This window comes from Molothrus ater, chromosome 6 (genome assembly GCF_012460135.2).
Source record: "Molothrus ater isolate BHLD 08-10-18 breed brown headed cowbird chromosome 6, BPBGC_Mater_1.1, whole genome shotgun sequence".
NCBI classification, from domain to species: domain Eukaryota; kingdom Metazoa; phylum Chordata; class Aves; order Passeriformes; family Icteridae; genus Molothrus; species Molothrus ater.
Window position 1 is genome coordinate 58,217,450 of NC_050483.2, and position 132,227 is coordinate 58,349,676.

General features: G+C 45.9%; 3 protein-coding genes and 1 non-coding gene across 7 annotated transcripts; 2 read left to right on the top strand and 2 right to left on the bottom strand.

Moving 5' to 3' along the window:
• Nucleotides 1–6,938: 6,938 nt before the first annotated feature.
• PSMA3 (proteasome 20S subunit alpha 3) lies at nt 6,939–19,306 on the bottom strand. Its single transcript, XM_036383445.1, has 11 exons — nt 19,227–19,306; nt 18,274–18,356; nt 17,576–17,699; nt 15,207–15,308; nt 15,042–15,115; nt 14,363–14,435; nt 13,407–13,472; nt 10,746–10,792; nt 9,142–9,209; nt 8,931–8,995; nt 6,939–7,127 (listed from the first exon to the last, which is right to left on the bottom strand). The coding sequence occupies exons 1-11, from the start codon at nt 19,245–19,247 to the stop codon at nt 7,083–7,085; spliced, it is 768 nt and encodes a 255-aa protein (XP_036239338.1). The 5' UTR covers nt 19,248–19,306; the 3' UTR covers nt 6,939–7,082.
• Nucleotides 19,307–19,382: 76 nt separating this feature from the next.
• TRNAK-CUU (transfer RNA lysine (anticodon CUU)) lies at nt 19,383–19,455 on the top strand. Its single transcript has one exon. It is a non-coding gene; the product is annotated as a tRNA-Lys (tRNA).
• Nucleotides 19,456–21,912: 2,457 nt separating this feature from the next.
• ACTR10 (actin related protein 10) lies at nt 21,913–33,191 on the bottom strand. The gene is made up of 13 exons (XM_036384742.2): nt 33,062–33,191; nt 31,541–31,613; nt 30,626–30,708; nt 29,610–29,718; nt 27,778–27,885; nt 27,529–27,596; nt 27,155–27,234; nt 26,184–26,219; nt 24,806–24,885; nt 24,639–24,712; nt 23,743–23,824; nt 22,920–23,121; nt 21,913–22,389 (listed from the first exon to the last, which is right to left on the bottom strand). The coding sequence occupies exons 1-13, from the start codon at nt 33,136–33,138 to the stop codon at nt 22,208–22,210; spliced, it is 1,254 nt and encodes a 417-aa protein (XP_036240635.1). The 5' UTR covers nt 33,139–33,191; the 3' UTR covers nt 21,913–22,207.
• An 11,605-nt stretch (nt 33,192–44,796) lies between these two features.
• ARMH4 (armadillo like helical domain containing 4) lies at nt 44,797–109,900 on the top strand. Of its 4 annotated transcripts, none has more exons than XM_036384165.2 (8): nt 44,797–44,878; nt 50,641–52,006; nt 52,840–53,043; nt 54,690–54,884; nt 67,290–67,544; nt 97,923–97,954; nt 104,326–104,460; nt 105,236–109,900. In XM_036384165.2, exons 2-8 carry the CDS (start codon nt 50,692–50,694, stop codon nt 105,302–105,304), a joined length of 2,205 nt encoding a protein of 734 aa, XP_036240058.1. In that variant the 5' UTR covers nt 44,797–44,878; nt 50,641–50,691; the 3' UTR covers nt 105,305–109,900. The 4 variants fall into 4 exon arrangements, with proteins under 4 accessions (XP_036240058.1, XP_054371150.1, XP_036240056.1 ...); XM_054515175.1 differs by lacking the exon at nt 44,797–44,878 and adding an exon at nt 45,491–45,509; XM_036384163.2 differs by lacking the exon at nt 44,797–44,878 and adding an exon at nt 45,867–45,902.
• Nucleotides 109,901–132,227: the final 22,327 nt, after the last annotated feature.

Sequence of the window (132,227 nt, forward strand, 5' to 3'; positions counted from 1 at the left end):
CTGACACTGGAGAGCTGAAATGGCTGTTTCACTTGGGTGTGGAGAACTGACTCTGGCTGGATTCATTTCTTTACCTCTGTTAGATTCAGGGTCTTCTTTATCAGTAGTTGTTAAATGATCTGTCATGGGCAATCTGAAGTAAGAATCTTCCCTGTTTATCCTTTTATCCTACCTGTTGCTAGTTTATATCTTAGACTGATATTTTTTTTCCTCACTGCTTCCTGTGAAGACTTTCCCTGCAGCAGTAGCCATATAATAAAAGTACAAGAAGGAAATAAAGGTCTTATGAGCCATGTTCTCATATAGCAGTGTCTGAAAAAGCTTGTGCAAGTGGCTTGCAGAGTTCAGACTTTAACTAAAATGCATCTTTCCATACTTGTGGAGATAAAAACCAGGGTCCTAACACTGCTGGTGATCCTTGGACATGGTGCACCTGCCAGAACAGGGGTGTCTCAGGCTTGCCAGCACTGATAAGCTGCTGATTAAAACACTTTATTGTTACAGATGCAAAGTGTAGAGCAACGTGATCCAGCAGGATCAGGACTGTGGATTCCCAGTCCTTCCTTTGACCCTCCAGAGCACTGTGTGTGTCCCTGAAGTGTGTGTGTGAGTGTGTGTGTGACACTGCAGTCTGTGTGTCCCTGCCAGCCTGCAGCCTGGCACAAAGAGGGAAGCAGCAGCCCTGCTGTTCAGCATGGCTGCTCAGCAAAAGCAAGCTGGTGAGGGCAGTGGTTACATGGCCTTTCTTCCAGGGCTTTTGCTTGTCCAAATTATTTCAGTCACTGCAGGTTAATTTACTTTTCAGCCTCAGCTAATAAGACTGCAGTTGGTCAGTGTTGATTCTTATTTAAAGTATTAATGCCTTCAGTCTTTTGAATTAAATGTTTTGAGCTGTAAGTAGCTGCTGTTGCTGAGAATCTACAGTTCAGCTAGTGATTAAATTCTGATTTTTTTTTTCCTGCTCAGCCATCTTTTCCAAAGCTATTTTTCATTTGTCTGTGTTTTTGGAGGGTATTATTCCAGGTAGCTCATTTCCAGGTGGCCAGGGAGTTGGCTGCCCCATCACCACTTAAGCTGTTAATTAATTGCCAGACTGTGCTGTTTGCTGGAGTTGGTACCTTCAGGGATGTGCCTTTCCCTGCAGTGCTCCTGTGCAGTGTCACCTCATTAGCTACAGCTATAAACAGAGCTGTGTTGTGTGACATTCTGAACTCTGACAGAGCAACATACATGGCTTTTTAGAGGGTTTTGTTATTCTGGATCAATGGAAGATGTATTTGTGGGAGTGACCTGTCTTGTCCTTGCAAGCAGCACAAGAGGATACACTGGTGGGAGGGTAGACAGAAGCTGGGGGAAGCAGCTCCTGTTAAACCAACTGATGCAAAACACATTTAGCTACATTTTGGTTCAGCCTCAAACAGCATTTCAGATTTGTTTCTGTTCCTGATGTACCTAGAAGTGTTTGGGGGAAATAGGCTCTCACTTGGTGGGCTTTGTTGGCTGTGGGAGCACCTGGGGTTAGAATTGAAAGTGAGCTTTGAACATTGTGCTAAAGTAGCTGGTGCTCCTGTGCTGCTCCTGTCACCTGTTCATGCAGTCTGGTGGAAGAGCTCTCTGTTCTTCCTGAATGTAATGAAAGGAGCAGATTTCCTGCTCCTCTAAAATCCCAACAAACAAGATAAAATTTAACTTACAAATATTTAGGCATCACTTGGGTGGGTTTTGGGGGTGTGTGGGTGTGTTTGGAATGCATCAGTTTTTGGATGAATTCGCTCTAATTGAACCTACTCTTAATCTGGTGAAATTTGAATCCTAATGACTGATTTTGGATATGCAGACAGTATGTGTACCAAATTCTATCTAATTTTATGCAGCAATAAAGCACACCCTGTTCTTTCTGAACCCTTGATTGGCTTGTTTTATCACATTGCCTAAAATGGTATTTGCAGTGGGCAGTTCCTACACTGTTTTTAGGGGAGACTTGAGGGGATTTCAGTTTTTTCCTGTATCTGAAGATATGCATGTGTTTGGACTACAAACTGTGTGATGCTGCTGCCTGCTTCATTCTAGTTGTCCATTTTTGGTTGGCACAGCAACTCCTAAGAACCATTTTTAAACAAGTGTTTCAGAGTCCTTTAATAGCAGTGTACTGAAGATGAAAGAGCACCGTGTGGGGGTGGCTGCATCCATCTGGAAAAAGGAAACTTGGTTTGAGCTTGGTTGTAGATCCTGTGTTCTAAAATACTAGAATGTATTTACAGTAAGGCAGGGCTTAACTCTGCAACTCTGGGTAATTGGACATAATAGGCAGCAAGATGCTCTAGAAAGGAAAGTTACAAGCAGTTGGTATCTCAAAATAGCTCTCAGTTCTTAAGTAGAAGTAACTTCCTTGCTGCATGCAACTTGAAAAACTGGTGGGCAGAGGAAAAGCTGGTCCTTGTCTTACAGACATGCAACTGAAAGAAGAAAATGAGGGGGAGAGAACAGACTCTGTGCTGTATTTTTGGTGCAATTACAGCATCAAAATTGTCATGACAATCCAAACTATTTCTCTCTTTGTAATCTTTCAACTGTGTACTTCATTTTAAGGTCATGCTAAGATGCATTACTGAATTTGCTGGTTTGTGTTCCCTTCTATGGCTGTGGTTTTATCTTCAGGAAGAGACTTGCAAAACAGCCCTGGAGTTGTTCCAAATCTCCTTCCTTAAGGGTGCCTGGGACTGCACAGGCAGGAGCATCCCAGCAGGGCTGCATCCACATGGACATCACACTCTCAGCATGTGGGGCTTTACCCTCAGGCCATCGAGCTATTTTTGGTGATGAGAAGTTACAAATGAATGACCCAATGCTTGGCATACTTCAGATCTGCATGAGGCACGTTCTGCTTGGAATGTTTCCTTTCTCAGAGTCAGCACCAAATACAGATGAGTAGGATTTCTTTTGGAGATGGCCTCGTGGGTGTCTGCCACACAGGAAATTTCATATATGGGTTACTTCTGACAATCTTGCCATCATTTCATCAGCAGTACGAGCAGTTGTAAAGAGGCTATTATCCAAGCCAATAACTTTTATGGCCTTATTAGAGTAGCATAAAATTAATTATCTTGATGCAATAGCCTAAGGTTGTTTTTTGAACTCTGCAAGTGCACTTTCATATTCTAAAATCTGCCCTGGTGCAGAGATGGATGTAAGTAATCCAGATACTGGAGCCTATAGTTTTGTAATTTGTCAGCTGCAGTTCACCTAGTCCCCTTCTTAATTTCCTTGAGCAAAGCTGCTGTATGTGGACTTGCTGAGTAAATAATTGTAACAAGGAATGTGACATATCCAGCCTCAATAAACAGCAGAATAGTGATTCATCAGGTGCTGAGTAACAGCCACTGCATGTGTGAGACTTGAGGAGGAAGCATCTCACTGAACAGGCTCCTCTTGTGTCATCCTTGGATCTGAACTTCTTGAACACTCCTTGGGTGGAGGGATGACTTGGAGCTGAGAGATGACTTGGTCTGTAGACTCTTCCTTCCTGCTGTTCTGTGTCAGGCCTGAGCTTTGGGTCTTGAGCAAGAACACACCATTGAAACCCTCAAGTGTTTCAGCATGGCAAGGACTGCAGTTCTGCATTCCAAGTGGGTATTTAACTTTCTGCTGGATGATGTGTTCCCATAAATGGCCAGAGTAGGACAAAGTAGGTTACTTGTGGAGCCTGAAGGAAGCAGTGCTCCTTTTCTGCTATCTTTAGATCTGAAACTTGCCACTGCTTTGGGCAGAAATAACCCAAGCAAGACTCTTAGACTCACCTCTTGCTCACATCTCTAATTCAGAAGATTTCACCCTGCCATTTGTTTGCCTTGCAAAGCATTTCCACATTTTAGTTACACTGAAGTTATAATTGACCATTTTCAAGCCACCTGGATAAGCTAATTTTAATTTTAGGGAAGGGGATCCAAGCCTTACTTCTGTAGGAATGCATGCTGCCTTTCAAACCTTGATCAGGTGCTGTTCTCTGGGCTTAAATCAAACTCCTGTCCTTAGATGTTGTTTAAGCCTGCAGGATATGGGAGTATCTATAACAGAGCCAGATTCCCCCCCACCCCCCATCTCCAATCCTGTAATTAAAAGAGAGTCTCTGCTAAATATAAGTTTTTTGGTTGTTTGCAATTTAATGTTATTCTGTCTTGTTCTGGAACAGATCTAGTTGTCACCTAAATAATTTCAGATCCAGCTTGAGCCCTTCTGGAACTTGTTCACCAAGTGATTTCCCTCAGACAGCTTTATATATTTAGAATAAAAGGGTATTCAACATTAATTAAAGTTTAATCATGTTTTGCTGTCCCACTGCATTTTTAGTTCATTTGGTCAGTGTGGCCATAGCAGCCACTTCCTTCTTTTTTAAAGATTTCTTCCCCTTCTCAGCTCCACTGTTTGACATAGCAACAAGTAAATACTTCTCAGTAGCAAAACTCAGTTTCTGTTTAGCCTATCAACTGCGGACTAAATTAGTGAAACATTATGATGACTAATGCACTGCTGTATAATTAGTTAATTTTTAAGTAACTAAAATTAGTAAGTTACTTGTTAAATACAGTGTGGTTGCCTCATGGAACTGCAGGGTTACAAAAATAGCTGTCACAGGGGAGTTGCAGTAGTTTTTCTGCTGGAATGAGTTGGGCTAGAAATCTATTCTAATGTTCCTGGGCCTTGCTGACAAGATGTACCAATGCTGAACCTATGATCAAAAAGAATTCTGGTTTTCTGTTTCTAAAGTAAAGGGCAGTGTCAGTATTAAAAGTAGCTTGTTTAGAATTCTCTTGCCTTTTTCCTCTTTGACCCTCCCTCCCCTCCCAAAAAAAAGCAAATTTCTTTTCTCACCTTCTAATATGCAATTTCTTTTTCTTTCCCCATCAGTGAAAATGAAAGTAGGTTTTTTTCCTTACCATAAAATTTTCATTAACAGGCTGAGTCTATACTCTGATAAATGAATGATTAAATTTGGAAAATAATCTGACAGTAATAATCATCTTGGTATTGTTTAACTAAATTTTGCCATGACAGGCAAGACACTGGGCAGGGCTTTGCATGTACTGCTATCTACAGCCTCTTGAAATTGCTTTTCATGGAACTTCTTGCTTGTTGTGAAAAGATACAGAAAAATTAAGTGTTGATTCTCAAAGGAGCTTTTTAGATTGCCATGTTCTCCAAGAAGTAGTTATTTGGAAATTTTGGATAAGCAAGTAGGTGGCTGTGCACCTTTTGCCTCTTCATATTCCTTCAATTTTATCTTTAAATATGCACAGCTGGTCGTGCTCTTCTCACTGTACCCTGAAATGTGGCTGTGAGTGTTGTTCCAGCTCCTGTCCCCAGCTGTGAGTGGCTGTCACTGAAAGGATCACAGGGGTGGATGGGTGGTGTAACCACACGAGGACAATCTTCATATTCCTTCAGCAGCTCACAGTGTGTGCTACAAATACCAAACTCAGGGTCTGATCCTGGACCTGATGATCCTTGTGGCTCCCTTCCAACTCAGAATATTCTGTGATTCTAGGAACAGAATCAGGTACTTCCCTGCTGCCATTGCCAGGAGTGGCAGATCAGCCTCAGCTGATGCTTTAAGGTGCTGCTGAGGAGTTTCCTGCCTGGCCCTGGCCTGTGACTCCAAGAGCTGAGTCAGCAGGAAGCTGCAGTAGTAAATTCAGGCTGGAGCCCTGGAATTCCAGGCTGACTCAGTGCAGCAGCTGTTCCTGCTGCCTCAGGAGGAGGCTCTAAAGGAGGGTGCCTGTCCTGGCCCATCTGTCCCAGCAGGAGCTCAGGGATCCTGAAGTGACACAGTCAGAGCCACCTCCCTCTGCTGCCCTTCCCATGTCACCAAAAGGAAGTAGAAGCTGTGCTTTGTAATCCTGGTACAAAGGAGACTGGAGAAGGCCAGGTATTTTCCAAACTACCTCTTGAAAAATCATCCTGGAAGGGAAAGCTGCTGGTTTAAGGGCTGCTGAACATGAGTGTGCAGTCCTAAAGCTGAGGAGTTTGATTCACCACACAAGTGTGCATTTTAGATTAGCAGGGCCATTAGAATTTTAACTGCATGTACAAACAAGACTTCAAATTTTAACTGAGTTTTAAGGTGAAGAACAGTTTATTACCTTATAGAATCATATGGGTCAGAATGGACCTGAGAGATCATCTCATTGCTCTCCCTTGCCTTGGCCAGGGTCACCTTCCACCAGACCAGGCTGTTTCCAGCCCCAGCTGCTGTTTCTAAAGTTTGAAATGACTAGAATAGGCAGTCTGTTTTCCTAGGAAGTGGGGAATGACAGCAGCAAAGCTTGTTTTTCTCTTCTGGAAAGGTCAACAATTGATGAAGCTGATTCAGAAGTGTGTTAAGATTAACTACAGCTGAATAAAAGAGTTTAAAAATAGTTTGGCTCTTCAAGCATTAATTCCAATTACATTGCTTAGTAGATCTCACAGCTTTAGAACTTAACACAAGCACTGTTTTAAATTGAATTAGTTTTTAATTCCTCCTACTCCTCCACTAAGCCTAGGCTGAGTACTTCAGATTAACATTCCTTTAGCTGCACTCCTGGTTCTTGCATAGGCTGTTAGGAGTTGTCAGCTGTGCCATCACCTTAAACTGTAACCTGCTGCTGGAGCTGGCCATGTTCTCATCTCTTCTGCCAGGAGCAGTCACAGACTGGCTGTGAACAAACTGCAAATTGTGCTACTGGTTAATCAAGGAAGAGCAGCAGAGTGCTAGTTTTTAATATTAAACTATGCAGCATTAACAAGAGACTTGTCTAGTGTATAAACAGATTGTTTTTCTGTGCATAGCCTGGATCAAATGGAGTGCTTTAGGAAGCAACAGCAGCCTGATAATGTCTTTCCTTTTTAATGTCTCCTTAGATACAGTTGCTGGCCTATACATTTTGAAATAAAAGCTAACAGACAGTAAAATGGAAAATTTATTAGTGCAAGTTGGTCAGTTGGTTTCTTCCAACAAGAACACAACAGCATCCCATGCATAATGCATTATAAACAAACCTGGTCTAAGATAGGAAAAGTTGGACTTGTTTTGGAGTAACAATGTGTTACATATTGTCATCATCTGACTCATCTTCCTCTTTCAAAGATTCCTGTTTAAAAAAAGAAAGTATAATTATAGTCTAACAGTTGTTTTATCATTCAGCCTGCAATAAACAAAATGAGTTTGCTGCAGCTTCACACCCCTCTCACAGTGCCCAAACCCTTGTAGGCAGCAGGACAGTCCCCATCAGTACAGTGACTTTTGAAGGAGAAAGACCCCACTCGTGGCAGGCTGTGAAGTAACAGTTTGTGAGAGCAGAACCACCCCTGCTTACACTGACAGCAGAACCATCCCTGGGTTACACTGAGAGAGAGCAGAACCATCCCTGGTTACACTGAGAGCAGAACCATCCCTGGTTACACTGAGAGCAGAACCATCCCTGGTTACACTGAGAGAGAGCAGAACCATCCCTGGGTTACACTGAGAGCAGAACCATCCCTGGGTTACACTGAGAGCAGAACCATCCCTGGTTACACTGAGAGAGAGCAGAACCATTCCTGGGTTACACTGAGAGCAGAACACCCCTGGGTTACACTGAGAGCAGAACACCCCTGGGTTACACTGAGAGCAGAACCATCCCTGGTTACACTGAGAGCAGAACCATCCCTGGGTTACACTGAGAGAGAGCAGAACCATCCCTGGGTTACACTGAGAGCAGAACCATCCCTGGTTACACTGAGAGCAGAACCATCCCTGGGTTACACTGAGAGCAGAACATCCCTGGTTACACTGAGAGCAGAACCATCCCTGGTTACACTGAGAGCAGAGCCATCCCTGGGTTACACTGAGAGCAGAACCATCCCTGGGTTACACTGAGAGCAGAACCATCCCGGGTTACACTGAGAGCAGAGCCATCCCTGGGTTACACTGAGAGCAGAACACCCCTGGGTTACACTGAGAGCAGAACATCCCTGGGTTACACTGAGAGAGAGCAGAACCATCCCTGGTTACACTGAGACAGAGCAGAACATCCCTGGTTACACTGAGAGCAGAACATCCCTGGTTACACTGAGAGCAGAACACCCCTGGGTTACACTGAGAGCAGAACATCCCTGGTTACACTGAGAGAGAGCAGAACCATCCCTGGTTACACTGAGAGAGAGCAGAACCATCCCTGGTTACACTGAGACAGAGCAGAACATCCCTGGTTACACTGAGAGCAGAACATCCCTGGTTACACTGAGAGCAGAACACCCCTGGGTTACACTGAGAGCAGAACATCCCTGGTTACACTGAGAGAGAGCAGAACCATCCCTGGTTACACTGAGAGAGAGCAGAACCATCCCTGGTTACACTGAGAGAGAGCAGAACCATCCCTGGGTTACACTGAGAGAGAGCAGAACCATCCCTGGGTTACACTGAGAGCAGAACATCCCTGGGTTACACTGAGAGCAGAACCATCCCTGGGTTACACTGAGAGAGAGCAGAACCATCCCTGGTTACACTGAGAGAGAGCAGAACCATCCCTGGTTACACTGAGAGAGAGCAGAACCATCCCTGGGTTACACTGAGAGAGAGCAGAACCATCCCTGGGTTACACTGAGAGCAGAACATCCCTGGGTTACACTGAGAGCAGAACCATCCCTGGGTTACACTGAGAGAGAGCAGAACCATCCCTGGTGTTGGGTTACACTGAGAGCAGAGCCACCCCTGGTTACACTGAGAGCAGAACATCCCTGGTTACACTGAGAGCAGAACATCCCTGGTGTTGGGTTACACTGAGAGCAGAACATCCCTGGGTTACACTGTAGCCCTCCCTCCTGTCCCTCCCAGTAACCCCAGCTCCCACTGAGGGCATGTGTGCTGGGATGATACATTTTCAAGCATCTCAGCCACCGAAGTCATAACTTACCTTGGCGTATTTTTCTGCTTCTTCTCTGATGTCTTTGGGAACAATTTCATGTTTTCCATTGGTTACTGCCAAGAAAAAGAATATGTCTTAATTATAATTCACACAAGGACCCTGACTTACAGAGTGAATTTAAAAAGCAATGTTTTTTGCTTTAGTTACAAAAAGTTATAAATTTTCTGGAGTGTTTATAGAAATTACAGAAATGCATTACTTTCTCCAACCCAGCTGAGTTCCAGCTCAAAAGCTTTATCCTTTACTTCATCGTGAACTATGTAGATTCTGAAAGGAACAGACAAAGAACACATTAGAACAGACTGACCAAAAGGCTAAATATACTTTGTTCCTGTCACAGATTTCTTCTGTTCAAGTAATCTCATGATTAATAGAAGCTCTCCCCAACCAAAAACCATCAGAGAATTTTCCAGGCTTAACTGCTAATGTAACAACACCTTAAATCATTACAGCAAGATGAGATGTTCAAGTTGCCCTAACTGGAACAAATATTAAGATTTTGATACTGGAACAAATATTAAGATTTTGATACTGCAGGACCAAGGCTGCTCATCACTGCCTGCTTCTGCTAGACCAGTTATAAAGCAGCTTGGAGTGTCCTGCATTTCCCCTGTAAACCTTACTGCACTCTACACTTAACTCTAAATCCCAAATTAGAGCCAGTATTTTGTGTCTAATCAGAAGTCCGTACTGAAGATTTCCAATGTTTGGAAATGTTTGTTGCTTATGACAAACATGGAAATGGGAATTTAAACTCCAAGTGGTATCAGAGCATTCACAGTGCCACCCAGACCAGTGAAATCACTGCTGTGGGATAGAAATGTTAACACTGCAATAACAAAACTGATTTGATTCATCCTGTGGCAGAACATGCAAACAAACTGGAACAATCCTGGGCTGAGACACTCGAAACAGCAGGACTCACAGTAACAGGCTCCACTGTTTAGGAAGCCTCTATTTTGTATTTCTTAGTTTGCTTCAGTAAGTCAGAAGTTGAAAAATACCAGCAATTCCTGTCCAATGTGGAAACCTTGGAGATAGTGGAGGAAGGCAGGACACCTTCAGCAGCACAGTTCCAGTGAAAATAATATAAAGACTGAAGTGAATGCTGGTGTCCAGGAAAATGCCCCTCTGTGCTTACAGACCCTCCTGTCTGCTAGCTGAGGTGATCTCCAGGCCTTTCTCATGTTTCAGCTGGTTACAAGCCTTTTGCAACAAAGTGTACACCTTCACAAGCTCCTGAAGAAATCACTGCTCTGGACTGTGCCTACTATTTTAGGTTTAAAAGTTATTAAAATCTTTGCTATCTTGCTCAATGCTAATAAGGAGCTGAATTTGAGCTGAAAAACCAAGCCCTGTGCAGAGCTGCTGCTGAGTTTGAGCTGAAGCAGAACTAGAACAGAAGTATTTTCATTATTATAAATTATTTTTAATTGTCTAATAATAATACAGCCATACTGAATATATTCCTTTAAAGAAGTTCTACTTTGCTTCTTTCCCAAACATTTGAGTCTTTTTTTTTTTTTCCTAGGCTGGGTCCAAGATCTCAGCATCATTTGGGGGCAGCTTCTCTCTGAAAGCACCAGGTCATTGTTCAAACAACTCGTACTTCAGAAGCAGCACACCAAGAAGGTTCCCTTCATCTGTCACTTGGTTTAAATATTTTAAAACCAGGGATTAGAGTCAGACAGTTTAACACACAACACCCAATTTAAAAGGAACAGGAACAGCCTCAGTTTGAAACCAAAGCAAGCTCAGCAGGCTGGATTTTTGTCAAATTGGAAAAACAGGTTGCAGACTTACATTTTTGCAACTTCTTTAACAACGTCACGGCAGGTCATTTCCTTCATCTGTAGGCAAAAGACAGATAGAAGATTTCTACTAAGAGAATATAAATCTTCCACAGGGCCAGAACAGGAGAGGCTGTGCATGTGCCTGATGAGCTTTTTTTCATGTTCAGTAGTCAAAGGAACAGTAAAAGAAAAGGCCAGAACCACATTTCTTCTCTACAATGTATCTTCAGCCTGCTCTATGCAAGTCATTCTTCCAGGGAAGAATCTTACAACTGAAAGATTCTAGGAAAAAATACTACCTGGAAATTCCCCAGTTTAAAACACTCAGCAGCTGAAATCTTAGAAGCTACACTGGTGATGCTGGCATGCTAAAAGCTTGACTTGTTCCTAGATGCTTTATGCTCAACTGATCCAAAATTACCACATGGGAGAGGCACCATATATCCACATGGAATAGTGGTATTCCTTCTAGGCAGTATAGGAATACTTTTGGTCTTACCAACATTTTATGCAGGTAATTCTGGGTTTTAAGTAATGCCCCAAGAGGGGACTATTGTTTAACAACCAACTGCCTGCCTGAGCAAGGCATCAGCATCTCATTTCACATTTTCTCAGTTATATCACAGTCTTTTGGCAGCTTCACAGTTCATCAAAACAAAGGCTGCTGCAAATTTCCAGGACATAATAAACTTGTGTTTTATAGATCAACTTTTCCGGCCTATGAAGCAGTGATATATTTTCCTATATTTCATTAATCCAATTTACCATCTCTTCCAATTCCCAAAACATTTTCAAACCCTTCATATGGCAGGTTGTTGTAAGGCACTGGTGAAGGAATTAAGATGACAAGAGTTCATGTGGAGTGTTACAGCCCTTTCTGGGGTGAAGCAACAGGCACAGAAGAAATGCCCAGGCCTGGTTAGACAAATGTGCCATCACAATCCCATCTGGAGAAGTTCCCTAAACAGAGACCCACTGCCTTTGTGACACTCAACCCAGAACAGAAATGTAACTTGGGTCACACAAACATTTAAATGATGATGTGTATTCATGCATATAAAGTGAGCAGTCAAACAGGAAACCCAAAGCTCTACTCCTGTCATGCATATTTACAAAAAAGAAAACTGAAGTCAATTCATTTCTGCCATTATCCTTTTCCCACCCCAGTTATGTTAATTCTTCAATGAGAGCAAACAATGTGAACAGTTTTATCCCAGGAGTTAATCATGATCTTGTCCATATATCAAAAAGCTGTATTAGTATCAGAGCTGCAGGAGATGAAGAGATGAAAGCAGTCTCCACATAAGTACAAGTTTTCCCACAGCTGAGTTTACAGACATAAAATGCAAAGGATGTGATCAATGAAGGGTTTTCTTCTTGACCCTCAGTTTCACAGACTGTATCCTCCCCAGCCAGAGCTGCTCTGCAGTCCCCAAGGCAGGGGGGATAAAGTCCTGACTCCCTGCTTGCCTCTCCCTTTCCACCTGCACTCATCTCTTCCAACAAACAAATCTTAGCTGACCATCAGCTGGATCATCCCACAAAACCTTCTGTACTTCTGGTTTTTCCATCTTAGCTTTGACAGATTCACCTTGTCAGAATCAGCTGTGACCTGAAAACCTGCCCAGTCCACAGTGAACAGAAGTTATGGGCAGGTGGGGCTGGACTGAGCCCACAGAGCTGGGACAGGATCCCACACTTCATTATTGGGGACCCCCCTAAATGAACAGCTCAGCTGGGCCCTGTGCCACACCTCTGCTCAGGTGTGCATTTACAGCTCTGCTGTCAAGTTCCAGGAATTCACATCAGTAACTGCAGAAGTTTTGGAAAATTTCAGCATTGCAGAGATTTTTGCAACTTAGAAAATGATAGAAAATGAACTGTTTGGAGTAAATTGTGTGTTACCCAACACAGCACTGTCTTTTGCCAAGGTGCACACACAGGAACTGAAATGATGATTTCCCAGGTGCCACAATTCCAGTATAAAGATCAAATGATCATGCAGGCTTCTTACTTTAATTTGGTATTCAAAACTGAGTGAATCAAGTCTAGAACATTCTCATTTTTCCTGTAATTTTTCAGTCATGGTGCTAAAGCAGCATAAATAGGCTATTCTTAAAATTATAACAATCATATAAACTCTGAACCTTTCCATGAACAGCTGTGACATCCCTCTGCAGACCAAAATAAGATATATTTATATCAGAGTATCACACAAGTGCATGAGACAGACCAGGAGAAAGATTTGGTTCCATGCTGTCCCCAAGGGTGTCAGATATTAAAACACATGAGGAAGGTGGAAATCTTTCAGGATTCTACCATCATTTCAATCAGCTAAAGGGATACTTCAGTACTTTTTGGTTGTCTTATCTCCACAGACCAGTTTGTCCACAGCAAGAGCAGCCCTTGTGAACTTGTTAAACAGAAGAATCATCTAAAACCTTTGGGGAAAATAGATACAGCACCCTGCACAATGCTGCCCTAGGTTTTCACTCAGAATTAAAAACACATTGATACTTTTATATTCACTCACTTACTTGGTTCACTGGCAAATGTACAAGGATATATTTCACCTGCTTCTCCTGCATTTTATGTATTTCAGGCACCCAAAAGGCAACATGATAAGCCAGGAATATTTGTCTTGAGACAGCACAACACTGTTACACCATACCTGAAGTTTTTCTATCTCTGTTTTTGCAGCCTGCCTGGCTTTACCAATGGCACAACCCCAATAACCCTAAAACAAAACAAAACAAAAAAAGAAACAAACAATATTAAAGTGTAATTAAATACCAGACCCTCTATAGCTCTTGCTGTCACTTACATGACAACCCCACCTTACTCATAATGAGAGGCCAAAAAACCTTGGTATTGTTCTCTCTTGGGGCACATCCCAAGTTGTTGAATAGAGCCCAATTACTACATCAGTACCACCACTACTGACAGAAATTGTCTAGTAATTCCTGGACAGAAATTTATCAGCTCAAAATGTTGTAATAGATTTTTTAATTGCTATTACAAAAAATGGAAGAATAAACTCTAATTAGTTTGAAGACAGAAGTTCTACAGGATCCAAGCAAACCCCAAGCTAAACCCACCTACTGTGCAAATGTATCTGAAGTCTAAACACAAAAATTAAGCATTTCTATTTCTTTCAACAGCTATGGAACTGGATATACTGCAAGAAAATTTTAAGAAATGCAGCAGTATGAGTGTGCATTGACCTGTGTGTGACACACAGCTGAAATTGCAGCACTAACAAACAATTCTATTTTGCTTTGGTTTGCTGCTGAAGTATTTAGAGAAGGGGGTATCACTACAATTCTTGCCTTTCTGGAGCAGTGCATGGGGTTTTCAATGGACATAGCCATGTGAATGAACTCCCAATTTCTGACAGACAAGCTTTAAACTCATTTCTCAGAGTGCACTTGTAAGAAATACACAATGTTTGTTTAACAAGGATGTGCAAAGGGGCAGCAGTGATTCAGCAGTGATTCAGCAGAGATCTTCCCAGGCAAAAGGAGAAAACAACAGCAGCTCTTTTGGACCAACACTCACTGTTTTCCCAACTAGAAACTTTTAAAAGATGAACTTAAGCTAAGATAGAAATATTTTTGACACACTCACGTATGAAACTCCTGATGGATCAATCATGTACAGTTGTGCACCATCATCACTATCATAGGACCCCAACATGAAACTGGAGGAGAAAAGAGAAATTAAAAACCTTTCCTTGTACCAACACACACAGAACTAGAGAGATTAGTTTGGGTTTCCTACACCCTTCCTGGAGCAGAACAGGCACCCTTAGTTTGGGTTTCCTACACCCTTCCTGGAGCAGAATCTCCTATCCTGCTACAGTCTGTTGAGCAATTTGTCTCACAAGAGCACCTGCACGTTGCCAGAAGCCTTTTACTGATCAGGAACCTGGCAGCAGATCTTTTATCAGCCCCTTTGCACCAGAATCACACAGGAGCTGTAACCTGCTCTTTGGGTGTCAGGGCAAGCAGGCTGACTGCACAGGGAATTCTGCTTTCACCAGCATAGACTGAATGGCACAAACCCTCACACTTTAAAAACCTGGGGCAAATAACCAGCTCTGTAGAAGGCTGGCAGAGCCTTATGGGAATACAAATTCCTCACCTGAGGTGTCAGACGTACACAAAAAGAAAGGGGAAGGGATTCTTTAGGAGATGAACTGTAGGTTACTAATTCCAGGTTCCAAAAAAAACTCAGACAACTGAAGCAGTTCCAGCAACTGTGAACCAAAATATATCTACAAACAGAGTGTGTCTGCAAGACTCACCTGCAGCCAAAAGGCCTGACAGCACTGTACAGGGTGTAGGCATGCACATACATGGCCACTCTGTCTGCAAGATGCTGTGTGCAAAAAGGAAGAATAAAACAAGGAATAAAATTTCATTCTTATGTCAAGAATAAAAGGCAAAAGCCCTGAGAGCTGCTCTCTTACCTTCAGGGGGATGTCATAGCCATAGTTAGACCTGAAGTTGGAAGCCTCTTCACGGGCGATGTCTGCCAAGGAGCGCGCGTCAGCCAGGAGCCCGGCCACGGCCTGCAGGGAGAGAGCACAGCTCAGCACACACACAGACACACAGACAGACAGACACACAGACACACAGCCCGGCCACGGCCTGCAGGGAGAGAGCACAGCTCAGCACACACGCAGACAGACACACAGACAGACACACAGACAGACACACAGACAGAGCCCGGCCACGGCCTGCAGGGAGAGAGCACAGCTCAGCACACAGACAGACACACAGACAGACACACAGACAGAGCCCGGCCACGGCCTGCAGGGAGAGAGCACAGCTCAGCGCACAGACAGACACACAGACACACAGACAGACACACAGACACACAGACAGACACACAGACAGAGCCCGGCCACGGCCTGCAGGGAGAGAGCACAGCTCAGCACACACAGACAGACACACAGACACACAGCCCAGCCACGGCCTGCAGGGAGAGAGCACAGCTCAGCACACAGACAGACACACAGACAGACACACAGACAGACACACAGACAGACAGCCCAGCCATGGCCTGCAGGGAGAGAGCACAGCTCAGCACACAGACAGACACACACACAGACACACAGACAGACACACAGACAGAGCCCGGCCACGGCCTGCAGGGAGAGAGCACAGCTCAGCGCACAGACAGACACACAGACACACAGACAGACACACAGACACACAGACAGACACACAGACAGAGCCCGGCCACGGCCTGCAGGGAGAGAGCACAGCTCAGCACACACAGACAGACACACAGACACACAGCCCAGCCACGGCCTGCAGGGAGAGAGCACAGCTCAGCACACAGACAGACACACAGACAGACACACAGACAGACACACAGACAGACAGCCCAGCCATGGCCTGCAGGGAGAGAGCACAGCTCAGCACACAGACAGACACACACACAGACAGACACACAGACAGAGCCCGGCCATGGCCTGCAGGGAGAGAGCACAGCTCAGCACACACACAGAGCACACAAAACACAGCACACACACAGAGCTGCTCACACACACCCAGCACACACACACACACACCCAGCACACACACACACACACACACACAGAGCTGCTAACACACCCAAAGTACACAGCACACACACAGCTGCTCATAAACACACAGACACACACCCAGCACACACACACCCAGCACACAGCACACACACACACACAGAGCTGCTCACACACACCCAGCACACACACACACACACCCAGCACACACACACACAGAGCTGCTCACACACACCCAGCACACACACACACCCAGCACACACACACACACACACACACAGAGCTGCTAACACACCCAAAGTACACAGCACACACACAGCTGCTCATAAACACACAGACACACACCCAGCACACACACACCCAGCACACAGCACACACACACACACAGAGCTGCTCACACACACCCAGCACACACACACACACACCCAGCACACACACACACAGAGCTGCTCACACACACCCAGCACACACACACACCCAGCACACACACACACACACACACACAGAGCTGCTAACACACACACAGCACACACACATACAGAGCTGCTCACACACACACCCAGCACACAGCACACACACACACACAGAGCTGCTCACACACACCCAGCACACACACACACACAGCTGGCAGGGGCTCAGCCATCCCCTGCCATGGAGCAATCCACACTGCCCATCTGCCACCAGCCTCTGATGGTGCCAATGTCATCGTGTGTTTATAGAGTTTTCCTCTAGGAACATCAATAATCAAAGTTATCTTTGTTAATTATCATCTCATGATTTACCAGGACTGCACCAACCCAAACAACGCTGCATATCCCCTGTATCCACAGGCTCCTCCCACACTGCAACCACTCCCTGACACCACTCTCACATCTACTATGGACAGGCCTGTCCTCCACACACCAATCTTGAAAGAATTCAGGTGATTTCCACACAGTTAAGAAGAAAACCTCATATGCAGCATGTTTTCCCTAAACACACCTTATTTGGTAACTGTGTAAAAAAGTACCATTTGTAACACTTGTATTTATATTTACATACCAGTTGGATCAACTGGAAAAGCATTCCTAAAAAGTTAAAACAGCCTCAATCTCCTACTTTAAGTTTGGATTTTACTTATGTATTTTTAAAAGAATAAATTATAAAAAACAGTAAAAACCACTGACATTTCTGACTTTGTACACGGACACATTAACATTACTTTCTTAATCTACTTATTTTTGATTCTCTGATTGATAAATTTATCCTTTTGAGGGGGTCACCTTACAATTTCTGCAGTGCCTTACCATCCCAACGTGTCTGTCGACATTGAAGAGGCGTTTATTGGAGCCCTCCTCATAAAGCTTGGACAGGACTAATTTTTCTACTCCAAACACAACTCCATCTTTGCATCTTATCCCAATGGCTGTACTGGAAGACAAGAAAAATGTCAGTTCCTCACAAAGTAAAATATTTCACAGACAATTACCAAGACAGAAGAAACAGAAGATTTCTCCCAAGGTAGGTTGGTTACAACTCCAGCACTGAAGACAACAAGAGGGTGCAAAATGGTCTTTAAGGTCCCTTTCAACCCAAAAATCATCCTGGGATGATTCTAATCATCCAGGATCATCCTGTGATTCTAATCCTGCTCTGGAGCAGACAGACCCCTAGGTGACCCTGACAATCCATCGTGCTGCCCCTCAAGCACAGCTGGGATTTCCACTTCCCAACATTCCCTCACACACACTCCAGGGAGCAGAGACACTCCCAGAGCAGCTTCAGCAGCACCTGGATGTCTCCATGTCTGGAGGAATCCCCAGGAAGCTGGGACACATTTACAAGGAAGGTTCTGAGCATGCCTCAATCCACATCCCTAAAATGGGCTTTTAGATCAGAACTCATCTCACCACCACAATTTTACCCTCATGTTTCTCTAGTCCAACAGCACTGCTGTAAAAGAGGCCAAAAGAGCAAATATTTGATGCAGACATTTGTATCTTACCTGCTATTCTCCACAGCTTTCATAGCATATTCCACTTGGAACACTCTGCCATCTGGAGAAAACGTGGAAGCTGACAGATCATACTGAAGAAAAAGAAACAATTCTCAGTAAGAAAAACCCACATAATATCACAGCATTTTCAGATCAAGCCTATTCATTAAAAAAAAATTTCAGACTGTCGCTAGAAATGATGTGAAATCCCCAAAGCAGGCTGACCTCTCACATAAGATACAGAAAGGAGAAAACAGAGACTAAAAGCCAGGAGAGGCCATTTCACAGTGCTGGGTGTGAAATCACTGAGTGTTACACAACACTCCAAACCCACGGGAGCTTTTGTCTGCCTTTACATTTCACAGAATCCCAGAGTGGTCTGGGTTGGAAGGAACCCTCAGGATCATCCAGTTCCAATCCCTGCCATGGGCAGGGACACCTTCCACCATCCCAGGATGCTCAGAGCCCCATCCAGCCTGGCCTTGGGCACCGCCAGGGCTCCAGGGGCAGCCCCAGCTGCTCTGGGCACCTGTGCCAGGGCCCCACACCCTCACGGGGTGAATTCCTCCCCAGTATCCAACCTCACCCTCCCCTGTGTCACTGTGTACCCGCATTGCTCTTTGCCACATCACTGCAGCTCCCGATCCGCAGTCCCTCCCCTGCTTCCCTGCAAGCCCCCACTTAATTTAAACGTATGGACCACAGGAATATATTTGAAATGTATAATGTATATTATATAGAGAGGTATAAGCAATGCATTATCCCCGCCCCGCCCCGCCGCCGGTTCCCCGGGCCTGCCGGGCCGCAGTGACTCAGCCGCCCGCAGCGCCCCGGAGCCGCCACGCCGCGCTCGCCGCGGGCCCGGCGCGGCCGCGGGTGGGGCGGGGGCCGGCAGGGGCGGCCGGGCGGGCGCGCTGTGCCCGTGGCGGCCCCGGCACCGCCGCCCCTCACGCCGCACTCACCCCGGTGCCGATGGAGCTCATGGCGGCGCCGCTGCCAGCCCGTCCCGCGCCCACCGCCCAGCAACGCGCGCTCCCATTGGCCACCGCGTCGCGCTCACGGGGTGACGTCACTATAAGCTACGTTAAGTTGTGCGTAGCGGGAGCGCCTTTCACAGCGCCCGGCTAGCTCAGTCGGTAGAGCATGGGACTCTTAATCCCAGGGTCGTGGGTTCGAGCCCCACGTTGGGCGCATTAATTTTGAGCTTCTCGGAAGGTTGCGGGCGGGAAACGCCGGCTCCTGAGGGGGAAAGCTTCGGTAAATCACAGAGAAAATCACCTTTTGTAAGTGACCTGCATGCAGCAATAACATGTGCATAACAAAACTGGAGCCGTGAGGAGCCGGGCAGTTACCGCTAAACACCGGATCCCATGCCATTAAATTTTTTTAATCAACAATGCAGGAAACAGATGTTAATCAAGTAGAAGCTCTAGGCTCCCTCGCAGACAGAAAGGAATTACAGAGATACCTGGATAAAGCAGAGAGCTGGGTAAGCACCTGCCATAGAAAATGTAACAAGAGCCAGGGTGGGATTCTCCATCTGGGATGGGGCAAAACGCAGGAACTGCCGGAGAGCAGCCCCATGGGAAGGGAGCTGGGGGGGTTTAGGACAGCAGGAAATTCACCCCTGTGAGGGTGTGAGACCCTGGCACAGGGTGCCCACAGAAGCTGTAGCTGCCCCTGCATCCCTGGAAGTGTCCAAGGCCAGGTTGGATGGGGCTTGGAGCAGCCTGGGATAGTGGAAGGTGTCCCTGCCCATGGCAAGGGTGGAACTGGGTAAGGTTTAAGGTCCCTACCAACCCAAACCATTCTGGGATTCTGTGGTTTGTGTTGGATCTCCAGAGAAGTGCTGACAGCCAGCCAGAGCTCAAGGAAGATCTGGACAATGCTCTCAGCCATAGGATTTATGTCATGTAGTCCTGCAAGGAGCAGGGAGTTGCACTCCAGGAGCCTTAGAGGTCCCTTCTGACTTGAGACAATCTGATTCCATGAAAAGGAAGATGAGGGAATGAGACAAAGCCACTTCCCCCAGGGAGCAGCTCCTGCTGATGCAGACCACAATGGGCTCATGAATATTCCAAAACCCTCCTGCAGCCAGCAGGACTCACCTGGAGCTGTCTGCAATTGGCCAACACCAAGCTGCTGGAATGGCATCCAGTCCAGAATGAGGAACCTCAGAGGTTAATCCTCCCATTACTGCAGGGGTTTGTGTCTGTCACTGTCCTTCCTGCTAAACCAGGCAGACACTGTCAGTTTGTCTGCTGGGAGGATGCACAGATCCCACAGCTGTGCCAGGGACAGAACTACAACAGTCAGGGTGAAAACCCAGCCATTTCTACACCATTACACATTTAGGGTGGGATCACTGAGGGCTTTCCAGGCATGCCATTATGAGTGTTTCTCACTCCTTCAATGAAATAAAAATCTGCTTTAGCAGGTCCTGGGACTCTGCACTTAACCCAGCAGGAAATGGGAGTTAGGAATTCTGTCCCTGCCATATGAAACAGAAGCAGCTGAGGCTGTTCAGTGATGCAGAAACCCCAGAGGAGGAGATGTGAGTGGGCAGAAGGAGGATGAGGTGGCAGAACACGCCAGGAGAGGTCCCAGGGTACGTGCGCAGAGCAGCACAGAAATACCCCTGAAAAGGAAGGGATAAGAATATCCTGAATTTCCTCAGCTGCAGTCTGCTGCAGTTCAGGAAAATGACATCATTGCACCACCACCACCACAGGCTCTGTAGGAGTTTCAGCTCCTGACTCTTTCCCACTGAGCAGGGAAGAGCTCCCGGTTCCACGGGACCCGTGCTGAAGGCAAATTCCGCTCTCAGGAAGCTCTGGCTCAGCTCTTACTGAGGTAAAACAAAACCTGCACCCGAAATTACCCAGATTGTGACTGAAAATGAGCAGCACAGCTCAGGCTGCATGCCCTGTACACCTCTCTGTGCCTGGCAACAAGACTCTGCCTGTTTATCCAGCCTGGAGATGATCCCTGAAACACCAACCTCACCCCACAGCTATAAAAACTAACAGCACCTGTTAAGGTAAAACACACTGACAAAGGCATGCAGGAGTTACTGGAGTGCTGTAGCACATTCCCTGTGCCAGGGTTCACCAGAAGAGCATTTCTTTAAATATCTGTTTGACTTGCAGAGTCGTGCTTCAGGCACACAGCAGGTGGGCAGCAGGGGGAGATCTGTCACAAAAAGCACGTTTGTGCCAATAAAAGACTTCATCACCCCAAAAACGTTATATTTATCATCCCAAATTTGAGACAAAAATTGCTCCTCAGGGTAGGATTTACACCTCAGTCACCATGTAGCCACTGAGTCAAGTTTGACCTCAAACTTGTTTATAATTAATTTACAATAATTCATAATCTTACACTGCTGAAATTGGAGGAGACATAGGGAGAGGTTTTAGCTCAGCATGATGAGAGGGTTACAAGCAGAAGAGTTCTCTGCTAAAACCCTTACAACAAGGGAAATAATGTTCCACTACCTTTGCTGAACAGCCCCAAACCATTTCTTCACATGTGATTCAAGGGTAGAATATTTTAATACAGAAGTTGGCACTAAAAATTCCCATAGATGTTTCCCTAGTGCTGTTCGTTCTTCTCAACATGCTTAAAATGAAGATATCTTAAACCAAATTCTCTCAGCAATGCCATTTACTATACAGATAAATAATAAACAACTCAATAGGGAACAGCTCATGAGGGGACAGAATTTCTCCAAAACAAGACAAAAGAGCAGAGGAGCTGCCAGAGTCAGGTTTGTAAACTATAACTGGACAGGGCTTTAAATAGTGTTAGTGCCTACACCCTGACAACACCCACACTGTTCATATTTAATAGTGTTACACACAAATTAATGAACAAAAACCAAAACCTAATGCGCATGGATGCAGTTGAAATGAGGCAGAATCCTTGTGTGGAATTTAAGTGCTTATTTTTCTGTGGAAAAAGCTCTTTTCATCAGTGGTGGGGGTGCTTTCCCAACATCAAACATCATTTCCAGAGGGGGGTTGTTGAGGCAGCACCAGTCAGGAATGCGGCCGGTCTGGCTGTAATATTCCTTGGACACAGAGCGGCTCCCAAGGATGTCCTGGAGTGCTCCAAAAATTGCTCCTGCCAAAGAAAAAAAAATCTGCATTAATTCCACAGAGAATTTCTCTTTCTGCTTCTTCCAAGCAAGAATCTCAACTGGGATATTTCAGCTCTGCCCCTAAATTTAAAGGGATGAATGGATATTGCTGCTTTCCTTCTCAGCAGCCCAGCTAGTCCCAAACTGCTTCCATTCATATCCCTGGAAAGTAACATCAATTCCTTGAAAACAAGGAATCATCAGCTCTCTGCTGGCAGCAAACCCGGCCTGGTTCACCCACTTCTTGCAACAAAGTTTTTATTTGAAGCACTTCAACCAAACCCCACTGTGTTCAGGGCAATTTTTACCCCCAGAAAGTTGCACCACAAATTCACACCAGCTGTGAGAAGATTCAGCCCACAGCAGCCAGCCAGGGAACAAAAGCATCACAGAATTTGGTGGACAGAAATTGTTCTCGTTTGCTAACCCTAAAAATATAAGGTTTTATTCACTACAAATCCCACTTGGAAGGGTTTTTTTTTCACCCCTGCTTCCCAGTTGTTCCCATTCTTACCTCCCAGCCATGCTACACAGTTGGATTTGGCAGGGGGAGTGTGAATCCTGAAGGTTTTAGTGGCAAGAGCTTCCTTGTACTTGGGTTTCTCCACCAGGTGTCTGATCTCAGCCATGAGCCTGTGCAGGAAGCCCGGCAGCATTGCAGTGCCCCCGATCACCACCAGGTTCTCTGCCAGCTGCTTCCTGGTGTCTATGGGGCACTAATGCACACAGGGACACAGAAAAACCCCAAATAAATCAAGCTGCCTGAGCTTGAAGCCATCCAGAGGTCTCTTAGAAAGTCAGTCCATTTTTATGCCCTCCAATTGCTGTTTTCTCCTATTTAGCTGGAAAATAACCAACATAACGAGAGAAATGCAAGGGAAATGCCTGGAGGTGCAGAGGTGAAGGCTCCAGGCACAGAACTTCTTAAACAATTTGTTTTCATAAAGAATTGTAATTGAAATGTTTGTCATATCAGCCAAGTCCATGGCTCTCCAATAAATTGCATCTCAGCAAACTTATTTAAATGGCATCAATAGCTACAGGGAGCCAACTTTAATTAACATATATACACCACCACATAATGAAAATTTCCATTTATAGTGGTTTTCTAATGCATTTTTTTTCCTAAATATAATAAGAAGTGAAGCATTTGTATACACCAAGAAAAAATTCTGCACTAAATTTAATATACTGCCTGCAATAAAGATGTCCAAATTAATTTTTCTTCTAGCACAGGTAAACCAGCAGCCTGCAGCACTCAAAGTCTTGAGTCATTTTTAACTGCAGCTTGTCTAAGCCTGGAGGCATTCCCTAAACTGTTTCTAACATAAAAATACCTGAACCAGTGAATCCAAGATCAAAGTGGCAACAGATGTCTCTTCATTATCCTGTTCAAAGAGGATTTCCACCACGGAGTCTCTGTGGCACAGACAGGAAGGGAGTGAGTGTCAGTGAGCAGCAGAACCACACTGGGCTGCACCCAGGCACAGCAGAGCTGCAGATACCTCCAGCCCTCTGCTGCCAACACTTTGTCACTCCTGTCACACAGACCATGCACCCAGCAGTGCCAGCAGGGAGGGGACAATCGTGGACTCCTTGGGACAGTCATGGAATCCTTGGAAAAGAGCTCTGAGATCATCACATTCAGCCCTCAACCCAGCATCAGCACCTTGTTCATCACTAAACCACATCCCCAAGTGCCACATCCACACTTTGTGTGTTTTGAACACTTCCAGGGATGGTGACTCCACCACTGCCCTGGGCAGCCTGTTCCAGTGCTTTACAACCTTTCATTCTCCCTAATGTCCAATTAAACCTCCCCAAGTCAGCCTGAGACCCTTGACTCTTGTCCTGTCCCTTGTTCCCTGGGAGCAGAGCCCAAGCCCCACCTGTTTGTACCCTCCTGGCAGGAGTTGCAGAGTGAGAAAGATTCCTCTGAGCCTTCTTTTGTCCAGGTTCAAATGCCCTGTTCACATCACTAAACCTGTCCTATTATCAGGCTTTGATACTCATTTCTCTTCCCCCATCCCTCCAACCTCTCTTCTTGGGGTTCTGGAGAAGCCACCCCCTCCCCTGATGGGTTTGCACTGTGCCCAGCACACAGCTTTCATTTCAGAGGCATTAAAAGCATATGCAAGTGTCTCATTAAAATCCAATTTTATGAAAATGTATGTGCTCTTAGAGTTGAAATATATCCTTGTAATGACAAACACTCTGCCATGGCATTTCTCACCTGATGGGGCCAACTACATGGAGAATCTTTTCTCCATCCAAAGGATAGTCCACGTCTGGAGGTGGTGAGGGACGCTGCAAACAAAAGCAAACTTGTATTATCATTTTAGAGCCCCAAAAGGCTGCAGCCACCTCGAGAGAGCAGGAAGAGCTTCATCCTCCACTCACCTGAGCACTGCCATCAATGTTGAACTTGGCTGCCTGGATTTTCAGCCCCCGCTGGAGATCGCTGACAAAGCAAGTGCGGACTGTGCAGGGGGGAAGCAAGAGAGGGGCGGAGTGAGGCCCTGGTGGATCCTTTCATCAGCAGCAAAAACAGTAATTCTCTTAATTTAGAGAAGAACACACACTGCAGGCCCTTGCTGGTCCAAGATATTATCAAATAAATGCAAAGAGAAGCAGTCTCTACACTCCAGCAGAGTTCAGGTGCTCTCTAGATCACGAGTTAAACAAAGCTGACACTAAAATTCTGTTGGAAATCCTGCCTGTCCTTTCTCACACAAACCACACAAGATTTAAAACCACTCAGAGGGATGCTCCCAATGGTGCCTCAAGGTGCCAGGGGTTGTATCCTGCCTTCACTGCAGGCTTTGCACCACAGCTCCAAATGAGGCACTGCTCATTTCCTAAACAACTTCCTGCCATGCAACATTTTCCTTACTGCCCCTCTTCAACACCCTGAGAATTCCAGAGGGGTTTTCTGCTTCCACACAACACTGACAGAGCCCAGCCTCATTTGTATCCCAGCTGCCACTGTTATTATACACCTAATTATTGTATTTGGCACAGGTGAGCATCTTCTCCATAAACTGCTGTCACAAAGAAACAACCCCTCAAAACACAGACAGCAACAATTTCCAACAATTTTGGAAGCAGGGGTCTCTGGTTCCAAAAGACTGCATAGAAAACACAACTCATCAGAAAAAGTGTGCAAGTCCAGGAATCAGAAAAGCAACTTCCATTTCATAAAGCACCAGCTGCATTTATTTTGCATTTGACTGATGGATTTGTTCCTAATTTGACCCAGAGGATACATACTAGTTACTGTTTTCTAGGAAAACACATCTTTTTCTCTCTGTTGCACTTGTAACAATCACATAGGAATTCATCCAAGCTCTACCCAAAAAGACTCTACTTTTTCTGGTGTAGTCAATGTAGTTCTTGTCTCCTCTTGCCTACCTGAACATACCAAAATATCTTTTATAAATACTTTTTTTTTTTTGAAAAATTGACTTTAACTAGAAAGGTTCAGTTTGCTTTAATCTATAAACAAGACTACACAACAGTGCAATCCTCTTTCTGTGCCCTATCAAATATATCTAAAAGTTGCAATTCAACAACACAGAGGTTAAAGTGAAACAGGAATTCAAAACCTGGTTTTGGTTTTGCTTTCAAAGAGGAAGAACAACACAAGTTCATCCAAGAGGTAATAAATACAGCAGAGAAGAGAAATAAATTCCTAAATGTAAAATATTGCACACTTGTTATTATCACACCCCACTGCACAATTTCATATACTAGAGTTACACAAAGCAAACAAATTTACCTTTTATATCCTCTACTATGTCTTCTGGGACTGAACCTGAAATAAGAAAAAAAAACTTAATTTCATTCTTAAATTCTCTTCCTGCTTAAAAAAAAACACCTTTTGTTCTAAGACTGAATTACATTTAATATATTAAACTTTGACAGCAGCTTTCAAAGATTTCCAAAGCAGAAAAGATATTAAGAACAGAAATAAGTTTGTCTTTGCTCAAAACAGACTGAAAAATTACTACAGAACTTTTATCTCTGCCTTTATTCAAAACTGCTGTGAGAAGAGGCTTATCATAAAAATAATACACTTGTGAAATTACAGAATCACTGGGTTGGAAGAGTCCTTCAAGATCATGGAGTCCAACCCAGCCCCAACAGCTCAACTGAACCCTGGCACCCAGTGCCACATCCAGGCTTTGTTAAACACACCCAGGGATGGGGACTCCACCACCTCCCTGGGCAGCCATTCCAGAACTTTCTCACTCTTGCTGGAAAACACTTTTCCTGCTATCCAACCTGTATTTCCCTTGGTGCAGCTCGAGGCTGTGTGCTCTGGTTGTGTCAGTGCTGCTGGAGACAGAGCCCAGCCCCAGCTGAGCACAGGCACCTTTCAGGAGCTGCAGAGAGTGATGGGGGCAGCCCTGAGTCTCCTTTTCTCCAGGCTGAGCACCCCCAGCTCCCTCAGGGCTTCCTCACAGGGTTTGTGTTCCCAGCCCCTCTCCAGCCTTGCTGCCTCCTCTGGACATGTTCCATTGTCCCCAGGTCCTTCCCAAACTGAGGGCCCAGAGCTGGGCACAGCACTCCAGGTGTGGCCTCAGCAGTGCTGAGCACAGGGGAACAACAACCTCCTGCTCCTGCTGGCCACCCTGCTCCTGAGCCAGGATGCCAAGACACAACTCATGCAGCAGCCACAGCAGACACAGTGAATCCTAAACCCATTTTACTCTCTGTCCAGCACAGATGCCCCATCCCAGTCCTTACCCATCACAGAGGGAAGGCTCTGTCCTTTGGCCAGTCCTGTGTCCACCGTGCACTGCTCCAGCAGCTGATACTCCAGCTCCCTAAAACAGAGCACAGGAGCGTGGGGAGAGACATCCATGAACCCAGCCTGGCTCCCTGGGCTACACCCCAGGGACAGGATTCATTCCTGCAGTTACATCCTTCTAAATATCAACTTAAGGACACCCCATTCCTACAGTTTTTACCACATCAGCTACAGCTGCACAGTTTTAATTCTAAAAATTGGATGATGTTACAGCAAGTTAAGATTTAGAAGAGGAGTTTTTGCTGATGGTCAAAGAGGAACTGTCACAAATAAATAATTTGTAACCTGGACCAGACAACTAAGAACTTACTTGTGGATGGCCTTTCCTCCCAGGGGAAGGGAACCCCAGCAACTCAGGATTGGAATTCCCTCATAGATCTACAGGAAGTTCAGGAAATTCTCCTCCTTTTCATTAGTTTTCAGTCTGCTGGAATTAAATGCCTTTTCCCTTCTACAACCCCTTGCATCAGCCACCTTCTAACCGCTTTTGTCCAAAATGAATTTCTAGTTAAAAAAATCTCATGTTTCATGACAGCCCCCCCTGAAAAGGAAAGGATACAGGCAGCACCAAGCTTTCTGCATATCCACAGTCCAGCACCATGGCAGAGTTGATCCCCAGTGTCAGGAGAGACATCAGGTGGCTTGGAGCAAACAAAACAGAAGGTACCTACACAGAAACCAAAAGCAAAGTTGACAGAAGGGAGAAAAAAGAAACAAAAAAGAAACAAAGCACTAATGCCTTCCCTGAATGGCATTTAAAAAGCAAAACCCAAACAACTGTATTTTGAATTATTCCAGTTGTAATCTAATGAACAAATACAACAGGAGTCCAAATTCTGTGTCTATCTTCTTTGTGGTGCACACCAGGTACTTCAGTAATGATGGACTGCAAGAAAAGCAAGTGTTGGCTATAAAACTCAGGTCCAATTTCTAATTGTTATTAAAAAAATGAAAAAAGCTGAAATACAGCTACTTCAAAAGCTGTAAAAACTTGAAGATGTGAATAAAAGAGCTAGAAAATCCATAAAAGTGTGCCTTGTGACAAACACTGCTGCACCCAAACAGAAGAGGCTGTTTGAAACACTCTCACAAAAACAATGTGGAAATTCAAGTTGAAATTACATGAGAATTACCTCCTTCTCCCAGAGTTCCATAAATCAAGTTTCCTAGAAATCAACAGTTCCATTAAAAGAACACTTTGAAGTGTGAATTAAATGAGAAATTTCAATAAATCCTGCACTTACAGGAACCATACTGACCCTTAACCCAGAGCCAGAGAAGGTAAAATATTGACCCTGTATTAATAAACCACTCTTTGCACCAAGTAGAAAAATAGAAACCAGAGAGAATTAAATTTCCATCAGTATTAACTGGCTTCTTAACATATTACAAAGTCTCTCCATCAAAATATGACTGAATACATGAGCCATTTTCAACAAACCATTTTGCATGGGATGTGCTTTAGCTGAGACATTTTAGTGCTGCAAAAGGGATTAGGGAAAAAACCAACTCAAATCTTTCAGCAAGGTGAAGTCATCAGAAAATTTTACCAATAGTAAGAAAGAATTATGCAGGAGTTTGAGCTTAGTTGGTAAACTGTGCTGTGGAAGGACAGTGAAGAAGTACTGCAGTGAAACTGGTTTCTTTACTTATTAGAGAAAGCAACCTTAAACTTTCTTCTGTCTGAACTGAAGTATTGAGTCACCTTCTAAAACATTCATGCTACAACTAAACAAGAATTAGGTTCAGACCCTTCACAGAATCCTTGCCTGGTTGGGTGGGATGGAACCTTAAGGATCATCCAGTGCCACCCCTGCCATGGGCAGGGACACCTTCCACTATCCCAGGCTGCTCCAAGCCCCATCCAGCCTGGCCTTGGACACCTCCAGGGTAGCCACAGTTTTTTTTGCCCCACAATTTTTCTTCAAAAAGACTGATTAGGCAGAGCAGATATTTGATTTCGGGTAAGTTCCTCTCTAAATGAGCTCAGCCATGTGCTAGGCAGATATTGACTGTGGCAGAAATCAGGAGACTTGCTGACAGGGCACTAAGAAGTGTTTAAATATAAATCCTGGCTCCAGGCAGGGCTCAGTGGGGATTATTGGATCTGTCTGGGACGGTGCAGTGTGAGCTGTATTATCTACAAGCCAGGGAAACCTTGTTAATTGCTGCTGCTGCTTTATGGCCTCATGAAGAGTCAGAATGGAACAAAAATGGTCTTTAATCCAACTTCATTCCCTACTTCCTCACACCATCATCTGAATTTTCTTCTTTATGCCTCTCACTCTTTTGCCACTATTTCCATTTTTATTTCCCACATCTGGTACCGACTGTAAGCAAAATTCTTCCTGGCAAGTGGAGCAAATGTACACATTTCTGTCAAACACTCACCTCAAAATGCTTGAAAAGGACCCTGGTGAGGGTGTCCCTGAAGTGTGAGGGGCACAGGACTGACTCTATGATCACAACACGCCTGTCCCTGGGATTCACCAGCAGATGCCTAAAAAAAGACAAGATGTGCAAAATAAAACTGGGAAGTTTAAGCAGATATTATGAGATCTATCCTACAGTCATATTCCATTTTCCTCAAAAATCCTAAAGGTTTGCATTTAGATAGCATTTGCTACAGCAGATCCCAAAGATTTTCACAAATCTAAAAACCCCATTGCTTTCCTAAAAGAAAGTCAGGGAATTCATTATACATTTCTAAATCAATATGAAATAATACAAGAATAAGCCATCAAAGGCTTGTCCAGTGTCATAAAGCACATAAGAACGATGATAGTCTGATATTGAGATGCTCTGGTTTCAGTGGAAGAGGATGAAATTGTCCTGATTTCAATTGCAAAGTGGTGGTCCAGGACAGGAGAAGAAAACAACCCAGCCCACAGCAGATCTGAGGCACAGAAATTAAATCCTGCTTTCCCTGTGATGGCTTTCACTGTGTAAAAATATGGATTGGAAGCAAAGAGAAAAGACCAAGCCAAATTTCATTATTCACTAAGGATATTAAGAACAGAATAAAGGGATGTATTGCTGAGGTAAAAAAATTCCACAGGTAATGATTCCTCCTTCCAAACCACTGTAGAGAGAGTTCTGCACTGGCAGGAGCTTCAGCCCTACCAAAATCAATGCAGCTCCTGAGGGAATGCCTTCCCCTTCTCTGGCCCTTTATAAATCCCTCAGCTCCAAGGTAATTTATCAAACACCTTCTGCTCTTACAGAGCAACTGCTGCTGCAGGACACAACTCTTTGTGAGAGGAGCTGGATCTCAGCACCACCAGCACCAGGCAGCCCCTTGCAAAGCTTTATCTCAGTTTTCCTATCTAACCAGACAGTGCCCATCCCCTGCTCACAAGCCTGGAAGTGCTCAGGGAATGCCTGGATAACTGAGAGGTGTCTCTTACCTGAAATACAGCATGTGGATAAATTCCTTCAGGTAGGAATACAGCTCCTCTGTATTGATGTTGTACTGAACCACCTTGACAGGCTGGGAAGGGAAAACATCCACAGTCAACTCCAATGCTGGGCAGTAATTATTTATATATATAAATACATCAATAAATATGTATTTTATATATATATAATATATAAAAATATATATATAATATAAATATATATAATATATAAAAAAATATATAATATAAATATATATGTGTATGTATATGTATGTCTATATATGTATATGTATATATATGTATATATATCCATATATTCAGATGATATATAAAGACATCTATAAAATATATCATATATATTTAATCTGAAATTATATATAATATTCACTCCTGCCTGATTTGCTCTTTGTCCTTAAAACACCACATAAACCCACCCTATAACTAAATTCCACAGTTAATTAATGCTAATTTTTCATACAGGCAACTTAGAATCAGTTTTCCAACCTCTACTAAATGAAAATAATTATTATTCTAATTATGATATATAATAATAATAATAATAATAATAATAATAATAATAATAATAATAATAATAATAATAATAATAATAATAATAGTAATAGTAATAATGATAATGATAATAATAATAATAATAATAATAATAATAATAATAATAATAATAATAATAATAATTCTTTTCAATAAATGCTCTAAAACACAAGCTCCATGTGGGCTGAGCATTGGCATCACACTTACCTGCACTTACCCACAGTTTTTAATAGTAGCAGTTAAAAGAATGAAAAATATAATAACTTTTCAGAATATTTTATTCAGGCAGTGAAAAATGGCTTGTGGTGGACAGAAAAAGCATCTGCAAAATTCTTTCTGTGTCATAACACACCAAACAGCATAAAAACAGTTCACCTTTGAGACATCAGGTTTCTTGATTTCACTGGGGATGATGCATCTTGGTCCTGTTTCTCCTGCAAACCCACACCTGAAAGAAAATGCTGATTTTATTAAATTATTTGAAGTCACCACTTGACCCCCTGGGCCTGGGGACCATCACAGAATAATGAATTAGGGAATTCTCTTACTGCAGAGAGGGCTTTTGCACACAGTTTTCCTATCCAGCCACTTGGAGATAAATTTAAAGATGGACTAAAAGATAAAGGTTTTGTATCTTTTTTATTGAATCTCACAACAAAAGGATAAAAACAGCAGCAACCCCAAACCAAACTTTGCAGAAACCCACCTGGTCTTCCTCCAACACAAAAGAACCATGAACTGAAGAAAGGAAATTAAAAGCAAAATGAATTCAAGGTTTATTTTAGTCCCAGTGCCTAACATTTGTTTCACCCCTGTCACTCCCAGTAATCTCAGAAGAAAACTACAGTTTTCTGCAAAGCTGCTGGACTTGGAGCACTTTTAATGCAAAAAGTCAATTAATGCTTGATTCTGGTATTTGTCAACATGTTGGATCATTTCAGAAAAAAACAATCTTGAAACAGAATTTTGAATTTCTTGAATTCAGAATTTAATTTTCTTCTTTGGTCTCAAACAGATGCTTGTGTGTGTACAGGCAGTTTTCCTTGAACTTTCAGCTAATTTCAGCCTTACTTGGAACAGAACAGACATTTCTCATACAATTCAGCTTTGATTGCTTCTATGAGAATGAAGGCTGGAAACAGATCCTAAAAACACACTATTCAGGGAAAAGGTATTTCCAAAAGAGGGTTTTATTGGATAAACAATGCCCAGGGAATAAAAGCTCACAAGCATCACGAACTTGGGAAAAGCTGTCAATGTGAATCTACAAAAAGCCACCCATGGGAATCACCTGTCCCCATCTTCCCATTCCCAGGTAACAAAGCTTTTGACCCATGAGGTGAAATACTAAAAAATAGCGAGAATTCCTGCTTCAGCACTCGAGCTAAGTCTTGTTTTAATCTAAAACACAACATTCAAAACGTAGGCTGTTCATTACCAGCTCCACACCACACAGATCAATACAGAAAGGGGAAAACCTCACATAATTATTCTTGGAATAATGGTTGGGATGGGAAGAGGACTTAAAAACCATCTCATTCCAACCCCTGACACAAGCAGGGACACCTTCCACTATCCCAGGTTGCTCCAAGCCCTCTCCAACCTGGTCCTGGACACTTCCAGGGATCCAGGGGCAGCCACAGCTGCTCTGGGCACCCTGTCCCAGGGCCTCACACCCTCACAGGGAATTATTTTTCCCAATATCCCACCTAACCCTGTCCTCTGGCAGTGTGAAGCCATTCCCCCATGTCCTGTCACTCCAGCCCCTTGTCCAAAATCCCTCTCCAGCTCTCTTGGAGCCCTTTAAGCACCGACAAGGGCTCTAAGGTCTCCCTGCACCTTTCCCTTCCCCAGACCGGACACCCGCGAATCCCGGCCTCAGTGCGGGGCACTCACTTGGTGAAGGCCTGTCCCAGGTCGATCACCACGGCGGTTTTCTCCCCGCCGCTGCCGAGCCCCTCGTACAGCGGCATCGCGACCCGGCCTCCCTTTCTCCCTCCCTTCCTCCGTTCCCTTCCCCGTTTCCCTCCCGTTCCGCCTCCCTCAGCCGCCGCTCCCGGGCCCTTCCTGCTCCCGGCGCGCCGGGCTGCCCGCGGCGCCTGTCCGCCCCTCCGCCGCCCCGCCGCCTCCCTCAGGGCTGTGCCGCCGCTCTCGCCCCGTCCTGCAGGGCTCCAGCGCGGCCGGGAGCGCTGCGGTGCCGGCGGCGGGCTCGGTGCGGGGCGGCCTCCCCTGAGCTCCGCTCCGGCGGCAGCCCGGGCAGCCTGGGCAGCCGCGGGAGCCGCGCGGCGCCGCCGCCATGAGGGGCCGGAGGGGCGGGCCCTGCGTGAGGGCGGCGGGGGAAGCGCGGCCGGGGCTCTTCGCGCTGGAGCAAAATCGTGAAAATCACAGAATTATTTAGGCTGGAAAAGCCCCCCAAGGTCATCGAGTTCAGCCATTGCACCATTAAACTGTGTCCCCACGTGCCACATCCACATGGTTTTTCAATTCGTCCAGGGATGGGGACTCCATCAATTCCCTGGGCAGCCTGCACAGGCTTTGCTGTGAATAAATTTTTCCCAATTTTTCAACCTAAACTGCCCATAGGACAGCTTGAGGCCATTTTCCCTTGTCCTGTCCCTGTTCCCTGGGACAGAACAAGGGGACTGCACAGCCCTTTCTGTGAAGAAATTTTTCCCAATTTTTCAACCTGTGAAAAATGCCTATTTTATGATTGGTTTTCGCAAATATTAAAATGAATAGTATTTGTGTTGTGTTAGAAAGTTATGCTGCATTAATTCTCTTAAGTAGTGTTAAATATAGTTTTAGGTTATGACATAAGGTTAAAATAGAAACTATGCTATGTAAGATACTTTTTTAAAAGAAAGGACTTGCAGCGAGATAGCAGCCACAGGACACCTAAATCTTTCATAGAAAAAGAATTTATTGCCCTCTTATCAGAAGAAACGAACTTCTTCCTGCCTCGCTCAGCCATGAAGATGCCATCAGGCTTAAGAGGAAGAAGCTGACACTGCCCAGACAGAATCCTGTGTTTGAATGGAATTTATGCATCATGTATGAGGTGTATGAATATACAACAGGTTATTGTTTTTAAAGGTTAATCCTCTGTTAACGTGGGTCCTTTTTCAGGCTTATTTTGCCCAGAAAAGGTACCCGGAGTGTCTGTAACTCTTTGTTTTTATTGTCTCATATTGTCCTAATTCAAATTGTCCAAATTATTATTACTCTAATCTTATTACTATTTTTATAACCGTTTTATTACCATTAAACTTTTAAAATTTTAAACACAGGTGATTGGCGTTTTTCACACACCTAAACTGTGAAGGCCTGCCCCGTGGGACAGACTGAGGCCGTTTCCCCTTGTCCTGTCCCTGTTCCCTGGAGCACAGCCCGGCCCCCCCGGCTGTCCCCTCCTGTCAGGAGCTGTGCAGAGCCTCAGGGTCCCCCCTGAGCCTCCTTTTCTCCAGGCTGAGCCCCTTCCCAGCTCCCTCAGCCTCTCCTGGAGCTCCAGCCCCTTCCCCAGCTCCTTTCCCTTCTCCAGACATGCTCCAGCCCCTCAATGTCCTTCTGTGAGTGTCCCAAAACTGCCCCAGGGCTGGAGGTCCCTCAGCAATGCCAGCACAGAGGGACGGGCACTGTCCTGGTCCTGCTGCCATGGCTGATACAGAAACAGCCACGTTTAATGCAAAAAGCCATTTCTATCAGGTTAAATGCACCCTCTCAGGGTACAGCATCCTCCCTCTTGAGTAGAAATAAAACAACTCAGGGACTAAAAAAGCCACATCACTCTGCTCTGACAGGAGTGTGGAGGTTGGGAGTGAAGATGGGAGGTCAAAATAAAATGAGGATAGAAATTATAAACCCCATGGTGCTCACAATCTGTGCAGGGCCAGGGGTTGGACACAGTGATCCTTGTGGATCCCTTTCTGTGAAAAATGCGTATTTTATGATTGGCTTTTCGCAAATATTAAAATGAATATTAGATGTGTTATGTTAAAAAGTTATGCTGTATTAATTTTCTTGTGTAGTGTGTCAAATATAGTTTTAGGTTATAACATAAGATTAAAATAGAAACTATACTATGTAAGATACTTCTTTTAAAGAGAGGACTTGCAGCGAGATAGCAGCCACAGGACACCTGAATCTTTCAGAGAAACAGAATTTATTGCTCCATTATCAGAAGAAATGAACTTCTTCCTGCCTCGCTCAGCCCTGAAGACACTGTCAGGATTCAGAGGAAGAAGCTGACACTGACCAGACAGAATCCTGTGTTTGAATGGAATTTATGCATCATGTATGAGATGTATGAATATGCAACAGGTTATTGCTTTTAAGGGTTAATCTTCTGTTAACGTGGGTCCTTTTTGGGCTTATTTTGCCCAGAAAAGGTACCCAGACTGTCTGTAACTCTTTGTTTTTATTGTCTCATATTGTCCTAATCCAAATTGTCCAAATTATTATTACTCTAATTGTATTACTATTTTTAAAACCATTTTATTACTCTAATTATATCACTAATTTATAACCTTTTTATTACTATTAAACTTCTAAAATTTTAAAAACAAGTGATTGGCGTTTTTCACACTTTCAACTCAGGACCTTCTAGGAATCCATGCTTTCAAGACTGGGTGGCCTGAGACAGGGGATGAGAGAGGCAGAAGATCAGCTGTGCTTAGTAGAAAGAACCTAATCAATAAAAGGTGTTCTGATGAATATTGTTTGTGGTATGTGTCTCCCTGTGACTGCATCCCCTGGCTGGGAAAAGGGAGTTTCTAACAGATCTTGGTCATTGTAATGCAAATTTGGGATAATCTGTGGAAGAGATTCCAAAGGTAGCGCTTGCCTCAGTCCCAACAACCATCTTCTCTCTCCTGCCAATCCTCCCCTTCCCCACAACAAGCACACCTGTAAAACCTGCTGCTCTTCAGGCAGTTGTGATGTCCAGGACTGTGACTGTGGCCCTGCTTGCACCCCCAAAAGATGAATCCTGAGTATTTATTTCAGCCAAGTGCACAAGACCCACTTCTTCTTCAGGGAAGCAAAATAAGCATTGAAAAAGCAATTAACTGGGGAGTTGGATCTGGAGATTTGCTCATTGCCAGCCAGGCCAGGCTGGGAGCCTGAGAGTTTGTGCAGAGGAGGAGAAGGGCGCTAATGAAGGCAGAGGATTTCAGGGAAGGCTGAGGTGACACTGCTGTGCTCTGTTGTCACTGAACCCAACCCCCCTGACCTGTGAGCTGCTGCAGCAGCTTGTGGAGCTGTGCTTTTTGCTGTGTCCCACATCCACACTTCCTATTTGCAGCCCCTGAAGGTGGAGGTGAGTGGGAGTTGGGTGATGAGTGGGAGTGATGTGAGACGCCGAAAGCTGTCACTGCCACCATCTGCTGTGTTGCCTGGGCCAGCCCCCTCACTAGCCCATGGGCTAGCAGCTCTGCACAAATGCTTTCTCTGCTGCTCCTGTCCCAGCCTTGTCGTGTTCCCCCTTCTGGTCACCCTAAAGTCACCAAGGTGACAAAGCAGGGTCAAGAGGCAGCACTGAGAAGAGAAGGTCCTGCTGTGTGTGGAGCAGAAGTGCAGACTTGGGGAGCTGTCGCAGATGGGGCATCCTGGAAGGGATCTTGGAGGAATCCAGGCAGTGCAGAGGGAATGCAGGAAGGGTGTGAAGAGGGGGAACTTTGCAGTGACAAATTCAGGGAGGCTCCTTTCAAAGCAAGGAGATCATAATAAATCACAATCCCTCAGATATCCCTGCTCTCTCTCTCCTTCAGCCACCATCCCACAGCTCCATAGGAGCCAAGGCACTCTTAAACAACCTATCAGCAGCTTCTCATCCTCTCCTAGGAGAGGAAAACTGAGGAGCAAGGACAAGGCTGTAGTGCTGATGTGAGACACAGAAACAGGGATGGGACCAGCACACACCCAGTGGATTCTGGAGGAGGAGGGATCATTGCCAAGGCAGCAGTGGAGGATGCTGACACATGAAAAAATAAACAAACAAAACCCTGCAGTGATTAAACATTGTGACACCAACTTCAACTTGCCTTATGATTTCGTGTGGTTTTATGTTTTTAATGGCTTTTAATTTTTTTTTTTTTTTATGGTTAGTATTTTATGGCCTTCCAGAACACAGAAATGCAGCTGAACTTTAAAGGATATGCAAAAAACGAGGCATGAAAATATGTTCAAATGTCATTTCCACAACAGAACCTTAACTCTGACATGTTTGAGCAATTCCCCAGTGCACCAAGAACATGCACACAGTGGTAATTACACCTGACTGAATTATATTCAAGAAACTTTCCTGTATTTGGTTTTTCTGTCAGGGAAACAATCCCAGAATTTCCCAAGTGCTCCTGGAGAGATTCTGTTCAGACACAAGGTAAATTTTTCACAATGAGAACAATCAGCCATTGGAATAATCTCCACAGGGAAGTGGTGGATCCCTCAACATTGGACACTTTAAGATTCAGCTGCACAGAGTACTGGACTATCTTATTTCAACTGTGATTTTGCCAAGAAAAGTTGTGTCAGATAATCCTTGAGATCCTTTCCAACCTGGTATTCCATGATTCTGGGATAAGTTACTACCTGGAGTGCTGTCTGCCCTCTCTGTTCAAGGACAGCACAGGGAAGCTTTGCAGTCACTGCCTGGTGAAAATGTGCTCTCACTGGAGTGTGAATATTCATCCTCTCAAATTCCGTAAAATCCTCCTGAGTATCTCTGGATAGGGGTCCTATAAAGACATAATATACTATACTTAGTTTTGTTGCTCTTGAAATACTTTAGGTCTAAAAAGTGGAGTAATTTAGATTATATATGACTAAAGTCTAAGCGTGATGTTTGCATGATCTGTTTTCATCCCCAGATCTCTCCCATTTATATCTTTCTGTGCTATAATTACATATTTATGGCACTATGCTTATGTTTTAAATATAATGTTTTATATAAAATGACTGCTTAGATATGTTTTGCAAAAATCAGGGGCCCTAGTTGAATCCACAGCCCATGGCTTCCTCCTGAACATATTATCCCTGGGTTAGGAATGATCAGAGTTTCCTGCTAATGACATCACCGTCTTTATAGTCCATTGGAAATCTCCTCTTAAATTACGTTAATCAATCACAGTTAACACGAGTTCTGAAATGCAAGCTGCAGCTTAAAAGTGGCTTAATTTAATGGATGGGCTTTTCAGAGTTATTGATAATAGGAGCCTGAGAGTTAAAGATGTGCTAGGGTTTCATAACAAAATCCATCCACGCCGGGCTGGTTTAATCAAGAAAGCTGCTTGCATAATGTGAAGAGCACTCGCTCTCCCCCGAATATGTGACTGTTGAGGAAACAGATGGTGATGCTAACCCAAAAGAATCAGGCTATAAATACATTCAGGATAACAATATAAATGGAGATAATTATTCACAGTCTAAGGAGACAGTGGGACAATTAAGCCAGCTCGTAAGCAGAATGTCCAGCAGAGTGAAAAGCAGGATTTCCATAATATAATAAGAAATTATTCCCTGAGTGCAGCCAGTTCATGCAACTCTTGGGAGCAGGTGCTACCTCTGACAGGCAAGGAAGAGGTTGCATAAGGACATAAAAATACAAGAAATTAACAGTAGCCCATTGAAATCAGTGAAAACTCTTATATCATAAAATCATAGACTGGTCTGTGTTGGAAGGGAGCTTAAAACTCATTTACTTCCACTCCCTGCCATGGGCAGGGACGCCTTCCACTATCCCTGGTTGCTCCAAGCTCCAGCCAGCCTGGCCTGGAACACTTCCAGGGATGCAGGGGCAGCCACAGCTCCTGTGGGCACCTTGTGCCAGGGCCTCTCACCCTCACAGCCAGGAATTTCTTCCTAATAACCAAGCTAAACCTACTCCCTTTCAGTCTGAAGCCATTCCCCCTTGTCCCATCACTGCATGCCCTTGCAAAAAGTCCTTCTCCAACTTTCTCTCAGCTACCTTGAAGCAGTGGAAGGCCACAATGAGGTCACCCCAAAGCCTTCTCCTTTCTTTCCTGGCTGAACAATCCCAATTATCTCAGCCCTTCCTCGCAGCAGATCTGCTCCATCCCTCCGCTCATCTCGGCGGCCTCCTCTAGACTCGCTCCAACAAAACCAAATTTGTAGGACAGTTCCTTTTGCCTAACGCGGTCCTTTTTCTCTCCCTTTTTTCGGGATTCTGTTGCTATTCAAGCCTCTGGCAGAAGAAAGCCGGCCCCTTTCGGATGTCCTGCGGACTCGGCATTGTCACAGCGAGCGCAGCGCTGCGCTCTCCTCCGCGCTGCCGCCTCGAGGTGGCAGCTGCGCAACCCGCCCGGAGGGTTAAAAGGGAATATTTCTCATAAAGAAAATCACTTTTCTGTGCTCGCCCCGAAACGGGCTGCTCTCAGCTGAATTAATCCCCGCGGAGCACTTGGGAACATTGCAAACATAAAGGAATGTGTCCTGCAGCACAAACACTGCGTGGCTCCGGCACGGAGCAGCACGCCCAGCTAATACTCTGCTCCCTGAAAGCCAAAATGCCTGCCCGGACCCCTGCAGGGACTCGGATTTCAGCTGGACCCAGGCAGATCTCAGCAGCAGAGCATTATTATTTTTAATTGGTCATAAAATAAGCACTCTTTTGTGTCCCTGCATTGGCTGGCTTAGTCTGTGTACTTGCTTTTAGGTCTCCCTAATCTCTACAGGCTGAGGCATGGACTCATCCCCTCCTCACAAAATCAGGGAATTGCATACTTAGGGCCAGCTTTAGACCTGCTGGAGATCACAGAGTGCTTCCTACCCCTTCCCAGCTCACAGATTCAAGGAGATCCATGCATCAGCTCTCTGAAGTGAGAAAAAGGATGAAAGCCCCCTGCTTGGGGTTCTGCTAACAGCTGGATCTGGTTCCTGCTGTAGGATTTTGGCTTAATTAATTTCAATGTTTCCAAAACAAAAATGTGTATTTCTCTGCTCTTAACCATCCTCAAGGGGAAAAATGAAAACACTGGTGGTTTCTGGTGCATTGCTGTTTCACTCTAAAACACAGTGGCATCCCAATTCCATATGTTATCCATAGGAAAGACCCCAAAAGTCTCTGTGGTGGGAGCTTTTAGCCCCTCTTTGCTATTTTAGAATGGGTAGGGATGGACTGGCAGTACTGACACTGCACTTCTTTAAAACCTGTGGATTTGGGGGTTTAGTTTAACCTCAAGTTTTGAAAAGCAAAAGAAAGCTGCAGTTTCTAAAGTCCCTCTGGGTATTATGCGTGTGAACAACCATATTTCAAGTTGGACTCAATGATCTTGGAGATCTGCATTTGAGTCTCTGTTTCTGTGAATCTGTGAGGCTAGAGGGTTTAACGTCAGAGCAGGGCTTAGGAGCAGCCTGCTTTGGGGTGGTGGGTCCAGTGCTTTTTTTTTATTGTCAGCCTAATTTTGAAGTGGAATTTGTAGGATGGGGAGGGGGGGGAATATCCAAGGGAACTGACAGATGGTTCATGTTTTAGCTGAGACTCCAATATGCACTTGGAGGGCTTCCTCAGCACTTTATCTCTGGGGAAATTGGAATATGTGGTGCACCTTGGCATTACAACATTGATTCTGTTGAAGGCTATGAAGAAGAGCAAGGGCTGTGCTGTGATTCTGTTATGGATGGGAGCACTGGTCCTCCTGGGCTGCATTCCCAGAGCAACTGCAGCGGATTCCAGCGACCTTGGGCCAGTCAGCAGGAGCCTGGTTCTACTCTGAAGAGTGAGTGTGTAAAAATGGCATTTCCTACTCAGCAGATCTGGGCTCTGTGTGCTCTCCAAGTCACATCTGCTGACTTTGGTGACAAAAATAAGCTCTTATGGCTTTCCTGCTCTGTGAGCACTTCGGGAACACGAGGGCTGGGAAGCAGAAGCTGGATCCTGTTCCTCCTTGTAGGATTGATTACTGTAAATCCCAGCCAGCAGTGGGGCTGCACTGGCACCACTTGGCCTTGCCCAGCTTTCCTGTTAGTGCCAGCAGTGAGATACATTAAAGAAAGGAATCCAAGTAGATTCTCCTGACTGAGTTTCAATTGCAGTTGACATTTATCGGGTTTGCAGTTGGAGGAAGAAGAAATCTGTTCATCCATAACATGGTTACATTCAAAATAATTCATTGGTCACAAACTTTTTCAAAGTGGAGTTGTTTTAAACAAACTTCCCTGTCTGTGGCAGGGGATGCTGTTCTCACTCTCCCTGAATTACTCGTGGCTACTCCATTCCAGTGACTGCTGTTTATTAGGAAGAGAGGGCCCCCTTAAAACAGATGCTACCAGCTGGTGTAAAGGTGAGTCTTGTGATGGAGATGTGCACTGATTTGTGTGCTGGATGTCCCCAATATTCAATTTGGGAAAGTCATTCAGCAGCAAAATTAACGGCAACTATTTTAAAATTGCCTTTACCTTCTGTGGCATGTCCTGACATACTTAGGAGAGCTGATACATCTCCTCACAGGTGCCAGGAGTAGCAGCATAAGGTGCAGCATTCTGCTGTCAGGACAATGATTTTTTAGTTCATTTTATACAGGCAAAATATATCTTCATATAAATTTTTATGTGACCTAGTCTCTTAATTAGGACGTGCTGTTGGTACTTTTTGGGTTCTGCAATAAGGCAGTGACAGGAATATCACCTGTGAAAGAAATCTGATGTATCATTACTTTGTACAACAGAGCCAGCTGCTATAATAATACACAGATTTTACAAGAGGCTCTTACAAAAATTAGGTATTGTTATTTTACAGAAGAAGTGGAGGCTGAGAGCAGTGAAATTCAGTTTGAAAATCCTCTAAAAAGGCAGAGCTGGGAGTGGGACATGGGTCCCACTCTTTCCCAGCTACGCTACCTGCATGGAAGAATGAGCCTGCTTACATCCAAATTTAGTCTCTGACTTCACCTCAGGTGAAAAGTTCTGAAGGACAAGACCAATAGAGGATTGTACTGAAATGTCTCAACCCAGAGCAAGGGTGAGAGAGGAGAGGAATGGATATTTCTTAACGTGCTGTGGAAGCGGGGCCTGTTTTGCTTGGTTACAAAGCAAATGCTCCATGGCATACTGATCTGAGTTAAAAATCAGTATTTCCAACGAACAAACCATAGAAAGGAATAACAAAAGAGTGCTCTCTGATGATTTCTGATTTCTGCCTCTTTCATCATGCCTCTTTCTTACAGTCTGCAGATATTTTTGTTGATAACGCAGAAGCCTCTGATTTTGGCAGGTTATGCGGGGAAGAGAAACTTGCAGCGTACAGGGAATGTGCAATTTTAGGCAGGGAAAAAACCACAGATAACCAGCTATTTTGGTTCCAGTGCTTAGGAGTGAAATATTTAACCTTGAGAGGACACAGTGCCAGTCTGGGTTGGGAGTCGATGGCAAGGGGGAAGTGAAAACCTCTCCAGTCTATTAAGTGCTCTGCATCCTTGGAGAACACTAAATCATCCCTTCCACATGCTTTACATTTTAAGTAACTTTCCCAATAATTGTAAAGGTTAGATAGAAATTGGGCTGCAAACAGTCCTAGAATCACAGAGTGGTTTGTGTTGGAAGGAACCTTAAAAGTCCTCTAGTTCCAACCTCCTGCCATGGGCAGGGACACCTTCCACTGGAAGATCCCTTGTTCTGAATCCCAGGCCAGCTCTCAGGGGGGAATTGTGCAGCTGCTGAAGCCCAGCCCTTGGACTCATCCCTGGGCTCTGATTTCTGCTGGAGTGGTCCCTGTTTTCCTGCCCCTTTCCCCACACATGAATGACTGAACAGCTTGGGAATCAATCCCAGAGCCACCACAAGGTGCAGTGCTGCTCTTGAGAATTGATTTTGGTCTCCTGGAAAATCTGGCTGCACCTTTATCTTGGGAGGTGGCACCTCCTGCATGGCTGAGCCACCTCCTCTTCTCAGCCAGAGCCCCTGGCCAAAATGAATTGGCCAAGACAGAAGTTGAACCTGTGAAGAGTTTTGAGTCCCTAATCTGGCAGTTAATGGTGTTTAAAGTACATGAAAAATGCAGCTCTTACCTCTTCCTTCCCTCACACCCTATCCCCCCTAGAGGAGAGAGGAAACATCCTTTCTTTTCACATATTTCTGTTTTATTTATGAAGATGCCACAGCACTAGAAATATTGATTAATGAATAATTGCCTCGGATTTTACACTTCAGAGAGGCAAAGCCAAAAGGGGCTTTCCCCGTTGTTTAAATGACCATTTCCTCCCCCAAGCCTAATTCTGAAGTTCTTTCTGATGCCTTTTGTCACTGGCTGTCTTTATTGCTGACACAGGCGCTTTGACACTTTATTTTCAACTCATGCAGGGGTTAGCAATATTTCCCTGAAAAAAAAAACTGCCCTAACTTGCAACAATTCTGTCTTTTGAAAGTTTTAATATTGGATGTACAGTGCTACAACCAAATGAATTGGGTTGGATCCAGTTTGGTTGGAATCCAGTAGCAAACACACTGTTTCTCTAAAATCAAACAGGTAAAACTTTGGGATGTGTTTAGAGACACTAATATGAATGCTATTACCAGTAGCACAGTGAACAGAAAAAAATAATGAACAATTTGTTGATAAGGAATATCTCATTTTCTTCCACCAGTTCTGTTGTTTATTTAAAGAGCTGAATTACCTGTTACAGCAGATTACATCTGCCTTTGTGTAGGAAAAAAAAAAAGTTTATTTTGTAGTTTGCTATCCTACCTGGAAAATTCCCTGATCTCCTTCATGTAGTAGAGCATGTTCATTAGGAAGTCAAAATTTTAACTCACCTGTCCCACACCTTCCCTCTAGTCCTTCTTAGCAATTCCACCCCCCAAAATCCCCCCACCCCAATCACTGTCGCCTGGGAGAGATCATTATTTGTGGTCTCTCCTCACCTGTCCCTGCCCAGCTCAAACTCCTTGCACCTGCTGCAGCCCTGCCTGACAGGGTGTATAAAACCCTCTGTGTGCAGCAGGGAGCCCATGCTGCCCCTGGCACTGGGCTTGGGGGAGCAAGAGGAAGCTGAGCCGCTTTCATCTTTGGGGTTTGGAGTCAAGGTAAGGGCTTCTGAGTTGCTCTTTGGTAAAGCGAATTGATGTGTGAGCCAGGACCTGATGGTCTAAAGGTTTTCTTCTTTTGTTAGTTATGGGGGTTTTATTAGGAAAAAATAGGTGGGAGGAGAAAAACACAAGTAAAGCTGTTTGCCCTTTTCTGTACTGGCCAAATAGGTGCTTAAAACAAAGCACCAAAAAAGGGACGTTGTCTAAAGCTCTTCTAATTCAGATGTTGCCATTTAAGAAGTGGTTCCCCGTTGCAGAGGGTGCATTAGGGGAAGGTGACCTCTGCAGCTGAAAACACTGGAGGACAATCTGTAATAGATGGGAAAGCACTCAAGGGTGCCTTAGGCCTTGTTTTTACAGCTCCTTGTGAGCAAAGAGCGGCATCTCCTCGGGTCAGGCGCCGAGGCAGAGTTGGCTGCGTGGACCCAGCGCTTTGGATGCTCCAACTCCCCTTTGCAGAAGCAGCAAACGCCAGAGGCGGCTGCGGGCGGCCCCTCCCGGGGGCTGCGGGTGCCGGGGAGCACGAAGCCCACCGGAGGCAGGCGGGGGCCGGCGGTCGGCGGAGCGGGCCGGCCCCCGACACCGCCCGCCGGTGGGCGGCCCGCTCCGCTCCGCCCGTGCGGCCGCGGGGCTGGGGGAGCGCGGCGCCGAGCACCGGGCGGCGGCGGCGGGAGCCAGGTGAGGCCGGGACACGCACACGCACACAGCCGGCATCGCACCCCCGAGCCGCGTTCACCCCGGGGTTACGCGTTTGCAATCGATTCGTGGCTTTTTCCAGCGATGCTCGGCTGCCCGCGGGGCAGCGCATCCTCGGCGCGGCTCTTTGTTCCCGGCCGGTCCCTGCAGCCCCGGGGGATGGGGAAGGGGCAGCGGGGAGAGCGGGCGGTGCTGTCCTGCCGGGATGGGGGTCCCGGTGGGATCCCTCGGGAAGTCTTTGGGGGCCGGGGTGTGTTTGTCGCGGGGGTGGTTTGGGGGTGACCGCCGCTGTCCCTCTGTCCTGCTGCGGGCCTGGGCAGGAGGAGCCCCGGGCGGGTGCTCGCACTTGATGCCCTGCCCGGTGGGGAGAGAATGCAGTTCTGGGCTGTAAAGTCACCTGTAAATATGACTAAGGAGGACATAAGGGGAGATGGAGCTGTGCCCGGCAAGCGGGCGTGCTGGATGTAATCAAGCCTTGAGCAGCCCTAATCCCCTTCTCTGGACCCCAAGCCAGCAGGGCCGGACAAGGTGCATTTAATGTGCTCTTAAACCTTCACCTACAGGGACTCGCGATCCTCCAGCATCTCCTGTGTGGTGTTCCTGTCAGCCTTAGGTGAGGCGCTGAAATTGCGGAGCGTTTCTTGCTGGTTGGAATCAGAGTGCTGTCCCTGCGCTCCCAGGCAGGCTGGGGAGCGGCGTTTCTGTCCTTCTGCTGCTTGGAAACTGCTGCACCCTTTGGCCTCATTCTTCAGCACCCCCTCCTCCCTGGCTTAATCCCTCAGGAATTCGGTAGACCTTAGACTTTTGTGGTGCCGGGGAGCTGGCACGGGTCAGAAGCCACGGAGAACTATGCAGCTTTTGCTGGCAAATCCAAGCAGGGATTTCCATAGGTGGTCCGTGTGCCGTTCCGAACAAAGCTTGGTGGCTGGGGGAATAATGCCTAAAACATGTCATGTCTCTGGCTCCTCAAAGAACTCCAGCTGGAATGCCGAGGCTGGAAGTGGAGGTGATGTATTATGTATTAAGGTGCCTCACTGGGACTGGTGGGAAGCTGGCCATACAGAATATTAATACCTCATTTGTTTGCTTTTAAGGATGCATCCTCAAGGGTAGGCGAGGATGTGCCCCTCTGTTGTGTGCTTGTCTCGACGTAATTTTTCTCACCTGACTTTGTGCTGCTGGCTGGGGTAGAGTTGTGTCACTGCTGGGATTTCACTGAGCTGGTCGAGGTCTGCTTACCTGAAGTGTGTGCTGGAAGGGCATCAGCCCCCCCAGTTCACTCGGTTGAACTGGGCAAGGACATAAAGCGAGACGAGACGATGGCATTTTCCTCGGCTCGTGCACAAAAGTAGGAGTTGGAGCTCTGCAGTGTATTATCTGCTGCCTTTTGTATTCAGCGCAAGTAATGAGGCTTGGATGGCATACATTAGCACCCTGTAACAGAGCACTTGACGGCTGGCAGTTGTTTGACTTGTATGTTTTGGCTAAATCTTCACATTAAAAGATTTGCTGCTTTTTTTTGTCCGGTTCCCTTACGAGTTGTCAGTGAATTTCAATTCTCAGTGAATTTCGGAGCTGAGCACACCCAGGACTGCTCAGGCAGCCCGGGCTGGCACCACGCTTGTGCTTGGAGGTGTGAGGAGCTCTTTTCAAAGGCAAGGCAGATTTGGCTGGGGCTGACCTGTTCGTCTGCTGCTCTCTGCTTTATGATGCATGCAGAGTGTCCTCCCTGTGTCAGAGGGATTGTTAGAGCAGAGTTATTAATCCAAGGGAGTTTAAAACTTGGTGCTTGTTTTTTCCGTGCTGTTTCAACAATTTGGGTATAAACATAGCCATAACTTGTCAAAGACAGAAAATAACAGCTAATTTTTTTTTTGGGGGGGGGAGGAAGGCGGGAAGGGAGTTGTTTTCTCTAAGCGAGCTGGCTGGGTGAAGCTCTTAAAAAGCTCTCAGAGGGAGTAGCTGCACACAGCTGGGGCAGAGGGGGAGCTTAATCCTTTGCAGCATGTCTCCACAAACCACTGGTCCATGCAAGGAACAGCTATTGAAGGAGACACATCTGCTCTGCTCTGTGCTGCTCCCCTGCAAGCCTGCCCTGCTGGAGTGGCCGTAACAGGCTGGGGCTCCTTCTGAGCTGGCTTTTGTTGGGCCCCCCAAGAGCTGATCTCAAAGAAGCCTCCAGAATTCAGAGGGGTTAATGGTTTAATAACTACTGCGAGTGCTAATTGTATGGAGCAGGCAAGCAGCCTGGCTCAGAAAGATCCAAAGGAGTCTGAGGCTGCCTCAGCTGGTGACCAATTTATATTTATTGTCCCTCGGCTTCCTGACTTCCCCACTGAGGTAGATGGTTCTTATTCTTGTGGGTAGCTCCTGGAGATGTCCAGTTTTGGCCTGTTTTCAGCCTAGCAGTTCTTTGTGTGTGTGGGTTTTTTTTTTCCCCAGTCTCCCAGGTGTTAAAAGTTATTATTTTCCATGCTGAAGATAAAGCTCCCTGGCTGCCTGCAGTCGCGCTGCCTTTGCGGCTGGAGGAACTGCATCTCCTGGGATTTGTTGTTATTGAGTGCAGGGGAAGTAGCTGGCACTGTCTCCTGCCCTCAGTGTGTGCTTCCTATTGGAAGCAAGGATTAGTTTTTCCACTGAGAGCTTGGCCAGCGCTTGGCAGCTGCCTCCAGGGCTTCAGCTCTGAGGATGCCAGGTGAAACGTGGGGACGAGGAGTTCCTGCGGTATGAAATATTGAGTTACTGCCTTCGAGCTGCTCACAGGAGAGCTCAGCCTTACTACAGAGGAGTGCTTGGGCAGGGCAGGGTGCTCCAGCCTGGCTATAAAAATAGCCAGATGGGAGGGTCGATGTGACTCGGTGCAGCTTTGCTCTGCAGCCAGGTACCTGCGGCTTCTGCATTCAGGGGGAGTGCTTCAGCAAGGTGTCAAACTCTGCTTAAGGAGATAGCCAGGTCACTGCTGTTCATACACTCTCTAATCCAGCCTCTTCCTAAAGCTAAGTAGCTCTTAAGCCCTGACTAATCTTCTTTGAAGTGTGAACCTGTGCCATTATCCTGCAGCAAGCTCTGGGCCACTATCTCCGGCTTTCACTGAGTGTGAAGGTCTAGGTTAGCTTACATCTGCCTGTTGTGGATTTCCTGAGCGAATAACTCTCCAGTATGATTTTTTTTGCCATATAGAAATGTAGGGTTATTACCAGCAGGGCTTTTCAGATTGGTAGAAACAATATGAAGCTGCCCTGAAGGAACCCAAGGAACTCTTTCATCAGGCTGGTATTGAGTGCCTGTGTTATCTACCCCCCAGAAGGAGGAAAGGTTCCAGTAAATATGGAGTAACCTTGTTGGGAGATGAGCATTTTGGTTCTTCTGCTAACCACAGCCTGAATATTGTGGGCCATTGGCGAGCCTTGAGCTAGAAAGCTACAAAATATCTGTACAGATGTGTATATACATATGTATAATGTATATGACTGCAAGAGAAGTGCTTTTCAAGTGCAGCTGGAGTTCTGTTTGTGTTTAAGCACTGCTGAAAGCATTTGTGCCACCTAAATGCTCCTGACTTCTTCATAAGCTGTACTTAAAGCTAAACTATCTTTTAAGTAGTGAAAACCCAACTTCTTGATGTTTCAATATGCCTGCTCTTAACAGGCACTTGCTGAAGGGGTGTTGAGGTGAACGTGATTTATATTCATCTGCACGGTGAGGCAGATGCATGTGGTTAGGCACTAACAATTTAACTTGCATAATACATTCTTAGTGCTTTTTAATTACAAAAGTGCATCAAGAATTGGCCTGGGAAAAGAGCTAAATATTGTCAGTTTTCAGCTATTTTTTTAGGGAGGGGATATAGAAAATGGATGGGTAGCCACCCATCCTTCAGAGATAGAAGATGCTAAAAATAAAGTGGAAGGTGTCTAGGTTGGTGAGCTTTTTGGTGGCTTCTGCTTGTCCCTGAGCACCTGGTGTATGTGTGTGGCCTGTGATGGGGAATTATTCCAGCAGCTCAAACTGCTGGGATGAGGCTTCAGGGAGCATGGAAAAAGTGACTCAGTGTGCCCTGAAGGCTCAGCCAGATGCTGGAGCCTGCAGTGGTTAATTCTGAGCTGTGTTGCTGCACTCTGTGGGTACAAATGCAAGTGATACTTCTGGATGTGCGGTCTGGGTGGGGAAATGAGGAGTGTGGATAAATTTAGGGATTTATCCTGGTGCCCATGAGCAGTGGCACTGCACAGGGTGACCATTGCTGCTCTTTGGAAGACTGAGGCATGGTTCTGACAGCCCCAACCTCTTTCCTTATTGATATTTGTTATTCCTGCAGCCCAAAGGGAAGAACAGTTCACTTGGGAATGGTAAAATCTCACCTCATCCCACCCCCTGCCATGGCAGGGACACCTTCCACTATCCCAGGCTGCTCCAAGCCCCATCCCACCTGGCCTTGGACACTTCCAGGGATCCAGGGGCAGCCAGAGCTTCTGTGGGCACCCTGTGCCAGGGCCTCATCACCCTCAGTCAATAATTTATTCCTAATATCTAATCTAAACCTAGGTGAAAAGCTATTCCTCCTTGCTCTGTCTGTCTATGCCCTTGTCCAAAGTCTCTCTCCAGCTCTCTTGGAACTACTTTAGGCACTGGAGGATGCTCCAGTGTGTCCCTGGAGCCTTCTCTTCTCCACCTTCCAACTCTTTCAGCCTGTAACAGAGGTGCTCCAGCCCTGTGATCTACTTGGTGGCTCTTCTTTGGATTTATCCGAACTCTTTCTCATGTTGGGGGCCCCAGAACTGGAGGAACACGTGAGAGAAAGAACTTGAAGCTGCTGATGGCTGGAGACCCTTGCAGTAGGGCTTGTCTGTGCCCCTGAGCAGCTGCCAGGTCTGCTGTGACAGAGGGATGTTTGTGGTGTCGTGGCACTGGTGTGAGCTCTGACTGAGGCCTTGGGGTGGGATGGTCCTCGCTCTGGAGTGGCCAGGGCTGAGGCACGTGCCCAGGGGAGGTGGCTGGGAGCTGGAGCTGTGTGCCTGGAGGCAGCAGAGCTTGCCAAGGGCAGGCTGTCAGCTGGCTGCATCCCTGCTGGCCTCCAGGTTCAGTGCTCTCTTGGAAACCCTCGGTGGCTCTGGACATGAGACGTTCTGGAAGTGCCTCCGTGGTGCAGTGCAGCACGGGCACTGTGCTGATGCTGCAGTGCTGCTCTCTGGCCTGGAGCTTCCTCGGTGGGGCCAAGGAGCTCAGCCAGGACATGGTGCAGCCCTGAAGCCTCCTGGTGTGGCTCTGGGGCTGTGTTGTCCCCCACAGACCCATCTTGTTCTCTGTGTGGGTTCCTTGGTCTCCTCCTGTGCCAATGCACAGAACAGGGCTGGCCAGGACAAACCTGAGACCTCATGGTCCTGACAAGTATCATTTTTGGACTTGGTTCAGGACCCACAGGTTGATCCACACCATTGCTTGCAGGTCTGATGCCTGCTGGGTGGATCATTGCACTCTGTTACTAGGGAGGGGCTGGGCAGGGTCTTGGGGCTTCAGATCCTTGGAGCTCCCAGGTCCTGACCTTCAGATCAACTTGGTTTTTGTCTGGCCTCTTCAGGTAGGGTAGGCTGAGAAGAGTAAAACAGATGGGGGAATTCATTGCTTGGAATGTGTAGTGGGGGTCTGCTCACAACTGGTCATAGTCTTGGTCTCCCATTATTTAAGGCCCTGGGTCTGTGGTTGGTTATGGGTTGTGTAATCTTGGTTCCTTTTCCCCCTTCTAGGTCTCTGGATTTGTCAGCCTCGCAGGCTTCTGGACACATCTCCTCTCAGCCATGAGGAGATCAAAAGGATTTAATATCTGTGTGCTCACCTGCAGCATCCTGCTCTTGTCCTCCAGCCTGCTGTGCCTGGCTCAGCCTCTGGAGGAGGAGGAGGATGTCACCAAGGTCCAGCATGGCCCCTGGGCAGGGAATGGGCTGGAAGATGAAAGGACAGCCATGGTGGACTTGAAAAACAATCTGGGCCCTTCTGAGCAGACAGTCTCTGAAGAGCCCTGTGCAGTGTCAGCACAGCCTTCTGGGACACCCTTGGGTGAAGCTTTCACTGCAGAAGGAGAAGCCCTCCCTGCCAGCCCGAGCCGTGTTGTGCCCAGCCTGGGGGCTCACCCCTCTGCTGGGGCACTGCCTGCTGGCCATGAGGAGGAGCTGGCTCCCACTGAGCCTCAGCTGCACGAGGATGAAGCACTCAGGGCCATGCTGACCACAGCTGTGACCACGCTGAGCCCTCCAGTCCAGGAGGAGTCTGGTGGCCCCGTTGGTGAGGCCACAACCGAGGGTGGTGTGGCAGCGGAGCCCAGCTCTGCTGGCCCCTCAGCAAACCCCCTTTCTGGGACCACTGAGGAGGAGGAGGAGGAAGCAGAGAGCAGCTCACGCCTCTCAGCTGTGCCCCAGCCCACACTGAGCCCCAGCTCTCCCAGCTGGGAAGCAGCAAGTGACCTCCCTGTCATCCCGAGTCCCCAGGCCGCAGGTGTGACCTCTGGGCTGGGAGTGCTGAGAGCCCGCACAGGGAGCCCCCTGAAATCCCTGGCTCCACCAACATCTGTGGCTGCCAAACCTCCCCTTGTGGCAACTGAGGCCTTCCTGGAGCCAGAAGCTGGGACAGGTGTCACACAACAGGAGCTGCCCACTACGGCTGGCACTGTCACCATCCCCCCTATGGACACTGTGCCACCTGACTGGGATGACACCAAGCTGGGGGACGTCAGTCAAGGGGGAAGCACATCTCATGAGGAGCTGGGGACAACAGAGCCATCCCAGACCAGCCAGGAAGGTGTGGGGGAGGAAGAGGATGCCACAAGAGCAGTGCCCTCCCCAGTGTCCCCTCCAGCAGCGCCTGAGCTTGCCAAGGAGAGCAACTGCACAGTGCCAGTGCAAGGGGAGGAGCTGCCAGCAACTTCCCCAGGCAGCAGCTCTGCTTCCCACCCTGGGAACCTGTCAGAGGCAGGCACAGCTGATCTTGGCTCCCTGGGAAACAGAAGTGCAGTCACAGCAGAGGAGGAGAAGAGCGTCCCTCGGTCACAGCCAGAGGCTGCTGTGGTGACAGATACCCAGCCTGAGCTCTCTCCTACTCTGGAGAGTTCATGGAAAGGTAAAACTTGCTTGTTACAGACACTTGCCTCTCATTTCTGGGATTTAAAGTGAGCTGTGCCAGCAGCCTGCGCCACTGGTGTCTTAAATGCCTTTACAAGGGTGCTCAGAGAGCTGCTGGCCCTTGTGACAGAAACTCCTGGGCTGTCTCCTCGCCCCATGGCGAAGCTGTGGCTGCCCAGTGCTTGTCCCCACCCTTACCTGCAGGCAGAACTCCTCCTGGACAGCCTGAGGGTGTCACCTTGCCCTGCACATGCCTCCAGAGATGGCACCTTCAGTCTCATGACAGTATTCCTACTTGGGGTTTAAAATATAAAGGAAATGCTAAAAAAGAAAAGGCAGGTCAGGTGTTGGGCATGTTTCTAGGTTGATGAGACTTTCTAATTGCTGGGCATCTTTATTCTTCCCTCTTTGGCTGCAGATGTAAAAGGATGATTTCCCTTCACTGCATCCAAAAGACCTAATTTTTGCTGTAAAAGAAAGGAAGCTAATTGCAGGCTGGTGCTGCAACCTGACTGATTAATTTCTAGATTAATTTTTAAGCACTTGACTTGTCAGCAGGCTGCCTCTCTGCTGTTTCCCAGATGTTGGGGAAACAACACTGTCTATTAAGATTTCTGCCACAAAAATCGACCTGAGGCTGATTTTTGTGACACAAGTCTTAATAGCTGAGGCTTCAGTGGGAGCTGGACACTGAAGGCTGGCCCTGCTGCTGGCCCTGTGCTCTGGAATTGTTAATTCCTGGAGTTCTATTCCTTTCCTATTGCTTCAGATGTGTGCTCTGCTGCTGTCAGCTGTCCTGTGAGCCTGCCCTGACACGTGTTCTTGCTGTAGGTGCTGCTGAGGAGGTGACAACAGCTGCCCAGGAGGCTGCTGCTGCTGTGCCAGAGGTGCCTGGTGCCACCCAGGGAGCAGGGGCTGCCAGCTTCCCTCAGGAGAACAGTGGGGAGGACACCCAGATGCTGACAGCTCCCAGTGCCACCCAGGTGCTGCTGGCAACAGGTGCTTCCTCCACAGGGAGCCCTGTGGATGCAGAAGGTAGGATTCTCCTTCAAGGACACAAGATGGGATGGTGCCTCTGGAACCAGTGTCACCCTCCAATCTCAATGCAATATCCTTATTTAAGTGACTTTTTTTTTGCTAAACTTCTGCCCTCTGCCTCTAAACCTGGGCTGCCACTGCTTTCTGCCCATGCCATGAGATCCACCACACTGGGATTTGCTAGCATATGGATTTTTTTTTTTTTGCCCCAAATAAGTGGAGTAGAGTTTAAAAAAAATTCCCCAAACCAAACAAGCCCCCTGTCTGTCCTTGCTAGCAAGCTGCCTTTAGCTTTAGACACTTGAGCAATTTTTTTATTTATGGAGGGAGAGTTCCTAATTCTGGAACCCGAGGCAGTCACAGATTGCTGATGCTCAGTCCAGAGGATGAAAATGTTTCATCAGGGTTCCATGGGAGCCAGTGGTGGGGGAAAGACCCCCTCCTTCAGGAGCCTGGCAAGCCCTTGGGTGTGGAAGCCTGCAGTGATATTCACTGAGAAATGGGAGGTTGTTCTCAGGCTGCTGTGGCTCATACAGAAATGCAGTAAGCAGTCATGTTCCTGGAGCTGCTGCCTGCTGGTTTGGTGTCACCTTGGCCGGTGCATGTTGGAGCCTGTCTTCCTGACAGGAGTGTAGCAAGGGCTCCCTCAGCACGAGGCTGGCTTTCAGCTGGAGTGTGTTTCTGTAGTAGAGGGGACCATTGTAATGAAAATGCTGCTGGGCAGATTTTCTGGCAATTCTTATGTTGCAGGGCATCAAAAGAAGAGAAGCTGTTTGCATTGTATCTCTGAATTTAGGGGCTGTTTGCATTGTATCTCTGAATTTAGGGGCTGTTTGCATTGTATCTCTGAATTTAGGGTCTGTTTGTAAGGGGGAGAAGGTTCTTCTGGCAGATTCCACCAATTGAATTTGTTTCTGGGATTTAATTATAAATTCAACCAACTTTTATCTTTGTAATGAGCTGTTAGATCTGTCACTTGGCTCACTTCTCAACTGGTGGCTTGGTGCTCTGATCTTGCAAGGGTGTGGTGATGAGTAGTCCTTAAAGCAATGGAATTAAAACATTTAGGGGTTCCCCCCTCATTAAGGGGAACCTCCTTTGCTGGCTGCCCTTGAGGAGAAAGTTTCACTACAGCAGAGTCACTTCTCAAAGGAAACAAAATTTGGTAACTTCTTTTGAGCTAAATTTTCATTAAGGGGTTTCTTGGGTTTTTATAAAATCTTGTTATACTGAATGGTTGCTGTGGTATTTTCAGGGTGGCAGAAAGGAAATGATGAATCTGATTCCATGTTCTTAGAAGGCTAAGTTCTTATTTTATGGTATTATATTCTATTAAAGAATGCTATACTAAAATATACTAAAGAATAGAGAAAGGATACAGACAGAAGATTTAACAAGATACTAATGAAAAACCTGTGAATCTCTCCAGAGTCCTGACACAGCTGGATTGTGATTGTTTATACAAAATGTGAATTATTTTGATTTAATGGCCAATCTCCAGCCACATTCCAAAGCAGCAAAACACAGGAGAAGCAGATGAGATAATATTGTTTTCCTTTTTCTCTGAGGCTTCTCAGCTTCCCAGGAGAAGGGATTTTTCAGAAAATGTGACAGTGACAGTTGCTCTTTCCTGTCTCCTGTAGATCTCACAGATGGGATCCTGGTCACCAGTGAGAAAGCTGTCCCAGCCCCTGGTGGGATGTCTTCTACCCCAGCTGGACAGACAGAGGAGCCAGCCAGCAGAACTGTGGTCCTGGTGACTCCAGCATCAGTGGCCTCCTCTGCCAGGAGGACCAGCACAGCTGGCACCTACGGGCTGGACCGCCTGGAGTCTGAAGGTACCCGGGGGCAGGGGGCCTCCTGTGGGGTGCCAGCCCTGCCCTGACAGCCCCCAGTCTGTCTGTCTGCCTGTGTGCACATCTCACTGTTCCCAATAAAGGTGTTGGACAGCCTGTGCTCTCTCAGGAGGCACAGGAAGCAAGCAGTGAGCAGTGTCCTGGAGGATGCCTGGAATTCCAGTGGCTCTGGTGGATGGGGGTGGGTTTTCTCCTGGCTGGGGAGCAGCAGTGGTGTTGCTGCTGCAGCAGGGTCTGGCTCTGCACACCTGTAATGCACCCACCAAAGGGGTGCTGAGGCAAAGCACATCCTGCCCTGGAGCTGGGCTGCAGCTCTGATCTGCCCTCTGTTCACCTCACCCACGATTTTCCTGCAGAGAACTGTTCCTTGCTTCTTTTCCTACTTGAACTCCTCTCTGCTTGCTCATCCATCCAGTTCTGTGCTCCAGTCTCTGGGCTGATACCACCTGGCAGGAATTAATCTTTCTGCCTGTTTTTGCTCCCCTTCCTTTATCTTGACCTTCTCTTGCCTTAGTGTTTTACTGCAAAGGTTGGCAGCTCTCCAGGGGTGGCACTGCCAGATGGTATTTCTCCTCTGAGTAGAGGTGGGGTGCTCCAGACAACAGCTCATCAGCATCTTTTCTCTGCAGGAAGCAATAACTCTCTCTCTCCTGTGGAGTTTAGAGGGCAGCAGAAGCTGGGAGTCTTCCCCACTGCATGTTCCTGGCTTGCTGCTGGCTTTGAAGCCTTCCCTGAGCTCTCTGGGGCTCCAACTGCAGCATTTTGCCCTTGCCAGGATGAATTTTGGATGTCTCTGGCAAGGCAGGGATGTGTTGCTGGTGGGAGAGTGGCAGCAGGGGAGGGAAAGGTTGTGTGTGTAGGGAAAACCTGATCCTTCAGGCTGGGAAATGAGGTCTCTGCTTAGCAAGAGCAGTGTGATTCAGGAGGCTAAAGTGTTTTATAGCCCTCTGGGATCTCCTTTAGAAGCCTGGGTTTCTGCATGGAAAGATAAGAGGGATTTCAGTTTCAGCTGAGCATTGGTCTCTCTCAATTTAATGAGACCTTCTGCACAGGCATTACAAAAAAAAATCTTTCTGCTCCAGTACAGGACTGATGCAACTTTCTTGGATTCCCTCTGCACTCTGCTTTCTCTGCTCCAGGCTCCTCTAAAGGCAGATATGGGCTGTAGCTGAAGACTTAAGTGGAATTCTGGGTTTCTTGGCTCTGTTCTCCAAGGGCCATAGGGTTCTTTGTGCTGTGTGCATTTGACAACTGGCACAGCTCTTGTGGTCTAAATCTCTTCTGCTCAGCTCAGACCTCTGTGCAGGGAGCCAGAAGGTTCCCTGGTGCTGGGGAAGATGAATCCACATCTTGTAAAATGGGACAATTACAATTATCATTTGGGGCAAGGCTTTCTGCCTGGGGATGGTGCTGGCCCAGTTAAGCACAAAGGAACATTTTTGAGCTACAACTCTGCTCTCTCAACAATTTTTTTTGCTTAAAGGCAGTTGGGGGGCATCACATCCTCATGATGGAGTGGCATTTGGAAGCTTAGCTCCTAAAATTACAGTTCCTGCTGTTTACTCTCAGAATATCTTGATGCTGCTAGATCCAAGATGTTTGGGGGTGCTTTCCTTTAAAGCTACATGGAGCTCCAGCCCAGGACACTCAGGTTTCTGGGGGATGCTGTTGCAGGCACATGATTGAGTGCCTAATGAGGGCTCTTGGCCCTTTGGGGAGAGGCTCACTGTTGGAAGAAGTGCAAGGAGCTGAGTGAGCTCTGCTGCCTTCAGTGGGGTCCTGCTGACTTGCCTCACTGAAGGCCTGGCTCATCATTAAATACAAACCCCTGCTGCTCAGCTCCCTCTGTTTCTTGGGGACCATCTGTGCCAAACTGCCTGTGGTTAATTGCATCTGTGTATTCACCTGCCTGGCTTGGATGCAAAAGTGTTTTAAAAATCAAATTGCACAGGCAAAATGAAAATATGTCTAGAGGAGCTTATCCTCCACTCTGGTGGACTCTGGAGGGATGAGCTGGGTAACAAATTTCCTCCTGCCTTGGCTCCTTGGTGAGCTTGGTTCTACTTTGCCCTTCCTAGTCAGAGAAATCCTGTAAAGGGATTATAGGATATGGGGACAGGACACAGCAGAGGATAAGCTTGTCTGGGGGAATTGATTGTGTTTTGTCTCTGTGCCTAGAGTTTGTATGTCTCTCTAGCAAGCTGAGCACTGCAGCTTTCTCTGTAGGACTTCTGGGTACAAAGAGCTACTGGTGTTGAGTTTGTGAGGTCTGCAGGACAAGGTGAAGAGATGAGAATCTGACTCCATGTTCTCAGAAGGCTGATTTATTATTTTATGATATTGTATTATATTAAAGAATGCTATCCTAAAACTATGCTAAAGAAAAAGATACAGACAAGAAGGCTTAACGAGAATGAGAATGAAAACTTGTGACTGACTCCTCAGTCTGACACAGCTGCTGGTGATTGGTCATTAAGTAAAAACAATTCACATGGAACCAATCAAACAATGACCAGTGGGTAAACAATCTCCAGACCACAGTCCAAAGCAGCAAACACAGGAGAAGCAATCAGATAATTATTGTTTTCATTCTTTTCTGAGGCTTCCCAGGAGAGAAATCTGGCAAAGGGATTTTTCAGAAAATATGACAGTGACACTACTGGCTCAGCTGGCTTAGGACCACTATGGGAGCCTCCCAACACACTTCAAAAAGTGACTTTTTGGAAAGAAACCAGCTTGCTGTTCAGCTTGGGTCCTGTGCTGTAACATCTGCCATGGTGTTGGCAGAGGTGGCTGCACATCCCCAGCATGGCAGCCTTTGGCAGGTGGGACTTTCTGAGGTGGCAGGACACGTGCCATGCTCCATCTTCTGCAGAATCTGTGCAGTTTCCAGCTGCAACCTCCTGATAGAGCTCACCAGGCTCTGGTGCTGTCACTGTGGGTGAGGCTGAGTCTGTATCTGGCCCTGCAGACTCAAGATTTGGTTCTCTTGAGTGTCACCCCCCTGCCTGGATAGCAGAGAATTGTGGCACCACAGAGTGGGCTGGGATGGAAGTGACCTCAAAGACCTTCTCATTCCAACCCCCTGCCATGGCAGGGACACCTTCCACTACCCCAGGCTGCTCCAAGCCCTGTCCAACCTGGTCTTGGGCACTGCCAGGGGCAGCCACAGCTCCTCTGGGCACCTGTGCCAGGATCTCACACCCTCCCAGGGAACAATTCCCTCTGATCCCTTGCTGGGAGTGAGCTGCTCACACAGCTCAGGGGTCAGGAGAGCTGCAGGAGGCTGTGGAGGGTGCTCAGAGCTCTGATTGAAGCAGGAGCTGCTGTGCCTGTTGTGTAGTGGCAGGAGAGCCAACAGCTCTGAAAATGGCAACTTAAAATCAGTTGCTCCAGAGGAGGAGGCTTTAACCAAGTAGCTCTTGAGTGTGGAGTGTTCCCAATTAATTAGGATGGCTCTCAGCTGGCAGAATTTGGAGTTTCATGTGCATTTGCAGCCTGCTGTGAGCTATTTTGTGTACCACAGAACAGCTTAGGTTGGGCAAAATCTTCAGGACTGAGTCCAACTTTTGACCAAACACCTCTGTGTCAACCAGACCACATCCAGTCTTTTCTTAAACACCTCCAGCCATGGTGACTCCACCACTTGCCCTGGGCAGCCCCTTCCAATGTTTAATCACCTTTACTGTGAAGAAATTCCTCCTGAATACTTCAGAACTTGTTGCCATTTACATCAATTTATAAAGGATGCTTCAACTCCTCATTTTTCTTTTGATCTGTGGCACAGTACAAGGAACCTTCTCTTTTTTTTTTTTCTTTTTTGGCATGTGAAGGGTATTCTTCCCAGAAATTAGGGCTCTGAAGGGGATTTTTATTTGAACCTTGACTGGATGGATTAAGATCTGCCTCATTAAATCTCTACAACCCTGTTAAAAATTTAAATTAGGATGCAGAGGTGTAAATAAAACAGGCACTTAACCCAGCATGGTTAACTAGCCTGATATTATAGTTCCTCACCAGCTCTTTGGCTATCAATTAAATTGGCAAGGAGCAGAAGGCTTAAAGCACGTGCAGAATGAATTATTAAATGGTTTTGGTACACACTTCCCTCTTGCATCTTGTTTATTGCTCCCACTGAAATGGGAACTGCTCTCTGTTGACCTCTATCTTCTTCACAGCAGGTGCTGGCTCATCCCTCCTTTTCCTCTGTAGCAAAAAATGGTGAAAAAAGTGACTATTTTTTGTATCAAACTCAACTTTTTTCTTTCCTCCTCTCTCTTCTGGAAGTGTTTGATACAGACATGCACAGTTTTACAGTACAGCCTCAGCCTCACTCTGCTCATGGGCAAGAATTCCTTCCTAATCTCCAATCTAACCCTGCCCTCTGTCAGCTTGGAGCCATCCCTCTTGTCCTGTCATGCACTGGTCCACATTCCTCTCCAGCTCTCTGGGACCCCTTTTAGGCACTGGAAGTGTCCCTGAGGTCTTCCTGGAGCTTCTCTTCTCCATGCTCTCTGTTCCTTGTGATGTTCTGCTACTCTTCTGCCTCCAGCAGGTATTTTTTAGTCTGACCCACCTTGATCCTGTTCTGACCAAGCTTTATTTGAATTTTGAACTGTATTAGATGTTTCTAATACAGTTTTAGATGTTTAGATTTGTCCCCAAAAAAATGAGAGTTCACTTAAATATCACTTCAATGTTGTAGCTTTCCCATGCTTATCTCCAAGCTTGGACAAAAATAACAGATAAACCCCCCCAGCTGCTATTGTTGCATTGTAATTGGGCTGTGTGAGTGAGAGTTTTTAATGAGTTTCTGTTTGTTTTAATCTGAGGATTAAGCAGTTTGCCCTCCTGGCCCAAGGGAGGTGGGTGTAGATAAGCAGGAACATTTTCTGCTAGAGCTGCTCATGCCTGGGGTTCCTCAGCAGCTGGGACAATGTTGCTCATGGGGCTTTTGGGGAGCTTTTGGGATGCTGCAGGAAGGGGACCAGGATGGGGAAGGAGCAGGAGATTAGACTACAAATGAGCTGAGTGGACTCAGTCCTGTTCCCTTTGTTCCCTTTGGCTCCTCTTATTCCTCACAGGATCTGAGTTAACACCTGGGGTCTGTAGCCCATAATAACAGACCTGCTCCCCAGTATGCATCATCTGTGATGGTCCAGGCTGGGTTTGTCTAGAAAATAAACCTGAAATTAAATGTTTTCTTAACTCTTGGCTTGTTGGTTGTTCTGTTCCCAGGCAGTGGGGTTGAATTGAATGCTTCTGGAAGAAAACACCAACAGCTTTTTCCAATGAAAATGGAATTTCTGTCTCTGCTGGTGTTTTTTGTGGTTGGGGTTTTTTTTTGGTTGTTTGGGGCCTTTTTTGTGGTTTAGAAAAAAAAGTCCTATGCCCACAGCCCTTTTCCTGGGGAAGACTTTTGTTAAGAGATGTTGTAAACTCTTTATCTGCCTTCATCTGTCTTGTTCTGTCCTGTCCACTCACAGGTCGTGGTCATTAAATCTGCACTGATTTGACTGCCCCTCACTTGATAAATCACCACTTTCTTGTCTTTATTTCTGTACTGATTGGTCCAACACCTGTACAGCCAGGGGCAGAGGAGCTGTTCTGCAGCAAGCCAGGGAGTGAAATGGTTCTAGCCCATGCAGTGTGTTCTGCAGCACTTTGGGTGTGGTTTTTTCCCCTTTAAAATAGTTTTGTGTTGCTAAACTGAGTCTCTAGCCTGGCTCAGTGTGAGAGCAATTTTGGGGTGAATGCTGCTGGAGATACAGTTTGTTTTTGTTTTAGGAGGAAATCCTTGAATTTGGATAAGAGAAAACAACCTTAAGTTCCACCAAGGAAGATTTAGGTTGGGTATTAGGGCAAAATCTAATCAGAGAATGGGTGGTGGTGGAGTCACCAGCCCTGGAGGGATCTAAGAGATGTGTGGATGTGGCACTTGGGGACATGGGTTAGGGTGGCCTTGGCAGTGCTGGGAGAGTGTTGGGCTCAATGATTTGAGAGCTTTTCCACCCTCAATGATTCTGTGATGTGTAAATCTCTTCTGTGGGAAGGGTTATGTCCTCCTGCTGTGTGTAGGGTCTGACCCACCAGGTTTCCTCCCAACATCCTTTCCCTGTCTCTGTTCAATTGCCCAGATGAAACTTCCCAAAAGATTGATTTTTCCAGAGCACAGACAGCACCACATCCTGCAAATCCCTTGGATGGCTTTGCAGTGCAGGTGACTGGGCTTGCAGAACCCATCCCAGGGGGGTTTTACTCTGATTTTTGGCAGAGTTTCTGTGCCTGGGTTGTTGCCCCACCATTGTCGCAGACATCTTTTTGTGAAAATCCTTTTCTAGGGATTTTTTCTTCCTGAGAAGCTGAGAGGCCTCAGGAACAAAATGTAACCAATGGTTATCTGCTGCTGTGGATGCAACAGGTGCATCTGGGGTTGGTCTCATGTGGTTGTTTCTAATTAATGCCAATCACAGTCCAGCTGGCTCGGACAGAGAGCCTGAGGCAGCTGCCTTAGTTATCATTCTTGTCTTCTCTATTCTTAGCTTAGCCAGCCTTCTGAGATGAAACTTTTCCTTCTGTTCTTTTTAGTATAGTTTTAGTGTAATGTATATCATAAAATAATAGATCAAGCCTTCTGAAACATGGAGTCAACATTCTCCTCTCCTCCCTCACCTGAAAACCCCTGTGAGCACTGTCACACACCATGGCCCAGCACAGGAGCACTGCTTGGTGAGATCCTCTCCACCTTCCCAGCAGCTCTGTCCTTCCAGGCTGGCAAAGGCTCCTGGCAGCATTTTGGGGCTGTTGGATGGTGACATTGACTGATCACATGCAGGAAACACATTAATAATAAAAGATTTGTCCTAGAAAGGCCTCCCTGCCTTGACAATCAGCTGGGATCACAAAACCAGTGCAGAAAGTGAAGCTCAGTGGGAGAAAAACACTTGGCAGAGGCTCCTTAGTGCCTCTCCCTTCTGCTCTGGCAAGAGGTGGGAGCCACAGACCTCCCCGTCCCTGATCCTGTTATTTACACAGCATTATTTACATATTTACATGGTGGTATTATCACACAGGGGTCACCCTGCAGCACTGAACACCACATAAAAACACAGCTTAAACTGGCAAGGATCGCTGCAATCCTCTGTGGTACCATTTAGACATCTTCATCCCCTGAGTTTGATGTGGAAGAGGCTGGGCAGGGAAAGGACAGGGCAAATGACAGCTCCAGGTTTTGTCCTGCAGCTTCTTTCCTTTTTAGTTTTGGGTTTTGGTGGGTTTTTTGGTTGGTTGATTGGTTTTTGTTTGTTTTTTTTTGTTTGTTTGGGTTTTTCTTTTTAAAAAGCCAAAAAACCCCATAAAATAAAATATTTTTAATAACAAATAAAATAATTTAAAATTATAATTAATTTATTAAATATATAATAGATAATGTTACATAATTCAATACTATAATTAGATATTATATAAATTATATAGTTATATTTTATAATTTAATACTATAATATTATATATAATATAGTATCAAATTTAATTAAATAAATTAAATAATTTTAATTAAATAAATAAAAACCATTTTTATTTTTTAAAATTTATTTGTGGTTTTTTTGTAAATTTCTTTGGGGTTTTGGTGGGGTTTGTTTGGGTTTTTTTTGGTTTTTTTGTGTGTTTTTTTTGTTGTTGTTGTTTTTTTGTTTGTTTGGGGTTTTGGTTTCTTTTTTTTTTTTTTTGTTTCTTGGGTTTTTTATTGCACTTGGAATTCACTTTGTCCCTCTGAGTGAATCTGTCACCTTCCACTGGGAGCCTCTGGCTGCTCAGGGCACAGCCAGATCTTTCTGCTGCTGTGTGTTCAGCCTGACAGAATGATGCTTTCCTGGCTCTCCTGAGCAATCCAAGTGTTTGCAAACATTAATGGAAAATACCTAAATATAGAAACATCATTCTTCAGTGAAGGTTTCTTCAGCTGAAACCTGCTGTAGCTCCATTGCCTTCAGCAAGGTTATGAGCACAAGTGGCTTCAGCTCCAGCTTCTTCCAAGCCATCACAACCCCAAAAAATTGATTTTTGAGGCTTTTACCTGCTGGATGCTGCTGCTTTGCTTCAGATTCCACAAATTGTGGGTTCCTGCTGGGTCAGGGAAATGCCTCACAAGGGTGTGAGGGGGTCTCAGCTCTGCCTAAGCCACAGAAATCATTGTGGTGAAAAAGCAAATCCCATCCTCTGGATCTCACCTGTGTCACTACTGGATCTAGTCAGAGTCCCTTGATAAAGCCCAGTGGTGGCTGTTTCTATAAATAAAGCTGGAAATCCTCCAAAAAACTCTGCTTAAAATGTGTTATTTTATCTCAGACTTCTTTCCTTGGGGCTCCCCTACAGCTTCCCCAGGCCACACATGACAGGACAAGGAGAAAGAGCCTCAGGCTGCACCAGGGGAGGTTTAGGTTGGATGTTAGGGAAAATGTCCTTAATAAAAGGATGGTCAGGCATTGTGCCAGGCTGCCCAGTCCCCATCCCTGGAGAGGTTTAAAAGATGTGTGGATGTGGCACTTGGGGCTTAGTACAGGATTAACAGTTGGACTCTAATCTCAGAGGGCTTTTCAAACCTAAACCATTCCATGTCACACAAAAATAGTTCACATGGAGCTGCAAATGCACATGAAACTCTGGATTCCTTCTGCATCTGCTGGGCTTTGCACTTTCCCTCCTTCCTGCATTCAGTCTTTCCCAACAGTTTTCTTTCAATCTGCTGCTGAGGCCCTTTGAAGGCCAAAAGGTGCCAGTATAGGAGGGAAAATGTGACTTTTGTAGAAGTGTGAGGCACAAACCTCCAGCCTGAGCTTTGGCTGTGTGCTGCTCATCTCCATTTCCCACCTTATGGGAGTGCCCAGCCTTCTGCACAGTTGTGCCTCCTCTGCTGAAATCTCAATTTTGGGACGTTGTGGGGTTTTTGTTTTTTTTTTTTGGAAGTGCAGCTTCCTCCTTGTGACCACCAAGTGGTGCTCTGCACTGCACCTTGCAGCAAGGCAAGCTGTTGGCATTTCAGGATGGGGCTTAAAAAGCTGATTTCAGATGCAGGAATGAGGCAGAGAGGAGAAGGGAGCAAGCTCAGAGCCTTTTCCTTCCCCCTTTGCAGGGGCTGTGCTGCAAGGATCTCATTATTCACAGCTCTCTGCTGTGCCTGCCTGCTGACTGATGAAGCTTGGTGATCATCAGATGTGATAAGTGGTCTCAGAACTTTCAATTTGGGTGTTCAGCTTGGCTGCCAGCAGCCTTTGGAGACAGGGAGATGGCTATCTGTGGCTTCAGCACTCCATCCTGGCAGGTGTGTGTCACTTGGATTGCTAAAAATCACAAGAAGCTTCTCAAACCCTTGTCCCAGAGCAGTTTTTCAGAGATAAAAATCCAATGCCTGTTCTCTCTTGGCTGCTTTTCCCACCCAGTCTAGGGAAAAGCTCTGTTCATGTTCCTCTTTGGTGTTCTGGTTGTTCAGAGTCTCTGCTGGTGAGTTTTGGAATTGGGCAGCATTTTGGGTGGTTTTTTCCCCTTTAAGATAGTCTGTGTTGCTAAACTGAGTCTCTAGCCTGGCTCAGTGTGAGAGCAATTTTGAGGTCAATGCTGCTGGAGATTGTTTTTGTTTTAGGAGGAAATCCTTGAAACTGGATAAGAGAAAACAACCTGAGTTCCATCAAGGAAAATTTAGATTGGGTATTCTAAAATCCTTGTCCCAGAGCAGTTTTTCAGAGATGAAAATCCAATGCCTGTTCTCTCTTGGCTGCTTTTCCCATCCAGTCTAGGGAAAAGCTCTGTTCATGTTCCTCTTTGGTGTTCTGGCTGTTCAGAGTCTCTGCTGGTGAGTTTTGGGATTGTGCAGCATTTTGGGTGTTTTTTTCCCCCTGTAAAATAGTTTTGTGTTGCTAAACTGAGTCTCTAGCCTGGCTCAGTGTGAGAGCAATTTTGGGTGAATGCTGCTGAGATAGAGTTTGTTTTTGTTTTAGGAGGAAATCTTTGAATTTGGATAAGAGAAAACAACCTTAAGTTCCACCAGGGAAGATTGAGATTGGGTATTCTAAAACCCTTGTCCCAAAACAGTTTTTCAGAGGTAAAAATCCAATTCCTGTTCTCTCCTGGCTGCTTTTCCCACCCAGTCTAGGGCAAAGCTCTGTTCATGTTCCTTTTCTCTGGTTTTCTGGCTGTTCAGAGTCTCTGCTGGTGAGTTTTGGGATTGTTGATAGCTGTGTTGCTCTCAGCAGAGGGAAAAGACCTACATTCACTTGTCTTTGCAGTGAGCACTCTCCAGGTGCCACTCTCAGCTTCACAGCTGTGTGTTTTGTATGAAAACATGCATTTTGACAGAGAAAATTCTGATTTGATTCTGAATGCTGGGCACATTATAATACAGAAACTGCCTCTAAAGTGCAGTGGGGATTTAAGGGGTTAGCTGCATCCCTGGGAGCTCCATTAGATGCTCTGTGTGGTAGGAATGATCTTTCCAGGCACCAAAAGTCAGGCTCTAGCAGGGTGATGCAGCTAAATCCCAGCAGCAGCTCATTTGTATGGAATGCAGGAGCAGGACTAAAAGGCAGCACTGGGATTGTCTTGTCTGGTGAGCTGAGGAAAACATGCAGTGGTTGGGAGCAAATCCTTGAATTCCAGGGCAGGGAGATGCCATGGCACAGCACAGTGGATCAGTGGGTTTGTAACAGGCACTGATTTCTCATATTCCCATCTCATGTGATATCCCAAATTTTGGAAGCCGTTTAATCCAGGCTGGATTGCCACCAACCTATAGGAGGTACAACTACAGCAGAAATATTTGGGTAACAAATACAACAAATAAAGGATTTGGTTAACAAAGGGTGGTTTGTTAGTTTTTAATGCCTGGATGCAGGGTGACTACACCAGGAGGGAATTTTTCTACAGGGCTGAGCAGAGTTGGTGTAAATTAGATAAAAGTGCATAAATACTGTGTTTCAATTCTCAGCCTTGGAAAAGGAACTGTGAGAAATTCAAAGCATGCCATTGTTCCAGATATTATCTCTCCCTGGTGGGTGGCTCCATCAGCAGCTATTAAATAGCTCCAATGCAAATTCTGGCATAGGATGTCCCTGAGACTTTAATAACTATGACTTGGGGAAAAAAAATACTGTGGGAAGGCTGGCTCTGTATTTGCCCTGCTCTAGACTTCCTTCAGCATCTGCAGCCAGTTGTGGCTGGAAATAGGAAAAACTAGGAAAAAACCCTTTGGTTTGATCCAGTACAGTGTTTCCTGTGTTGCCATTTTAGATCCTAGTGATGAAATATGGCTTAAATATTTATTTTTTCCTGTGTTAACAGTTTGTGAATAAATGGGTATCTGCTGTAGCAGAGAATTCATGGAATCACAGAATGGTTTTGGTTGAAAGGGACCTTAAAGATCATCTTGTTTCAATCCCCCCCTTCCATGGGCAGGGAGACCTTGCACTGAATTCACAGGAATTTCATCAAAGTCTCATTGATCAGCTCTCCTGTGAAGTGTTGGCTATGCTGCCTTATTTCCAACTCTTTCCAAAGCCAGGTGGGATCAGGCTTGGAGCAACCTGGTCCTGAAAGCAGTGGGAAAGACTCAGTTAGAGTTAAACATAGAACCAACTCATTGCTGCCTCCAAGACTGGAGATCAGGGGAAGAGCTCTCCCTGGAGCTGTGATGGGTTAAGCAGGGAGCTCTGTAGTTACAGAAACCCAGGTGTTGTACACGTGCACAGCCTTGTTTGCACCCTGCTGCTAGGAAGCAAAAAGTTACTGCATTTCCCACTAATTTGAGAGTCTGAGACGACATCTCCTTGTTCCCCAGCGAGTTCCACTGGTGATGAGCTCCTCCAGATGAAGCCCTGTGGGTGTTTTCCTGCCAGAGAACAGGACAGGTTCCTGCAGCTGCTCTGCTCTGGAGGAGCTCAGCCTGGTGCTCACCTGAGAGATCTGTGAACCTTCTGCTTCCCACTCCCAAAGGAACTGTTGTTCAGCTCAGAAATAAAATGATCGAGCACAAGATTTCATTTAAAGCTTTGAACATCAATGTCAAGGAATCAAAACAATTCTGTTTCAAGATTCTGTTTCTCCAGGGTAAAAATTATTTCTGGGTTTGGACTCTTGCACGTTGTGGTGCTGAATCAAAGGGAGATGCTGTGGGGCTAAAGTTTCCCCCATGTTAAGATGTGAAATCATCTCCTGTGTTTCCAACACGTGAATTACAACTTCAATTTAAACTGCAATTGCATAAACTCTTAACCATGAGGAGAATGTATAGTACCAGCTGCTCCCACTGTAGTGTGTCTGCTGACTCAAGTTTGCTCTCCTGTGTTGAGGTCTAGTTAAATATGTTCCCTGACATTTCTTTTCTGTCTCTCTGGCCAGAGGGTGAGGAAGAGGAAGAGGATGAAGAGGAGGAGGAGGAAGAAGAAGAGGAGGAAGAGGAAGACGAGGAGGACAAAGACCTAGACCTGATGGATGAAAGCATGGAGGGTGACACGGATCTGCCTGGCTTCACACTGCCAGGAGAGACCTCCCAGGAGCCCCTGGCTGGCCTGGAAAACCCTGTGGCCCAGCTGGCTGGGGTGTCCTACCAGGTTCCTGACACCATTGAGTGGGAGCAGCAGAACCAGGGTCTGGGTAAGAGAAAAGCCCCTTCCTTCTTCCTCTCCCCTTCACCTCTCCTGCTCTTCACTCTGCACCAGGCACTCCCTCATGCCAGCCATGGGTTGGCTCTCAAGCTAAACACAGAGCAGGTTCATTCCTGAGGAATCCCAGTTCACCAGTGACAACTGGTGACACTGGGATGTGTCCCAGGCAGCGTGACCTGACTTGTCATTTTGGGGAAAAGATGGATATTCCAATGCTGCTCGTTGATTCCCAGATGTTAGTGTTGTCTTGCTCCAAGGTTGGACAAAAAAAAACAACTTCTCAGGTGAGATTCCTGGGCAAATTTCAGTTCCCTTTGCCCAAGATGGGTTGGTACAGGGATATTTGTCCTTTGGGGACAAAGGAGTTGGGTATTTGCTCATCATCCTCTTTGCTACTTCAGAACATTTGTCTGAGTTTCACTTTTCTGACATTTTAAGAGGCCCATTTATGATCCAGCCTTGGGAAGCTGTGCTGGCAGTGTGAAGACAAACCTGCAAAGCCTCTGTAAAGCTTTACAAAATTTATTCCTGCTGTACATGCAGGCCCTGTGTTTAATGACTGTCCTTATTCCACCTAGGAGTCAGTGTTTGTATGTGTGAAGTCCTTGTGATGCAGGTCAGAGCTGCTGTGGGACAAAGGAGATCTGAGAAAGGAGCTTGTCCAGCCTGGCAAAAGCTCTGGAATAATTTCCCAGCATACTCAATTCCCAAGCCAAGCCCTGTCAAACACAGTGGGACCATTTCAGGTGAATTTGTGGGAGCTGAACCACATCTAGACAGACGGTCTTTGTGTGTGACTATTGGAGTTAGCTGCTCTTAGAAGCCCATCAAATAAAAAAAAAAAAAAATCCAAGTCTTTTATATATTGTCCATCATATATACCCATGTGATTTCTATCACTTCCCCTGAAAGCATAATTCTGATTTTACCTCTGTGATGCTGTTTCCAGCCTGATTTAGTGATCTTGGCTTCCTTAATTGAATCAAAGATTGTCTTTCAGGATCTGTGTGGGAGGTTTGATTTCCAGACCTCTGTGGGAGGGTTGGCCTTTGAAGGAGAGACTGAGTTTGCAGCAGGACTGATCCCTCCCTGTCACACTAAATCCTGCTTGAAAAGCACTCTGTTGGGTGCTGGCTGTGTCAGGGCTGTCTCACATGTCCTGCTGTCCCCCCAGGAGTTGTGTGAGGGGAATAATTTGTGTCCTTAAGGGTTTCTGGTTGCCTTTGGCAAGCTGGGTGAAAGAGGTGTGTGTGGTGCTGTTGTATGTGACAATGTTTGCCATCAGCTTTGGGGTTACAGAGGAGGTTCTGTGCCAGACACAGCTCATGGTTTGTGTCTGGACTGGAGTCACAGCTGCATTTCCAGCTGCTGGAGGAAGAGGCTCAGGGCAGGAGCTGCAGGTCTGGTACAGCAGGCAGGGGAGAAAGCAGTGACCAGGGGCTGGTGCTGTTCCTCTGACCCCTGAAAGGGCTTCTTTGCAGAAGTTTGAGACAAGGAATAAACAGACTAGATGGTAAAAGGCAGGATTCTCCCCCCCAGCTTATGTTTTATTGACTTCCATGCACATTGGAGGAGGCCCTGTGCAGTGTGAGCTGGGTCAGCATCACAGTGATGGCTCTGAGCACCTGGAGCACTGGGCAGATGAGGATTTTGGTCTTCCCTGCAAGTCACCAGATCCAAGTGGCTGGGATTGCCTTTTGTTTTTAGGCTGCTGCAGCCAGTACAACACCCATGAGGGAGAGGATGAGGCTGTGGCTGAACTGAGTTCATTTTTAGGACTTAGGTGGGGCTTTTGTGCAGTGCTGTGCTGGCAAAAAGAGAGGGGACACAGTGGGATCAGCCTCTCTGCTGGTGGCTCACCCCTCTGACTCCAGCAGGCAGACACTTGTGTAAAAAGCCTTTTAATTCTTTTCCTGTCCAGGTGACCTCAGTGGCTCTGTGACACTGCTCCTTCCCCACCTGCAGGTGTGCTGCTGCTCAGCAGTGCTCCTAAGAAAAGGGAAATTATTTATGTTTTATAGGCACAAAGAAAATGGAGCTAGATGAGGAGATTGGAGCTGAATGATCTTTAAGATCCCTTCCAACCCAAGCCATGCATGATTCTGTGATTCTGTGAAAACCAAGGGCTTGCATGAGCTCACACTGATAACCTAAATCCATGGAAGGAGCTGAAGCCAGGGCGTGAGAGCTGATTTCCTGGGAGTGAGGGAGGAATGGCAGCTGCTTCTGCAGGGGTGTAGCCCTTCCCCTCTCCAGCTTGTGCCAGGTGAGGATTTCTGCCCTGGTTCCCAGCTCTGGACTCATGGCACACATCAGGCTGCCTCTGTGTCCATACCTGCTCCTGGCTATGGGTTTCTTGATGGAGGGGGTTTGGGAGAACAGGAAAGGTGGGGAAAAGCACAAAGTGGGTGGTTAAGAACAGAAGAAATCCCCCCCCAAAACCTGTCAGGAAGCTGGAGGAGCTGCTCCATTGTTCTGCTGCAGCACCTGGAGACACCAGACTCTCTGGAAAAGACTTATTAAGCTTTAGGTCTGCTGGCTGGGCTATTTTTTCTTTGAAAACCTTTTTCTCCAGGTGACTTTCATCTTTGAAGATCCAGTTCTTTTATTTTGGGGACTGCTTTGTAACTGCTGGACATCCCCAGAAGAGCTCACTGTGTCTCTTCCTTCCCTAGATAGCACTGGGATGTGAAGAATTTCCCTTATTGTGTAAATTAAGCAGGGTTTGGAAGGGGAAGTTGTTCTGTTTCACCTGGGATACAGCATTGGAAAGGGAGACCTGAAGGAAGGTGGCAGCACCCAAAAGAGAACAGGATGAGGGGACAACATCCAAGCACCAAACTTTTACAGCTGGCATTTTCCATTTTTAAAACACTTTGCACACGTGTCTTCCTCCTGGGGATGCTTCTGTCCTCTAGCCTTCAGAAATTTGACATTTAATGCTAAAATCTGTAGTGCAGAAGAGCCCAGAAGTGTTGGAGTAGCTGTTCTCAGGCCAGTTATTATCCAGTCTGCTTGCTCTGATGGCTGACACAAGTGCAGATCCCTGGAGAACGAGGAACTTGATCCACAAAACAGCTTGGCAGAGAAAGAGACAGTTTGGATTTTTGTAGTGGTCAATGAGAAAGCACTGGAGGAACAAAATCATTAAAAATGTCAGTTCTGGGCAGTCAGATGGTCCCACATTAACTCCAGCTGAGCAAAAGCCATTTATTAGTGCCAGTAATGAGACTGACAGTTTCACAGCCCATCAACTGGCTCTCTAACCAGCAATATGAAGACAAAGAGTAAAGCAGAAAATGAGAAAATCTGTGCATTTATAAAACAGAATTTGACTCTCCAAAAGCCATCCTGGCACCCTGCAGCTCTGGGGGAGCAAGGTCTGAATGTGATTTGGGACCTGGTTTGGTGTCACAGGTTGCCAGTGAAGGACAGAGCAGCACATTTGGACCTCTCTGCATTCTCTGTGAGGTGGCTTTGGTGTCTCTGCACTCATTTCTTGATTTGTGTGTAGGTGGTGTGTGGTGGGCAAACACTGAACACTTGGAGAGCATCAGAGGAGCACAAAGACCAGGTGGATAACTTGAATTTTCAGGAATAAATAAAAATACCTGATCTTCCCTTGCTCCCTGTTTCATGATGCATTACTAGGAGAAGTGCAGTTGGTTGAGGTGGGTTCAAACCTGGTGAACAGTTTATGGTCCTTTAGTTTAGTATAGTTTATGGTTCTCCTGCATTTTAGAGCAGGTGGGCTTTGCTGTGCAGCTCCAAGGAGATCAAACCCCTCTGCTTCTGGTGGTGGTGGCCTCTTCTCCCAGTTCTCAAGAGTGTTTATTCTCTCAGTTCTGTGAGAATTCTTGATTTAACAAGAATGAGCCAAGAGGAAAATGGCCTCAGACTTCCCAGCTATTTCCTGATGCCTTAGTGCTGCCTGTCCTCCCCATCCCAAGGGGAATAACTCCTGCTCTCCACAGTAGGTAACAGCAGGAGATCTAGAGCAGATCTAGAGCAAATTTAAACCTTTATTTTTACCCCACTGGGGCATGCAGTAGTTTGCTTTGTGCATTTAAAATGTATGGAGTTGGTGATTTATTCTTTCTCCATTTAGGGTCCCCTTGATGTAATTTTTCCATGTTTGCTAACTTGGCTTTGCATCTTTGTCTTCATCAACCTGCAGTTCCATATTACATCTGAATTTACTCTCTGTGGTGGTTTGTGTGTATGCTAGGTGCTATTTTTTATTTTTTATTTTTACCTAAATTAATTTTTGTCCAGGTCTGCCTTTCTTTAGCTGAGCCATTGGGGTGTTCTTTGCACCCACCTGTTCATGGCAATTCCACATTACAGGGTTGTAGCTTGTGAGCAGGTGCCTGGTTCCACAGCATTTGTTTTTGATTTCCATCTGCCCATGCAGGAATTGTACACAGGGGAGTTTGGACCATCCCTGTGGATAGGATTTAGAGATTAAACAAAAAACAAAAAAACAAAAACAAAAAAAACAAAACAAAAAAAAACCAAAACAACTAACAAACAGCAATTTAGGAAGAAGTTATGAAGTGTGACAATATAATCCTCAACGTGTAGTTTCCAAAATAGAAAGCATGTCTGTGTTTCATGTACTTCTGTGGGTAGGACATTAGTTCTCACTATAATGGAAGGTTGTATAACTCTCTCAGGTAATGACAAGGCACTTGCATAATAAACACACTTCTGGAATCTGAATTTTTATCTATTTTTTTATATAATGGATAAAAAATATTTGCAGCTCTGAGCAGCTCCTTACAGAGAAAATAGCTCTCATTGTATTGCAGATCTGTGGTCACAAATTACACTGCATAAACCATATAACAGATGCCTCTGGTTAATGATGGGGAGGCAGAGGAGCAGAAGGACAGCAGTGGAAGATGATGAATGTTCAAAATGTCGTTTTTTACAGGAAGATAGGATTAATGCTTTTATGGGCAAAAATAACCAGCATTAGGAAGGCAGGAGCTGAGACTCAGAAATTAGTAATATGTTCTTTAATTGCTGCCCCAAATGGATCTATTTTAAGTACTCTTACAGCTCGTGGCATTGGAACGTTGGAGTGCCTTTTAATCTTTAATGCATTTATCTCCTTAATCACCCTGGGAAGGCTCATCTGTGCTTTAAAGGTGGTGAGAAAACCACAGAGAGGCCCAGTGACCCCTCTGGTTTCACAAGGGAGCCTTTGCAGAGTGGGGATTTGAAGGAGGGGAATGAAATGAGTGCTTGGGCATTGCCTTTCCCTTCTGGAGGCAGGATGCGCACACCTGCATTTCTCCCTGGAATGGACACTCAGAGTCACCATCCTGCCAGTCCATAGGAATCCCAGGTGGGAGAGGCTGGCAGGAGCCAGGATGAGGAATGTAACCAGCAAATTTTCCTTTCCCCCATGCTCCAAGTGCTGCTGCCTGCAGCAATCCTGCCCTCTGTTCAGGTATTTATAGGAGTTCTGTGGCCAGGCAGGGCCTGGGTTCCACATGGCTGCAGACAGAAATGAGCAGTCTCAGGAGCAGAGATTATTCTTCCTGTCTTTCTGGGTGCTCCAAATAATTTATACAGTTCCATATGTTCCTTGCTAGCTCCCCTTCCCTCTCCCAAGCAGCAGGGAAGCTCCCACCATCAATCTGTGCCTAACTCAGGTTTCTGTCCCTCGTGAGGGATGTGCACTCCACTTGGAATTGCTTCTGTTTTACTTAAGAGATTGCTCATGGTTGCATCTTAATCCTGCAGCAGACTCATATTAATCAGGTTTGTCTTGTCCAGGGGAATTCTGCATGCTGACTGTGAGCAGTGGTGATCCTCTCTGCCAGCTCAGGGTGACATTTGCTGTTACAACAGCAGAGCAGCTCCCAGGAGGGGACAATTCACATCTGAGATGGCTTTTGCTCCTTGTCAGACCTAATTCCAAGGTGGTTTGGGGAGTGTGTCTCTCTAACATTCCTTATTTCTTCAAGCTGCAGGGCCCTGTGCTGGGATCTTGGTCAGTGGGACCTTCCAGGAGACACAAAACTTGGACAGTTCTGAGCCCTGTGGTCCTGACCCACCACCCTTTGGTGCTCTTCCCTTTTCCATCCAGCACAAGACTGCTGTGCCCCTGGGAATGAGGCCAGTGTGTGTCAAAGGGAAGACAGGAGCAGTGTGTCTGCTCTGTGAGCTGGGATGGGGAGATTCCAAGCACAGAATGTGGTATTTGCTGGGTCCCCAGGACAAATGAGGAATTGAGAATCTGACTCCATGTTCTTAGGAGGCTTATTTATTATTTTATGATACTACATTATATTAAAGAATGCTATACTAAAACTCTACTGAAGAATAGAGAAAGGATACAGACAGAAGGCTTAACAAGATACCAATGAAAATCTTGTGCCTCTCCAGAGTCCTGACACAGCTGGCTGTGATTGGTCATTAAGTCAAAACAATTCACATGTTGGCTAAACAATCTCCAACCACATTCCAAAGCAGCAAAACACAGGAGAAGCAATCAGATAATTATTGTTTTCATTTTTCTCTGAGGCTTCTCAGCTTCCCAGGAGAAGAAATCCTGGTGAAGGGATTTTTCAGAAAATGTGACAGTGACAACGGAGCATGAACCCCTGATGAGCTGGAGCTACATCCTTCCCCTTGGAAACACCTCAGCTCTTGTCCTCAAGGCAGAAATCAAGGCTAAGGGAAGAGATAGAGATGAGGGGAGTGGTTGAGTCCCATCCCTGGAGGGATTTAAGAGCTGTATGGATGTGGCACTTGAGGACGTGGGTTAGTGGTGGCTTGGAAGTGCTGAGGAAATGGTTGGTCTTGATCTTTGAGGGGCTTTTCAAACTAAGCAGTCCTGTGATCCCACGAGTAAATCAGAAGATTAGAGGGTGTCTTGGTCATTCCCAGCTCAGCTATCAGAAACAGGTGACACAAAGCTGCTGCTCACAATAATCCGGCTGATATTTTACCCTGACATTTTTGTTGGAGTGTATTGGGAAGCAGCAGCACTAAAACATCCTTGGATATGTCACTTTGAAGCACCAGCCCTTCCACAATGTTTATGCACCCAGTTAAACCCATGTCAGAGGAAGACTCAGCCCATTTGTTACCAGCCATTAAGTGCTGTCTCCAGGGGCTGGGGGAGGATTTAGAGGCATTTTCTCATTTTTGGCGCTCCCTGCCCAGTGAAGATGGAACCCCATCAGACAATGTATTAAAGTGAAGTTACTGGCTATTGCAGGGAGGAGTGAAGAGATTCTGTCCATCCACAGCTTTTCTGCTTCTTTTCCTTCAGTTTGGAGAGAGTTGGAATCTGAAATGCAGGGAATTCTCAGAACTTTGGGCCTGTTAAGCCAAAGCTTAGAATTAAACACAGGATTTGATCTGAGACCTTGGAAGAGACTTCCAAACTTAGGTGATGGAAGTGAGAATGTGGATTTATAGTTTAAAGCAAAGACATGTTAAGTTAAGAAGAGGAAAGTTTAGAGTTTTATAGTTTAAGATATAAAAAAATAAAAGCAGTTAGAATGGTGAACAAGAAGTTTAGAATGCATCACTGTAGGCTTGTGGGCCATGACATGATTGGCTTAGAAAGCTTACAGTGCAGCATGAGTCCATAAGACAAAATATTTAAGGATTGGGTCAAAACCATAAATATCCTTGTTGGCAGTGTTTCATTAGGTCAATAAGTCCTTAAAAGGTCTTGTAACTAAAGGTCTTGTGACCTTCTGAACCATGCAGTGAAGATGTGAGCTGAGCTCACCCTTCCTGCCTGTGTAGAGATAACAAAATAAATCACATCATCTAAAAAACTCAGAGGTCCCATCTCTAAATCATTCAAAATTCCTTCAAAAATCCCCACAGGGAGAACTGGCATGAAGGCATGGAGAAATCATCTGCCAGGCTGTGGGAGGAGAGAGGGAATTTTGGTCCCCATGGTTGGTGTGAGAGGTCCCAGTGACTGGGGAAAGTTTCTAATGGATGAATCCAAGTCTGAGGGCTGCTGCCAATCCTGCCTGCCCTAATCCCCACTACCCTGCTAGCCAAAAATGCCCTGAAATACCTGCAGGGAGGATTCAGCAGCTTCTCTGGTGGAAACATCTGTGTGTTGGAACCCTGTTTACTGAGAATTTCAGACTTTCTGTGCTGACAGACACTGACCCCCAAGAGAACACTGCATTTGACCTGAGGCTGTGGAGAAGGCTTCCAAAATGGAATGACAGCACTGGGATTGTAGGTGTGGAATTTGAATAGAAGTGTGTGATATCACAGGGTGGGAAACTTAGAGTTTAAAGTTTTAGAATATAGCAATATATTTAAAGCAAGATGGAGGTTTTAGGGCAGATGCTGATCCTTCTTCACCTTCTTCTCCATGGCTTTGGGTGGTTTTGTGTAATTGGATAAAAAAGTCCACATTGCAAGCCACAAGTAATTAGTTATTGAGTTAAATGTAAAAATAATTTAAGTGTCTTTTCTAATTGGACAGTTTATCCTTAAAAAGCCTTGTAGAGAGAAAGATACAGCTCCATTTTTAGTTTGTTAGAGTGAAGTACTGTAGAACTCACAGTTTGTGATAACCGTGATATAGATAAGAACTAATAAACATCTAAATCCAAACAAGAAATATCATCTCACACATTTAATCCCAACCCTAACAAAAAAAAAAACTACTAAAAACTCAACAGAAGACTCCACTACACAGCTCAGGTCTTGGGTGATGTTTGTGTAGAGAGTGTTAGGGAAGGTTTACTAAGGGGAACTGTTCCTTCACCAGAAGTTGTCAAGTTTTGGAACAGGCTGCCCAGGGAAATGATTGTGTCACCAGCCCTGGAAGTGTTAAGAAAAAAACTCCTGGATATGGTTTAGTGATAGAAATAGTGGTTGGTGCTGGATTGGTGGTTGGACTTGATGATCTTTGTCATCTTTTCCAGCATTAATAATTCTGTGAAATTCTCCCTCCTTGGCTTGCTGGGTGGCACAGAAGGGCAGCTGCAGCAGCACCAGGCTTCTGCATTTCCCAGCTCAGGAAGACTCCTAAAAGGCTTTCTGCTGCACCTCCAGTTGCTCTTGTCAGCCCAGGAAAGCAAAGTTGGAAAGCTCAGGCACACGTCTGAGCGTTTCCGACCTTCCCCAGCTGTCAGCCTCTATCCATCTGTTTGGCACATCCTTTAAAGTCAGCATGTGTCAAAGTTAGTACCTTGGAGCATGACTTTGCATTTGCTGCTCCAGGTAATTTATCTTGGGGTGTTTTTTTGCCTGAATTCAGGGATAGGGTCCATTAGCCAGCTCAGAGCTCTGTGCTCCAAAGGCTGGGCTGCATCTGCTGCCCAAGCACCATCTGGGTTCCTGCACAGCACGGGGAGGCAGGAATCCTTCTGGGCTGTCAGCTGCCTTGGACTGCCTGTCCCCTTGCCTGTCAGCCCCACTGGAATGTAAATCATGGTGGTTTTGCTGAATGTGAATCATGGTCTCTTTGCTCTCTCTTTAGCCTGCAGTAATCCTGTCCTTTCCCATCCCTGCACTTCGGAGTATTTACATGTGTCACTCCTCAGTGTGCTTTGCCTCTTCTGCCACCCTGCAGTTTCTCCATGTCAGAAAACTTGGCTCCATTTAGGCAGAGGAGCTGGTTTTGGGCCCCTCTCTCCCTTTAGGTTTCAGCAGTCCCTTAGGTTGATTGAAGAGCCCAGGCAGGGCTGTGCCTTCCCTGGGTGAGAGTTACTCATTTTCCCTTTGTGTGCCTGTCTGGGTGGCCTTTGCCATGTCAAAAGAGGCTTGTCCTTACATTGGAAAAATTCACATTTATTTTCTAATAGTGATCTATACTGCAGTGCAAAAAGCTGTCTGTTTTCATGGCATTCAAAAAATGGAGAGAGGGGAATGTGAAGGTTCACCAGCCTTGAATTGCCTCTGTCCTTCTGGGCATTTACGTCAGAGGCTGATCTTTGGGGTTAAAATGTTGGCCCCATGGCAGAGCTGGTGAGAGAAAAATGGAGGAAAAGAGCTTTTTGCAACAAGTAGCAGGGAGAGAGAGGGTAATTTATTGAGAGGGTAATTTTAAAATGTTCCCTCCTAATAAGAATGTAGATGCACTTTCTGCTTGGACAGTGCAAACCACAAATGACTGATGCTAAACCTGTCTCCTCTCTGGTGCTCACTCTGATTAAGACTCCTTAAGAATCAAAGGAGATCCAAGTCATTTCCTGGAAGGATGCTCTCTCTCTAAATATATATATATACACATATACACACACACATATATATATCTATCTATCTATATATATATATACACACACACATATACATATATATATGTACATATACACATATTAATATCTCTATAAATATATATCTATATTAAATATAGGTATAAAAATAAATAAATATATATATATATATATAAATAATATATATATGTGTAGAAATTCTGCTCTACCTGAAGAGTGAGTTAGGAACATATATTGGAAATAGGCAAATTGCTCACATTTTTGTCTGACAATAATATAATTACCACACACCTCCAGCAGTTGTTGTCTTGCAAAGATGCTGAGTATCAACATGAATCACAGACAGGGGTCGATATGGTGAGAATTACTGGAGGCTTTTGCTTTCTTTTTTCTTTTTTCTTTTCCCCTCCTTGTTTTTGAGTAATTCTAATCACAGCCTCATCTGAGCCTGGACTGTAATAAAGAGTTTCAGCCAGGCTGCTCCCTGATAGCCTATCATTTATTTTAATATACCAGCAGCACCATCTGTGCTTGAGGCTTTATCAGTGTGAGTGAGGCCAAGAGGTTCTCCAGTCTAAATCCTTTTTGAGGGCGTTTTCCCCAAATCCCCTTTTCCCCTCTGACCACTCAGGTGTGTGAATGGATTGGTTTTGCAGGAGTGGCTGCTCACCCTTGTGTTTCTTGTCCCTGTTTATTTAGCAGTGTCACATGTTGTGCCATATAATATAATATAATGTAATGTAATGTAATGTAATGTAATATAATATAATATAATATAATATAATATAATATAATATAAATTTTATTATTAATTATATATTATTAATTATATATTATATAAATTATATAAAATTATGATATGATATGATATGATATGATATGATATGATATGATATTATATTTCTATACTAAAACTATACTAAAGAAAGAGAAAGGATACATCAGAAGGCTTAACAAGAATGAATAATGAAAAACTCATGACTGACTCCTCAGAGTCCAGCACAGGCTGACCCTGATTGGTCATTAAGTAAAATCAATTCACATGAAACCAATCAAACATGCACCTGTTGGTAAACAATGTCCAGACCACATTCCAAAGCAGCCAAACACAGGAGAAGCTATCAGATAATTATTATTTACATTTTCCTCTGAGGGTTCTCAACTTCCCAGGAGAAGCAATCCTGGCAAAGGGATTTTTCAGAAAATACCACAGTGACACCCCTCAATGGCTTTGGTGTGTGCTGTGGTTTAGGAGTGAGGAGAGATCTCAGTGTCTGCCCTTCCAGTCCCACCAGAAGCTGTTTTTTCCTGGGAGTTGAGGGAGTTACTTTTCCTGCTCAATCCTGGCTTTCCTTACAACTACCCATAAGAAAATTCAGGAAAATTACAAGATAGGGTTCAGTATAAACATCCTGTCAGGAAAATAACTTCCTTGTGGGTTTTGTGATTTTCTGTTAAATACAATTTAATTTTCTGGTTGAATACAGTCTCTTTTAGTTTTTTGGTTTTTGGGAGGGTTGAGTAGAGGGTCAAGTATCATGTTAGACCTGGTGAGTATCCTGAGGGAAGGAGCTCTATTTGCTCTCCCATAGCCAGAACGTGTTCCTGTGTGTGCTGTTTCGCCTCTCAAGTCACAGTTTGCACTCTCCATGGTGAGTCAACCCTGCTCCAGTACAGTTGGATGGACTTTTCCAACCTAAACAATCCTGTGATTCTTTAATTGCAGTCTGGAGCAGGAGAGGCAGGGAGTTAATTGAACTTTTGGTAATTCTTTTGGCAGCCTGGAGCATGTTTTGCTGAGGTCTTAATGGAGCAGGCAAGGTCAGAATCTCAGCTGGCAAAACTCAGCATTGCTCTGATGCCACAGCCTTGGAGATGCAGAGGGATCTGTGATCTTCTCTGGGACCATCCTTGTCTGATTTCAGCATTTGCCTCCTGACAAGCTCAGAGCAAGAGCCCCAGAGGTCGTTTGGGCCAGGTTGGATGTCTCAAACCCTGCCAGAAGGCTTAACAAGAATGAATAAAGAAAAACTTGTGACTGACTCCTCAGAGTCTGACACAGCTGATGGTGACAGCCCCAAGGAGACAGAAATGCCTTTGGGGCAGTGCAGGGCTTGGGATGCAGCTCCAGGATCCTTCCCAAGGCCCTGCAGGGGATTCTGTCCCCAGGGATGTCCCTGGAGCTGTGACTGCAGCTGATGGGAGCTCCTGGGGCAGGGCATGGACATGGCCTGGACAGACAGTGGGACCTGGTGGTCTTAGAGGTGTTTCCCACCCCTGCTGGTTCTGTGAGATGCTGCAGCACCATCCCTCCAAGCAGAGCAGGCAGCCCCAAATTGGAGTCAGCTGCAGGAGGAAAAGCATATTCAGTGGGACTAATTAACAGCAGCAGTGATTAGTTATTAAGGTTTGGTTAGTCACTCCTGTGTGGGCTCTGAAGACGAATATGAGGGTTTAAAAGAACAGTGGGATTTTCCATTTTTTAAATATAATCTGAATGTTCTTCAAGCTCCTGCTTGTTCCATCAGTTCCCAGCAGTTCCCCTGGATATATTACATGGTGTGGGTGGGCAGGAGAGTTCCCCTGCCCTCATCTCCCTGGGATGAGCCAGGAGAGGTCACAGCTACCTGGGTTGCTCCTACTGGAGTCCCCTCTGAATGCCTGGCAGCTCAGGTGTTTCCCTCCTCTGCTCTTCACTGCCCAGAAGTTAGATTGGATATTATGAAAATATTCATTAACCAAGGCATTGTCCAGCACTGGCACAGCTGCCCAGGGAAAGGGTGATGTCCCCATCCTGGAGGTATTTAAAAGATGTGGATGTGGCACTTGGGGACATGAGTTAGGGGTGGCCTTGGCAGTGCTGGTTGGACTTGATGATCTTAGATGGCTTTTCCAACCTAAACAATTCTATACTTGTATGGTTCTAAAAGCAGATTTCACTCCAGGGTTCCCAGGTGATGAGTGTTGGAGCCATCCTGCCCTGTCCCCAGCCCTGAGCAAGGATGCAGAGATTATCCCCACCTAAGATGCTCCCCACAGTCCCTACAAGCTTGGGATGGGTGGGTGTTAATGCTCAGGGTAAATACATGGAGAAAATAGGGTTTATTTGTGCCTGGGTAAGTAGGAAAGCCTTGATACTGTTTCTGAAATTATGGAGAAAATCCAAGGGACAGTCAAGTTCCTGGGGGAAATTTAGGCTGAGAGTTGTTTTTGTTGTTAGTCCTGTAACCACAAGAGAGTGAATTTGAATGGCAAACTGGGGACTTGGGGCAAAAAGGAGAAATTAAAGCAAAGCCTCTGCTCCAAATCCTTATGAGAGAAAGGGGAGGATGACATAGTAGGAGCACTGGCCTGGAGGGATGTGGGAGGATAAAGAACAGAGAGAAAAACAACAACCAGCATTTTAACTCTGAATACTCTGCGCCATTCTGCCCCTCTGTGCATCTGGAAAGGGACACAGCAGAGATGGGAAGGGTATGAGGAAGAAGGAGGATAACCAAGAGGATAAATTACCATGGATAACCAGAGCAGAAATGGGATTGTGTGCAAGGAGTGACTGCAGAGATCTTGTCCAGAGCCCCAGAGTGCCAGGAGGGTACAAGGGGAGTGTTGCTGTGTGCTGTCCTGTCACATTCACATTCTCTGGAAAAATTCCTTTGCCCAGGATTTTTCTCCTGGGAAGCTGAGAAGCCTCAGAGAAAATGAAAACAATTCTTATCTCATTTGCTTCTCCTGTGTTGTGCTCACATGTGGAATGTGTTTGGAGATTGTTTACCCACAGGTGATTGTTCCATTGGGTTCTGCTGTGAGTTGTTTTGACTCAATGGCCAATCAGGGCCAAGCTGTGTTGGGGCTCTGGAAAGAGTCACAAGTTTTCATTATTAGCTTTTTAGCCTTCTGTCTGTATCCTTTCTGTATCCTTTAGTATAGTGTAGTATTCTTTAATATAATATAGTATCATAAAATAATAAATTAACCTTCTGAAAACATGGAGTCAGATTCATCATTCCTCCTTGCCACAGGGATCCCTGCAAATTCAATACTGTCCCATCCATAAACTTTTCCTGGAAAAATGTTCTTGGTCACTGCCAGCTCACTAACCCAGCCTGGCCTCATCTCATTGCAGCCAGTGCTGCTTTTTCATCTGAATCCTGGAGCAGATCACTTCCCCACCCTATGCCCAAGTCTGGTGTTCACAGATGGGACAATTCAGTGCTCTGTGGGATCTCATTGTTTTAGCTGCTTTTGGGCAGATACTGACTCTTCTTTGCATGTTTGCAGAGCATTTATCTCATCTGTGTGTGGTCTCAGGTGGCTTTTCAGCTCTCACAACAATAGAAATTATAACAAGAAATTCAGTCTCTGCCTCCTGTGTTACATTTTGCTCATTAAATGCTCACAGTTGCTGGGACAAAAATCTGCATTGAAGCCTGCTGAAGTGGAAGGCTGTGAGCCCTGGGTCAGCAGTGAACTGGTGCAGGCAGGAGAGTGAGGAAGGGCAGTATCAGCTCTGTTTGCCTTTCTCTGGGAGCATCTCCCTTCAGAGATGGGATGTGGGGCTCAGCTGATCCAGTACAACCATCCTTAACTTCTCTTCCTTTGGCAGAGGTTCCCCCTGCAGCCCTTAACCCCGTGCTGGGGACAGAAAACCCAAAAACCCTCTGGTTTTGCAGGGAGCTGTGACTCAGGAAGGGAAGGGATCTTCCAATGCACTTTCAAATTCACCAGGTGATTCCCCAGCTTTCACATCTTTATACAGTTTTACAACACAAAACTAATCAATATTTTGTTCTTCACACAAAACACAATTTTGTTGGATTATGCCTTTTTCTGACCCAGAGATGGGGCAACTGAGAGGCATTTTGAAAACTTTTATTCCATTTTCAGTATCATGTGAAGGGTGAGACAATACAGATGTTATAATTCATGTCATTGCAAACAGAAGCCAACTATTTCCTAATTACAATACATTATAAGTGTTTCTTGGCCTATCAGCTTTAGCCACACCATGCTGTAAATGCCTTAAAGCCAATCATCTAAAATTACCCATATGGGTCTACTACAATGCATCTTTCATAGTTCTATTTCTCCAAAGTATCCAGTCTTATTTGCAAGGCCATCCTTTGACACTTGTTTCCATTTCCATTTCTCTCCCAACAATGTCTGTCCTATTCCATAGCATTTCTAAGTCAGCATTTCTTATCTCAAAGTTTACATACAAATACATACTATGTAAGCCTTCTGTCAAACTTCTCTACAAATCCATTTCCCACAACCAGGCTCCACATAAAAAACACTTTTATACTGAAATCAGAGATGTGACCTTGCCAATAATTTAACTGAGGGACCAAAGTCAGGCAGCTGAGTGCGGATTTCAGTGGAAGTCTGTGTTTTCCCCTTCCCTGGATGAGGATTTTCCCTGTTTTCTTTTGTGATCAGGCTGCCCTGCAGCTGCTGGTGCTGTTGGACTGAGTTAATTTCCCTCCTGCATGATTTTATCTCAGGTCTTCAAGGCACAAAAGCTGGTGCAACAGCACAGAAAGTCATGGCATTTCCAGCAAGGCACCAGGTTTGCTCTGCTCAGCTTCCCAGGGTCTTGTTTGCTGTTCCCAGATACCAAATGGAAATTTTCCTGAATGCTTAACTTACCTGTGGATTCCCAAAGCTGGTTATGGGTCCACCAGCTCACATGGAAATGTGGGGGTTGTTGCTCCTTTGGTTTTGGTGGATCTGTTTATCTCTTTGAAATGGACTTTAAAAGTGAGACTTTGGCTCCTGTGTCCCTTTGGGTTCAAGTGGACAGATAGCATTTCTCAGTCTGGAGAGGTTGATAAATCAGGATGTTGTGATGAACTGGTTTGATTGAACAGTTCTTTGGGTCTGTCAATCAAACCTGTAACCAGGTTATTCAATTATTGCCCAAATCTGTCAACTGATTCACAATATTACAGGGTAAGGCCAGTAAACCACTTTTAATGTTTAGGACTAAATTTCAGAAGTGCTCTGCAGTTTCATTGTTTTCTGTACCTACAAAGAATTTCAGATTTCAGGTGGCCCACAGAGGTTTTGTTTGTGCTGTGGAAAAGGCAGTTTTCCCCCTGGGAATTCCCTGTGCAGAATATTTGCAGTTAAAAACAAAAACATTGCTGCTACTTCTAAAGAAGACTGAGGAGAGATTTTGACAACCCCAACCTCTTTCCTTGCTAATATTTGTTAGTCTAGCAGCTAAAATAAGAGCAGTTCATTTGTGGATCATAGACTCTCATCTTGTTTCACCCCCTGCCATGGCAGGGACATCTTCCATTAGACCAGGTTACTCCAAGTCCCATCCTGTGGTGTTGTGAGGTTCTCAGGATGAGGTGAGAGATGAGAATTTGACTCTATGTTCTCAGAAGGTTGATATTATATTATATGATATTATATATTATATTATATTATATTATATTATATTCTAAAACTATACTAAAGAAAGAGAAAAGATACATCAAAAAGCTAAACCAAGGATAATAATGAAAACTCATTACTAACTCCTCAGAGTCTGACACAGCTAGCTGTAACTAGCTATTAATTAAAAACATGTTTAAATAAACGATCTCCAAACCACATTCCAAAGCAACAAAACATGGAGAAGCTGAGGCTTCTCATCTTGCCGGGAGAAGAAATCCTGTCAAAGAGATTTTTCAAAAGATATGATAGTGACACCATCCAAGCTGGATTTAACATTCCAGGAGTGGGGCAGCCACAGCTTCTCTGGGCAGGCTCTACCAGTGCCTCACCATCCTCAGCATCAAGAATTTCTTCCTGATATCTAATCTAAATATCTTCTCCTTTTAAAACCACAAAGCAATCAGGCCACTACAAAAAAAAAAAGAGTTTAAAAAGTGTCTTCTGCTTATTTCCTCCTTATGGTTTGTCAGTGACTTCTTTCTGTGTCTCTCTCTGTAGAGTTTGATTTCCTAGAGGTCTGAGACCACCCTTGTCAAGCCAACAGAAAATGTTCTGGCCCATTTGGTGTTCTTTGGAAAGCAAGCAGTACCAAGTGGCCCTCAGCACTTGGATCATAAACATTTGCTGCTGCTTTGAAAGCAGATTGGCCTCTGAGGCTTTATCCAGATAATGTTGTGAAGGTTCTCTTGCATCCAATTGTTTCTTCATTATTTGAACAGATGATGGCAGCAAAATCAGGAGTTCACTCAAAATATCTTCTTAGAGCCACATCATATCAGTGTCCTAATCAGAGAGTGGGCTCTGACCTGCTCCAATCAGGGTAATGCCCTCTCAGGGGAAGTACATTGGTACTGATTATCTTAATCTGCTTGGAGAAACGCCAGGTTTATTCATTTCTGAGTGGAAGGAGTGGGATGGGAGGATGCCACAGCTCTGGCTGTGTGTTTGGGATATATTGCATTACCCAGACTGGAGTTCCACAGGAGCAGTGCTCCGTGCCATGTGTAAATAAATGGGAAGCGTTGATAGCAGAGGATCTGAGGATAAATCAGCCTTTCACTGCAGGGCTGTGCACAGCTTGTCTGGGAGGTGATGGTGATTTTATAAAGTTCAGTGGGTGGCAGCAAATGTCACCAAGATTTTGGGATATTGATTTGTCTGCAAATCCTCACCCATAACTGCTGATAGGTGCTGCAGAGCAAAGAGAGGTTTTGCTTCACAGCAGCCTCTCCACTGCAATCAAACATCATATATGAGGACCTAGGTTGGAGGTACAAGACCAGAGGGATGTGGAGGTAGAGCTAGTGCTTGGTTATGGGGGTTTTTGAAGGAATTTTGAATGAGTTGGAGACGAGACCTCTGAGTTTTTTAGACAATGTGATTTATTTTTCTTATCTTTTACACTGACAGGATGGGTGAGTTTGGTTCACATCTTCACTGAATGGCTCAGAAGGTCACAAGACCCTTAGTTACAAGACCTTTTAAGGATTTATTCACCAATAAAACACTGCCAACAAGGATATTTATGTTTTTGACCCAATTCTTAAATATTTAATCTTATGGACTCATGTTGCAGTTTAAGCTGTCTTAGCCAATCATGACACACAAACCTACAGTACTGCATCCTAAACTCCTTGTTTACCTTTGTAAACTTTTCTTTTTTCTGTATTTTAAACTCTAAAACTCTGGCCTGGAACACTGCAAGGGATGGGGCAGCCACAGCTTCTCTGGGCACCCTGTGCCAGGGCCTCACCTCCTTCAGAGGGAAGAATTTCTTCCCAATATCTAATTTAGCCCTGCTCTCTGTCAGTTTGAAGCCATTCCCCCTTGTCCTGTCCCTCCAAGCCCTTGTAAAAATTCTCTCTTCAGCTTTGCTGTCAGCTCCTTTCAATGAGGTCACCCCAAAGCTTCTCTTCTCTTCTCCAGGCTGAGCACCCCCAGCTCCCCCAGCCTTTCCTCCTAGCACAGGGCTCCATCCCTCTGAGCATCTTGTGGCCTCCTCTGGACCCACTCCAACAGGTCCCTCCTGTGTTGGACACCCCAGAGCTGGGTACATCCTGTTACTGGTTTCTCTGGTTCTGGACTGAAGGCACTTGAGATGGTAGTTCATATTTGGATTCAGGGCGTTTATTATTTCTCATCAGTAAAACAGTCTCACAACCAAGAGTTCTGCAGCTTTTCATTAGCAAGGCACAAAATGGCCAACAATCTCTTGTTACAAGGTCTTTTAAGACTAAATTATCCAATTAACAACTAGATTATTTTCCGTTTTAACCCAATAACTGATCCAAAGAGGATCAGTTGCTAACAGGACAAGTCTTATCCCACATTCCTCCTGCATCCAGAACCGAGCAACAATTCCCACTGTGATTCTCTTGGGATCAAACACCAAATGGAGCCTTAAAGTTCCTGACACCTGTCTCTGATTTCTTGTGTAACTGTGGCCAAGTAAATTGATCTGTTATTCAATTTTCCATCAGAGGATCAGTCAGTGTGGACTTTTCTGCACAATTACAAAATGCCACCCAAACCCATGAAGAAGAAGAAGGAAGAAGAAGCATGAAGAAGAAACCCAAGACAACACCCTGTGCCCTCCATCTTGCTTCCATCCACAACAGACTAAAAATCCCAAAACCTCAATTTCTCACCAAGTGATACACCCTACACTACTCTCTATAATCTATTTCACTCTTTAGTGGATTCCAGTCTATCTTGAAGTCTGGGAAACTTTCTCCATGAATGAGGGTCAGAGTCAGTGCTGCCCTGGGGGTCAGAGCACCCAGAGCAGACACAGAAACATTCCCAGTGCCCTGGATCTCCACATCCTGTCAGTGCTGTCAGCTTTGGATTCCCAGCCAGCAGATGAAGATGTTTGTTTATATTAGAGAACTGTTGTGAGTGCAATTAATAAAGCTGCGAAGCTGAAAAGTAGTTGAAGAGCTAAATATCATTATATAATGAAACCTCCTTCCCAGTAAATGATGTGAAAAATGATTTCTTGCAAAGAATAACAAATTGCTGTGGCTTTTTACCCTAATTGTAGATGCTTGATTCTAATTCGTTGTTTGTCATTTCCATGTAAATGAAGAGTTTTAGCTATAATTACTGCATTTATGGCAAACAAGATACTATCATTTTCCAATGCTCACGAGCACTGGCATGTTTAGAAATAGAAGAAATGAATAATTATCCCCCTTGTGCAGCTCTAGGGGAGGGGTCTACAAGTCAGAGTATCCGAACAGCTCTTGCACAAAGGCAGCTGATGCCATTAACCCTCTTCTACATTTGGGGAGCCAACTCAGAGACACGACGTGACTTTCCCAGAGCACTCAGCAGTGCTCCAGGTGCCCAGATCCCTCTGGACAGCATCTTCCTGTCATCACTCTCACAGCACAAAAGACAGCAGAGCCATCCATCATTTTGGTTGGCATTGAATTTCCTGGTTTGTCCCAGTTATCCCAGTTCAGAGAAGCTGGGGCTGCCCCTGGATCCCTGGCAGTGTTCCAGGCCAGGCTGGATGGAGCTTGGAGCAGCCTGGGATAGTGGAAGTTCCTGGGGTGGAACACGAACTTCCACTGTCCATTAAAATAATGGCATCCTAAAGAACATTTGTTTCCAAAAAAATCCCATTTTACTGTGATTTATTATTTGTACTGTCTTGGCTCCCAGAACAACCCACCCAGATGTGGAGGTGTTGCAGTAGGGGCTCTTAAACTATGAAGGAAGAGGCTCTGACACAAGGAAAAGAAACACAAGTGACCTACTAGATGTGATCTATTTTATCTTTAATATTCCCGTAACAAGGATGGAAAATGGAATAAGAGACCAATTTACTTGCCCACAGTTACACAAGAAGTCAGGGACAGGTGTCAGGAACTTTAAGGCTCCATTTGGTGTTTGATCCCAAGAGAATCACAGTGGGAATTGTTGCTCAGTTCTGGATGCAGGAGGAATGTGGGATAAGACTTGTCCTGTTAGCAGACATAAGCAAGTTCATTTTCCTTTTGTGACTGACACTGGGCAATGCTGCTCTTCCCAAGGATTTGCAGGAAAATGAGTCTCTGTGATAATCAGATCTTATTTTTAGCACCTAATCGATGCTCAGGGCTTTGTGGTTTAATTAGTGGAATAATTGTTGGCTGAAAACACAGTCTAATACCTGCTTTTTCCTTCAAAGGTCAACTCCATCATTTTTGTTTCCAACCATTTAGTCCCTTATTGATCTTTATGTCATTTCACTGGGAGTGCTGCATCTTGACAGATGAAATAAAGGCCAAAACTTGAAATAAGAAAAATATATCCTTTTTCTTAAACACAAAAATGGAAAATCCCCTATTTCATCCCTTGCTGCTGGCAAATCCTTCATACAGTGTCCCCAGGAAATGGGATTCTGAAAATTACTTTTGTTCTTTATGGAAGGAAAAAAGCAAATCAAGAATCTTTTCTGATCCTGATTAATATCAGACATAGACTGAAGCACAAAAAGAAATTTTGCAGTGTAGCTGCTGATCCTTTAAAGTAGATAAGGCCATGAGCTCTGCCAGGAGGGCAGGAAGATCTCTGGGGTTTGCATTTAGAGAGGGCTGAATGAGAAATGCCCTCTCCTCTCAGTATAGGGAAGTGCCACGTGGCTTCAGCTGGGGATTTGGAAGGTATTTAATCAAATAACTGATGCCTTAAGCTTAGCTTTCGTATCTTCCAGATTCTCTACTGCCTTAGTGTGTGACTCTGAACTTCATATGGAGTGCTAGCAAGTTCTCCTCACAGTTCAGTCAGACAAAACAATCCTTTTCCAGCCCCACAACCAAGGACACCATTGCAGCTTCAGCCCCAAAAAGTGCAAACAACAGAGAATTGAGGACAGCAAACTGGGAGGATGGGACTGCATCACCTGGAGCTGTAATTGGACAATTAACCCCAATATGGAAATGGACCAAAAGTTATAAAAGTGTGAAAACTCATGACTTGGGGTCCATCTTGGGTCCATCGTGGGTGTAGCCACAGCCAGGTTCTTGTACTGCCCAAGGTGAATCCTTTGAAGGCCTTTTAATAAATCCCTCCTTTATTCCTTAAATAAGGAATATTTAAGGAATATTAAATATTCTGCCCAGCCTCTGTTCCAGGTAGCCCCTCAAGGCATCATAACAGCCACCACCATTCTGCTGCTGTCCTCCAGCTGAAATGAGGTGCTCTTGGAGCAGAGGGATGTATGAGGTGCTCTTGGAGCAGAGGGATGTATGAGGTGCTCTCCACCTGCAGCTTCTCCACCTTTTCCACTTCTCCCATCACTGCAACCTGACATTTAGTTTTTAATTTGCACAAATCTATTCTGTCTTTGCCAGAATCTGTTCAGTCTTGTAGCAGACTATGGGAGAGGCTGCTGGGTTATGGAGCAGAAAACAGGCTTGGAGGAAAATGGGCATTGAAAGATAGCACTGGACCAAATTCCACCTTCAGGTAAATTTACAGGGTCAAACCCTCCAGTCATCCCTCAAAACCAGCAGTGATTTTAGGCGGATTTGGTGCCAGAAAGAGCTAAAATATTGGCTTGGTGTGGGTATAGAAATCCCCACAGTGTTTGTGGGGCTCAGCTCTGGTGTCTGGGATGAGATGGTGCAGTTTCCCTCCAAGACCTGTTGGTTCCCTCTGATCCCCCAGGGGATGTGGGCAGACTGACAGGAGAACATGGAGCCTGCTGGCAGGAGGAAGGATTTCTCTTCCAGGACCACATCCTCAGCTGCTGTCATGTTATTTCCTGTACAGGAATCAGGAAATTAGGGATTTAAGGATCTGCAAACAAAGGATCGCAGTGCACCTCGAAGCTTCTCCAAAAATCAGCCAGTAAGGTTGAGATCCTGGAATCTCAGAATGGTTGGGACTGGAGGTGACCTCAAAGACCCTTTCTGTTCACAGCCCTCTGCAGGGTGGTGGCCAGGGACACCTTCCACTAGCCCAGGTTGCCCCAAGCCCTGTCCAACCTGGCCCTGGCTGCACTTGCTGGGGAAGGGTAATGTTTCCCCTCAAGGCATTGCCCTGTAACTCTGCACAAGCCATGCCAGTCATTAAATTGGTTGGATTTATATTCTGTTGTATTCTAGCTCTTGACAACTTTACCAAATTTTAACTGTTTGGACCAAGATTTTTCCATGGTGCTTGTCCCAGACTGTTTAAGAAAACTTTGGCTGATTTATCACCTGCTCCAGTGGAGGAATCATGGGAAGAATAAACCATTAATTAATTTTTTACTGGAAACCTCTGAGAAATAAAACCAATTGTACAGCAAAGTTTTAGCATTGAGAGTGCAGGGATCAGAAGAACTCTGGAAGAGGTGTATCAGTGCTCTGGAAAAGCCTGGAAAGCATTCTTTCATAGAACCTGGCTCTTCAGCTGCTGCTTCTAGGTAGTTCCATTTGGGTAGTGGTATGTAAATAAACAGCACACAAATGCCACCTTTAAAAGGTAATTAAAGCTGCAAAGTCAAGGCCAATGAGTACAGAAAGATTTTTCATCTTCAGCAGGAGACAGCTTTGATGAGGAGCCTCCAGGGAGATCTCAGAGCCTCTTCCAGGGCCTCAAGGAGCACAGGAGAACTGGAGAAGGACTTTGGACATGGGCAGGATGTGACAGGACACAGGGAATGGCTTCAAACTGCCAGAGGGCAGGGTTAGATGGGATATTGGGAAGGAATTCTTGCTGTGAGGGTGGGGAGGATTTGGCACAGGTTCTGTGCCCAGAGAAGCTGTGGCTGCCCCATCCCTGGAGGTGTCCAAGGCCAGGGTTGGAGGGGGTTTGGAGCAACTGGGATAGTGGGAGGTGTGGGGGTGGGACAAACCTGTCTTTAATGTCCCTTTAACCCAGACCAGTCTGTGTTTCTCTGAGAGCTGGTGAATATGAACATTTTCAGCCCATGAGCTGAGGCAGGGTGGGCTCTCTCTGCTGGCAGCTCCCTGTGTTGCTCCAGGAGCTGAGCCAGGGCAGGGCGAGGGAGAAGCTCATCCCACGTGTGCTCCAGCACAGGTGTTGCCATTTCCATAAACAAAGTTTGCATTTCCTCTCCCAGAGCAGACACAGCTTTTGAACACACTGTGATCAGTAAATATTTAATCACACAACAAATTGTGCCAGCCAGTTCACAGCAATGTCCTGCTGATGCCTTTTTGGATAATGGCAGGTTTTGTACCTTGGCTTGGCTTTAACATCTTGTGCCTGTCTGGGGCCACTGAGGGAGGAACAAATGGTGTGTAGATGTCAATATGTGTTTTGAAGGCCCCACAGAAGAAGTGAGTTCACAGAGAAATGCCAAGGCACAAGGGCAGTGCTTCTGCCAGCCTCAGCAAGGGGCAGATAAAGTGGAAAATGGCTTAAAAAGTGCAAGGGAAAAGGAAAAGGAGGAACCAGACCTAATGCCATGGGGAAAAGAGTGTAAAAAGGTCAGGGAAGGAGTTGGGAAGCCCAGTTTGGTTCCTGCTTTCTGGGTGAGTGTGCTGAGTTGTCTCCCCATCTCCATTTCTTTTCCAAGAGATTTGAGGCAGGCTTGGGTTGCAACGACGTCACAGACATCTTTTATGGAAAATCCTTTCTTTAGGATTTTTCCTCCTGAGAAGCTGAGAGGCCTCAGGAACAAAATGTAACCAATGGTTATCTGCTGCTGTGGAATGCAACAGGTGCATCTGTGATTGGTCTCATGTGGTTGTTTCTAATTAATGGCCAATCACAGCTCAGCTGGCTCAGACTCTCTGTCCGAGCCACAAGCCTTTGTTATCATTCTTTGCTGTTCTATTCTTAGCCAGCCTTCTGATGAAATCCTTTCTTCTATTCTTTTTAGTATAGTTTTAATATAATATATATCATAAAATAATAAATCAGCCTTCTGAAACATGGAGTCAGGTCCTTGTCTCTTCCTTCATCCTAAAACCCCTGTGAGCACGATCACACAACCAAGCTTGGGCTGCAGCTGGAGAGGCAGGGAAAAGGGTGTAGATGGTGCAGTTCAGGGACCAGACAGTGCCATGGTAGCTATTAAAGTTCACTGGGTTAATTCAAAGTTCACCCAAGCAAAATTTTTATCTGAAAACATAAATGGTAATTGTCAGTTTGACATTTGTTTGATTATCCAGCTGTTCAAGTCTTCTCCAGTTGGGCAATTCATGAATCAACATTCCCATCAGATAGGTGTAGTTGTTCTGGAATTAAAAATATGCTGCCTTCCAGCATATTTCCAGATTGCCTTCCAGATGCCATTTTCTTTATTATTTATTTGTGCTAGTAAGAAAATTGAAAATTGTGCTTTTTTAAGGGAAAGGAGCAGATGCACCCTTGTGCCATTAAGTTGTCAGAGCTGAGCAGATGAAGCACGAAGCATTTCTGCAAAATTGTTCTCACAAGTCTCATTTGGGAAAAAAAAAAAAAAAATTTAACCTGCAAGAGAAAGGGATGAAATCTGTAATGGAACAGGACAGGTTGCTTGGTATATGCAGACTGATTGAAAGTAATCAATCTTTTGCTTATTTTCTGCACTTTAACCAGCTCTCCTTTGCTGAAAGAGTGCAGATTTGGAGTAGATATTAGGAAAAAAATTCTTGACTGTGAGGGTGGTGAGGCCGAGAAGCTGAGGATCCCCCATCCCTGGCCTGGGGCTGGTGGTGGAGAGTTTTTGAAAGGTAAGGGGATGGATGAAGCTCCATCAGTAGCAGGAGGGAGTTCTGGAATGAAGCTGTAACTGCTGGATTTGAAAACCAGGCAACATCTGCAGGGATGAGTGATAATGTGCCATGGAAAACCAGAATTGCTTTAACTGATGATTAAAAAAGAGGATATGATTAAAACAAGCTGATTAGATGAAACCAAAGTGACAAGACAAAGCAGCAGAGCATTCAAAAGGGGAGGGGGGGAGACACAACTGATGGCAGTAGGGCATGAATTATTGATTGAAATCTCCACCAGAAGTCTTTGCATTTTCTTATCTGGGAAGGGAGAGAATGAATGAGAAGTGAACAGAATTATTAAGCAGCTTTATTATTGCACTGGAGTGGATAATTAGGCAATTAGGATTACTAAAAGTTGGCAAAGCAAGAGGCCCTGAGGACTTGTGCTCCTGATTTCAGAGGAGGGTGGAGAGGGAAGCAGGGAAAAGCCTTTGGTGAGAGATTTGGGGGTGCCTTGGGGTGAGTGAGGCTGAAAGGCAGAGCCAGGCTCTGGCACCCAGCCCCTGCAGCTGCCAGGACAGAGAGGGGCACAGGAGACCTGGAATGTGAAAAAGAACTTGTCTGAGCATGGCCAGTCCTTGGAACAGCAGCAGGGAGGGAGATCAGGAGTGAAGGCCTCAGCATTAAAGGGATCTGGACCTAAGTGAGTCCAGAGAGACCACAAAGATGCTCTGAGGGCTGGGGACAGGCTGGGAGAGGTGGGGGGTGTTCAGCCTGGGGAAGAGAAGGCTCTGGGGAGACCTCAGAGCATTTTCTGATTTTGGGCATCCAGTGCCATGTGCCCTCAGGTGTCACCTGCTGTCCCCTCCTGAGCCTCTGCCTGCATTGCCAGAGCCTGAGCTCCCAGAGGGGTTTTGCTCACAGGGAATTGTGAGTGTCCCTTTGGGCCAGGTCCCTCCCAAATGGGCCAGGCAGACACCACAGGCTGCTGTGCAAATGAGCCTCACTTCTTCAGCACCAGAGCTTCTGAATAGCTGGCTGCACATTTTGAAGGGGAAAGCTGGGTAAAACTGCCTAAAAATAGCACATTGCATCTGGGACTGTGTGAATCCATCCTGGGCTGCTCTGAGGCCAGTGCCAGACCTGTGTGCTCCTCCTCTGTGCTCCTGACTGGCTTTATCTTAAGCTATATGTTATTTAAAATTAATTTGCAGAGATGCAGACATTACATAAATCACTGAGGAAATGTCAGATTATGTATGTAATTTGCTGAAGTGCTCCACTCTCATCTTACTTAGCTCCCCGTGAAACCAAGGGATCAAAATTAAGCTGAGGCAGAGTTTGGACCAGTCACCATCCTGAAAGTGCTGGGGAAGATGAGCCAGCACTGCAGACACTTGTTAGTAATTCACACCCAGAGAGACTCTTGGAATTTCTTCAGGACATTCAGTGATCAGAGAAAATAGGAATAAAGGGGATGATGAAAAATACATGGACTAGAGTATTTTTTACTAATTATTTGCTTGCCCTCATTGGCAAGTCACCTGGTGTTCCTGAAGAGAGCTGCATTTTCATGGGAAGGTGCCAGCCACAATGTTCCTCTCCCAAAACCAAGCCAGAATATTAATTATGGATTCTGTTGCATAATTAGAGTCTGAAGCCCAGAATTAATTGATGGTAGCTGCTTAGCATAGATATCAATTCCACCTTGGAATAATGCTCTGTCTCCTAGCCACACACAGGTGGGTAAATCACTGGAGCAGTGAGTGCTCAGTTTTGGTGGCACAGGGGCTTGTGATCTCCTGCCAGCTGTTAGAACAGTGCATTGGTGACATGAGAAGTGTTTGTAATTCATGGTAACCCAGTGCTCCTTGACTTGTCCTGCCCCAGCCTGCCAGGGCTGGGACCTTGGCTGTGACAGCTTGTCTTGGTTTGGAAAGACAGGAGTCTGCTAAGGAAGGCAGGAACCTCCCCTGAAAATGGAGAATGTAAACCCTCCCCACCCCTCTGAATTGCTATAAATTTTAAATTAAGGGGCTCTCAGGCAAAAATATGGGAGCAGGAATAACAGTTCTTTAATATGGAAAGGGGGAAAAAAAGGATAAAATAAACAATGCAGTACACTAGAACAACACTGACAGAGTCAGAACCCAACCTGACACCCTGTGGGTCAGGGTGTTGGCAGCAGTCCCATTGGAATTTTGGCTCAGCCCTCCTGCAGTGTCAGGGTGGTTCTGCTGGAGCAGGGATCCTGTAGAGAAGGATGCATTCTTCCTCTGCAGATCCAGTGGAAGAAGAGGCAGCTGCTGTTCCTCTGGGGAATTCCATGGAGAAAGCCATGCCCATGTCTCAAAAACCTCTGGATTATATCCAGGTAGGAATGCTTGGCTCCTCCCTCTGGGCTCACATCTCCCAATGGGATGCTGTAGTTCTTATCAGCCATGCAGGGACATTCAATGGCTGTTATCAGCAGATGTCCCCTCCCGAGGGAGGAGTGGTTGTGGTCACTCAGAGAGAGAGATAAGGCAAACTGCCCACTTGGCAAAGGTAATCTGCCATACAGATGGTAATAGAAAACATCTTGCCTTGCAATCTTCAACACAGCTCCACACTCTCTGCTCCTTCCCAGTGCAGTCCTGCCAGGACATTGAGGGGTTTCTGACCTCCTGCCTGAATCTCATTAATTTTGGGCCATTATTTTCCTCTAGCAGAGATCAAAGGCTGTGGCTGCATTGGAGCATCCCCTGGAGAGGCACCTAGTCAGCAATGTCCTTCTTGGACATTGGGATGTTGGGATGTTTTTGGGATGTTTTTCCTGCGGCCTGGGTTGATTTCCAAAGGCACCTCACAGCTGAGTGCAAGGCTGGGTTTAATAACAAACAAATGTGTAACAGCAAATAAAGATTTGTACTATGGAGCTGCTGGGTGCTGCTATTTGGTGGAGCAGAGGGGAACAAAGCCAGCATCTGTGTTCATTAAAAATAGGTAATGGAATATTCTTAGCTCAGCCCCTGCTTCTGCCTTGGCAGAAATACTCTGGAGTTAATTGCTGCTGTTGTTCAGCTGCAGCAAAGTGGGTCAGCTATTGGTGAGATCACTGATCCCATGGAATTGTTGGGAGAGGTGTAAAAATAGGCTTTGTGCTGCGCTCAGCTGGGGTTTGGGCCAGCTGAGCACTGCAGGTGCTCGTGGGGATGCTGTCCCCAGGTCCTGTGGGTCTGCAGCTCTGTGGCTGAGCCACTGTCACCACTCCTGGCAGTGCCACACCTGGAACCCAGCCCAGGGCAGCCAGGGGTGTCCTTCCTCTCTGGGATTCCACTGGGAATCCACCCTCAAGCTGCACCAAGGGAAATACAGGTTGGATATCAGGAAAAAGAAAGGGTGAGAAAGTTCTGGAATGCTCTGCCCAGGGAGGTGGTGGAGTCCCCATCCCTGGGTGTGTTTAACAAAGCCTGGATGTGGCACTGGGTGCCAGGGGTGAGTTGAGGTGTTGGGGCTGGGTTGGTCTCAGTGATCTTGGAGGTCTCTTCCAACCCAACCCAGTGATTCTGTGAATTCTGTGAATCCAGGGCATGCAAGCTTGGGCTGGCAGAGGAGGATTGTGGTGTCACCTTCATAAACTGAGTTTTGTATGGCTCAGCCTGTGCAGGCCAGGACTAATGGTGGGAAGAGCTGATAAAACAAAACCTCTTATCCTCTTCTAGTGCTGTGTGTGTCCCTCTCCTGGATAATTCATCTCTTTCTCAGCTCCCCATCAGAGATAAGTGCACCTGTGCCTCCTTCACAGGTGTTCACCTTTAGCTAATTTGGGATCCTTCTGTTAGGTGTTATCCCTCTGAAGGTGTTGTGTTGCTAACACTTCAAAGGGAATATTCAAATGGCTTTGAACTTGTGTTGTATCTGAGACATGAAATAGCCATTTGCTGCTGGCCCTCCTGTGCCCCCTCCCCACTCACAGAAAGGCTCCTCCTTTCAGAAGGGTGCTCTGAGTGATGCAGACACTGATATTGCTAATCCAAGCTTTGAAGGGACGTTTCATAACAAAGCAGGCTTGGAGATCAGGTCTAAATCCATCAACTTTGTTACATTTGGGATTTAACATGCCCTAGAAGAAATATCCCTCAGAAGGACATTGCTGCATCCAAAAGGCCCCTGTGCCTTGAGCATTGTCCTCTTGGAGAGATGAGAACCCTTGAAAAACCACACTTGCTGAGCCCCCAAAACCCCAATATTTAACTCTTTATTGCCTCTTACCCATGAGTAAGAATTTGTTAAAATCCTGGTGGATCCTTTTGGGCATTTTGCCCTCGGTGCAGTGCAGACACACCAGTGCCCTGTGGTGTTTGTGACCCCTGCACTCACTGCTGAGCCCTTGCAGCTCTTTGAGATCAGTGAATATTCCATCCCAAAGCACCTGCCATTACACATTTTTAATTCCCAGCTGTCATATTTCAGATTTTATTTAACTGTCAGGAGAAGAAAGTCACAGTGCTGGCAGTATAAATTTGCTTGAGTTGGTGATTTAGCCCCTCCAGTGCCATCCCACTGGATGGAGGCTTCCCAGAGCAGGCAGTGGCTATTCCAGAAAAGCAGGGCAATAAAAGGCAGTGAAAAACACATTTTTAGCCATCATTACAAATTATACAAAATTCAGGGGAGAATATCCACATAGAGGAGGCCAGGGGAAGGAAATAACTGCGCTGAAAGGTTTTCTCCTGGTCAGACACCCTGGTGTGTGTATGAGAAGTGATGGTCAAAAATCCACAACCTGAAATGCTGCTTTTTCATTTTTTTATTTTTTATTTTCCTTTTTAAATCACTCTGAAAATGTGAATTGCTCAGGCAAAGGTGAGCTGCTTGCCTGCCAACTCCAAGAGTTTCTTGTGTTGATTTGCTGCATTTGCTTTTTCTCATGAATGAGAAAAGAGGAAACCTAATGTTCAGCCTTATCAGCTTGTCAATTTAATTGCTGTCTATTTTAATGTTATCACTGTCATTTGTTACTAATTAATAGAAGCAACATGATTGCAGCTTTTATTTTTCCTTATTTTTCAGTGAGAAGCTGGATGGAGAAGCTGAAAGATAAGGTAGGAGGCTCAGTGTTTCAGTTCCTTTCAAAGCAAAACCATTTTTACTTGCAGGAATAAATAAATTCTTGTCAGTGCAGTTCTTTATCTCCATACAGACAGTTGAGAAAGGGCTTAAAATTTTCTCTGAGAGGCAAATGAGCCAGGTGCTGCTGGTATAGAGTGGTGTGAATGCACAAAAAATCCCTGATGGGTTGGAACTAAGGGCAGGAGGGACAGAAGTGTTTGATTGATTTCTCTGCACCAGAAAATGACCTTGTCAGATAACCCAGGTTGCTTTTTTTTTATTTCCCCTTAACTCATCCTAGAATAGTTTTGGTGGGAAAGGACCTTTGGAAGTCCATCTAGCCCAGCCCCTCTGCACTGAGCAGGGATATCTTCACCAGACCAGGTGTTTAGGACCCTCTCCAGCCTGACCTGGAATGTTTCCAGGGACCCCAAGGTAAAGAACTTAGTTCCACCCCTTTTCTCTCTGTGCTGAGCTCAGTTCTGGATCCAAATCAAGAGGTGCTGCTCTCTGGTGAGAGGCTGCCTGCCATGCCAGTGCTTCTGCATGAGGCTTATCCCACCTCCACTTGCTGCAAATCCCTGCAAGGAGGATGATCAAACACAGCAAAGCTGATAAACAAGGTTCCAGACCTTGATCCTTCCTCCCTGGCATCCCAGGGCCTGCTCCATGCATCCAAGAGCTGTGCAGCCACAGGCACTGATGGCTTTTTAGGCTCTGCTGCCCTGGAGCAAATATTGACATTTCAGAATGGTTGTGAAGCTTTCCAAGCGTAGTGTTGCTGGCAGCAGAGCCACGAAGCTGAAAATGAGGTGACAGCAAGAACATTTTGTGACTCAACAGGCCTTGGAGATTCTTGAAGAGGGTCAGAGTCAGTAGAAACAAAAACCATCTCAAGGAGTGGGAGTGATGTCTGAAAAGCCATCCCTGAACTTAAGCAGACTCACCCAGCCAGCCCAGCCCTGCCTCTGCTCCACACCAAATTCCAGCAGCACTTTGATCATCAGGTCAGAGCAGAGAATCAGGGCCTGGGTGTCTGTTCTTGTCTTGGTTTGGAAAGACAGGAGTCTGCTAAGGAAGGCAGGAGCCTCCCTTGAAATGGAGAATGTAAACCCTCCCCACCCCTCTGAATTGCTATAAATTTTAAATTAAGGGGCTCTCAGGCAAAAATATGGGAGCAGGAAATAACAGTTATTTAATAGGGAAGAAAAAGGATAAAATTAAACAATGCAGTACACCAAAACAACACTGACAGAGTCAGAACCCAACCTGACACCCTGTGGGGTGTTGGCAGCAGTCCCATTGGAATTGTGGCTCAGCCCTCCTGCAGTGTCAGGGGTGGTTCTGCTGGAGCAGGGGTCCTGTAGAAAGGGTGTAGTCATCCTCCAAAGATCCAGTGGAAGAAGAAGCAGCTGCTGTTCCTCTGGGAAATCCAGTGGAGAAGCTGTGCAGTTATTCCAGGATCTCCAGATTATATCAGGGTAGGAATGCCTTGGCTCCTCCCTCTGGGCTCACATCTCCCAATGGGATGCTGTAGTTCTTATCAGACATGCAGGGACATTCCATGGCTGTTATCAGCAGATGTCTCCCCTGAGGGAGGAGTGATTGTGGTCACTCAGAGAGAGAGATAAGGCAAGCTGCCCACTGACAAAAGCCATACAGATGGTAATGGAATACATCTTGCCTTGCAACCTGGAACAGCTCTGCAGGTCTGGGGGGTGGGAGGGTTTCAGGTGGGCTCCTGCCCAGCCCTGCTGAGTTGCCTTTCTGCCTGCACTAGGAAGGAGGCGAGTCTAGAGCCAGCCTAGAGTCCCCTTGGCCTGGGATTCATCCAGAGCAGATGCTGAAAGGACAGAGAATGGTTTTCCCAGCCAAGGTAAAGAGCAGCCCCCAGGCTGGCTGTGTGCCTGGAGGGATTGCAGCATGCCCAGGGCACTGCTCATGCCAGCACGTGGCACAGCACAGCTTGGGGACATCAGTGGCTTCTCCCTGAAGCTGTAGCTTGTCTTTCCTCTTGTCACCTTGTTGGCCACCTCTGTCCTTCCCTGTTGCAGAGGGGCTGCATGTTCCCGTCTCCAGCAGAGCTGTGGAGAGTTTGAACCTCGTGCAGGCAGACCCTGGGCTGTGGCAGTGCCCAGCTATCACCAGCCAGGGGCTGTGCACAAATCACAAATGGGATGGGACTGCTGGGAACAGCCTTGAGCTGGTTTATTTTCCAGCACCAGCCTCATTACATGGTTATGACAATGGGAAGATGCCATCAGCAGACCAAGAACTTAATGTTACACCTTACTTTAAAAGTTTTTTGACCAATCACACAAAGCAAAAGCACATTGACAGTAGTTCATCCAACCACTATAAGCACACATACCTTTGGTTAAAACAATCCTTGCTTATTTCAAACACAATATCTGCTTATGAGCCTTAAAACACAATGCACAGAGCTCCTTATTAAGCTTAAACCTTTCTAATATCTCACTAGATATACTTTTCTGCAGCTTAGGGAGTTATTCTAGACAAGCTTTAATACACAGACCATTGTTCTATTTGTCCTTACTTTTCTACTTTTTACATAATTTTTCTGCTGACCAATCTCCTGGCTACTGCTCAGCTCTAATCACAGTTCTGCTGTCTCTGAGGCCTGCCTTTTGCAGCTTTCCCAAAACCCTCTGATTTTATGGATTCCCACACCCAGCACAAGCACTGCTGTCACTGAGGATCCACTGGTGTCCACTCCAAAGAGAGACTCACTCCTGAGCCACCTCCCTCCTTTGGGTTCTTTCACCTGGTTCACATTTTTCCTTAGAAAAGCCCAACAAAAACCACTCCCCCTCCACTCCCAACCAGTTGCTGCTATCACAAATCACTTCCAAATAAATCTGTTGACCCCATTCCCTCCTCCTCCTAATTGAGTTTATATCAGCACCAGTCTGTGTGCCCCTTTCATTTGCCCCATCCTCTGCTTTATAATCCCTCCACCCAGAAGAGAATTCCAGCACATCTCTGAGAGAAATGTCCCTCCCTGTCCCTCAGGTGTGGCTGTGGGACTAGGAGCACAGGGTCAGGGACAGATTTATGTCTGGTTTCCTGCAATTACTGTGCAAATGCTGCATTTGGTGGGGCAAATAATGGACATGGAGTTCCTCTCAAGTTCTCTTGCTCTTATCTCAAAGCCCAGCAGGGCCAGGAAGGTCCTGAGCATGGATTTGGTGTATTAAAAGCATCCCTAAAGAAGCTACATCTTCCCTATAAAGGGGTGAAAATGTGGCTTTGGCCTGTGAAATGGGGTTTTCTATCAAGAAAGTGCAGAAGCCCTCAGAAGTTGGGCTGCAAGACACAGAAGGGCTGGGTTTGCATCACATCACAAGTTTTTGGGGTATAAAACACTGATCTGGGGCCTGGGGGAAACCTGTAAAAGGCCATGGGCTGGTCAGGTGTGACAAAGGCTCACAGACAGGCTGAGGAGCTCATTGTGATTTCTGATATGGAAACTCAGCTGGGCAGCAGCTCAGAGCCATTTGCAGCCTCCCCTCACTGCCCGTGCCAGCAGCAAAGTTCCAGAAATAGAAAACCCCACGCTGCACTAATTAGGTCACCCAATTAAGGCACCTTAATTGCCTCACAGAGACACAGCCTTCAGCTGTGTCCTCACTCAGCTCCTTTTTTGGGAGCTGGGCTCAGGCTGCAGCCCCTTCCCAGCACCTGAGCTGAACAGGGCTGGCTGTTCTGGGAGAGGGTTCAGGGAATCTGAACGATGCAGCTGAAGATCCCTCGAGCTTTGGGATCCACACACAGAGGAGCTGTTGCTGTTTAAAGCACTGAGTAGGACCTGGAGGGGCTTGGGGGAGCAAACCAGCCCTCCCTGGGGGAGGAGGGAGCAGCCCCCAATGGGGATCCATAGAAAAGGATCTGGTGCTGCTCTAAGCCAAAAATCTAATCTAATCTAAAATTCCAATCCAAACCGTGACCCAAACCCTGACCCAATTCTAATCTGAATCCTGACCCAAACCCTAATGCAATTCCAATCCAAACCTGACCCAAACCCTGATGGAATTCCAGTCCAAACCTGTCCCAAACATGACCCAAACCCTGATCCAATTCCAGTCCAAACCCTGATCCAATTCTAATCTGAATCCTGACCCAAACCTGACCCAAACCCTGATCCAATTCCAGTCCAAACCCTGATCCAATTCTAATCTGAATCCTGACCCAAACCTGACCCAAACCCTGATCCAATTCCAATCCAAACCTGACCCAAACCCTGATCCAATTCCAATCCAAACATGACCCAAACCCTGATCCAATTCCAATCCAACCATGACCCAAACCCTGATCCAATTCCAATCCAAACCTGACCCAAACCTGACCCAAACCCTGATCCAATTCCAGTCCAAACCCTGATCCAAACCTGACCCAAGCCCTGATCCAATTCCAATCCAAACCTTGACCCAAGCCCTGATCCAAGCCCTGATCCAATTGGTGCCTGCCCCCGATGAAAGCAGTTATTTTTATTCTCTCCAGGTAAGTGTACACAGGCAGGCTAGTGCACCTGAACAGCTTTTTTTTAATTTTTTTAAAAATTTCCTCCCACTCAGTGGATTATGGAAGAGAAGTAATTATGGTGTGTGTGCTGTGTTGTATTTTGATAGCATAGATGAAGGCAGGTGTTTGTAAGCAATGGGCTGAGTCTTGCTGGGAGCTGTCTGATAGTCCTCACAATTGGTGCCTGTGTCCTTTGGCAGGTGTAAAATCCATTTTTGGGGGGTGTAGCAGGCAGAGGGTGAAGCTGTAGTGGCACAGCAGAGGACTCTGGCTGCAGTGTGAGGAGAGGCAGAGCTACAGAGGGGAGCAAGGCTGTACCTGCCTCCCTTGCAATGCTGAGCCCACCTAACCAAATTAGGTGAGGATTCTGAGGCAATACTTTAAAATTTAGGTTCCTTTTCATTTAAAGCAGTAAAATATAAAATAGCAAGCACTTGGGAATATTTTCCTAAGGATTTAGAGTGCTTAGATGTGTAATTTTAGATTAGCCATGTTGTCTGTATTTTTTGTTTTAATGGGCAGTGCAAACACACTGATCACAGCAATTGAATTAGGGCTGGTTAATTTTGCTGTGCTCCCCTTAAGGCCACCTGAGGGTGTGAGTGCCCTCCCTCTGTGTCACCATCCTGATGCCATGCAGGGGACCTCTTCCCATGTGTGAAAAACGCCAATCACTTGTTTTTAAAATTTTAAAAGTTTAATAACAATAAAATGGTTCTAAAATAGCAATTTAATTAGAGTAATAATAATTTGGACAGTTTGGATTAGGACAACATGAGACAATAAAAACAAAGAGTTACGGACAGTCCGGGTACCTTTTCTGGGCAAAATAAGCCCAAAAAAGGACCCATGTTAACAGAGGATTAACCCTTAAAAGCAATAACCTGTTGTATATTCATACACCTCATCCATGATGCATAAATTCCATTCAAACACAGGATTCTGTCTGGGCAGTGTCAGCTCCTTCCTCTGAATCCTAACAGTGTCTTCAGAGATGAATGATGCAGGAAGAAGTTCGTTTCTTCTGATAATGGAGCAATAAATTCTCTTTCTCTGAAAGATTTAGGTGTCCTGTTGCTGCTATCTCGCTGCGAGTCCTTTCTTTAAAAAAAGTATCTTACACAGCATAGTTTCTATTTTAACCTTATGTTATAACCTAAAACTATATTTAACACACTACTTGAGAAAATTAACACAGCATAACTTTTCTAACATAACACATAAAATATTCATTTTAATATTTGCACAAAGCCAATCATAAAACATGCATTTTTTCACACCATGCAAAGCCAAAGTGTTTGGCTCAAAGATTTTGAGTACAAAGCTGAGGAGGCCTCGAGATCACCTTCCTTTGGCAGTCAAGGTTTTCCTTCAAAACAAAAAACACTCCCAGCTAGTTGCTAGTGTAGCAAATCACTTGCAAATAATTGACCCCATTCCCTCCTCTTCCTAATTGAGTTTATCAGCATCAGTCTGTGTGCCCCTCTCATTTGCCCCATCCTCTGCTTTATAATCCCTCCACCCAGAAGAGGATTCCAGCACACAGTGGCCCATCTCTGAGAGTTATGTCCCTCTCCTAAAGGCAGGCAGTGCAGGGTCTCAGGTGTCACCAGTAAATATGTGTCAGGGAAAGCTGAGTTGTGCTGGTGACCAGCTTGGTCCTGGAGTGGGAATCATCCTGTGCAGGAAGGTGATGGGGGCTCAAATCCAGTAAACTTTGAGGAACTCACCATAGGGATAAATTGCAGTCCTTGGCTGGTGAAAAATGGCTCTGAAAGGATGGTTTGGGGAGTGATGCTCTGCTCCTTTCTCCTCCATTTAGGCAGGATACATGTCAGGGATGCTGGTTCCTGTGGGAGTTGGAATAGCTGGAGCTCTCTTCATCCTGGGAGCGCTCTACAGCATTAAGATGATGAATCGCCGGAGGAGAAACGGCTCCAAGAGGCACAAAAGGAAGGTATGGAGTGTGAAAAATGCCAATCACTTGTTTTTAAAATTTTAATAGTAATAAAATGGTTATAAAAATAGTAATACAATTAGAGTAATAATAATTTGGACAATTTGAATTAGGACAATATGAGACAACAAATACAAAGAGTTACGGGCGTCCGGGTACCTTTTTCTGGGCAGCATGAACCTGAGAAAGGACCCACGTTAACAGAGGATTAACCCTTAAAAACAACAGCCTGTTGCATATTCATACACCTCATACATGATGCTTAAATTCCAGTCAGATACAGGATTCTGTCTGGTCATTGTCAGCTTCTTCCTCCAAATCCTAACAGTGCCTTCCAGGCAGGAAGAAGTTTGTTTCTTCTGATAATGGAGCAATAAATTCTTTTTCTCTGAAAGATTCAGGTATCCTGTGGCTGCTATCTTGTTGCGAGTCTTTTCTTTAAAAAAAGTATTTACATAGCATAGTTTCTATTTTAACATTTTTAAAATAACCTAAAACTATATTTAACACAGTTCTTAAGAGAATTAATACAATATTACTTTCTAACACAACACATATAATATTCACAAAAGCCAATAATAAAATACATGCATTTTTCACATGGAGACTGCCAGGGGAAGGTATGGAAACTCTGAACCCTCCTGGCTGGAAATCAAACTCAGCCTGGCTGGGGTCTGTCTGAGCTGGGGACACCTTGGTTATGGGATGGGGGCATCCGAATTCTCTCCTTTTGGTTCCTTTTTGCAGCTCTCTGATGTTTGTTCTCGTCCCCCAGCAGAGGGAATTTAACAGCATGCAGGACCGAGTGATGCTCCTGGCCGACAGCTCTGAAGACGAATTTTGAGTGGAACTGCAGTGCCCTTGGGAGAGAGAGCCCGTGACTTTTCAGAGGAGGGAGAGAGGGGGAGGAGAAGAACAAGCGACTTTTCTGCTGCTGCAGCGCTGCTCCCTCGGCTGCCCCGGGCAGGGGTGTGTCCCCAGCCCAGTGACAATGACAATGACAATGCTATGCTCTACGTGTGCCACCCGTGGTGTTTGTTTTGATACAGTAGTGGAGATCTCACACTCACCCTCGGCGCCTCATTCAGAGCCACAGCTGGAGCTGATCCATGTGGATGATTATTTTCCTCTTGCCCTGGTGTACTGTTTTGGTCCTGGCTGGCAGTAATCTAATCATAACAATAGCTCTCACCCATCCCAGGAATGGAAATCTTTACTGTGAATGACTTCTGTCCAATTCATTTTAAATGTTACATTACCTGAGCTAGAGTTCCTTAGTGCTAAGATTAGCTGCTCTGCTTAATTAATGAGTTGTAAGCCTGGCCTGTACCCCTGGCTGCCAGAGAAGTGCCCATGTACAGGGTTCTTGATACAGTTTGAAGCACATTTCTGCCCTTGGGTGCCCCCACTCTCACCCCTTTCTTCCTTCAGCTCTGCTCCACACTGCTTGGAGACACACAGGAATGGCCTCAGCATTGATTCCACCACCACATTCCCTGTCCATTTCCAACCAGCACTGTCTGTTACAGCACAATAAATACCAGCACTCATCTACTGATGGCTGCTCTTGCTGCATCTCTTGGCTTTTGCTCAGTGTGCAAGGAGGTGAGAGAAGAGGAAGGTCAGAGACTACCCCAGCTTCTGCCTCCTCTTGGAAGGACACTAGCTCCAGGTTCTTCTCTTTCCAAGGCTGCATTCCCATAGGGATAAGGGTGGAGCTTCTGAACCCCTTTACCCCACTGGAAAATGCATTTTCAGCCCCTGAAAGCTGCATGAACCACAGCACCTTTGGGGGATCTGGATGGGTCTTGTCTCACAGAACCACAGAATTGTTTGGGTTGGAAGGGACTTTCAAGGGATCTGTTTCCAACCCTGACACCTTCCACTATCCCAGGTTGTTCCAAACCTTGTCCAGTCTGGCCTGGAAAACTTCCAGGGATGGGGCAGCCATGGATTCCCTGGGCCACTGGTGTCCAAACCATGGAATTCAGAAAGGCACTAAAGCTTGGGGAGCAGGTGCAGTCACTGTTGAGGGATTTGTGGCTAACAGTGGGAAACCAGCAAGAGCTGGAGAGATGGCAGCTCTGGGGGGTGAGGTGACCCCATTGGGAACCCTTGGCTGTGGGGAGAAAGGTGAATCCATGGCACAGATGGGTGCAGGGGGTTGTGGAGGTGCCTTGTTAGTCCCAAGTCCTGAGGGGCACAGTGCTTGAGGTGTCACAGGCATTGAGCAGCGGAGGATAATGCAGCTTTGCCCAGAAATGCTGTCAAAATAGCCAGGAAAAGGGCTGCACTACTGGGCTCTGCTTCCCACTGTGGAATTACTTCAATCTGACATGCAAAACATCCATGTTTCTGAGAGGGAATCCATGTTCCTGAGGTGGGAATCCATGTTTCTCAGAGGGAATCCATGTTTCTGAGAGGGAATCCATGTTCCTGAGGTGGGAATCCATGTTTCTCAGAGGGAATCCATGTTTCTGAGGTGGGAATCCATGTTTCGGAGGTGGGAATCCATATTTCAGAGGAGGGAATTCCATGTTTCTGAGGAGGGAACCCAAGTTTCTGAGGGGGGAATCCATGTTCCTGAGGAGGGAATCCATGTTCCTGAGGTGGGAATCCAAGTTTGAGGTGTGAATCAAAGTTTGAGGTGGGAATTCATGTTCCTGAGGTGGGAATCCATGTTTCTGAGGGGCAAATCCATGTTTCTGAGGTGGGAATCCATTTTTCTGAGTGGGGAATCCATGTTCCTGAGGAGGGAATCCATGTTTCTCAGAGGGAATCCATGTTTCTGAGGTGGGAATCCATGTTTCTGAGGTGGGAATCCATGTTTCTGAGGGGGAATCCATGTTTCTGAGGTGGAATCCATGTTTTTGAGGTGGGAATCCATGTTTCTGAGGTGGGAATCCATGTTTTTGAGGTGGGAATCCATGTTTCTGAGGTGGGAATCCATGTTTTGTTTTTGAGGTGGGAATCTATGTTCCTGAGGGGGAATCCATGTTCCTGAGGTGGAATCCATGTTTCTGAGGTGGGAATCGCTGTTCTGTGGGGAATCATCCTTCCTGCAAGGAACAGTGACTGTTGCCAGAGGAGAAATGAGCAGAAAAGTAAGGGCAGGCCCCACATCTGCTGAGATTCAACCCCTCTGAGCCTTTGGAGAGGGAGGGGTGGTTGAGGAGGGGCAGGAGCAGGATTTGGTTCCCTGTGGAGGTGGAAAGCTCTGTCAGATGGTGGGGAATGTTTTGTGGAAGTGTCAGTGGGATTGCAAGGCAGGGAGGACTTTCAGGAGCCCCTCCTGAGGTGAGCTCTCTCTTGAGGGGGTCAGGGCCTACTCTGGACATTAAATCACCAGATGTGATGGTCAGCTCTGGACAAGCCCTGCTCAGCAGAGCCCAGGTGCTCTCCTGAGCCTGTGACACCCACTGGGTCACCTGGACAAGGACAGGTGGGACACCCTGGTTCCAAAATGCTGCTCCAATGCTCAGTCTTCCAATCCAGCAGCTGTGTGTGGTACCTCAGCCATCCATCCTGTGGGTGCATGGGGAGCAGGCTGGGGAGACAACATTTTTAGGGGTGAGGGGTCGTCATACCCCCCAGATAGGGCTCCACAGTGCATCTCTCCCTGTCTGTTCCTGAAATATCATCCAGGAGGGTTTTGCCTTGCTAAAAGCAGCCCCACATCTTTAACAGGCACTGACTGGCAATACACCATGAAATCCAAAATTCAGTCCTCTTTCTCACGTGGTTACTCCAAGTTAAGATGAAGTTTTCCCTCCAGAGTGATCTCTCCCTATTTCCTGCTGGTTCCTAAGTCTGTTGGAGCTTGGAGGTGCTCAGGAGGTGTTACCAGTCCAGGGATCATTCCTTCACTATTGGGGGTTAGGAAATATTGTCCCTTGGGCTCTTTGATGATTTATTCCCTGTAAGGCATGGTGGGGATTGCAAAGTGGATACCTGATGAAGTATCTGATAAAACAGGGTTGCTGGGTCAGTCAGGAGGAGGAGGAGGAGGAGGGATGGCTGAGGAAGGCTGCTGGTTTAAGTAGCCCAGCTCTGGCAGCTCAGGAGGATCCTTATGGATGGGCTGCCAGTTTGATGGATTGGGAAGGCAGGTGGGGAGGTGCTGTGGCCTTTTGTTGTGCTAATAAATCCCCAGTTTGGGAAACACTGCCTTTCTGCAGGGGCAATCAGTTTCCCTGTCTCTCCTCTCCCTCTCCAGCATAATGAACCTGAGGAATTAAAGGCAGCACTGCCAGTCAGAATGATGGAAGTGGGGTTTTACTGCATCTCTGGGGGGCCTGGTGTCCTCAGAACCAGAGAGGACATGGCAGGGGTGGCTTGGATGCTGCAAGTCCACAAGGAAGGGAGGCCCAGCTGCCTGCACAGTTCAGTGTGGGCTCTCTGGTCTCTGCTGGTGACAGGCTTAGGAGTTAGGTGGGTTTCCCAAAGGTTTTTCTTGTGATCTGTCTGCACTGCCAGGCCTGACTCTGGCTCTGAAATGCTTCACCCAAGGATGGGACCTGAGCACTGCTGGCCATTTGGAGGGGAGCTTTCTGTGAAATAGTTGGTTTTGGTCATCCCTGGAGGGTCCCCATGTCTTCATCTTGAACTGGAAGCAAGGAGGGCAGTCAGAGCCAGCTGTGGCTCCAGAGAAGTTTGTGGGAGCCCTGGGAGCTCAGAGTTTCCTGCAGTGTCTGCAAGTCCTTGAAGCACCAGCACCACTCAGCCCCTTCCCTTCTCATTCAAGGCCAATAGACTTCAGATTGGGCACTTAAAAATAGCCTCTGCACAGCTCCTGGAGTTGGATCCATTCTCTTGGAATGAGCCAGGTGGCAGCAGGGAGGGGATGGGGGGTTCAGGTGGGGGCTGGAGCTCCAGTGGCCTGACACTGCTGGTTGAATCTTTACCTCTGCCTTGCCAAACCAGCAGCTTCTTTTGGAAGAGGCAGGGCAAGGAAAGCAGCCAAGAAGGGCCTTCCTCATCCTCAGTGCTGGGTGAACTGCAAGGCCCTGAGTGCTGAGGGTGGTGGCATTGGCACAGCAATGTCCCTGCAGCAATAACAACCCCTGGATTCCACACAGGACCAGCCACTCACCTCCCTTTTGCATTCTCCTGATAGCACAAGGCAGAATTTCCTTCCTGGCACAGCAGCTTTGGCCTCTCCAGCCCCACTTCTGACAGAAGGAACCAGCCTGGCAGCTCTTGGCCCCTTGGAATGACCTCCACCACACAGCTGCTGATCCCTGAAGGTGTCTCTGAGGCCAGATGTTCACCCTGGTGAGGCTGCTCTGGACTGCTCTGCCTCCACAGAGAGCTGTGAGGAGTCCTTGTGCTTCCTTGTGGTTTTCTCTTGTGGACAGGAGCAGCTCCTTATCCTGTAACTATGGAATGTAGCACTTTGTTAAAGGAAAACATTGGGAAATAAAAAGCTGTCCATCCATCAGAGCTGACTCTGAGTGCCTGTCTCCCTGATCTGTGGTCCTTCAGTGTCCCAGGCAAAGCTGTGAAGTGATGCTTGGAGGATCTGAGTGTTGTGTTTCTTTCTCCAGGCTGCATGGTCGGTGCAAGGACTCAGGCTGGGCTTGCAGGGGTCACAGGAGCCATGGGGAACCTCAGGCTGGCACTTTTTGGGTAGGATTTACCTGGAAGTAGGTGTTTGCCATAGGCTGTGATGACCCCAAAGTCCCTTGGTGTCTTGGTTTGAAAAGCCAGGTGTCTGCTAAGGAAGGCAGGAGCCTCCCCTGAAATGGAAAATGTAAAATGTAAACCCCCTCCCTCTGAATTGTTGTAATTTTGAAATTAAGGGGCTCTCAGGCAAAGATATGGGAGCAGGAATAACAGTTCTTGTGGTACTTGCAGGGGTCCCCAGGATGAGGTGAGAGATGAGGAATTGAGAATCTGACTCCATGTTCTCAGAAGGCTGATTTATTATTTTATTATTATTTATTTTTTATTTTTATGATATTATATTATATTAAAGAATGCTACACTAAAACTATACTAAAGAAAGAGAAAGGATACATCAGAAGGCTTAAGAATGAGAATGAAAAGCTCGTGACTGACTCCTTGAGTCTGACACAGCTGATGGTGATTGGTCATTAATAAAAACAATTCACATGGATTCAATCAATGACCAGTTGGTAAACAATCTCCAGACCACATTCCAGGGCAGCAAACACAGGAGAAGCAATCAGATAATTATTGTTTTCATTCTTTTCTCAGCTTCCCAGGAGAAGAAATCCTGGCAAAGGGATTTTTCAGAAAATATGACAGTGACAAGTTCTCTATTAGGGAAGAAAATAAAATAAAAATGCAGTGATACAAAACAACACTGCCAGAGTCAGAGCAGTCCCTGTCCCCCTGTGTGTCAGGGGGTGGCACAGCCCCATCCCATGGGGGCTCAGCCCTCCTGCAGTGCCAGCTGTGGTTCTGCTGGAGCAGGGATCCTGCACAAGGGGGGAGTTTTCCTCTGCAGCTCCAGGGCTGCTGCAGATGGGCCTGGGCTCCCTCTGGCAATGCAGGGCAGCAGAAGCTGCTCCTCTGGCAATGCACTGGGCAAAGGCTGCTGTGCTGTCCCAGAACCTCAGATTGGATCCAGGTAGGAATGCTTGGCTCCTCCCCTGGGCGCAGCATCTCCCCTGGGATGATGGGATTGGATCAGCCCTGCAGGGACACTCAGTGGCCATGGACAGCAGAGATCTCCTGGAGGGAGGATTGGCTGTGGGAGAGAGAAAGAAAAAACAGCCCAATGAACAGAGGATAACTGCCCCAGCTCTGAGAGATGGGAATTGAATACACATCCCCATTTCCCACCTCAGACACTTGGTTGGCAGTGGCAGGAATGAGCCCCAACAGTGACATCTCTGTGCACACCAGGACAATTTTGCTTTCTGTTTTGCCCTGTTTCTGATTTCTCTGTGCCCAGACTTTCCAACACCCCAGTACCAGGGTGTCTGCCTGCCCTTCTCCCATCTCCCCCCACTAACAAGAGGCAGCAAGAGCTATTTGTCACTGTGTGTGTTTTCTCTAATGGAAAATGGCTTGTTCAAAACAAGAACTTCCCAGGGAAATAGCTGCTTGGGGATTGCATGAACACAATCTTTGCTAATTGGTAGTTGCCAAAAAACAATCTGTATATTCATGAAGCTGTTTGCTGCACTGCTGGCTTTTTCCAATGAAAAAACAAGACCTGCTGAAAGAAGATAAACAATGACAATGTTTGGTTTTTTTTTCCCCTAGGTCTATTTCCTTAGGAAATTACTCTCTGTGATCTCTCTGCCTCACTCTGAGCCTCTGTCCATCAGCTGGTCTCCTTCTAATGTCCCTGACTCTGCCGACCAAGCCAGAGGGTTGTGAAAATGGGGAGAGATAAATCCATAATTAAAAAACCAACAAAGAAACAAAAACCAGAAAAGTGTGTGGAGCTGTTCTGAGGCTGCAGAATTCCTGCATTTTCAGCATTTATATGTGGTTTGATGGAGAGGATGAGCTGGATGTCCTGGAAATCATTGGGGTTCCTGCCCTGTGTGGGTTCCTTGGGGCTGAGCAAAGCCCAGGGATGAGCCTGGCACAGGGCTCAGCCTATTTCAGTCACAAACTGGACCCTGACTGTGCAGAGCAGCACAGACAGCCCAGCTTGGGGTTATTTTCATCAATATGTTTGGGAAGGACAAATCAAAGGCATTCCCTGCATGTTCTGGTGGCAAAGGCACACACCAGGATCCATGGTCAGGGCCAGGCACAAAAAAAACCTCCTTTATTTGAGGCAAATCTCATCCTCCCTCCTGTGAAACCCCCTGCACACGTGTGGGGGTCACAAGCACTTAAAGGTGCACAGAATTCCAGTGCACAGGGAATTTCAGTTCACTCTCAGCTCCTTTAAGGCTCACAGAGGTTTCTCTTTTTTTCCCCCAGTGCTGATGCCATCCCAAGGGAAGGGTTTGGGTCTCAGCCAGCAGCAGGGAGTCAACAGAGATGTTCCCAGCAGAAATGTTTCCTTTCTTAATGATAACTGCTGGGTACCCAGTGCAAATCCACATGGTGTTTGCAGCCCAAGTTTTCCACTTCCTAGGCACTATGGTTTTTTCTGATTTACTTTAAGTCTTTTTGGCTTAGCTCTTAGTCTGATTTCCTGGTAAAAATCTCTTCTCAGAGTGATGGAAATGTGCCATACTCTGCTTCTGTCCAGAAAAACTTCTTAGCATGGGCTGAAAGACCAGTAGAGCCTTGATGTCCAGGCAGGAATATTCATGGGTGGAGGGGAGTTGTTCTCTTCTCCTAAGTAACAAGGACAAGGGGAAATGGCCTCATGTAGCACCAGTGGAGGTTTAGGTTGGATATTAGGAAAAATTCCTTCACAAAAAGAGTTGTTAAGCACTAGGACACACTGTCCAGGGCAGTGGTGGAGTGCCCATCCTTGGAGGGATTTTAAAGCCATGTGGATGTGGCACTTGGGGACAGGGGTCACTGGTGGCCTTGGCAGTGCTGGGGGAAAGGCTGGATTTGATATGAGAGGGCTTTTCCAACCTAAAACATTCTGTGGTTCTCTGGCAATAAAAAGTTGCCAAAGACCTGAGCAGCTCCTGGCAGTGCTGGGCTGTGCAGGGACATAAATGGAGATTAATGGCAGCTTTTGGCTGTCCTTTCCCAAAAATATCCCCAGAAAACTCCTGGGTCTTGCACATGGTGCATGAAGAGGACTGTTAACCTCTGTGTTGGGCCAGCATTTGGGAGCAGAGCCATGCTTTTAGTAATTTTCCAGATCTTTAATACAAAGTGACTGGAAGGGCAAAGTGCAGTCAATGAGGCTCTTCACCAAGGATTTCATCTGAGGCAGAGGAAATGGAACTGGGCAACAAAAGAGGATGGTGTTAACAGATTTTATTTTTCTTTAATGGAGGGAAAATTTGTAGTGTGTTAAAGAAGTTTAATTCCCCACAAAAAAAAAAAAAAGTGATTGTACTCATATAAAAGGAAGTTTAGAATTAAATCAAGAATGTCTGATGTAAATTTAAAACATCTTCCCTTACACAAGAAAAGTCCCAATAATGAAAATATTTGCCAGGATCAGGCTGTAACCTGACCTGGGATTTGCAGTCAAAATGTTTAGATCACTGGATTTAACTGTACTTTAGATCAAGAAGCTGAAAAATCCTTATTTTAAATAATTTGTCAAGTGATATTTTTTCAATTTTAGCTCTTTTCCCAAGGTTCATTCTTGCTGGTCAATACGCCCTTTCAAAGTTATTGATTTGCCTCTGGAAATCATCTGCCTGTGGAGCTGTGCTTTGTTATTTCCATAACTTAATCTGCAATTATGGAAGCAATATCAGGATTTCTGATTTATTTTTTCCCCCAGATTATTTATACTTTGCATTTTTAATATTAAAAAAACTAGCAAATAACATTCTTCCATTCCCCTGACTTATTGCATTACATTCCTGTCTGGTTAAATCTCACTTGGATACAGGCTGAAATTCGACTGAAATACCCAGAAATTGGATTTTTGTTACAGGGCTGCAGAATGGGAGCTGCACTGTGGCATGAACATCCAGGATGGGTTTGTGGTGACAAACAAGGTAATTTGGGCCCAAGGAGCTGTTTGTGAGATTAAATAACACACCAGCAATGTCAATCCTGCATCCCAGAGGAGTTTGGAGCTGCCCCTGCTTCAGCAGGAGCAGGAGTGAAGAGTAAACTAGAAAAAAATTGATATTCTATTCAGGACACAGCCAGGGCCAAGGAGACCTGCATAAAAAAAAAATACTTTGGTGTTTGGTTTAAAATGGAAAGGAGGGAGGAAGTAAAATGCATCATTGAATCCAGGCTGGAACGAGGGAAAGCTGAGCTGTGCCTCCGTGCTGGGCACGTGGAATTCATTTATGGGCAGGAGGGTGCCAGGTCTGCAGCTCCTCTGGACCATGGATTGCATGAGGATTGGTGGCAGGGCTTTGTTGGGTGCTCTGTCCTTGCTGGAAGTGACAGAAGAAGCTTCCAAAGCCACCATGGCTCACAGGATCTGCCTGCTGGGCAGAGGTCACTGCCAGGGGCTGCAGGAGGGGGATGCACAGTCCAGGGAAGACTTTCCTCTAGAATTGAAAGCGAAGAATGTGACTTAACAGCATGAGAAACAAAAGGCTAATCAAGGGATTTGGCTGCATGCAAGCTGTACAGCAGCTATTAAAAAGAAGTATTTAATTGGATATTTGTTTTGCTGTCAGCATGCTGGGCTTAAAAATATACAACTATTACCCTGAGACATCTGAGTGTGGAAAGGAGATGAGGCTGTGGAAATACTGAGGCATGGAGGGATTTTTTTTGGATAGCAGAGTACAGACTTTGAGGAGACAGGAAATAGGAAAAAAGATATTATAATTTCACATTTACCTGGTGAGCCACAGCAGGGCTTGTGGGGCTCAACAGCATCCACATTATTAGAATCTGCACAAGACTCTCCTGGACACCCCAGCCTGACAGAAACCTGGAGCTGAAATCTCACTGTGGATTGCTTGTGAGCTTCACTGCCATGGCAAACCCTGAGCCCTGGCACTGGTGCTCGTGAGAAAACCACAGTTTGGGAATTTTCTGTGGAAGAGGGATCTCAACTATGGAAATAAAATGTTAGAGTGGTTCTGTGGGCTGAACATGGAATCTGAAGAATGGTGAAGTGAAGGAAAGGCTCTTGCCTACCTGGCTGTTCCTGAGATTATAAACACATGGCCACTGCTTGTAAGACAAAATTGAAGCAATACATGTAATTTTGCAGCAGCAAATGAGTGTATAAGACATCAAAAACTGATGCAGTAGAGAAGGGAAGTGGTGCAGTGATCAGCCTGGATTTAGCAAGTGAACCTGAGCAGTGGAAATGCTGCAGATTAATTAAAATCTGCATCCAGCAAAGCCAGGGACATTGCCACGAGCTGGCTGGACCTGCCACACTTCAGGCAGCAATGGGAACATTTGCATGGCCATGTAACTACAAGAGGCACTGCAAGTGTGAAGTGTCTGGGCAGGGACACCTTCCACAAATCCATTTTAAGTTGATTAAAGAGATGGGGAGTGCATGCCCTGGATAGATGAAAGCACCTGACAGAGATTTGGTCATGGCTGAGCATCCTGGCAGCTCTTGTGCCACCTGGGAGGAAGGAAACTCATTTCAGGAGAGAAAAGGATGTCTCTGCTTTTAGGAGGGCAGCAGGGCATGAGAAGCCAAGCCATGGCTGGGATGTAGAGACTGAAGGTCCCTGCCACAAGATTGCTGGGTGATCCACTACCAAATTAATTTCATCAGCCTTGGCTTTTCCTTCTCTAAGAAGAAAAGTCCCCTGATATGCTCATGTCTATCTGCCCACGACAGTCAGTGCTGCAGGGTGTTTTTCCTCAATGGAAGTGTCAGAAGACAAAAACGTTTTTCTCTGCAGTTTGCTTCTTCCTCTCTGGTATATTGGAACATCCAAAGACCAAATTGAGCCCAGATTAATTTTTTTGTTTACTAAAGCAAATAGCCAGCTCATCACAGGGTGGGTGAGGTGCAAACCTCAGCACCTTCAGCCCCACACCTTCCTACTGTGCTTCCTCCTCTGAAGAAGGAGCTGAGAGCTGGGCACAGCAGAGCCCACACTTGTTTCTCCAAGTCCCTTTGCCCATTTGCCTCCACCCTGCAGATCATTTAGCATGAAGAAAGCAATCTTTTGCCTTTCATACTGAGAGCAGGGAGAGGGGTAATTGGAGCCTGGGAGGCTCAGGAGCTATGGAGCCATCTCAGCCCTCACAGGTCTCTGATGTGCTATAAAAGCAGAGAGGAGTTACAATTCCTACCCATTTCTTGCCCTGGATGATGATTTATCTTGTAGCTACATGAAAGCAAAATTCCTCTGATCTGGTTCTTTTGTTTTTTTTTTTCCCCGCACCTGATCAGGATGTGTCGTATTTCAGATTAAAGGGATTTTCTTTGCCAGTGCTGAAGGAAAACCTGTGTGTAACATTTAATTTTTCTGTCCTTTAAAATAATATCCCCTGTCAGAAGGGAGTTGTTGCTGTGCTGGTGTCTTGAGAAACTGGATGCTGAAGTGGATACCTGAAGCATCTCATGAAGGACCACAGAGAAAATGGTTTAGTGGATCTTTTTTAAGCTTCTTTGGAGGGGGAATGATGATTCATTTGTTGAGGAGTGACCTGGGATGGAGGAAATGAGGCCTGAGTTTATTCTGTTGCTAGAGATGCAGCAGGAAAATGAGTTACAGGCAGGACAACAAATTTGGTGGCTGCCCTGGGACATGTGGCCTTTGGGATGCCAGAGTGGGAAATGTCACACGGGGTCAGAGCCCTTCATCATCCCCTCCCCTGTGCTCTGGTCAACAAATGGCACTTCAGGGTGAGATCTGGGTAAAAGGGGCTAAATGGAGCTAAAAAGGGAGCTGCTGCCTTATTCTGGGATTTTTATTTTTACTCAGGTGACTCCTCAAGAGCTGGGTCCTGAACTGCTCTTGGGAACAGGCAGCAGCCTCTACTGCATGTCATCTCAGCTCTGTAATAGCATTACACCTCTGGAAATAGCCAAGATGCTCTAAAGTTGACATTTTCCCTTCTTTTCATGGAATATAATGGCACATCAAAGGCGTGGGCTGCATGAGAAACCCTCCTGGCAAGCGGCAGTGCCGCTGATGGGGAGGATGGTGCCTGTGATGTCTCTTTGTCTGCTGCTCCCCTCCAACTCCTCTCTATTAACAGATGCTTTTCAAGGCAAAGAGAGAGGCTGCACATAACCTGAACTCCCACTGCTTCAAGGCAAATCAGGCCCTTTTCTTTCAGCAGCCTTTGGAAGTGCAAGTCACACACTTGCCAAGTCTCACACACAGAGCAGGGGGAGCTGATCTGCCTCTTGCTTCTCCTCCTGGCTCATCCAGCATCCTTCACTCTGTCAGGAAAATTAGTCACAAACATCAGAGGTTTATGTCCAAAAAGGAGACAGAGGACTCCTTTTACTTTATTCAAATAAAGGGAGAGGCCATGGGGCATTCCCCTGGGGTCTCTCACATTTTTGGAGGGCTCAGCCTCCTTTTTATCCCAATTTCCCAGCCACATTTCCCTTCTCTCTTTCCCCATTGGCTGAGGTACTTGAGAGGTTCAGACTTCCCAGAATGCCTGATACCAAAGATTCCCCTCTAATGTATAACCCTCCTTTTTAATTTTTAGTTCCTATGGAATTTAGGGTTTTCCCCCATTGTTTCTTTCATCTTTTAATGTCCAATTTCATTTATCAGCCAACCTACAGTTTGTTTGTAAAGGCAAATATCTTTTTCCATTCATCAATGAATGGAATCCTTCCCATTGTTTCTTTTATTCTCTCAGTGCTGGTTTTATCTACCAGCAGACCCACAGCTTGTTTGTAAAGACAAATCCCTCATTCCCCTCAACTCCACTGCAGATTCAGCAGATTTGGCATCCAGGTGCGTCGAGGCAGAGGGGAAGTGGTGGCCTGGGGAGTTCCCTTCATGAAACAGTTTTGGGTGGTGAACATGGTGTCCTAAAATCCCAAATCACAGAAGGGTTTGGGTTGGAAGGGACCTTAAAAACCATCCAGTTCCACCCCCTGCCATGGGCACCTTCCACTGCACCATGTTCCTTCAAGGCCCGTCCAAGCTGGCCTGGAACACTTCCAGGGCTGGGTCAGCCACAGCTTTTCTGGGTGAGAAAATAATGATTTCTGCTTTAGAGATGCTTGAGATGATCTGTAGGACCAGATGAAAGAGAGGGGAGAAATCCCAGGAAAAAAATAAGGGTGTTGGTCCAACATGGGTTTTCCATGCTGTCACAGGAGAGCTTCAGCCAAGGGCCTGGAGAGCTTTGGTGTCACTGAGGCTGTGAGTGCTGTTTGTGTTTCAGGGCACAGAGAACACCCTGGCTCTGAACATGGATCAGAAGATGCTGCTGAGGAGCAGCTTGTCTCAGTAACAGATGCTCTGCTGCTCTCCTGAAGAAGCTCTCATTTGGGATGGGGATGTTGCAGCAGGATGTCACCAAATGCTGTCATGGCCACATTGTTCACACTGTCCTTGCAGCCCCTCTGTCAGTTTGTGGTGGCTCCTGCTGAGGCTGGACACTGAACCACTGTTTCAATGGTCTATTTAAAAGCACAGAGTCCTTTCAAAAATAGCAATGGCCACAAATGAAATAATTTGCTGGATACAGAGAAGAAGAGGCACCTAACTGCCCATAAAGCACATGATGTCCACCAGCAGCTCTAGAGTCCATAGATGAAATGCTGCTGTGACCTACTCTGCTGTGGCAGCTGAGCATTTCCCTGACAGCATGCACATTACATTTTTTAAAATAGATATGGCTGTGCCTGCTAATGGAATATTGATCCCAATATTACAGGGTGGGACGTGCCTGGGCTCATCTGACCCTTGCTGCTGGGCCAAAGGCTGCAGCTGTGGTGTTTCACCCCAGAGATACCTTTGGCCAGCTGGGTGCTGCAGCTGGGCGCACAAATCCAGGCATAGCAGGAACTCAGTTTACCTCTGGTGGAAAAGGTTCAGGCGATGGTGAAGAGAAAAAGGAGAGGATTCTGCTGTAGAGTTTTAATCCAGAGTTTTGTTCCAGGATCACAGACCTCTGAATCTTGTAACAGCTCCCAACAGAATCCAGACCTCGTGGTCCCGTCTCCTTTTGAGCCTGAGGACAGGGGGAGGGGAAGGGACAGGTGAGGGCCAGCCAGGTGTGAGGAGGGGAAGGCTCAAGGGATAAAGACACTGGGACAGGCCAATGAGCCCGGGCCTGAGGGGCATCTCTGGAACTTCTGCAACCACACCAGGACCCTGCTGGAATGTTAAGATTGATGGACAGCTCTCAGCAGGAGGGCAAAGGGGAAAGGAGAGGCTGGCACACCTGGGGGGTTGGGATAGGTGAAACAGGAAATGGTGTCACACTGCAACACCTGCTCACAGGCAACAGGATTTTTTTTGCTGCTCTTGAAAAACCTGCCAAGTGCCAGGGGAGTCATCACAACTCTGAGCAGCAGCACAGCCTTTCTCCAAAGAGACCAAGCAGCAATGTTTCATGACTTTATTTAGCTGTATTTATGAAAGACCTTTGCAGAGAACAGGATCCACCCTGGGAGCATCTTTGCCACCCTCATCTCACCTGCACAGCTCCCAGGGTTTGGTTTCTCCCAAGAATGGAGGAGCCTGGACCCTGGACTGGAGCACCCCCATGGACCCTCCACTGCTGTGCATTTGGATTAAGGAATTACCTGGGTAAGAAATAAACCTGAGAACTTGAAGATTCTTCCCTTGATTTACTGCCAATCCTTAGACTGAGTGTTGGTGGTGAAGGCAGGGGGAAAATGGTAAAAAAAAAAAGAAAGATATGGTTTGGTTCTGCTAAAGGAAGCAGCTCATGCCACCCTGAGCAGTGTAAATGGGGAGAGAAAAGTCTGCTCAAATCCGTGGAGTGATCCAACAGGACAATTCAGACTAATAAAGGCTACTCTGGGCTGTCCTGCAGGATGCTCTGCATTTCCTGAGATGGTGCCATGTCCTGTGGATTGTAAAATATGTTTTTTATTCTACTGCTCTCACCACTGGTCTGTGCCACACTCCTGGTGATGGGAGGGATTTTTGGAGGGTCTCTGTGGGCCCTGTTTGGGGCACAAGCAGCCCCTGCTCTCTGAGAGTTCAGCCAATATGTGTGTTTTCCAAATGCCATGGGAATGGAAACAAGTTTTTTTTCACCCTAGAGAGCAACTGGTGCAGCTTTTTCCTCTGAATAATGCTTTGGAAAACCAATGGTTAGAGGGCTGTGGCAATTTTCTTTCTTTGGGTTTGGTTTTTTTTTTTTTTTTTTGCTTTGCTTTCTGGGTGATTGCTGAGCAGACCTGGAGAGGAAACTGCAGGAAGTGAGCCTTGGATTGTTATTTCCAAAGGAAACAGTGCTGGGATCAAAACATCTCCAGCAAAAACTATCACTCCTGCTCCTCAGATCCTCCTCCCACAGCTCTCCCAGGCTCCCCTGCCTGCTGGGTGACAATTCCAGCTCCTCTCTGGAATTGCCTTGGCTGGAGAATGGAGTTTAAAATGCTCCCAGCTGTGGGAATTTTGCTGTAGCACTGTCCCTGATTTATGAATGGAGATGAGTATGAAAAGAAACCCAAACCTCCTCTCCAAGACCATTTTTATCAGACCCTGGGCAGCATCAGACCCTTTCCAGACCCTTTCCAGCCCCTGGCCAGAGTGAGGAGGAGCTGGGAAGCTGCCAGGGAGAAAGAAAGAAAGAAAAGTTGGCTTTGGCCAATACTTGACCTCTCAAGTGCTCCTGCATTTTCCAGCCCCTGGGTTGTAACAAATATCCTCATCCCCATATGAATTCCAAGGAACTGCAGTTTCTCCACGTTTCTTTGGGGCAAAGGAGCCAGCACAGGCTGGGGCTGCACATCCCTGGAGGGCTCTGGAAGTACAAGGTGAACTTAGGAATGGTCACAGAGCCCCAGGGCCTTTTGGAACTTGAGATTTCCACTTACAGGCACTTCTGACTCCCTGGGATGGCCTTGAACAGAAGGGATAGAGCATTATCTTTTCCAGGGGAACATATGGAAAAATTCAGCTCAGCTGGGATTGTGAGGGGTTGAGCTGGCAGGAGCAGCGGAGGACTCAGGTCAGAACTCTGTCAGTGCTGAGCTTCACCCATGATGAGAGAAACAAACTGATCCATGGTTGTGAGGGCAGATGAAGCAGGGAGCTGCCTTTTGAGGTCACCTCTCATGGTTGAAGGTGTGGGGGCTCCTTATAGGTCTGGGACAGGGTGAGTTTCTCTGTCCTGTGATGGCAAAGGGAATCTGTGGAGAATGAACAGCTGCTGAGTGAACGTGCTGCAATCTCAGATCACCTCTGTGGAGCCCAAACTGGGTTATCATGGTGAAACAGAGCAGGTAGCAATTTGTTTTTCACAGGATTGATTTCTGTAAGCTGCAATTTTATGTATATATTTTTTCTTTAGAACGATTGGAGATGCATCTTCTCTCCTGCTGGGATTTTACCATAAAAAGTTCACCAAGTTTGTGGCATTACTCATGATTACTTCGGCTGAAGCAAAAGGAGAGGTGGCTGAAGCACTGCCAACACATTTCCATTAGGCAGCCTTAGGTCTCCAGTTGTTCATAATTACAAGTGAGACCATTATCCAGATTTTTCAGATGGAAGAAGTCCCATTTTGGTGAAAACCTTGTCAAAGTTTATTTGGAAGAGGTGTAAATAGCCCAATGGGTTTGCAACAACACTGCAGCAGCTCATATGTGTGCAAAGCCCAAGAATATCCAAATGTGAAATTAAATCACTACTGTGAAGAGCTGAAATTCAAGGAGTCATAGCAGTAAAAATCAATCAAGGATCAGCTTTATTCATATAGTAACTGGAATAGGCATAAAATTGCAAACAGGTTCTTGAAAATGTTGTCCAGGGGTGGTTACATGCTGTGATGATTGATGGGTTGAATTCTTAATACTCCCTTTGGGTTTACTATAAGCTGCTCACACTTATTATAGATCTACTATATTTAATTTTGTTACCAAGTTAATTGTATTTTCCCTAAGAGCTCCAGTAGCCTGCTGTGTATTTCTGTGTCTCTGCCAATGAACTGCTCCACTTATTGGCTAATAACTGACTGTAAGAATTTTTCTTTATAATTGCAGTGCCCTTAAATGTTTCTGGTAATGTGGTCTGCATAAGTATTCTTCTGGCTTCTCTTTCAGTTTGCCTTGCTCTGAGCTCAGCAATACTTTGAGCTACTTAAAGGTTTAGTGCCCCTTTGTCATATTTACTATCAGGATGTGAACTGCAAATAGAAAAATGACTGCTTTGTAAAAGCCACTCTAATTGCTCCCAAATCTCCCTTAGTGCAAGTGAATCTTGAAACAAAGGCTTAGAAAGACTGGTTTTGTCAAACTGTGCAGTGTAGCTTGGAAATATCAGGGGAATAGCCAGGGAAACAAGGAAAACCAGCCCTTCAGTACCTAAAGGGGCTACAAGAGAGCTGGAGAGGGACATTTGACAAGGATCATTGCTGGATCTGGCCTGGAGATCCAGTGTTTTATCCTTCCTTCACATCCCCTGTTCATACAACCTGACCCTTTGCTGCCTAGGCTGCTGGAGTGGGCAATTAGATTTGAAATGAAAAGCTATAAAGGATATAAATCATCCTCTGCAGACCTACAAGGTACTTACAAAGGAGAATAAACTTTTAAGGGAGTCTATAAACTTAGGTTTATGTCCTGGCTTTGGCTGGGATAATTTCTTCTTATTCCCTGGCTCGGCTTTAGATTCAGTAGGAGAATATGAGGTTGGATTTTTTATTTTTCCATGGTGACAGTAACTGTCCCTTTGGGAGAGTCCCTTTGATATTCTCCATCAGGAGAAATCTCAGGGAGACAGGAGATCACACTGAGGACATGCATGAGCTCTGGCAGCCTGGGAAGCTGAACCTGGGAACAGCTGGACAAAGTTCCCTGGCCTCTGCCATGCACTATAAATGCATCTTTTGTTTCACAGCTGAGGAAGCCTGAGGCAAGAGGAGTTGAAATTTGGCCTAAGCTCACACTGGCAGCCAGACATTTCCCATGAGTCACAAATCAGGGGAATGATTGTGATGCTTTCTATGACTTTTGAAATTTTTTTTTTGTTTAATCTTCCTTGAAGTACCAGTTAGGACATGATGCTGAGTGACAGGCATCTATTCAGGGTGTCATCAAGGATCCTTCCCTCAGGGTGGTTGAAAATGCAGAGGAAATGGTAAGGAAACGATCTTGAGATATTAATGAAATGATAAAATGCAAGCTGACATTCAAAGGTGGTATGTACAGAGGGATATAATCTTACAAAGCATTTATAAAGAGAAGCTGTGAGCTGGCTTCTACAATCCAGAAAAGAAATCTTAAAAGCTGTGGCAATACTTCCAGAGGAGCTCAAAAATGAAAACAGCATGGGAGGGTTATTAGTAGGAGCAGATAACAAATCAGAAACCATCACTTGGCTTTTTGTGCACATCCCCAGTGTCTGCATGAGGCTGTGTGCAGTGCTGCTCCCCTGGCTCAGAAAGGACATCTCAGATAAAACAAAGCAGAGAAAGGCACAGTGAAGGACATCAGAGATGGCCAGAGATATGGAACAACTTCTGTGCAAGGAAAAGGGAAGTAAATAACACCCTTCAGCCTGGAACACAGATTAACAGGGAGAGAATAGGATGAAGTCGTGTGAAAGCAGAAGGAGCTGGAGAAGATTTAAGGGAGCAGTTCAACACTGTTTCTCAGTATGAAGAGACAAAGGGGGCACTATCAAGTGGTCAGGTGGGAGGTTTTAAGGCAGCAAAATAAATTAACTTTCACAAAATGCATTTTAAAGTGAGGAACTTCTTGTTGTAAGACTGTGTTTATAGAAATGCCTGGAGACATTCAGAAAAATCGGGGAAGAAAAGTCCTTTTAGGTGCAGCTTAGCAATCACAGAAAAACATCTTGCCACCTGTGTGAGGCATTTGAATTAGGATGGGATGAAGCACCCAATGGAACTGGTTATCTTTCTCCTTTAATTGCAGCAGGAATGCAAAGGTTCAGTTTAGACTTGACGAGGATGTTTGGAACAGCTAAAGGAAGGTGTGATAATTCTTCTCACCCTTTCTGACAAGTTCTCCTTGGAACTGACTTGCACAAGGCTTGTAGGAAGATAAATCCTTCCAGGTACAAGCTGATGAGCCCAGCTTGTGATCAAGTCAGCAAAAAGCTGAATTCTGAGGCTCAGTGTTGGAAAAGCACAGGAACAGCAGCTGGTGTCCTGGAAAGATAAGAAGCAGATCCAGAAGGGAGCAGAGGAAGGTGGAGGGGTTCAGAGTGAAGGTGGCACAGGAGGAGGGACAGCCCAGCCCTTTGGTACACAGTTGGCATTGATCCTTGCCAGGAAACATTCCTGGCATTCCATCATTTCCTTGAAAAGGAATTACAAGTGCTTGAAAGCCACGAGTGTTCCCTCAGCTTCCATAATAACTCTGTGTATTACAGATCCCTCTGGGTTTGGTTTGATGTTCTTGTAATCGCTTAAGCAGCATTTTGAGGCTACTTTTCTAAGTGGCTGCTTGTATTTCTGTTTGGTTTGGGGTTGTTTTATTTTTTTTTTTGACACAGACAGGATGTGTCTTTGCCTGCACCACATAATTTTGGTCTGGTTTCCCTCCTGTATCTCACTGAGTGATGCTGTCCCAGAGGTTTTGGTCTCTCAGGTTCTGTTAAGGAGATTGATTTTTGTTCCAAGAAAGCAAAGCCTTTGTTAGTGTTTCATTGCCAGGCAAGGCAACCAAAGCAGGAGGAGGGATGATAAGCAAGTTTCTTATCCCCTGTGGTCAGGGATTATCAGTGATTTGTTTTCTGAGGTCCACTCAGACACACAGTAGGTTTGATTTGGGGATGGCTTGAGCTCTGCAAGCCACCCCTGAAGACACTGGGAGCTGTGCCTTGAACATAGGAAGTGCTAAACCACAGTTAAATACCTGGAAAAATTGGTACTTTTGTCTCTACACCTGTGTGTAAAATGAGGGCTTTCCATGCTAGTGGTGTGTTGTGATGTCTAAAAAGCGATTTTGTTTGCAAAACTCACAGTTTCTCCTGTGATGAGCATCCCAGAGGGAATAATTCATGTTCAGTTCAGTGCAGAGGTTTGGTGCTGTGTGGGAAACAGGGGCTCAGCTCTCACACAGAGCATGGAAAAATGATCACTTGGTGTCTTGTCCCCACTGTGCCAGCAGGTAAGAGACTTGCAGGAAAAATAGTGTACAGTAATTTCATGGAATGTGGGCTTGGACTTGGGAGGATAAGTAAAATCCAGTTTTGAGGCTGGGCTACTTTTTAAGCCTTGGAGATTTGAGAGGGGATATGTGTGGAAGGAAGGAGGGGATGGCTCTGTGTCCAAGACAAGGGGGAGAAGGGGAAGAAGAGGAAGAGCTATCCTTCAAACTGGGCATAAATAACTTTATCATCACATGATTTAAACACAGATTTTGGAAGTGGGGCAGATGCACAGGACAGGGAGGGCTTATCAGGGCTGCTTCATAACAGCAGGGTGGGTACCAGGAATGATTTCAATGGTAAAAGCCCACCCAGCACAGCCCTGATGGCACAGAAAACCAAAAGCCTGGTGCTTCTGACCCTTTTAGGGCTTGGCCTTACAACCTTAACCTTAGTAGTGCCTGTTCTGGATGTAATAAATGGAGAGAATCAAGAGAAGTTTCAGATACTCATGACATCTCCTTGAAAAAGAAACATTTGATTTATACTACAACTGAATAGCTCACAGGGAGGTCATTTATTAAAAACAAAGGGAAATGCCTGGAAACCAGTTATTCTTCACACCAAATGATAGGAAATGGTGTTACTTCTCCAAATTTCAATAGTATCACAGTCACAGCCCTGAGTTTAGTAAATACATTTCTCTTGGAGATCATACAAGAAAATGCGTCACCTCCACGTTACACTTGAAATAGAAACCCAGCATTGCCCTGGCTGTCACAGGAGAAAGTTTCCTGCCCTAGAGTGTGACTTCTGCCAAGTATCATATTAAAAAATTGAAATAAAATAACAAAATGAAATAAAATAAACATAAAAAACTCTTCTACAGAACCAGTGCTTTGTGGTACCCTTTCACGTAGATCTCAGGGCCAGCTCAAGCACCATTTTTGTCATTGAAAAATGATGCTGCCAGCAGTGTTGGGTATGAATGGAACATTTTTTTCTTCCTGGGTAAAGAAAAGTTCTGGTGTTTTTGCTAAAGATAAAGATTCACATCTGGCTAGAAGGAGCAGCAGAAAATTAATCACCTCTAGACACTGAAAACATTATTCATGGTAGGTTTATATTACTCTGGAAAACAGCAAGAAGTGTTACAACTAAAAAGTAATATATTTAGCTAAAAACAGTAACAGCTGGCTCTGTTCTTGCTGAAAGGTTTCACAATTTAAGTGATGAATAGCAATCAGTTTGGACGTTTTCTGGATATTTCAAGATGACAGCTCATTCTGGCTGCAGACCAGGTTGGTCTGGGCTGGGATTTGAAACAAAGCCAAACTCTGATCACTGTGAAGACCAAAGACCCCATTTAAATTATTTCAGTGTAATGTGTGTGATCACTAAAGGAAGAACCATATTGCCATTTCCCCCTGGCAATTTCAATTTAAAAAAAAAAAAGAAAAAAGTGGTATCTGGCAAACACGGGATAGAGGGCTTTGTTATAAATAAGAATATCAGATGGAAAGGTTGCCCAGGGCTTGTTGGCAGTCTGGAAAGCTCTCTCAATAAAATATTAGTAAGAGGGAGAAAATGAGATATCTACACTGGGATCCTACCTCTGAGGGCTGAAGCACAGAAAGGAACCAAGCAGCACACTAGGAGATCTTGAAGGAAGAAGTCTTTAAATGCTTATGGAAGCAGGAAAAAATACCATCAGAAAAGTTTGGGTAGCAGCAGGAATCTCTGTGGACACAGAAGTAAATCTCCAAATAGAGAGCTCACACAGAAATTTCAGAGACAGCCATAAGAAATGCTGGGGAAAAGCTGGATTTCATTAGAAAACTGTTTGCAATAGAGATCTACTGCCCCTCCCAAGCTTCCTCCTGGGACACAGGGACAGATCTCCGAGGAGCAGGGCCAGGTGAGGTGCTGGAGAACAGCACTGGGACAGCTTTTGGTACAAGGTAATGGCTGAAAAGTTGTACCAGCAGAGGGAGCGGGACACCAGATTTCTTTTCCTACACAAGTGTCTAATCCAAGGAGTTTCCAGAGAGAAACCAGATCCTGAAATGCAGGCTTTACCCACTGATCCTTTAGAGAAAGGGTCAGTTGATGTAGGTTTTCTCCCATGGCTAGGAAGTAGCTGCAGAGGCAGAAGAATAAAGTCTCCAAATATGCTTTGCATATTTGCAAAGGAAATGAGGAAAAAGCTCATGATATATATTATTTTAGGGTACTGGTCAGACTCTTCCAGTGTGTTTTTAAGGTCCTGTCCTGAAATATCTCAGATTGGAGGCAGATGAGGTTCAGGAGTGAATACTCTGGGCAGTGGGGCTGCAGTATGTGATGAGATCTGGATAAGGACACTGGGTCAAGCTCCTAGGGCTCTTTGGGGGAAGGGAACTGGGTTCCTTTGGCAGGGACTTTGGGAGTGATGCAGTGCTGCTCCTGGGGCCACACACAGAGCATCACAGCAGGTCACAAGTCCTACATGTCCATTTGTGAGGCAGAAGAGAGGTGACAGTGTGGGGCTGCAAACCCAGTGTGGGGCGTGCAGGGCTCCAGCCAGATCTGTCACATGGCAAAGGTGCAAAAACGTGACAAACCCCACTGGAGCACATCCAGGCCATCTGAATTCATGAGCTCCTTCTGCAGAGGGGTCAGGGATGTCAGAGCTGCTTGGCAATGTGACAGAGCCAGCAGGCTGGGGCTGGGCACTGAGGGCTGATTGTGATCTGCTTCACTTAGCCCAGCACAGCAAACAGATGGAAAGCAAAGGATAAAAACCAACCTCACCTCCACAGACAGTTCACGCCATAAAAACCTCATTCCCAAGAGCAAAAAGGCTCAGCTTGCAGCTGTACTGCTCCAAAGGGTGATGCACCATCCTCCTGAGGCTGACAGGGAAAGCAAAGCACAGCTAAAGGTACCACCCCCAGCCTGGGAGCTTTTCCTTCTCCACATATTTGTCTTCCTGACTGACCAGAATGTTTTGAAAGGAGATATGCACACACACACACACACAGAGAATAATCTGAGTGCTTACCCTGAGCTTCTGTTGAGTTGTGCTGCACCAGGTACAATTTGGATAATTCAGAACAGGCAATCAGCAAACCCAGCCTTGGGATAAAGCTCCTGTGCCTCCTGGAAGTGACTCAGGATGAGACATCCCAGCCCTCAGAAGCACCAGGAAGATGCTTTTTCCCAAGCCAAGCCACTCAGGTATTTAGTGGTGACACTGAGGGCTTCATTCACTCAAAACTTCAGAGCAATTTTGGATGTGCTCTGGTTCAGTCTCAGACATCAGAAGGAGCTGAACTTCCATCCTTCCATAGGATGATCTGAAGCACTGTGAAGAGTCCAAGGGGACAGGACTCATTTCATTGCTGGGGCCAGGTCACATCATTTGTTTCAGTCTCCATTTATGATGGAGAAATCTCAGATTTTGAGTGGGTGTGCAGAGATCACTTTCTCCAACAGCACAAGATACTCCAAAAGGAAGGAGGCAGAAGGGGAGATCTTTCATCTTGACTTTACTGTCCAGAATGTGGAGCAGCCTGAAGGAATTGATCTGATGTAGGCAGGGAGAAGTGTGGGAAGGAAAGGCTGAGGATAATACCTTATGTGTTATCTCTCTCTGGGAACTTTGAGGAACTGCAGAACAGATCTGAAGACATCAAAACCTTTGCAGTGATGTGAGATGATCAGGCCTCAGCCCATCAGAATCTCTCCTGTGTACACAGACAGGAAATCTCTGCCACCAGGAGGTGGTAGAGATTTTTGAGTTTTTCATGCTACTTTTCATGAACTCTTGATCTCCTCAAAGCACCATCTGGGAAACTCCATAGGTGCAGATGTATCAAAAGAGCCAGGAGTTTATCACTTGCAAGAAAGCTGCCTTTAGAAGTTCCCAATAGTGCTGATTTCTTGTGTGTGCTCCATTGTGGGTCCTGCTGGTGTCAAAAACCATTGAAAAACCATCACAGACAATCTCAGAGGAGATTTCTGACACCACATCATGAGCTCAGTACTGTCCTGACTACCCAGCCATCCAGACACTTCCATGTCAGTGCATCTGCCTGGTCACTTCCAGCCTCTGGACCCAGGGGCAGGGATAAATACACAAAATCTTTACCAGGTGCTCAAAAGAGTGGTGTGGGCCTCATCCCAGCTGAGTCTTGAGCCAGTGTAGAACTCCAGTTCCAAAGACTGCTCAGCAGGGATCAAGTCCTGGTTTGAATGGGGAGGGCAGGAAAGCAGTTCCTTGGCAATACCAACACAGATTAATTCCAAAAAGTACCCTATGTCCTGTACAAATCATGATTTCATTTTCCTATCCCTACCACTGCAGTCACACTGAAATCTGGAAGTCCAGCAGATTTTGTCAGTCTGAATTCTCACTACTCCCAGGAAAGATCTGCTGGTGCACGTGGCCACAGCTCTACAGCTCTACTGAAAAGAGCAGAAGAATTTAGTTGTGGTGGTTCATCATTCTCAGACCCAGCTGAAGAAGGGGGAGTTGAAAAAGTACAGCAATGGATATTACTGTGTATCTCTAGCTGCTAAAGGGGAAGGACAAAACATGGTCAGTACTTTGTAAAAACAGGTCTCAGCCCATCTCAAGCGATGCAGAACACAGTGGCCATGTGCTATTTGCATTTATGTGGAGTTCTGTAACTGTTAGTCTGATTTTGTCATTGAGACTGAGCAGTCTTGGATGATCCTCAGGGAGCAAATTCCTGCAGCAACCTGCTGCAATTTCAACTGAGTCTCTTCTCTGCTTCCCTCCCTTTGAAACAGGCATCAATACATTGACAGTACTACTGCTAAATAAATGTTTCCAGGAAATGTTTGAGTGTGGGCTCAGAGGAATAACTACATCCCCTTGCTATTTGCAAACAAAAATGATGAGTGCCCTGAAAGCTCCTTTCTTGCTGCCTTTAGTTAGAATGAATGCACTGAGCTGGGGTTTTCATTTTGATATAGCATGGGGGAAATTGTTAATTGCTTCCCCCCCAATTCCTGGTGTCCCAGGTGGATCAGAGCATGGATTTATCCATACAAACTGCTTGGGAGCATGCAGACTGCTCTGGCAGCTTTCTCCTCCATCCTTAATGCCTTCTTTGTGTCATGGTTTTGGAAAGAATTGATTGTTTCTTGTTCTGCCTCCCATCAATGAAATCAACTGGCATTAAAAAAGCTGCCTTGTTCACTGCCAAATCAGATCCTTTTAATATCTGGTGATGCTCTGAAGTACATTGGAACTTGGTTTCAATTTTTGGTCCAAGCTGGAATCTCCCCAGTGTTCAAACAAGAAGGAGGGAGGAAAAGCTCTTAAAACTGAGCTGCCAACTTGAGGCATCTTTGCACTAAATAATTCCATATTGCCAAGGAGTCCTTTCGACCTTGAGCCCATCCCTCATCCCTGGTGTGCACGAGGCAGATTAAGCAAGAACTGGCTTTGCTCCAGTGACTTTCACGGTGCCACTTCAGAGGACAATTAAAGGAACTTCAAACACTACAGATTTTCTTTTCCCTATCTATGGGTCCAGCTCCTTCATGTTTATGCTGGTTTTACACCAGTGTGACTTGTCTGAAAGGAGAACTGGATCCATAACACACAAAATAATTTTCTCCAAATGACAGGAGAGAAGTCCTCTTGGCCATGACTTTTTAAAGGTTCTTGCTAAGGTATAATCCAAGCCAAAATGACACATTCTTGTTTCAAAAAACAGTGTATTGGAGGGATGAAAACAGCTAATTTGGAATGATCAACTTGTAATTAAGATTTCACTTAAAACTTTCACTTGGCATTAAACAATCCTCTCTGTGTGAGTGCTTTTTTCCCTTTTTCACACATTCACAGGCTCACAGGTAAGCTGCAAGACAGACCACAGCTGCCTGTTGTTTTTTCTTTTATCTCTCAATCCTCAAAACAACACAGGGCAGAGCCTCCTCAAAGATGAGATGACAGGATTGGCAGCAACCTCAGCTCATGGTGAAAAATCTCCCCTTTCTCTCAGCTCAGGTGGACTGGGGAGGCACGTGGAGGATGATGGAGTAGAGAAGAAGGACATGGAATTGGCATGGGAAAGAGAGAACTGGGTTGTGTTCCTCAAAGCCTGTGCTTGATCTGCTAAGGGATCTCAGGCAACCACTTCAACTCTCAGCATTTTTTGCCCCCTGCATCTTTCCCTAAATCCTAAAGTCCTCAGGCTCTGGGGTGACCTTATTGAGGTTTTCAGTACCTAAAGGGGCTCCATGAGAGCTGAAGGAGAATTTGGATAAGGGCATGGAGTGACAGAACAAGAGGGAATGGTTTCACACTTCCAGAGGGCAGGGTTAGGTTAGATTTTAGAGAGAAACACTTCCCTGTGAGGGTGGGGAGGCCCTGGCACAGGGTGCCCACAGAAGCTGTGGCTGCCTCATCCCTGGCAATGTCCCAGACTGGGTTGGAAGGGGTTTGGAGCAACCAGGGAGAGTGGAAGGTGTCCCTGCCCATGGCAGGAGGTGGAACAAGATGATTTTGAAGTCCTTTTCAACCAAAACCATTGTCTGATTCTCTGCTGTCCATGACCCTCTGGACTGTTTGTCCAACATGGAGAACTCAGAGCTATCATCTCTGGGACTTTAGGGTATCTTGCATCACTAATAAGGAACTGGAGAAGGAAATGATGCCTCTTGCCTCAGAGAGAACAAACCAGAGGTGGTGTGGTCAGAAAATGGGCAGATGAGGAAAGGTCTGCCCTTCAGGCTCTGCTCACATGAGGATACTCACGGTCTCATGACAGCCCCAGCCAGTGGGGTTTGAAAAGCAGCTGTGAAGTACACCCAGACTCTTGTTCCTTTCTATTTGAGGCTGTCTGGGAAAGCTGTGAGCAGCAAAAAAGACACTGGGACTGTCTGCAGAATCAGCAAGATGATCAGGAGACATTTACATTGTTCTCTCACTTGAGAAGTTATTTTTGCAAACATATGGCCTGGAGTTAAGTGTGATTTCTTGTTTTTTTT

Coding starts and splice junctions, on each gene's coding strand:
- PSMA3 (XM_036383445.1), bottom strand. CDS start 19,247: ATGAGCTCCATCGGCACCGGG. Junction 15,309..17,575: donor TCGACAGACACGTTGGGATG/GTAAGGCACTGC, acceptor CTCTCCCTGCAG/GCCGTGGCCGGGCTCCTGGC. Junction 8,996..9,141: donor ACTCAGCTGGGTTGGAGAAA/GTAATGCATTTC, acceptor TTTTCTTGGCAG/TAACCAATGGAAAACATGAA.
- ACTR10 (XM_036384742.2), bottom strand. CDS start 33,138: ATGCCGCTGTACGAGGGGCTCGGCAGCGGCGGGGAGAAAACCGCCGTG. Junction 27,886..29,609: donor TCCTTTTCAAGCATTTTGAG/GTGAGTGTTTGA, acceptor GTTTCTGTGTAG/GTACCTTCTGTTTTGTTTGC. Junction 26,220..27,154: donor GAGCCTTCCCTCTGTGATGG/GTAAGGACTGGG, acceptor TTCTTATTTCAG/GTTCAGTCCCAGAAGACATA.
- ARMH4 (XM_036384163.2), top strand. CDS start 45,882: ATGCCGAGGCTGGAAGTGGAG. Junction 45,903..50,640: donor TGCCGAGGCTGGAAGTGGAG/GTGATGTATTAT, acceptor TCCCCCTTCTAG/GTCTCTGGATTTGTCAGCCT. Junction 97,955..104,325: donor TGGAGAAGCTGAAAGATAAG/GTAGGAGGCTCA, acceptor TCCTCCATTTAG/GCAGGATACATGTCAGGGAT.